Raw genomic sequence first — 144,179 nt, forward strand, 5'->3', positions numbered from 1 at the left:
TCTTCCTGGGGTTTTGAGATGGGAGCTTACATTATTGACTTGAGACTTTTCTTCTTTTCTATCGTAATTTTAACTGCTCTCAGTGCCTTTCAGATCTGCCTTAGGTTTTGGTATTTGTCTTGAGAATCCCTCTTTGATTCTTTGGTCGTGTGCTTTTTGAGCTCTGTGCACTGGGAGATTTTCATTTTATCTCTTGCTTCTGAGTTCTCATTTGACCCGTGGGTGTGAAAGAACTGAGTGCTGTGACATCAGCTCTTTAAATGTGTGGAGGTTATTTTTACAACATAGTATGGGCTCTATCTTGGCATGTGTTCTATGGGCACATGAGAGTAACTTCCTGCTTCTTAGGTATAGTAATTCACACACACACACACGCGCGCGCGCGCGCGCGCGCGCGTGCATGTGACCGTGCATGCGCGCGCGCGCGCGCGCGCGTGCATGTGACCGTGCATGCGCGCGCGCACATCTGTTAGGCCCTGAAGCATGGCATTGCTTATGACTGCTTGAGGCTGGCTATTCTGTCAGTTGTTGAGAGACAGATGTTTACGTCTCCAGCAATGATTATGAGTTTGCCTATTTCTCCTGTTGATCCTACAGGTTTTTGATTATTTTTCAGACACTCTGTTTTCTTTATTCCACACACACTGAGATCTATCATCTCCCTATTAGACTGGCCCTTTCATCACTACCGAATGCCCCACCTATCCCTGGTCCTTTATTTTCTTTGCTCTGAAGTCTGCTTTCTCTAGAATTAGTACATCTTTTCTTGCTTTCCCTTGGATACCATGTGCATAGTTCTTCTTTCTTAGTCCTTTATCTTAATTTTACTCCCCTTGCTTTATTTGAAGTAGGTTTCTTAGTGACAACGTGCGGCTGAGTCATACATTTTTATTCATTTGGCCAATTGGTCTTTTTTATTTTTTAATTTTCTTACATTTATTTTAATTGTGTATGTGGTATGTGGGTGGTGTGTGAGCACATGTCTATTCAAATACATAAGCCTGTGCCCGCCTGTGCACAGAAGGCCAGGGGAGGAGGGCTACTTGATGAATCTGGGGATACAATGGAAGCCATTGATCCCCAGTAACCCTCCTGTCTCTCTCGCCCACACAGTTATTACCAACAAGGTTATCGTTAGAATAAACCCCTGTGCTAAGGAACCCTGTGTATTGACACTGCATAGTACCTCCCTCAGGGGCCGAGGTTGGGCTTTCTGGTCATTGTTTCGTGGTTCTCAGCCTGAACTCCTCCTTAGCAGTGAAAAAGAGCTCAAAATTTGGGCTTGGGAGTTCTGAATTACATCGTGGCCATGGCCAAGTAGCAGCCTTCCTCAACTCTGCTTCAACTATCTCTGTAATGTCCTTGATGAAGGATTGCTCCCTATGTTGGTTATTGTTTTAATTGCTATGGCAAAACACCTGACAGAGGCAACTTAAGGTAAAGAAAGGTTTATATAAGCTAGCTGTGTGATCTGTCCCAGATAGCTCTTGTTTCGACTTGACACAGCCAGGAGTCATCTGAGAGGAAAGCCTCAAGGAATTGCTTAGATCAGATTGGCCTTTGGTCACATAAGAAAGAAACTGTCTGGATTATTAATTGATGAAAGAAGGCTCCTTCCACTGTGGGCAGCGTCATTCCCTAGGCAGGTGATCCTGAGCTATATAAACAAGCTACCAACGCTTGAGTGAGCCGGAAAGCTTTGGGATCCTGCCTTGAGCTCCTGCTTTGACTTTCCCTAATGACTTGGAAATATAAGATGATTATAAGATATAAGGAGAGGAAATGCCTTTCTTCCCCTAAACAGCTTTCGTTCAAGATGTTTTATCACCGCAACAGAAAAGAAATTAAGCACAGTCCATCATGGTGGGGAAGTCACACTGTATCCACAGTCGGGAAACAGAAGAAGACATGTGTTCACCCTGGTCTCTATTCAGCCTTTTCTCTGAGTCCAAGGCCCCAGCCCATGGGGTGATGGCACCTGCATTTAGAGCAAATCTTCCTGCCTCATTTAACCTGAGCTAGAAAATTCCTCACAAATCCAGTCAGGAGTTTGTTTTCATAGTGATTCTAAATATTGTCAGTTGACAATCAAGGTTAACTGTCACACACTAAGAGGTTTCCCAGATCTGATGGTTTATAATTATTCCTTACTGAGCTCCCTCCCTCTAACACACATCCATCCACCCACATGCACACAGGCACACAGGCCTCTGCCCACTAGCCATTTTGTCCTGTACACGTCTCAGAGGAGCATTTCCCTGTGTGCTTCTGTAAAACATTATTATAAACCCCTTTCATCAGTTTTTTTTTTTTTTAAATCTTGCTCATTTAAATTGTCACAGCTCAAGAGCTCCGGGATTTAAGCCTTGGGAAGAGGAAGGCTCGTCAGCAGAATTTCCGTGCTAATTTGTGAAGAAGAAGAGGGATATTAAAATCCTTCCACTCTGCAGAAGTCAGAAGAGAAACAGCGGACAGGGACGCCCAAGGGGGTAGTTGAGAGAAAATCCCACCGACACCTGAGCTCTTGAGGACTTGGCCTTTTCCTGATGGAGAAGGAAGGTGTGTGCATGTCGAGGTAGGAAAATCATGGTTGGTAGAGTCAAGCTTGAAAGGACCTGGCGCGGGAACACGATGGCACTGTAACCTGGCTGGGAGACAGCTGTGATTTATAAGAGGCAAATTGATATCCACCTTCAAGGTACAAATGTACTCGGGAGACGTGCGCTCCATGTTTCCCGTCTTTGTCCTTTATCACTTAAGCTACCAGAGATGATGCCACTGGTTAACTTATTTCCAGGAAATGTTTGTTCCTACATAAATCCTTTGACATACAGTGACTGGACAAATTGTTCAGAAGTGTTCAAAGAAAGTAGCTTTTTCAAAGTTATTTATGCTTCCTACCCATCAATATTTTTAACACCCAGGAGTGTTTTTTTTTTTTTAAATGCCGAAGGGGATTTTCTTTCTGTCTCGGGCGGTCTTTGAAAATGTGTGCATGTGAGAATGGTCTCTGATCTTTTTGCATATGCAAATAACAAGGAGGCAGGGACACAACTAGCCAGCCTGAGACAGGCCACGGTTGAGAAAGAGAAGAAAGGAGTGAAATGTTGGTTCCAGGAGAGCCCTTACCACAGGCTTCTGGGGGCATCTGGAAGAGGACTGACCTTCTCTAAAACTCCTGGTTAGTCCAGCAATCACTGTGTGCACCTGGGAGAGGCTGCTCGGTCCACTAAGCTGGCGTTCAGCAGCCCCAGGCTTCAGAAGCCAAAGGCCCGATGGTTCTTCAGAAACAGACAGGTCTTCAGTCCCTGTGGGAAGAACAAGGAAGCTGGCTTCTGATTCCCACAAAAGATGGCCATGGTGGTGGCAGCAACACAAGTAGGGTGGAGGTGCCCACCAGCAGGAAGTGAAGGCAGGAAGGGGGCACTGCTTTTCCTGAAGACCTCTGTAGATCTGAGTGGCCTCTGGAAGTTTCCATCTGAAAAGAAAATTATACAAATTCTAGGTTTAGAAGTATAAAATTAAAAGAGTTAGCCCCAAAGGCCACAGACCCAGGGCTAAGCCCTGCAGCCAGGACTAGCAGGCCATAAAGATAAAGGAGCACAGGAAACACTGTCCAGGCAGGACTGGCAAGCCATAAAGAAAAGGAATGCAGGAAGCAGCCTGAGTTAATGGGACTGATTCATGGGACGTCTGGCAGGAAGACATCTCCCCCCAGCTCACTCAGGGCCGTCCTCCAGACCCTGATAAGCCCCTGACTTCTAACACGTACTCTTTCTGCTTTGTTCTCACTGCTATGTTTAAATGAGCCAATTGTATGTAACCACGCCAAAACCCCCCAGCCTTCTCTATATAACCCTCTGACTTTTGAGTTTCGGGGCCGACACCTCTGTCTCCTGCGCGGGATACGTGTCGGCCCGGAGATCTCTGTAATAGGTCTCCGTAATAAACCTCGCCTTTGCTTATTACATCCAAAATGGTCTCTCTGTGTCTGGGGTCCGCGATTTCCCAAGACTTGAGTAAGGGTCTCTCTGCGTGGGATCTTTCACATCCACTTTAGGGCAGTGACTTCTCCTCTCACTTCATCCTTCCTGGAAGTGTCTTCGCTGATCTCTTAGTTGATTCCCGATTCATCCATTTCGACAAGAGCAACGATGATGGCCCAAGTGCCCACGGGTTACTTGACAGAGCCCGAGGACACCGGAACGGAAGCAAAAGGAAGGCAATCCTTCAGAATAAACAAACTTCTCTCCTGAGATCAGCTCGGAAGTTGTTTTGGGAGAAACCTGACCAACTTTCCTAAGCTGAAGGTGGGAAGGGGCATATGGAAATCTAGTTGGCAGAATGAGGTTTCACCGGAGGAAGCCAGGCAGTGCACAGGGAGGTCAGCCCACGCGCCGAAGCATAGGTGAGGGGCTACAGAGTCACAGTCCAGGCAGCGAAGGGTGGCACCTGCCCACAGGTCACAGTTCAACAGGAGAATTAAAATTGGAGAAAACAGACATGGTGGATAACATATGAAAGAAGCCAATTGACAGAGAAAACCTAGAAGCCCTTCCCCATCTGGGTTCCATATAAGGAGCAGAGCATGCTCAGGAAAATCCTGCACTGTGCATGCATGAAAGAGGCCGGTGCTGTGGGAATGACCTACAGAGGTGCCTTTGAGTGGACACCTTTCCTCAGCTAGCCAGACCACTTCCAACTCTTCCTTAAAATAAAAACAAAAGACAAGGAAAGCTCAAGGGGTAGACACATGACCTCCCTGTGAAGGGAGGAAGTAGAATCCATGTCACTGGTGGCTTGGGTGGTGGGTGTCTTGGGTGGGTAAGAGAACAGAAGGTATCAGCTCGGGGAGAGGATGGAGGGAGAGACAGCTGGAGTCAGGGGGTATTTCTGGGACAAGATAGAAACCTAGGACATGACCCTAGCTAAGGGGGATATGGAGCCTGAACTGACCATCTCCTGCAAGACTTCCAGTGGAGGGATCAGGACACCAACCCAGCCACAAAACCGTAGACCCACAATTTGTCCTGTCTGCAAGATGTGCTGGGGTAAACGAATCGAAAAATTTGTGGGAGTGGCCAACCTATGACTGGTCCAGCTTGAGACCCATGTCACAAAAGGGAGCCCACCCCTGACACTGCCAGGAGGAACAGGAACCAGAGGCTGGATAGCCCAGAGACTTGTGATAGAAAGTGATTCCTAATGATACTCTACTATACTCATTTGTCATCACGGGGGTTTCCTTTTTCCCTACTGCACATGTCCCTTCCCATAATGCATCTGGTTTTGATCGTATGCGCATGCCCATAATTAATAGTCACGAGATGGTAAAGAGGGATTGTCCCCTAAAGCTACCATAGGACACAATCTCGTCTTAGTGTATATACAGCCCAAACTGGTTCAAGTTACATAAGCCCTCTTTGATTCTTCATACCCAGATTTATTGGAAGCATACTTGAGTGGAAATTATATACATTTGATTGTTGCCAGGGATGAGGAAACTCACAACATGGTCAAGAGATGGGAGTAGGCATAACCTAGTGCAGGTCAGGGGTCAAGAGTTCTGAGGTTGTTCGATGCATTGTTTGCAGAGAGGTGTGTGAGGTGAAGGGCTAGGCTCCCAGGGCATAACCCTAAAACAAGTGGGGTCCCAAGCTAAGCTAGCCCCTGTGCTTGCCTGCCTAGTTTCCACAGAAACACAAAAAGTAGGAGACTTTGAAAAGAGTATGTGGTATGGGACAGCGGGGTGGGGAAGAAGAGTCTATGGGAAGAATGAAAAAAGTAAGAAGAACCTGGGAATAGAGCTAGGAGATGGCTCGGAGCACTGGCTGCTGGGAGTAGCTTGTCAGCTAAGGACATTGGCTGCTCTTGCAGAGGACGTGGGTTTGGCTTTCAGTGCTTACAGGGTGACTCACAGCCATGAGTAACTGAAGTTCCAGCGGATCCAATGTCCTTCACTGACCTCCTCAGGCATCAGGGACACACAAATGGTGCATCTATGTATCCTCAGGTAAATACTCATACATATAAAACAATTCTTAAAAAGAACCTGGGAGAAAAGACCAGGTACCAAAGGAAGATTGGGCAGAAATCAAGAGCTAGGAAAATCTGAGTCACTGATCCACAGAATCTGACTTTGGGATGGGTCCCTCATATGGAAGAACTTCTAAGAAACTATCATGGGCCTACTGGGGTATGAGTGTGGGCCCCCGTCCTGCTGAGATCAAGGCCTAGTTTCTCTTAGGGAAGTAGAGCAGTAGAGGGGACTTTGATGTTGCTCAGTGGGTGAAGAGATTTTCTGAAGGATTAGAAGTGGGGGTTGGGGGAAGGGTAGGGCACTGAATTTTAAAGTGGTGCTTCAGCTCTAAAGGGAAAGGTATCCTGGCAATCGCAATCGGGAGCCAAGGAATACCTCAAAGTCACACCACACGACAAACATCACACAAGATACTAATTGGGAGGGGAAAACCCAGGAGGGTGGCTGCCTCTGAGGGAACTGAGCAGTAGGCAGGGCTTACAGAGGATTTCTTAGGGGGTGGAGCCTTCCAGGACAGAGATTTCCCAGGTTGAGAACTGGTGCAACTTCAAGTCCTGAACTTGAGGGGGGCTCAGGGATTGGTGGGTTTTCCTCTTGAGGGATCGGTAGGATTTTTTTTTCTTGAAGGGCAGGGCCTGTCCACTCTCCCATCTTGGGTCTGGGAATGACAGTTACAGCCTTAGAAAATGGGATACAGGGGTTGGGGATTTAGCTCAGTGGTAGAGCGCTTGCCTAGCAAGCTCAAGGCCCTGGGTTCGGTCCTCAGCTCCGGGGCAGGGGGTGGGGGGGAGACGTTCCCTGCAGAGGTGTGAACAGCCTACAGAAGTAGGAACTTGAGGGTGGAGAGATGCCCAGCAGTGAGGAGCACTGGCTGCTCACAGACAACCTGAATTGGGTTCTATGGGCCTACACGGTGGCTGGCAACTGTCTAACTCCAGCTTCAGGGAATCTAACACCCTCTTCTGACTTCTGCAGGTACTGCAGGCACACGAGGTACATACATGCATCCAAGCAAAACACTCACCCATTATAAAAGCACCAAGAGATCTTTTAAAACTTAAAGCAGGAAGTTGAGGTGAAGACCAAGGAGGCGAAGTTAAACTGTATGTCGGAAGGACCAGCAGAAGGCTCTGGACAAAAATGCGGTAAGAAAGGAGGAGAAGGGGAAGGGACTGTCCTCGATAGAGGGTACTTGGTGAGCCAGACTCACCACCTAGATGTTCAGCCGATGTCCCACTTTGCCCCCAGTCACTGCATGCTTTGAAGATGGCTTTGAGAGGTACAAATTCAAGTGTGTTCTCCAGTTCAAGGAAAAATGTCAAAGGACATCCATGAACAATAGAGAAATGTTCCAGGAAGGGTTTACGCTCGCTGTGTAGACTGTGAGGATGAACAAGTCTCTAAATCAGGTATGTCGAAGCTGGAGCTCATGTATCCCAGAAGAGGTATTCAAAGATGATGATATTGTGGCGATGTCAAAAGGTGGTAGACCCCTGCTCTAAATGGCTATCCCTGTTCTAGAACTCCTGACCCTAGTCAGACTGCCAGGAAGCTGCATTATAGAACTGCACTGTTTTAGCTCATCGGAGGAATCTTCTCAGAACCAGCTCGGCATTATGCTATCCCTGGGTAGCTTTAACTATAACTTGACACCTCAATCTAGAGTCTAGAGTCTCCTGAAAAGAAATCTCAGTAGAAGGACTTCCTGGCTCAGACTAGCCAATGAGCAACTCTGTAGGGGATTATCTTGATTGTTTCTTGATGCAAGAAGACCCTGCCCACTATGGGCAGTGTCATTCCCTGAGCAGGCTACTGAGTAGGAACCCTGCAAGCAGCATATTTCCGTGCTTTTTTGCTTAAAGTTCCTGCCCTGACTTCCCCCCCCCCCGCGATGTGTTGGAATTGTAAGACAAATCAATTATGCCCTCCCCTAAGTTGTTTTTTAACAGTGTTTTGTCACAGCAACAGAGAGCAAACCAGAGCAGTGAAAACCCCTAAAGTGTTTAAAGTGGACGTAATATATATCTTATATTAAACTTCTCAAATATTTTAATAATGGGAATCTTTAACGTTTTTTACAAGACCTTTTTGTATATTGAACATAGTTTCTCCCCACTCTCACTACTCCCTTTATCCCTCGTGATTTCGCTTCTATTTGCATGTTATTTATGCACACATTATTTTATGTATCTGATAAAATCTAGGAAGCATGAGTCTAAGAAAAATACAATATTTGTCTGAGCCTGGATTAATGCACTCAATACGATGATTTCCAGTTAAGTCTGTCTTCTTGCGAATAAAAACCATATTGTGTACACCACATCTTCTTTACCCACTCCTCCATTGTTGGGCACCCACCCAGGTAACTTAGCCATGGCGAGTAGGCTCAAGAGAGCCATGATGGCCCTAGGGTTAGTTACCTCTGTTCTGGGGTTCATTGCCTCAAATCAATTGCCCTGAATGCAGTCACCTTTGAAAGTTTCCTTCAACTGCTCGCAAGCACTGACCCCCCTCCCCTTTCTCTCTTTATCCTCATCCCTGCTATCTCCCAAGATACAGGCCGTAGAGGAATGCACATCACTATGTGAGTTTCTCTATGCTAAGGGAATAATTTGGTTTGGAAAGGGCTTGGCAAGAAAAAGTGTTGAGAGGGATTTGGAATGAGCCAAGTGACAGAGTCCTGGGCACTGAAGCTCTTCTGGTCCACTGAGCGGTTAAGAGCGCCTGCTGTTCTTCCAGAGCTCCAAGGTTCAGTTCCCAGCACCTATGTGGTTCAAAGCTGACTACAACTTCAGTTCCAGGGAGGCTGATGGTCTCTTCCGGCCTCTGTCAGCACCCAGCACACTTATGTAGACCTGTATGCAAATGCACATGCACATAAATCTGTCTTAAGGGGGACTTGGAGATCAGGGAGACCTTGAACTGTGGAACTGAAGTGGCTCCTTTAATAACCCTCCTTTATAGCTATGCATCATAGTGTGTGCGTGTGTGTGTGTGTGTGTGTGTGTGTGTGTGTGTGTGTGTGTGTACACGTTCATGCGCTCGTTTCTCTGGTGACAGGGTTTCTCACCAAGCAGGCTGGCCAGCCAGTGAGTGGGCTGCAGAAAACAGCCTGCCCCTCCTACCCAGCGCTGGGCTTGCAAGTGTCCACCTGTGCTCTACCTTCCTGTCTGTTGCTTTGATGAAACACTCTGGACAAAAGCAGCTTAAAGGAGGAAGGGGGTTTGCATTAGTCAGAGTTCTCTAGACTCACAGAGCTTACGGAATGAATCTACATCAAGGAAATTTATTGGAATGACCTACAGTCTGCAGTCCAGTTAACCCAACAACGGCCAGATGTGAATGGGAAGTCCAAGAATCTAGTAGTTGCTCAGGCCCACGTGGCTGGGTGCTTCGGCTGGTCTTCGGTATAAGCTGGAATCCTGAAGAAGTAGGGGCCACTGGAGATGCTGCAGGCGAAGAATGAGCTCTTCTTCTAGTGTCCTTATGTAGGCCTCCATCAGAAGGTGTAGCCCAGATTAAAGATGTATCTCAATCCAGATTAAGAGCACATGTCATTCCCACCTCAAGATATGAATCAAAAGCTGTGCCTTCCAGCCCCAAGATCCAGATCAAAGGTGTGCTGTCTTCGTGCCTCAAGATCTGGGTCACAGGTGTGCCCTCCATTTGTGCACTGTCGTTCATTCCAAATACAGTCGACTTGACCATCAAGAATAACCATCACGGTTGGCAATCGAGAAGAGCCATCCCAGGATGCATGTGGCTTTTAACTTCAGGTCGCAGCCCATATTTCGGAGATTTACATCAACAGATGCTTCAGATCTCATCATCCCATACCCATAGTCAACAGCAGGAAGGGATGAATGCCCATGCTGCCTGCTGGTGGCTGCGTATGCTTCACTCTACGGTTCAGGGTCCCAGGAAACAATCCAGCCTATATTGAAGGTGGTTGAGCCAAGACAATCCCCCACAGACATGCCTACAGGCTAACCTGAGCTAGATAATTTCACAGTAGTAAAGGTGTTCTTCCCAGGTTACTCTTGGTTATCGTGTTGACAGTTGAAATCACCAGGTCACCACTCTTTTTTATTTTTTAAACTCTTCTCTCGTATATTATATCCCGACTTCAGTTTCCCCACACAAGTTTCCCTCTCCCTTCCTCCCACAACTTCCCCTCTCCCCCAGTTCCTCCACTCCCTTCCCCTTCTCATCTCCCCTCACAAAAGAGCAGGCCTCCCACTGACAGCCACCAAATAACACATAATAAGCCACAGTAAGACCAGGCACATACCATCACATCAAAGCTGGACAAGGGAGCCCAGTACAGGGGGAAGGGTCCCACAAGCGGACAAAGCAGTCAGATACAGGAACTCTCCCCGTCTCTCCCAGCCCTCACACTGTCGGGATTTCCACAACACCAAGCTGCTCTTTTTATTTGGTCTTTGAAGATCAAACTCTCTTGTGCTTGCGAGTCTCCTCTTCCTTCTGTCAGCGGCAGTGATTCCCAGAGCTCTGGGCACTTTAAATAGCTTTGGCTGGCATTGTCTTACTTGACTGTGAGAATGAGCCAGTGGGGTTAGAAAGACTGGTACAATTATCCGTATTTGAGTGGCTAAGACACATCAGTGGGATTGTTGTGCGCCCTGCTCTGAGCTCAGCCCTCCCGTCAGACTCTGGTCTCATTTCTTCCCATTTTCCACATTTCCCAAGATGTGGGAATCTATGTCATTCACGTGCCTTATTTGCATTTAGGACCAAAGTCACCCAAGTGAGCCCTGATGTTAAACAGGATATCCAAGTCCCAGATGTTTGGCATCCTGTTGATTTTTTGTTGTTGTTGTTTTTCCACTAATATGTGTTAAAAATAAGGCTGTAGTTCCTAGTTTTTTCTACTGCGTGCACCTCTGTCTCATGGGTGGTCCCCACTGCTGCAACGTCCCTCTGAGGCCGAGGCAACCTGACAGCATTGTTTTTCAAGCTGTTGGCCGCTATCCACTGCAAGAAAATAAATCATACCCCATCTCCACCTAGCACTCTCATACACATGCACATAAAACAAAACCCAGTATCACAAGATAATGCTTAACCAGGGTTGTGACACCTGCTATTTTCTATTCTGGTTTTTTAATGTCTGTTGTGATCCACTAAATTGATTTTATGACCCAGCAATAAGTTGCTACTGTGGAAGGAAAAAAATGCTCCTTTGCAGAATGGTCTGGCCTTTTTATTTTGTTTGCACTTACAAGGAGAAGAGACAGCGAGAATGTGGCTGGAGAGAGGCTTCGGGCTCATCCCACTGTAACTAACTGAGGGAGAAGTGGGCTAAGCAGATGCGGGCCCCTGGCGGCTTATTTTACCCTTTTCCCTACTTCTGTAGTTATGTTGCTCCCACTGGCCTTTCCCCTTCCCTCCCCCTCTCTTTTTCCCGTTCTTCCAAGCAGATCTCTCGGACCACGCCACCCCCTGTCTACTGTTCCTCCCCCCATCTCCCTACCCCTTTTCACTTTCCTGGTTTCTGCAGTAGCTCCACACCATATAATCACATCTGGAGATTGGGAGCCGGGAGCCTTGGATGAGAGAGGGCATGCTTCGTTTATCGTTCAGGGCCGGGTCACCTAACAAGACAGAACCAATTCTAGTCCCCTCCATTTACCTGCAGAGTTCATAATTTCATTTTTCTTTACAGCCGAATAGTACTCCACAGCCTGTCTGTGCCGCGTCCTCACGAACTAATTAGTCGGAGGACATTTCGGTTGTTTCCGGTCCTTAGCTATAGTGAATGGAGCAGCCGTATACATAGCTGACCACGTATCTGTGGACTAGGATGTCTAGGACTTTGGATATTTGCCAAGGAGTGACAGACCTGGGTCATAAGGCAGATTTATCGTTTAGCTTTTTGAGAATTCTCCACACTGACAACCTTAGTAGCTGTCCCAGTTGCGATCCCTGCCACAGGGGGATGACAGTTCCCCTCTCCCACATCCCCTCCAGCATGTGTTGTTAACTGTTTTGTTGACCTTTGCCATTCTGACTGAAGAAAGATGAAATCTCAAAGTTGTTTTGATTTTCACTTCCCTAATTGCTAAGGATAATGAATGTTTTCTTCTAGTTACTTCTCAGCCTTTTTTTTTTTCTTCTTTTGAGAACTCTCTGTCCAAGTCCCCTGCACATGGGCCCTTTGTCTTCCTTTTTCCTTCCTTCCTTTCTTTCTACCTTTCTACCTTTCTACCTTTCTTTCTTTTTTTCCCTCCCTTTTGGTTTTTGAGTTCTTTGTATATTCTCGATATTAATTCTCTGTCAGATACAGAGCTGGAAAAGATTCTTTCCCATTCTGCTACTTCTTCGCTCAGTTGATTGTTTCTTTGGTTGTGATGAAGCTTTTTAACTTTATGACTTATCGACGGTCTATCAGTTGCTGACCTTTGTGGGAACAGGGACTGGGAAGTGAGGGTAAGTGGAAATGGAGCCCACAATGCCCAAGATTAAGACTTGAATGACCAGCGTCAGTGCAGATCTAACTCTCCTGTTTATTACATGAGCTTATATGTAGCTTTTTAGAAAATTGGGGTCTGTTTTATATTCAACGGCCAGTCAGGGTACAATAGGTGTTTAGCATAATCTGACTCACCTGTCCAGAAGCCTGGGGGAGAGGGTCCATTCCCTAGTGGAAATTTCCATGAAGAAGGGGAAGCAGTCACCACCCTGGCCATGGTCTTTTGTGCTGTCTAACTTGTATGCTGGGAGCCATGTCAGACCATACACTGTGTCCAGAGGATCAGAACTCTTCAGGGAGTCACAGGAAGGAGCTTGTAGCCTCACCTCACTCTCTGTCCCATTTCTTTCTCCACCAGGTTTGTCTCTGCATCCCCCACAGACCTTAATTCTTAGACTGAGTGCTATTCAGAAAGCCCTTTCCTACCCAGGGGTCATGTTGGGTACTGTGGATGTTTTCTTCTAGCAGTTTCAGGTTTGATCCATGTGGAGTTAGCTTTTGTGCACAGTGATAGATTCAGGTCTAACTTCATTCTCCTGCATGTGGGCATTCTTTGGCTTTCCCAGCACAGTTTGTTGGTGATGCTTTCTTTTCTCCTATATGTTTTTTTGACATCCCTGTTGAATATTAAGTGGCTGAGGTTACAGGGACTTCCGTTCAGGTCTTTGATTTTGATCATTGCCCTATATGTCTGCTCTTGAGCCTATACCATGCTGTTTTTATTACTATCACTCTGTAATATAGCCTCAGATCTGGAATGGTAATCACTCTAGCATTGTCCTCTTTGTTCAGGGTTGCTTTGGCTGTCTGAGATCTTTTGTGGTTCTGTATGAATTTTAGGATAGCTTTCTCCATGTCTGTGAAGAATGATGTAAAAGGAATTATTATTTTTATATTATTATATTATTATATTATTATATTCTAGCCAACCCATATAAAAGACATAAATCCTGGTATTTTATTTACAAGCTATAAACCTAGATGGGGCAGGTTTGGGAGCTATTCTAACACACATCCCAGCCATATCTCCCTAGTTCCTTGCTGCTCCTCCTGGCCACGTGCTCAGGGTCCATCTCCTCTCACGGTGCCTCCTCTATCCTTTCTCCCTCTGGTCTCTCCTGAGACACCTCACCTTGATCCTCAAGTCCCGCCTTTCTCTACTGCCCAATCACAGGCTCTAACGTTTTAATTAACCAATTAACTTTAAATGGGGGGGGGCAGGGCTCACATAGCATCACTTGATGTGCTTGCGGATCTCCTTCTGGGGGTCAACCAGCTCCAGAGGGCAGTATTAACATTTGAACACACAGCAGCATAAGGCCAACCCCCAACAGAATGAGGTGGGCGTTTTTGACTGGGATTTTTGTTTCATCTGTAAATAGCTTCGGGTAAAATAGCCGTTTTCATGACATTAATTCTACCAATCTGTGAGCAGGGATCGTCTTTCTGTTTTCTACTCTCTTTCTCTCTTTCATCAAAGGCTTAAGGTTTTCACCATACAGCCCCTTCACTTCCTGGGTTAGGTTCATGCCTAAATAGCTTATTTCCTTTGAGGCTATTTTGAGTGGGAGTGTGTCCATGACCTCCTCCGTCTGTCTGCTGTTGTATAGAACTCTTGCAAATTTGCGAAAGCTGACTCCTCACCGGGCCACGTTGCTCACTTTGTCCATCGTTTCTAAAGCATCTTCTGATAGAATTTTCGGGATCTCTGCTGTACTGCGTCATCTGCAAACAGGGATGATCCCACTTCTCTCCCTGTTTGTATCTCTTTTATTTTATTTTCCAGCCTAATTAATTCAGCTAGTGTTTTGAGCACAGTAGCAGAAAGAAATGGGGTCAGAAGGCATCCCTGTCCCATTTCTGGCTTTAGCGGAATGCTTCTACATTTCTTCCACTTAGGATAATGTTGGCTATAGGTCTCACAAATACAGCTTTTACTATGTTGATGTACGCTCAGCTCCTTGTAGCTCTACATTCTTTTATCGTGAAGGCACATTGGATTTCTCCGAAGGCGATTTTTGAATCAAACGATGATGCGACTTTTGTCCTGTGAGTCCATTGACGTGCTTGATTTACTTACTGCCTGGGGTATGTTGAGCCATCCCGCACGCATGTCAGGGATAAAGCCAACTTGGACACAGTGATACTTTTGATTTATGTCCGTAATCCTTTGCAAATGTTTTACTGAGCATGATTGAGTCTATATTCATCCGTTCAGTCAGTTATACCCTGAACTATAGCCTCTCGTGTTTGCTGTGCCTTTAGTTGGTTTGGTATTCAAGTGATGCAGGCTTCGTTGAAGGAGTCTGAGGATGCTCCTTCTGTTTCTATGTTTCTAATGGTTTAAGAAGGATTGGCTGTGGGTCTTTGGAAATCTGGTAGATTTTGCTGCGAATCCATCTGGCCTTGGGCTTTTCTTTTTCCTTTCTTAAAGCTAGAATGTTTTTTTATTAGGTTTTTTTTATTATTATTACTATTTACAACTCCTCATTTGTTACGGGCCTGTTCAGGTTGTTGACTCCTTGATTTAATTTGTGCCATCTGGCTACATCTAGATAATCAGCCATTTCTTTTAGGGTTTCCAATGGAATGGGATACAAGTCTGAATGTCTTTGGTGTCGGATATAATGTTTCTCTGTTTCTGATTCTGTTAATCCTGTCTCCTCCCTTTCTTTCTTTGGTTAGTGGGCCAAGGAACTCTCAGTCTTGTTTACGTTCTCAGACTTGTTATTTTGTATTGCTTCCTTGGTGTCTATATCCCTGATTTCTGCTCTGGTTTTATTGTTGTCAGTTGTGTTTGTACTTAGTTTGCTCCTATTTTCCCAAAAAAATTTTAGTTGCGCCATTAAGCAAATTATTTGTGCTCTGTCTCTGATTTTTAATGTAGACCCTGCAAGCTGTGAATTTGCATCAAAGGGACTGTTTCCAATGTGTCCCAGGGGCTCTGGTTGTGGTTTCCTTTTCCTTTAGTTCCAGGATTTTTTTTTATTTTTTCTTGAATTTCTTCTTTAACCCACTTTTCATTCAGTATTGAGTGGTTTGGCCTCTGTGAATTTGTACATTAACTAGATTTTTCCCGTCAGTTCCATCCATTGTGGTCAGGTAGGATACAAGGAGTGATTTCAATCCTTTTGAATTTGTAAAGGTTCATCATTGTCCCACATGTGGCCTATTTCACTTAGTAGAATGTGTGGAACGCTCTATAGATCACTATTAAGTCCATTTGATATATGGCGTCAATTAATTCTGGTGTTCCCCTGTTTATTTTTTGCCTAGATTACCTGTCTGCTGGAGAAAGTGAGGTATTGAAATCACCTACTGTTAATGGGTTGGTGTTAATCTGTGTCTCCATTCAGTCCTACATGTTTTATGAAACTGGATACTCCAGAGTTCAATGCTTATATATTTAGGATAATAATGTCTTCTTGGTTACCTATTCCCTTGATTAGAATCAAGTGTCTGTCTGTCTATCTATCATCAGTCTCTTCTGATTAGTTTCAGTTTGAAATGTATTTTATCAGAAGTTAGGCTAGCAGTAACTGCTTACTTGCTTTTTGCTCTCATGCCATTGGAGCACTTTGGTCCATCCTTTAACTCTAAAATGGTGGCCACCTTTGAAACTGTTTCTTGTGCTCAACAGATAGATGGGTTTTGTTTCTTGGTCCCTTCAGTCTACCTTGTCATTTGATTAAAGAAGTGAGACCGGTGGTTTTTAAAGTCATTCTTGGCATGTCCCCCACTCTATCCCCGTCATTGCGGGGCACAGGGAATAAGCATTTGCTTTTTCATCTGGACACCCAGAGGCCCATAGCTTTGTTGTCCATCCACAGGAGGACATGTAAGAATATGGTAGAAAGATGGGAGAGAAAGAGAAGCCGAAAAGTTTGAACAGTACGAAGAGCAGTGCAACTGGAGGCTGAGGGTAGAGAAGCGTGGCCTGTGGTGAGTACCCTGACGTACCACCTGAAGCCAGGGGGAAATCCCAGATCATGCTGTTCATGAGGGCCATGTCTGGGTCCATAGCCATACAGTAGCAGGGGTCTATGTTGATGTCCATGGCTCATATTATCATTAAAGATCATGCAGATGTCCCTGGACTGGGCTGTCACCTAGGACCATGTTGATATCCAGAGGCTATACAGAGCTGGCCCCATCCCTCACTGGCTGCAGCACTCTGGAGAACAGGCCCTGCACCTCACCTGGACAGCTCAATAAAGCTGGCCCTCGTGGCAGGGATTCAGGTGAACTGGCTCTAAGGGCATGAGTTTGAGAAAGTTGGTCTTGCTGCTTGCCTTCCATGAAGTGGCATGAGCGCAGGGAAGAGGCCTTCCCCCACTCCTTGCAACCTGAGGCAGTTGAAAGAGTTGGCTCTGGGGTGATGAGAATCTAAGAGCTGGCCTGACTGTCCATTGGCTGCAGCACTCAGGAGGGCAGGCTCTGCACTTTGCCTGGGCAGCACAGTAGAGCTGACCCTGATGATGAAGACACGGGAGAGTCAACCCCGAGGGAGTGAGAACAGAAGAGCTGGCCCGAACCCCTTGCAGGCTGCAGCACTTGGGAAAGTGGGTCCAGCACCTCATTGGGCAACACAGTGGAGGTAGCGCTGGTGGCACGGGTGCAGGTGAGCCACCCCACCCACTCATGGTGATGCAGATTCGGGAAAACTGGTGCGATGACCAACTCAGCTACCGCCCAGGCTCAATCCCGGGATTAGAGTTGGCCTACCACAGGTCTAACTCATCTGTGAACTGCTGGTGCATGTGAAATGGCTGGTCCTGCAGGTCCAAAACCTCGGGATCTCCAACACAGGGCAACAACAGGGTATCTGAAAGGAAGCCTGGTGAAGATCCAGTGTTGATAGTTTACCAAAAGCCAGAGGCCTCAAACCAGATCAATGACTCACTGCAACAAACATTTGCAAGTGAAGAAGTGTGGACGAAAAGGACACACTCTGATACTGTAGTTCCCATGATGAGATTTTTTTTAATGCTTTGTTTTGTTTTGGGGGTTTTGTTGGTTGTTTTGTTTATTTGTTTGTTTGTTTGTTTGTTGGGTGAAGTTTGCAAGGGCAGAGAGCAGATATAAAGGTATAGGACTATGAGCGGATTGGGTGCATGATGTAAAACTCAAGAAGAATCAATAAGAAGTTTTGGTAAGTTGGTCTTGAAATGCGCTAAGTGCACATTTTATCCTCTTGTTAATTTTTGGTGTCACTGTTTGTGTTCTCGGTGGTATTTTGTATATTAATAACTATGGCTTCATAATTTCTCCACAGCCTCCCTGATATGTTCATTCCTTTCTTCAGCCCAAAATACTGCATCCTATAATTCCTTTAGGTTTGGTTTGTTGGATAAGAATAGCTTAAGGCTATTTCTGTGGTGGAAAGTTTTTTTTCCTCCTTCAATCATAGCAGGTAGTTTTGTTGGGTATATTATTCTAGGCTGGCCATCATGGTCTTTAGCACTTGGAATGCACTGTTCCAGGCTTTCTAAGTTTCCACTGAGAAATCAGCTGTTGTCTGCTGGATTTCCCTTTATACATGACTCGCGTTTTGTCTCTTGAAGCATTCGGTCTGCGTTTTTGTTTGTTTGTTATTATGTATATGCATAGTAGTTTAAATATGTTGTGCTATGGCTACTTTATCTTCTGTTCTTGGCTACCTGGTGTTCTGGGTGCTCTTGAATCTTTATGGATGTCTTTCCTTAGTCTGGAGGACTTTCCTTTGACATTGTTGACGAGCTGGTCTGACTATTGGCTCGGGATTCTTCTCTCTTGTTTATGCCTGTCATGTGAAGTTTGGTTTGTTTTCATGGTGTCTCACATCTCCTATGTCTTCCTTTCCTCTGGTTGGTTTGATTTCGTTTTCTTTGCTTATTTGGTCTAGATCCTCTACTTTATCTCCTGGTATTGATATTCTGCCTTCTGCTTGATCCATTCCACACGGGAGCTTTCCTTTGCATTTTCTGGTTGGGATATTGGGATTTTCAATGCCATCTTCATTTCAGCTTGAATTCTCTTCAGTGTGTCTGTCTCCTTATTGAATTCCATTGTAAATCATGGGTTGTCTTTGTTATTTCCACTAGCCTTGTGTATGTAGGTTGGTTTATTGTTGTTGTTGCTGTTGTTGTTGTATTTTGGTATCACTTGGGCATTTATTTCCCTTAAGTTCTTTCTCCTTAGCTTTATTAAGCTGTTTTGGGAAGTGAAAGGGGTAATCTTTAATTTTTATATATTATATATTATGTTATTATATATTAATTTTATGTTACTTATAGAGTATTTGTATTTATATGTGTGTGTATTTCACCTTCATTATTGATTTAAATATTTATTTTTACTTTGCATTCATTTGTGTAAATGTGGGCTTCCCACAGCACAGGTATAGAGGTCAGAACATAGCCCTGAGAGTGGCTTTTCCCTTTCCACATTGTCTGAGACAAGACAATGCTATTTTTCTAGAACATGCAGCAATCTGGCCCACAACTTTCTGGACAGGCTTTTGTGTGGGTTCTGGGAATTTAGGTTCTCAAGTATATAGAGCAAGTGTTTTTACCAACTGGGCCATCATTAGAAACTTACACCTCAGTGCCTTAGTTATTTTTCTATTGTTACGACTAAAAGAAAACATTTTGGGGCCCTGGGAGCCCATGACCAACACAGAGGACATCTGGTGACAGGCAGGCAGACATGATACTAGGGCAATAGCTGAAAACTTACAACAGATCTTTTTTTTTTTTTTTTTGGTTCTTTTTTTTCGGAGTTGGGGACCGAACCCAGGGCCTTGCGCTTCCTAGGTAAGCGCTCTACCACTGAGCTAAATCCCCAGCCCCTTACAACAGATCTTTAAGCAGAAGACAGAGCAGAGAAAGTGGGGTGGGGGCAAGGAGAGCTAACTGGGAATGAATGACCTCAAAGCCCACACCTAGTGCCACACCACCTCCAACAAGGACACACCTCCTAATCCTTCCCAAACAGTTCCAGCAACCAGGGACCAAGCATTCAAACATAAGAGCCTACAGAAACCATTCTCATTCAAACCACCACACTTGGATTTAAGCCTCGGCACCCTAAGTGAGATTCTTCTACATGCCGCATGCCATATGCCCACATGGGTTTTCTAGGATTTTCCCATTCCTCTCAGGCCTTATGTAGAAGTTCCAGAATTCGAGTCTATCAAACCAAAATCAGAGCAACAGTTATTACCCTCCCTTGTGAGGTGGACCGTTCTGTAGTGTTTGTTGGAACCATGAGACATCTGTGCCGAATACCACAGGTACACACCTCAAGGAAGATAGAGAGGATTTCCAAGCAAACATTCGTGTTATGTAAATGTTCACATTGGTCTTTTTTTTTAATATTTTATTTATTTATTTATTATATATGAGTACACTGTAGCTGCCTTTAGACACACCAGACAAGGGCATCAGATCTCATCACAGATGGTTGTGAGCCACCATGTGGTTGCTGGGATTTGAACTCAGGACCTCGGGAAGAGCAGTCGGTGCTCTTAACCACTGAGCCATCTCTCCAGCCCCCACATTGGTCTTTTAAGGATTTGTTTCACTTGTTCGGCTGAGATGGGGGTCTCACGTATTATAGGCTGGTCTCAAATTAGCTGAGGATGACTTAAACTTTTTATCCTTATGTTTCTATGCCAAATGCCAGGATTACGAGCATGCACCATCACAACTGGCTTACGAGGTACTGGTGATGGAACCCAGAAGTTTGTGGAAAGAAGACAGTCACTCTATCAACTGAGATATATCCCTAGTCCTCTACTCAAGTTTTTAAAATTGGTATTGTCTTAGGGTTTTATTGCTGTGAACAGACACCATAACCAAGGCATCTTTTATAAGGACAAGGTTTAACTGGGACTGGCTTAACGTTTCAAAGGTTCAGTCCATTATCATTATAGCGGGAAGCATGGTAGCATCCAGGCAGGCACGGTGCAGGAGGAGCTGAGAGTTCTACATCTTGTTCTGAAGGGAACCAAGAGAAGCCTGGTAGCCAGGTAGCCAGGAGGAGGGTCTCAAATCCCACCCTCACAGTGACACGCTCCCTCCAACAAGGCCACGCCTCCTTATAGTGCCACTCCCTGAGCAAAGCATATTCAAACCACCACAGATACATGCTATCGGTTTTTTTTTAATTTGTGAGTAATGAACACATATTTAACCTACCGAGTAAAATCTAGAGACAGGTCTAATAAACACTCAGAATAGTGATTGCAGCACATGAACAATGTTTCAAGGCATATGGAAAATCACTGGATGATAGAAATCGCTGGTTTCCACCTCCAGCGGGGGAGAATTCAGATTCCTAGGGCATCCGTGGGAATTTCCTGCCGTCAGTGTCTCCTTTTCGGACTCATCTTTCCAGATTCTGTGAGTCATGGACTAAACCCAAGCCTGTGGTGTTCCTTGCATCTCCCAAACCTGTCAGCCTCACTCTAAGCTCAGCCCAGGGGAGGCATCCTCTGGCCTTCATCCACAGTGTGTCACCATGTTCTCAGCAGGGGACTGCCCCCATCTCTATGGCCTCTGAGATTTGGTGTGTGCTGCCCCAACAAGTTCCACTGGGACAAAAAGAAAGGGAATTTCTGTGGCTGTGTCAAGGGACTAGGGTCCCTGTGGTGAAGTTCAAGATTTTGGTGAGAATTGGGCACAGCAGAACACACCTATAGTCCAACCACTAAGGGCACTGATTCAGGAGGGTTGCCATGAGTTCCAGACCAACATGGATATAGGCTGAGATTCTGCCTCAGGGACGGGGCTGAGGAGACCGTTTGGTAAGTGAAATGCTTGCCATGCAAGCATGAGGACTGGCATCCTTGTGAATGATGGATGGTTCGATGTCTCCTGTAGTTGTAGCATAGAGAAGGCAGAGACAGGAGGATTCTCGGGCTTGGTGAACAGCCAGTCTAGCTGTTCAAGGAGATCCTGTAGGAAAACATCTGAAGTCAACCTCTGCCTCCCCCATACTTACGTGCACACACATATGCACACACACTAAAACATACATACAATACACATGAAATATTTCAGTGGGAGAGTTTAAACACAAGACATTAAATTTCTAACACGACACTAAATTTCCAGCAACATAAGTACACTCAACTGTAAAAGAGAGAAAGAATAGAAATTAGTATACATAGTCTCTGGAAATTACTTGAAGATTGGAGCCTTTGGGGACTCCATGTACCATTTGGGTGTGGATAAGAAGACTCCTGTGCTTGCGTGTCTTTTCTCTTTTTTCCCCTATCAAGAGGCAAAATCGTGAGTTGGCCACAGAGCCAATCTTTCATCTGATGTTTCAAGACTTTTTCCTTCTGTTTTCAGATGGCATGGGTGTGCATGCATGTGAAAGCATGTTTTGCATGTGTGAGGGAACACGTGTATGTTGGTGCGGGTGCTCATGTGTGCGGCTGACTCTGTAGGCCAGAGTTTGGTATTGAGAATCATCCTCTGCCCATAGCTCTTCCTCATTATTCACGGAGGCAGGGACACTAACAGCGCTCGCCAATATGGCTCGTCTTGATAACCTGCATGACTAGGGGGATTCCTGGTCCCTGCCTTCTTTCCAGAGCTGGAATCACAGGTGGATCACTTTGCTCACCCAGTGTTCACATGAATTCTGGGAATTCCGCCCCTCATACTTGGCTGACAAATACTTTTATTTGCTGATCTATCTCCCCAGCCCAGGGCTCTCCTACTTCAATCCTTTGACAAGTCTGGGTCTAATCAAGCCTGGGACTGAGGCTTCTGGGAAAACTGGATAGGTTAAGGGCACCAGAGGCTGAGGAATGTACAGAGAAGTCGGGATGCCTCAAGAAGTTAAGCGAACAGTGACCTGGGGTGTAGAAGGGATGAGGAAGGCTGACCGTGAAGGAGTATCCCCACTGGCCTCTTACCATTTCCCATCCTGCTCAGGTGACCGACGGCCAAGAAATTGCCCACTCTGATTTAAACACTCCCTCCCGCTCTCCTCCCAAATCAAACTTGCCCAAGGCGTTTAGACAAGATGACAAGATGCACCCTGCACTCTGAAATGTTGCTGGGGAGAGTTACCGTAGCAACAGCAGAAGTTCTTCAAAATTGTGAGCCAAGATGTGAGCATGGAGAGTCAGGCAGCCCTCCCCACCTGAGAGACTGCGGGAACCCGCCACACTAAGCCTGACCAGACCAATGAGGGCAGCAGAAGAGACAGTCAGGGCAGGAGCCTCGTCAATACGCACCACAACAGCAACAGCCTGCAGTTTACTCCGGCAAGAGGCACACCCTTCCTGGATGGGCTTGGTCAATCAGTGTCCCACCCAGATTTTGGAGAGGTGACTCCCATCTCATTAGTGCCTAAGTAGAAACAACAAGGACAAGACTTCTAAGACCAACACACATGCAGCCTGTTCCTGGAACAGTGTGTCAACCCCAGCCATTATGTGTCCCTCTGTGGACAGTTTTGGAGGGAGGGTTAGGATTACAGAGAGCATACGAGGGTTCGACCACTTCCTCCCTACTGTGGAGGGAGTCAGCTTATAATCTTTTGGACTGGTTCGTGTTCTTTCTTAGAAAAATGTGGGGTGCGAACTGATCCTTTAGGGAGGAACTGTGAGGCCTGGTGGAAGGGGCCATTGCTGTGTGGCTGTCCTGGGGAAGCTCCAGAACATCTCTGTGCATTGTCATCAACTCTCACCTCATAGGTTTGCGAGCTCATTGTTGCAACAGGAAGAGACAGACTATGTGCCAATGTATGGAAATAAGTTCCCAAGCGTCAAAGGGCAAAGATGGGGACACACTGAGATTTAATGGGGACATCATCCATTTAGTCTTTATACAGACTGAGGTCATAAAAGGCATTTAACCACTTCTCCAGTCCTCTTCTATGAAACAGGGGCAGTAAATAGGACCAACTTAGCTCAGCGTGACAGGGATTAAATACAATGCCATAAATGCTAGGCATTAGAAGGGTGCTTGGCCCTGTCAATGACGCTACTATTAAGTCTGTACTATTGTACACTATACAACTCCATAAGATACCATCCCATAGACATATTCGTATGATATGAATAGTGCCCCAGAGTTACACAGTGTGGCCCATAGGACCTTACACGGTAGCCCTGAAATGTCAATCTCCACGATGTGAGGTTACCCTGACAATGACCGTGAATGCCTGTGAGGCCCCTCTTAACACAGTAGGCTCTATGATTCATGGCTACACAGCTACTGTCATTGCCCATACCAGTAGAGCTATCTGGCAGTTTAACGGCATTCTTTTGTGCAAACGACTCCTTCTTGTTGGGCTGCCTTGCACAAAGAAGAAACTCGATTAAAAGCCACTGAGGGATTTTAAGTAATTGAAATGGAGTTGGAGATCATGTCAAGGTTATACGCAAACCCATCGGTGTGGGTGGGGCTTCTGTTCCGAGGACATCCCTCTTTGGAGCATAAGAGTACCAAAGACTCTGTCCACCCTGAACTTTGACCACAGAAACACTGACAACCCTTGTGTCAGTTTGGTCTGGATGAACCACCGGAGCCTCTCCCCTCATTACTGCTCAAACCTGCTACAATTAACTAGCTAGCTGCATCTCTTACATGAGTTAATCTTTAAATTGGTCTCCTCCTAATGAAATTCTCAGGAAGCCCCTCAGGCTCTTTGATGAGATATGAGAGGCCCCCTTAGTCTCATCAGCCACAATTTTTAGAAATAATTAGTTTAAACAACATCATGGCCAAAGGAATCCACTGAGGACGAAGCCGGAGCGGAACCCCTCTCTCGGAATTCATCCTCCAGTGCTGTCTGACACGGTCCGTGTTGGAAACAGAGAGAGAGTAGTCTCCATCCTTCTTAGCTTTGCCTTCTTCATAATCGTCCTTTCCGAACAGAGCATCATTCCTCATCACATGGTAATGGTATGTTGTTCCTCCCAAAGACCGTTCATGCCAGCATGCTTGAACTCTTCCCTCCCGTGGCGAGTTTGAAGTCCACCTCAGCGAACAGACATGATTCTACAAGACTCAGAGGGAATGAGGGCCCAGAAAGAACGTGGGACAAACAAATAAAATAAACAACAGCATTAGAGATAGGTGCGTAGGGGACCTTTGGGTACAATTTTTTTTTTTTATTATTATTTTACCAATGTGAAGACAAGACAGAGGCCATGGTGGGAAACACCACTTGCCCAAGGCAAGTTAATTGGTCTTCTCTATTGGGTAGGGATCAGCCCCAGAGGAAGAGGAAAGTCCTCTGGGCCATTAAGAGGGAGCAGAGTGTCCCCCACCACCACAGTCATGAAGAGTCCCTGCCATGCAGGAGGCTTCCTGGTGCTGCTGAAAACGGTCAGAACAGAAGCATAGTCCCCCACATCTCGGGCTCTCAGTGTCACACCCAGGGCAAGGAAAGACATCTTGAGAGAGCCGGGCAAGTGACATTCATCTGCTCCCACCTATCACTTGGAGGTGTGAAAAGACAGACCAAAGGGGAGAAGCAGCTAAGAACTCCCACACAGGCTCACTTCACTGAAAAACAGAACCACGCACAGGGGCGACCAGCCCAGGCAGAAAGAGCGTGGGAAAGTCAACAGCAAGCTGCAGCAGCAGAAGGAATCAGCCCCGGGCTCCCGTGGCCCAGCCAGTCAGGTAGACTGACACCCAAAGGGACCATAGTGTCAGGCAGACTTTAAAGTCACTTACAGCCATGCTTTCTTTGACGGATGTGGATGGCAAGGCCAAGGGAGGGGAAGGATGCTTCTGTTTTTGCTCCTGGATGCTAATATTGGTAGTCTACTTGACAAGGTCCGTAGTCAACTCAGAGACAGACTTCTGGGCACGTGGATGGGGCAGTTTGTAGCTTAAGTTAATTAAGGAGGGAAGACCTAGACTACATGTGGGTATTGCCACCTCATGGGCTGGTGTCCGGGGTGACTGGGAATACAATGTGACTAGCTGTCTCAACTGCCACCACCACGCCTTCCAACCAGGATGGACGTGATCCTTGAACTGTGCGCCAAAATAACCCTTCCTTCCTTCTCTCCTTCCTCCTCTCCTTCCTTCTCTCCTTCCTTCTTTCTCTCCTTCCTTCTCTCCTTCCTTCTCTCCTTCCTTCCTTTCTTTTCTTCCTTCCTTATTTCCTTCCTTATCTCCAACCTTCCTTTCTTAATTTTTCCTTCCTTATTTCTACCCTTCCTTCCTTTTCTTCCTCCCTCCCTTCCTTCCTTCCTTTTCTTCCTTCCTTCCTCATTTTTCCTTCCTTATTTCCTTCCTTAAGTTACTTCTGCTGTGTATTAACATGGACGCAAGAACAAAAGCTAGCATGCTTCACCTGCAAATAGGGTTACTATCAGACCCCACCACACCCCAAGAGAGGACACCCCTGCCACCCACCCACCTCTACTGACAGGAAAGTGTCAGGGAAGTGGATTTCCCTGCCTGTGATCACAGCACTGGGACAGTTGAAGTGGGAGAAACAAAAGTACTAGGTCACTGAGTTTGAGGCCAGCCAGTCTGGACTACATGATATCTTGTTTAATTAATTAATTAATTTAATTAATTAAAAAGAACAGGCTATAAAAATGGCTGTCAGAAATGTCACAGGTCAATTTTACATAGTGTAATCAAGTTTAAAATGCTAATTTTATCTAAATTACTTAAATTCAAAATATTGTCAATGAAGATGTTTGTTTCTCTCAAAAAAGAAAATTCTCTGAAAGGCAGAGTACCCAAGGTTTGCCCTCCTCAGACACATGGCCAACCCTAGGGAAGGAACATCCTCTTGGTGACGGGTGCACTCTTTCCTAAGACTGGATCGATTTTCAGTATTGTGTTCTTTGTGCTTTTACTTCCCAGATACCTGAAAGACCACCTCAGAATAGTCACAGAGTTCCTTTAATGTGTGGCTCCTGCTGGCATCTACCACTTCTTCTGGGACACCTTCATCTTCTTTTGGTCACAACTGTTCCACTAACTCATCCTCACTAAAGCCCCCCTTCTGTACATCCAGAATCCTCTAGGGTGTGGCCATGTCTCTGTTCCTACCTCCAGCTCTCTCTTCTACAATCCCACCAACCTCTACTCTGAGGTGCCCCTCCCTCAGAACTCCCTTTGCTGGCAAATTCCCCACTCAGATTATCCATTTCCATAAAACACCAGGTGGGTTTGTCACAAGAAGACACACAGCCACGCGGCTGCTGTGTGTGAACTGAGTTGCAGTCACAGAGACAGGCCACCCACAGACTGTGGAAAGAGCCTGTGACTGGCAAGCACCCCTGGGGAGTTAAGAACTAGAAACAGCCTGTGCTCCAAGCCAGACTCACAGTCCACACATCATGGAGACCCAAACCTAACTACACAGCCGTGGAGAAAAGGTTTGACTAAACTATGATCAAATATGCGCATGTATGGGAATGTTGATGAGGCCAGGGCTGCCTGCGTTTTATTCTACCCAAAGCAGATCTAAATTGATTGTCTTTTATGGTTCTCAGGTTTGCTTTATTTTTAAAATATGTGTATGTGCATGTGAGTGACGGTTCCCAGAGAGACCAGAAGAGGACTGGAGCTGGAGTTACAGGCAGTTCTGAGCTGCCTGACTGAGACACGGTTCTCCGTGAGAACAATGTGTGCTCGCAACTGCTGAGTCATCGCTCCAGTGCTCGGGGTTGGTTTGAAGGCTTTTCCATTGGATGTAGTTGCTAATCATGCTGAACACATATTTGATCTTCCAATTCTGCTTTTCATTCATTACCATGATGTCTGTGGGTCCCCTGAACAGGCCAGAAGCAATCTGAAGGCAGAGCAAAGCTCTCACACCTGCTCTGAAACTCCCAAGGATGGGGGTCTCATCCCCTGTCTTTTCTGAGATCACCTGAGAACCCAAAAGAGGTACCGAACTCAGTGCTGCTAAAAGGATGGGTGCGAGTGGCCGCAAATGGTTATTTTTGTGTTTACATTATTTTTAGTAGTGTGTTGCTGTGTAGATGTGTGCCCATGACTGTATGTGCCCCAGAGGCCAGAAGAGGGCGCCAGATCTCCTGGACCTGGAATTGCTCTGAAAGAGCAGCAAGGACTACTAATTGCTAAACCATCTCGCCAGCTCTCAAAAATAATTCCGATCATTTGCTCTGTGTGGTGTGTGTGAGTGTATGTGTGTGTGTGTGTGTGTGTGTGTGTGTGTGTGTGTGTGTGTGTGTGTGTGTGTACAGGGACCACCTAAAAGATCGTCCTGAACAGAAGTTCCCCTCCGGTCCTCAGTGGTGTCTTGCATTGCATAGGCAAGCCCCAGAGCTGTAGCTGAATGCTTCTCCTGCCCCCACCGTGTAGCCAGCATTCGTTGCCCTTTAGAGTTGAATTCATTTTAATGGCATCCAATTTTCTCAAGTGCTGGGGAGACAGACAGGCTACAAAGGAAGTGTTATTGCCACCTCTCTTTCCTCCTGGATTCCCAGAGGAACATTAAAAAGTCATTTGATCCGACACTCGGCCCCTGGCCCCAGGAGAGAGAACTGGGGAGGTACCAGGCCTGGAGCTGGCTGTTAAAAGTACAAACTGCCCATTTTGTCTTCTTAGTGAATTATGGGACAAAAGGCCCAGCTCCCTCCTTGGAACCTCTATGGATATGTGTGTGGGGCAGAGGGAGGGGAGATGTGAGCCTGAATTTACACAGATACATGGTTATAGACAGAGACAATCCCAAATAACAAGGATTGAGGTGTATGTTGTGCGTTTGTGTGTGTGCACACACATGTGCATGCATATGTGTGTATGTGTTTATCTATTGTCACATGCATATGTGTGTATGTGTTTATCTATTGTCTCTCATGTGTATGTATATGTGTGCTTATGTATATATGTATCATGTTTATGTGTGTATATACTATTTGTGTTTGTATACACGTGTATCTTTGTCTGTGGCTGTGGTGTTGGGGATGTGTGTTATGAGTGGCTGTGGTGCATTCTCACCTGAAGTCAAACCTACCTGCCACTGGTTAGGCTCGCCTGCTTCAGGAAACATACTCAGGCGGGGGCCTGTGGGCTCCAACTCTTTCCTGCCATCCCTAGGCCTGGCAGAGCTGCCTCCCTGGCCCAGGCAGTGCCATTGTGTGTCTCTCCTCTTTCCTCTGAGCAGACTACCTCAGCAGTGGGTGGCAGCAGTTTCACACTTCCTGACTGTGTGTACTCAGTCCAATCTCAGACCTGGTCCTGTAAGCTGGGATCCAGCTTTGTGGACCTTCAAAAAAAGGGAAAATACCATGCCTTCCTCAATCAAGTGTGACTGCACACTAGGGTGTGTTTGTGTGTGTCTGTGTGTGTCTGTGTGTGTATCTGTCTGTGTGTCTGTGTCTGTGTGCCTGTGTGTGTCTGTATGTGTGTGTCTATGTGTGTGTGTCTGTGTGTGTGTCTGTGTGTCTGTGTGTGTCTGTATTTGTGTATCTATGTGTGTGTGTCTGTATGTGTCTGTGTGTGTCTATGTGTGTGTCTGTGTGTCTGTATTTGTGTGTCTATGTGTGTGTGTGTCTGTGTGTCTGTGTGTGTCTGTATTTGTGTGTCTATGTGTGTGTGTCTGTATGTGTCTGTGTGTGTCTATGTGTGTGTGTCTGTGTGTGTCTGTGTGTCTGTGTGTGTCTGTATTTGTGTGTCTATGTGTATGTGTGTCTGTCTGTGTATGTGTCTGTCTGTGTGTGTGTCTCTATGTGTGTCTGTATGTGTGTCTGTCTGTGTGTCTGTGTGTCTGTGTGTGTGTCTCTGTGTGTGTCTGTGTGTGTGTCTGTGTCTATGTGTCTGTGTGTCTGTGTCTGTGTCTGTGTCTGTGTGTCTGTGTCTGTGTGTGTGTCTGTGTGTGTGTCTGTGTGTGTCTGTGTGTGTGCCTGTGTGTGTGTCTGTGTGTGTCTGTGTGTGTGTGTCTGTGTGTGTGTCTGTGTGTGTGTCTGTGTGTGTCTGTGTGTGTGCCTGTGTGTGTCTGGGTCTGTGTCAGTGTCTGTGTGTGTGTCTATGTGTGTGTGTCTGTGTGTGTGTCTGTGTCTGTGTGTCTATGTGTGTGTGTCTGTGTGTGTGTGTGTCTGTGTGTGTGTGTCTGTGTGTGTGTCCATGACTGCTGCCAATGCCTGGTTTAAAGTCCCAGTCCCCAAGCCAGTAGTCGTGATCATATTTAACACAGGAATGTTTTTCTGTGACAATGCCCTTCCTAGATGATGCCAGATCACATTGAGTTAGCTAAGTCACATGGAAACCTCCAGGTGACTGAAGAAGGAGCAGGGCCATGCAGTCAAGAGAGTCACAGAGCTGTCCCGAGCAAATGACATAAGTTCACAGGCACCTGGCAATCCCAGAGGAAAGCCCATGTTTGTGCACATGAGTGAGTACCAGGCACTGGGTTGAATGGGATGGGCACAGGGAAAAGGAATCTAGTGTCTCCATCACTGTCTCTTCAGATAATTCTTCAAGAAACAAAAGAACCATCCAAGGTGTGTCTCTACCTCACTTCTACTTTGTATAACATTTTATTGGTTCTTTATGAATTTCACACCATGTACCCCAACTCCACCCACACCCCTCATACTCACCCTCCACCCTTTCAACCTCCCCAGAACAGAAAAAGAAAACTCACTGAGGAAGCTATGGTCTGTCAGCCTGTCCCACAGTGTACCTTTGTCTACATGTCTTTGCTTGCAAATGTTCATTGCAATGACTCCTTGGTCTGGTTCGAGGCCTCCAGCTTCTGCTACACTACCAATACTGGATTCTCACTGGGACTCCTCTCGAATATCCTGTTGTTGTCCTGTGTCATGGAGATCCTGTGGGTTTGGATCTGTAGGACTGACTCCTTCATGCACTCCAGCAGTTCATTAGTGGGGTAGATGTTGAAATGGGCCCATTCAAAGCCCTGGATCTGGACCTGAGAGTTATCTGAGCTCTTACCAGCAACTTCCCTGACCCTACCCCATCCCTGCAACCGGGGCCAGCTCTGACCTGCTGCCAGACCAGGTGAAGAGCCTGCTCTCCCAAGTGCTGAAGCTGGTGAGGGACAGCGCCAACTCTCCCGTTCTCATGATTCCAGGGCCAGCTCTTCCAAGACAAACAGGTGAGGGGTGAAGCCATTTCTGCACAGACCTCAGCTATCAACATGTCCCCACCTGACCAGGGACATCCACCTGGCCTTTGGTGGTAAGAAACCCCTGCTGCTGCAAAGTCAAGGGCACAGACATGGCCTCTGGTGGCAGTACAGGCCAGGACCCCGTGATGATTTCAGGTGGCATCCCCGGCTACTCCCATCTGGCTGTTCCTCACTACCTTGGAGTCTCCAGTTCTGCCTTTCTTCATTGGGCCCACATCCTTCTGTTTCTCTTTCTCTTCCATTTCTCCACTACTTACTTGCTCCTCTTAATGGCGTCCAGGGTCTCTGAGTGTCTGGGTCATTTCAGGAGTGGTCTCGGGAGTGCTATGCCCTGCTTGTGTGTTATAGAGCTGGGCAGGGGTCATCTTAGGCATGGTCTTGTTCCTGGCTGTCGTCTCGGGCTTCAGTCTGGTATGTTAGGCTGCTAACCAATCAGACATTCATAGGTCAGAACACTGAGGGTAGACATAGCCTCTCTCTTCTCTGTCACCTACTGACACATGTGACACACAGAAGCCACACCTGTAATGCCTCTAGGGTCAGTTCTCCCTACTTCTCATCCAGTTAGTGACCTCCTCTGTAATGCGTTCACAGGATTGGAGAAAGGGAGATGTCGTCGTGCGTATTCAATTGTTGAGGCCAGAAGTCAGTCTTGAGTGTCAATCTTCTGACCCATTTTGGTTTTTTGAGACAAGATCTTTCACCAGGATCTGGGCTCATTCATAAAAACGTACTGCCTAGGAATGCAAAGGTGAAAGGTGACAGAGGAATTCAAGCAGAAAAGGACTTCCATGGCAGAGGGAGGAGGGAACCCAGAGTTTCCTTCCACCAAACACCCAACCCTAAAGACAGCAGTTGGGATGCGTTAGCTCCTCCTAGTGAACTAAGCATGCTCGCTTTAATGAGATCCATTAAGACCTATTTCATTAGAGAGTCACATTTGTAGGTACCCGGGGTAAGAACTTCACAACCGCTATGGGGAAACACAATTTAACTCCCAACGCAGTGTGTTAATTAGTTAGGAGCGTAAGAATCTTGTCTCCAAATAACACCTTGGCCCCTGAAGTCATTCACTATGAGGGGAAAAGAAAAACCACTCTGGGAAGCAACGTTGGCTGAGGTGACAAGATGAATCCGGAGTTCTTTAAGATAGTTAACGTGTGTCACTTTGAGACATATGGATTGACAGTTGAGGAAGAAGACAAAGTGAGTGTGAGAAAAAAACAAGAGTTGAGTAATGGAGCCCCGCATGCGTGCCTCGGGGCAGAGTCCTGGCTGGCAGCCACTGCTCCTCTACCCTGGGCAGCTGTTCTCTCCACTGGCCCCTCCAGAGCCACTCGCCTGCCTTGGGTTCCACATTTGTGTTAGCTGCCAGTGTCCACACAATCCTCCTTTCCCTCTCCCTTTATCCCCTCTGTCTCTCTTTCTGTGTGTATGTCTCTCTGTCTGTCTCTGTCTCTCTTTCTGTGTGTATGTCTGTCTGTCTGCTTCTGTCTCTCTGTGTGTATGTCTCTCTGTCTCTGTCTCACTCTGTCTCTGTCTTTCTGTGTGTATGTCTCTCTGACTCTGTCTCTCTCTGTCTCTATCTCTGTCTGTCTCTTTCTCTTTCTGTGTGTATGTCTCTCTGTCTCTGCTTCTGTCTCTCTGTCTCTCTGTGTGTATGTCTCTCTGTCTCTGTCTGTCTGTCTCTCTCTTTCTCTGTCTCTCTGGGAAGCTGTTTCCCAAAGAATATTCACCTTTCATATTTTTATCATTCCTCTCTGTCTGCCTCAGTTTACCCTTTAAAGGTAACACGTGAATTGAGAAGGGAATGGCCTTGTGGGCAATCCATCATGACCTCATGAGTCCCCCGTATGTGTCCTCAGGAAGATGACCTTCTGAGGAACCTTTGAAAGGTGGAGTCTCATTGGAGAAAGTGAGCTGTTGGGGCTGGCCCTTCAGGTTTTAGGTACAGCCCCCTTGCCTGCTCCACCTCCAACTCCCGACTGTTGCTGTGGTGCGAGCAGCTGCCTCCTGCCCTGGCTAGCATGCCTTTCACCGTGATGGGTTGTACTCTCACCAACCATAATCAAAATAAACCCTTCCTCTCTTGGGTAGATTCTTACCAAGTATTGGGTCACAGCTGTGAGAATGGTAACTAGTACACTGTAAAAGTGTGCTATTAGTTACAATTCTGTAGCGGGTACTGCTCTCCTGAAGCTCACATTGATGGGCAGGGAAATGCACAGCAAGTGAGGAGAGAATAGATCTAAGGGGGCGGGGTATAGTGAAGCGGTATGCAAATGAGGACAGGGTGAGCCGCAGAGAATGACTGGATATTGGCCAGAGGAGGTTTTCTCGGGGGAGGGGATGCATGAGCTGAGGAGTGAGTCACAGAAAGAAGCCAGATACCCGGGAATCTGAGGGAAAGATGCTAGAGCAAGTGCAAGGCCCATGTGGCAGGAACTGGAAGAAGCTTTACACACTCGGGGAGCAGAATGGAGTTTGTATGGGCTGCGGGACAGCAGGGGATGTTGGGGGAGGAGGTGTAGAATGAGGTTTAGTTCTGGTAGACTGCGGTAATAACCGTGGATTTTACTTTACGATCAATGAGAAGCTAGTTGTATGAGTTGATTTCCATTTTATATCCAAGGTCACAAAACTATCGGATGAGAAGTGAAATATCACACGGTGATGTCACCGCAGAGCCCTGTTCTCAACTGTGCACCCAGCTGGCTTCACGTAGGATTAGAAAGCTGGAGCCCCATCTCCTTTGTTCACAGAGCTTCCAGGACAGTGGTTCTCAGCCCGAAGCAATCCTATCCCCCCAGGTTACACTTGGCAAAGTCTGAAGCTGTTTTTGATTAGAACCGTTTTTTTGAGCAGAGTACCCTACTGCCAATCAGTAGGGAGAAAGCAGGAGCTTTGTTGACTAGCCCATAGTGAACAGGAAAATCACACAGCAACGAACTGTCTGCTCTGAGGAATCCTTATTAGAGCTGCAAATACGGGGAGCAACCTTGTAACTTATCTATACAGACAAGGACTCTGTCTAACTTCCTCAACGTGCGTCCTCAGCTTGGGAGAGCTTCTTCAAACAGGTGTTACCCTCGGCAAGCATCACAGGCGCCCCTGAGACACAGCCTCCCATCCAGTTTACCACAAAGCCAGGCAGATTTCAGCATCATGGGTGGCCCAGGAAGTTGGTTAGAAGTATGGAGACTATGGGTTTACTTAGGCTCGCCCCTTTTAGAGACCGTGGCTGTGCTTCCTGGCACCTGAGTGCCAGGCAGCAGATGAAATATGTCAAGCCATCCCTGGAAGAAGATGATGGAGGTTGCCTGGATCCAGTCAAGACTAGATGTTGCCGCTGCCCCTTAAACACCATCTTATGACATTTGCACATGTGCAGACAGTGTCTACGATAACTGAACAATCGTGGGGACGAGGGGCTTTTCAATGACTGTGGATTCGCAGATGAGTTCACACGCCCTCCTGATAGACACAAGATCAGACCGCACATCACAGTGTCTACTGAGTGACAACTCCCCTCTCACAAAATATTGACTGGTTTAGGGGGCTGACATATGCACATGTGCTTTCTCTTTTGAACCCTGTAGCTGACTATCTATCACTGGAACTTTACAAATGGCCCATCGCACGCACTAAAATGAATTGGGCGCTCGCCGTGTGCCACACACTCTCAGTACATCCGTACATCATCATCTTGAGCCATCCCGTCTTCATCTGGGTTCCTTCGAAAGCAAACCTCAAAGCAAACGCTCAGGAGGTGTAGCTAACTGCGTTGGGAGGTGACTGAAGCCAGGAGGCAGAGAAAGAAAAGTCTATTAAGTTACACTGGTTCACCGCTTACGAAACTTGGGACTCCAGTTCCTTGAAGCTTCTGGAAGACCCTACACTGAGCACTGCTCAGGTTTGTCTGTCCAGGGAGAGGAAGCTTTGACCCTCCTTGATGTGCTCCCAGGATACGCACTCTGGCATGGATAATCTTCACTATTAGAATGTAGGAGACAAACCTGTGGGTAGCTCTGAGGGCACTAAGCAGGGCAGACCTGCCTGGAACGTGGGTGGTTCCCTCTCTCAGGCTGAGGTTCCAGACAGTATAAATGGGAAGAAGGAAGAAGCCAGACAAAGTCATACATTCCCCTTTCTCTGCTTTCTCATCAGCCAAGATGTGACGTGCTGACACTGACATGCCTTCCCCTCGGGCAGACTGTGTCACTTCAAACTGTGAGACAAAGGTCTTCCTCCTTTACAGCGCCTCTTGCCAGGTGTTCAGTGCAAGCGACAGGTGACTAACACAAACTCTCAGGCATTTCCTTCCTTCCTGCAGAGGCTCACAGCAGAGGAGGCTCACAGCAGAGGAGGCTCACCACAGAGGAGGCTCACCACAGAGGAGGCTGGCAGCAGAGGAGGCTCACAGCAAAAGAGGCTCACCACAGAGGAGGCTCACAGCAGAGGAGGCTCACCACAGAGGAGGCTCACAGCAGAGGAGGCTCACCACAGAGGAGGCTCACAGCAGAGGAGGCTGGCAGCAGAGGAGGCTCACTGCAGAGGAGGCTCACAGCAGAGGAGGCTCACCGCAGAGGAGGCTCACAGCAGAGGAGGCTCACAGCAGAGGAGGCTCACTGCAGAGGAGGCTCACAGCAGAGGAGGCTCACTGCAGAGGAGGCTCACTGCAGAGGAGGCTCACCACAGAGGAGGCTCACAGCAGAGGAGGCTCACAGCAGAGGAGGCTCACTGCAGAGGAGGCTCACCACAGAGGAGGCTCACAGCAGAGGAGGCTCACCGCAGAGGAGGCTCACCACAGAGGAGGCTCACAGCAGAGGAGGCTCACCGCAGAGGAGGCTCACCGCAGAGGAGGCTCACAGCAGAGGAGGCTCACAGCAGAGGAGGCTCACAGCAGAGGTGGCTCGCAGCAGAGGTGGCTCGCAGCAGAGGAGGCTCACTGCAGAGGAGGCTCGCAGCAGAGGAGGCTCACCACAGAGGAGGCTCACCACAGAGGAGGCTCACAGCAGCACAGCTCTGCAGTCAAGGAGTTGGAGGCTCCCAGTGCGATGGGCCTGGTTCCTCCTGGACTGGGAGGAAGACTCTACCCAAGCCTCTCTCCTGGCTTTTACGAGTTTCTGGATATCTCTGGCACCCTTTGGCTTGTAGATCTAATCTGGCCTAATCTTCACATGACATTCCTTTCCCTGTGTGTTTGTCTCTTTGTCCAAATGTCCCCTTTTATAATACTTTTATTTTTTTACTTATCTATTTATTTTGGTTTTCAATACAGGGTTCCTCTGTATAATAGCCTGGAACTCACTACGTAGACCAGGTTGGCCTCAAACTCACAGATCTGCTTGCCTCTGCCTCCCGAGTGCTTGGATTAAAAGCATCTACCAGCAGCAGCCAACTAATGTCTTTATTTTTACTTTTATGTGTATGTCTGAGGCGAGTGGGACGTGTACATGTGAGTGCAGGTGTCAGCAGAGGCCGCAAGAGGGCGTCACATGCTCTGGAGCTGGTTTACAGGCAGTTGGGAGTCAGCTGTCATGGATGCTAGGGAAACAAACTCAGGTCTTCTGCAAGAGCAGCGTGAACCCTTAACTGCTAAGCCATCTCTACAGCCCTGAATGTTCCTCTTTATAAAATCACTGTATGGGCTAGGGTTAGGCCTTGTCTTAACTAATGATGTCCACAGTTCCAGGGATAAGGGGGTTCCCCGAGAACTTTGACCCATCATGCCCACGAGGAGATCAGCTGTCCCTCTCGGTGCCTTTCTCAGTGCTGTTTACATCGTTTGAGCTTGTCTGCTGCATCCTGAAATAGAGCCCATGAGCACGTGCACCGCCAACTGCTTTGGGTGGCTCTTACCCTCCAGTGACAATGTGACTGAATGATAGATCCAGAGGGCAGAGAGGGCTGTAAGGGATAGATGGAGACCTAGAAAAGCCACCAAGCAGCGGATGTGTGTCCTGTGGGTCCATCTCACTGAGTCCTTAATCACTGAGCTGCAATCATCAAACGCCATAAAGAAAGTATGGCAGGAATAAAGAGCTGCCAGGACTCCTTCCAAAGTCACAAACACACGCAACGAACAGTCGGGGTTTATAAAGAACAAATTATGCCAGCCACACTTGATTGTGCCTTTGAGGGAACTAAGAAATTAAGGAACGTGAAGGATGGGGGGAGATGCTATACATCTTGATTTTAATACAGCAATTGATATATTGTCTCATGGAATTGTCCCTGCAAAATTAATTCAAATTGGCTTGGTGAGGAAAACTATCCCTGGGGTTGGAAACCAGTAGAAGAGGAACAAATAATGATTAAAAGAGACCGCCCAGACCCATGGCCCTTGGGAGAGACCAGAGAAGGAACAAGGACAGGGTAGGGGGAGGGACAGGAGAGAAGGTGGGGGAGGGGATAGGCGAGAGGGTGGGGGGACAGGAGACAGGGTGAGGGAGGGAACAGGAGAGAGGGTGGAGAGGGGACAGGAGAGAGGGCAGGAGGAAGGCAGGAGAGAGGCAGACCTGGGCTCAGCTGTCAGTCAGAAATGTGCAGAAGTGTGGAAACAGGCCTGAGAAGCAGCTGTGCAGGACACATAGTGGGTGTCATGTGAGTGTCACGTGGGTGTCCTGGGTGTCGCGTGGGTGTCACGTGGGTGTCATGGGCCTCATGCTTGTGAGTGACCTCAGCAGGAAGGGTTCTGTCCACCTCCATGCTTGGGCTTCTCAAATGTGTGACACTTGAAAAGGTGGCACTCTCTCCAGACTCACAAAGCCACAGCAGGCTCAGGAGATGGAAGTTGGCAGGGGCCTTCATGAAAGGGTTCTCTCTATCTGAAAATAAGAGGACTCTGAGGACTCTGACACCCAGAGGGCAAAGACAGCCCTGGCAACTCACTGGAAATGCAGATCCGTGGGCTTGGCATTCAGAGGTCCTGATGTTCACAGAGAATGTAGAGAAGGCCCAGCAGACACACTAGTAACAGGCTGACCAGAGGCCACTCCATTCTGGGGACTCCCTGGGAAACCTTGCCCCATGGAGTCACCCCCAACCCCTTCTTACACATTTCCCCATCTTCAGATAGTAATTGTGCTGTCTCAAGGCACCGTGCTACACGGGTGGCTATAGCTGTGTAAGTGGTGGTGGCTGTTCTGTCCTCACACACCTGTCTCCCTGCCCTGTCCCAGCAGCTCCTGTGGGCAGGCGCTTTCCCTGCATTCCAGATGCAGACAGCTTCTGCTCATCCTCCCCTGGATACCGGAAGAAGTTCCACTTACCAGCTGTCCCTCTGGCTTCTCGCCTGCAGGGCCTCCCATCCAACAAGACTCTCTAACTCCTTGTTCTGCACCAGCAGCCTCATGGGAACCGCAGCCCGGTGAGAGCCTTCAGTTACTTCAAGGCACCTCATATGCTTGTCAGAATTAACAGGACAGGTCTGTTTGCTATGCTGATTCCTCCCGCCTCCTGCTTTAAACCCTTAAAGAAATATGATGAAATAACTGGGGGAGACTGCACAGATCCTGTCCCAACCCCCACATGGAGTGAGTAGTCATTCCTTCAGGGGATGGGGGTAGACCTAGAAAGGGATTGCTGATCAAGGCTTAGCCATGCAACTGAAGCCACGCCTCCCATGCTCCCCACACAAGCAGAATCCGGTCACTTTGCACTAACAAGATCCACCCTTTTTGCAGAGACAAGATCTGTTCCCTGCACATACACAATTCACTCTCCTCAGACAACCAAGGTAGGCTAGGCCATTCGAGGCAGTGAAAGCTGACGCACATCCTCTCCATCAGACCTCTAGACATGATGGAGACAGCTACCTCATAAAGCATTTATTCAGCAACTGTGTTCAGAGTGCCCGCCATGCAGCAGCCGCTAAGTGCTGGAATTGAATTTATCTTCTGTATTAAAGCTCGGGAAAGATTGGAAGACCCCAACAGTGCAGCCTCCAGGTAAGCTTTTTATGCTTGAGCAGAATAAAAAGCACACTCTTTACCGTATTGCTAGTTATCATTCGTGGTCCTTTACCTGGGAGGAAAAAAAATAAGATCTCAGCCCTAGAGGACAAGGGGTCTGCAGCTTTGAGGTGATAAGCCTGCGGGGGCCAGTTGCCTCTTTGTCCTGAAGCCCTGGAATTCTTATTGTAGGAGACAGGAGTTACTTTTGTCTGTCTGGAGATTGAACCCATAACCTTGAGGATGCTGAGATACATAGTAACCTACCACTGAGCTACATCCTAAACATGCTGTTGCCGTTACTGTTTTAAGACAGACGCTCACTATGTAGCCCAGGACGACCTGGAATTGGCTACTAGCCCAAACTCACTGGAACTCACGATGCCCCTGCCTTGGCCCCTTGAGTGCTAGGATTACAGCTGTGCACCACCAGCCGTTGTTATGAAAGGTCAGCGTGAATCCATCTAGAACCCTTTAGAAACCGTTACCTGTAAAAGGTGTCTGCTCAATGGTCCCTTGCACCTGACCTTCCTCTTGGGAATTCCGCGCAATCACTGTTGTCTGTGAAGCATAAAGTCCAAGCCTTCATGCAGCTGGTTCTAGAGCTGAGAACCGGAGGGCGTGAGGAGCAACCACGTCTTTGATGCCTGGGTGTGTTCTTCAGGAATTGCATGCTCTGTTTGACCGCTCCTCACAAAGCAGCAGCGACCCAGAGGGCAAAGGCAGTTCCCGAAAGGAGTCGGTGACATAATGACCTTACAGAGATGGGCCACCTGCCTCATAGATCATCCTCACGGCACACAATAAAGAAACAAGGAAAATGATGAGAAAGAGGTCCCTCACTCTAGAGTCCAGTTGAAACTTCTCACAAGGTAAGACTCAAGAGTTGCAATGGCTCAGTGGTTAAGAGCACCAGTTGCTCCTCCAGAGGACACCAGGCTGGTCCTCGAGACCCACACTAGATGGCTATCTCCTCCCGTAACTCCAGATCTGGGGTATCTAACACACTATTCTAACCTCTAATAGCACGCACTTATGCTCACATATACACATAATTTTTTTTAAATTCTAACTCGGTAACAGCATTTATTTAAGGCCGCTCTCCCCTCCCAGTTGTAAGCCTGCTGTTGCCTAGGCTCTCACCAGAAACAAGAAAAGGAGAAGTCCTACAACCCTAGTGGCTCCTGGCTTTACCCTATCAGGTTACAATTCCTGCAAAACACTGCCAGAGTTACTCTTGTTTCTTACTGAAAAGGCAAAGAAAGGGGAGGGAGCTTCCTAGGCTCTTTGAGATAGAACACAAGGGTTATCAAAGCTGGTATCAGTCTTCTGCTAAGACCCTTAACTGTGAGCCTCTCTCGAGTCATCCACTCCCACACTCTGGGGTGTGCTATATCCTGTCCCTAAATGCCTTTCTATTTTCACCACCACCCCGCCCCCCAAGACCGTTGCAGACAACGCGCCCAGCTGTGCCGCTGCCCCATGCCCTGCCACTGTTAGCAAGGCTGTACAGGGAAGGAGGGTCACACAAGTAGCAGCCCCCAGACTCTGTTCCTTGACACCCCAGCACACGACCGTAAGTTCCTTCTGCCCTGAGCATCCTCCTGAGCAGCCCTACCATGGTCACTGACACAGGCTTTGCCCTTTTTAGAGCCTAACTGTTGGCGAGGCTAGTCTGGTTTTCTGCAAGACTTCCAACAGCTCCTTCTGCAAACAGCTTACCTCTGAGAAGTTTGCTTTCCCGTGTGTTCATCTTCATGCCAGATGATGACGCGTCTGTGTGTTTGAGATTCGTGTTAAGCAGCAGCAGGGCTTCACCGGCCAATGCTGGTTTTCTTTTTTGAGACAGGAGCTCATGTAGCCCAGGCTAGCTAGCCTCAAGCTACCCACATAACCGAGGACAACCTTGAACTCTTGATCACCCCACCCTTACCTCCTAGTCCAGTGTTTACAGGGACGCCCCACCGCAATTGTTCTTGCAACATTTGGGAGTAAACTCAGAGCTCCGTGCGTAAGAAGCAAAGCCTCTTCCGGCTCGGCCACGTGCCTGGCACAATGTTGGAAAGTTGCTAGAATGGCCATTAGGGTCAAGCTCATCTGAGGCTCTGGGACCCACTCTTGTCCTTCTGGGGACTTAGCCTCCAGCTGTTCAAGGTGAGCCTTAGGAACGGGGCTGTTCTTTGATAAGCACCAACCCACCCAGGTGAGAGGTGGTGAGATCACACAAAGCAAAGACGTAAAATACCTCCTTCCCTGTTAATGAGAGAGGAAGAAAAGCACGGCGAAAAGCACGGCACTGTAATTTTTTTAATCCTTGTCAGGCAGCACTGGAGGCTGTAGGAAGGCATTGAAAAGTCATCCAGGCAATGCCAGCATACCCCACACTCAAGAGACTGGGTGTCGCCGGGCAAGCAGCCTGAGGAAAGGAAGGACATGCTAAAGAGGGAAATTAAAGAAAAACTAGATTGTGGTAAGTGAGAAACGAAATCCCCGTTAGGCTGAGGGGTTCAGCAAGTCACAGCAACTATATGGTTCCAAAGATCCCTGGTCCTGTTGTTGCTGTGGTCACCTGTGCCAGCCCTTGGCCGATGCAAACAGAAGCGATCTACATGAGCCAGCGCTGGACTCCCATCTGGGAGCCAGTGGCAGCTAAATTAGAGTTTATAGCCATGATACGCCATAACCCCAGAGTGAGTGTGGCGGCTTGGCTAGTTTGTCCCCCATAGACTCGTGTGTTTAAATGCTCAGCCATACGGAGTGACACATGTGGCCTTATGGGAGGAGGTGTGTCTTCTTGGAGGAAGCCTGTCACTATGTAGGTGGGCTTTGAGGCCTCTCATGCTAAGGTTCCGCCCAGTGCAGAAGAGAGCCTCCTCCTGGCTGGCTGCCTGCAGAAGACAGTCCCTTTCTACTGCCTGCAGATCAAGGGGTAGAACTCAGTTCCTCCAGCACCATGTCTGATTGCACCCTGCCATGCTTCCTGCCGTGATGATAATGGACTGAACCTCTGAAACTGTAAGCCAGCCTCAATGAAATGTTTGCCTGTATAAGAGTTGTCATGCTGTCCATTCACAGGACAGCGAATCTCAAATACACTCCCACAAAAACCGGTTAGAAACCACAATGTGGCCCCCTCCAGTCTGAGAAACGTTAAACTGTGGGTTGGGTGCTATGCAGACCTGGGTTTGAACCCTAGCTCTGTTACTTCCTTATTAGATGATCTTGAACAAATAAGGTTTCTCTCTACTTCCTCTTCTTCCTCCTCCTCCCCCCTCTCCTCTTCCCCCCCCCTCCTCTTCCACCTCGATCCATCTCTCTGTGAATTTGTGTATGTGCATATGGAGGCCAGAGGTTGATGTCCAGTGTCTTCCTCAACCACCCACCACCTTATTTTTTGAGACAGACTCTCCTACTGAACTTGGAGCTCACTGATTCTGCTAGACTGGAAGACCAGCAGCCCCCAGATACTCTCTGCCTCTCGGACTGCAAGAATGTCAAAGCTCCCCCTGGCTTTTCAAGGTGGGTGCTGGGGTCAGGCCCCAAGACCTCATGCTTATTCGGCAAGTGGTCTAGCCACTGAGCCACTCAACCCACTTCCTCCTCTTTTAATTGACAGGATTAAAGAAATGATGCATCTTAAATGCCTGCCTCTCTGGGAAACTTTCTTCCTTCTGTCTTAATCTGTGAATTCCTAAAGTCCCTGAGGATTTTCCCCACCCCTAGGTTCTAGGCCATGAACCATTCCAGATGACATCACTGTATCTACCTCATGTCAAAATGAAGGCTGTCAGAGAGAGAGAGATAGATAGAGAGAGAGAGAGAGAGAGAGAGAGAGAGAGAGAGAGAGAGACGCACGCCGCACAGGCACCCGTATGTGCGCATGCCCACTGATCCATCAGCCCAGGCTACCAGCCCAGCCCACCCTTCAGTCAGCCTATCCTCTACAAAGCCCCACTCACCCTGCCCACTGAGGCCTGAGGGGAAAGAGGCTACTTGGCAGGGAGAGCTGGAAAAGGCTCCTCTGGCCATCCCCTGCACAGCAGGCTCATTCCTGCTGAATTCTCACCAGGCCTTAGCTCCTTTAAATCTTCGTGGTCCTGCCACCTACCTCACCTTGGAATCTGTGTAATGAGAATATGTGCCGTTGTTGCTTAAACTGGCTCGTCTTTGCGTTTCTGGATTTGCACCGGAAACCCGTAAAGGTCTGTTTAGTGTCTCGTCACCTCAGCAGGGTCAAGTTCATTCACCCATGATGAGTTACGCTGTTTCTTTACGTACTTTTCCTTCACTCCTAAGTGTGAGTTCGTGTTCATGTGTGAACTTGCATATTCTATGCAAACACACATGTGTCTCTCTGTGCAGAGGCCAGAGTTTCACGTCCATGGTCTTCCTTAATCTCTCCTCCTTGAGCCAGGGTCTCTTTCTGCAATGGGAGCTCATGAATTTGGCTAGACTGGCTGGCCAGTCGGCAGGTTCGGGAGAGCCTCCTGATACCACATGTTCACCGCGGCACCAGAGTTTTATTTAGGTGCTAGGGATCCGAACTCAGGTCTCCACTCTTGTACAGCAAGCGCTTTACCAACTGAGCCGTCTCTGGGCCCCCGAGTTAAACTGTATCTTGATTCTTGATTTTTCTCTCCATGCGTTTTCTTGGGCTTCTTCCCACCAGCTTCGATTACATTCCCCTCACTGAGGTTCCACTGTGCTGTGCCCCATCAAGGTCGGCATAAGGTGCCATGGAACAGGGGACAAGCTGTGCCTGCTGCTAACGGGTATGCAACAGGTCAGGGCTTTGAGACAACCTCTCTCTTTCTTCCAGGCTCCATGTGTCCTTGTCACACTTCCTCCATGAAGTGCTGCATCATGGTAGGACCTCCCTCCATCTCTCTAGTGGGTCAGAGCGGGTACCTGTGTGCTGAACACAGTGTCATACTAGTCTACAATGGCTGTACCCAACCACCTGCTTTCATCAGGCACCCTGGGTGCCTCTCATAAACTCGCTCGGTGGAAAACACAAAACTACCTCATAATACCTGGTGCTTGTCTCTTCCTGGTGGGCAAAAAATGTATGTGCCCAGACCCAAAACTGGAGGAAAATCTGGGAGCCACGACCTTTAGAGTTGTGGGGTGTCTTTAGCGTCCATGGAAGAAGCCTTTGTTTTGGTAAATTTTTTTTCCGTAGTTTGAAGATAATGAGGCAGGGTCTTGTGTAGCCTGGGTTAGCTCCAGACCTGGTAAGTAAGCAAGGCTGGCCTTAAGCTCTTGGCCCTTTCCTTCCTCCTCTCACGTGTTGGGATCAGGCATGCACCATCAAACCTAGCTTTCAAATGAGATGTTTACTGGAGCAGGAGCATTGGTTTTCTAAGACAGCATCTCCTATAGCCCAGGCTAGCCTCAAACTTGCCAAGTTACTGAGGACAGCCCCGATCTCCTCCTGCCTCCACTTCCCAGTGTTGGAATTATAGGCTGGCTTCCCCGTGAAACCTTAACAGTTATAGAGTAGGAAACAGGAAGCCAGGGCTGCCCCTGCTGAACTCTCTCCTCTCTCGGAAGCCCAACCCTCCCAGAGTGTACAGACTCTAGCAAGCCTCTCCCAGGAGATGTTTGTGTCTTGTTCTCTCGGATTTCATGTAAAATCCAGCCCCTGTCATGTAAAATCCTCGGGGCATTGTAAACAACATGTAAAAGTTACTGATCTCATTCAACTCTGAGGGTTTATGGAGGAGAAAATCGACACCCAGGAGGTGAGGCCACATGCAAACCCAGGCTCCTGGCTCACTAGCCTTCACTACTCACTCTCACTATCACTCACGGAGAGAGGCAGCCTCATGCAGAGTTCCAGGCAAGACACTCTCCTCTGGATTCTCTCCGCACAGCTCAGGATGCTGTGCGTGAAACAACAGCTGGGTGGAGCGAGTGTGGACGAGAAGCTGCAGGTGTCTGCGTGGATTGGAGACCAGACCTTTGACTCCCTGCACAGACTACCAGGGACAACAGAAACTCCGCTGTCAGTCTAATTGACAGCCTGTCATTATCCACTAGTTCTCTGCGATAACTGGAGGGGACAGAAATGAATGGAGCATAAAGGGGGTCTGGGAGATGGAGAGGTGTTGGGCTAAGCGTGCTGGGTGTGATCCCCTGCTAGTCACCCATTCCCTTTCCACCCCCGGGGTCCCATGTCTCTCAGTCGCCCAGAGGACAGTCAAGCAAACACCTGGACCAATAAATAGCCCTACAGATGCAAAGGCCTGAGGCAACCTGCTTGACAGGAGAAGGAAGGTGGGTTGGGGAGCAGAATGACGGATGCATTTGTTACTTTTGATATCACTCTGACAAAACGCCTGACAGAAGCAGCTTCAGTAGATAAAATGTGTCGTGGTGATGGAGTCATGGTTGAGGGAGCATCAGATGTCTGGTCACAGCACAGTAACAGACGAGAAGCCCGGGGCTCAGTCCAGTGCATATTTCTGCTGGTTAGTTTTATGCCGACTTGACACAAGCTAGAGTCATCTGAAAGAAGGGAGCCTCAACTGAGAAAACACCTCTGTAATATCAGCTGTATATAAGCCTACAGGACATTTTCTTAATTAGTGATGAATGTGGAGTAGGGCAGCCCCTTGGGGACAGTGCCGCCATCCCTGAGCTGCTGGTCCTGGATTCTATTTAAAAAAAAAAAAAAGAGTCAGGCTAAGCAAGCCATGGGGAGCAAGCCAGTAAGCAGCACTCCTCCATGGCCTCTGCGTCAGCTCCCGCCTCCAGATTCCTGCCCTGACTTCCTTCGATGATGGTCTACAATGTGGAAGTGTAAGCCAAATAAACCCTCTCCTGCCCAACTTGCTTTTGTGTTTCGTCCCAGCAAGAGTGACCCTAACTAAGAAAGTTCTCACTACTTTTCTGGTACTGTGACAAAACACCATGGTCAAACTTATATAAGTTCTGGAAACTGGACTCAGGTCCTCATGTTCACAAGGCAAGGGCTTTACCCACTGATCCATCTACAAGCCCACTAAGAGTGCGTATGGTGCCTGACCTCAGCCTTTACCATCTCTCTCCATGAGAAAGTTCCCAAGGCTATGCCAAGCAGATTGAATAATGCCAATTTATTCATATGGCCTAAATTGTTGAAGGGTAACCAGGAGGTGGGTGTCATGGGAGTTCTGTGTACTCACTGATGAGTAAGGATTGAACTCTTTGTGGAGGCAGGTCAGGCGTGTGTGTGTGTGTGTGTGTGTGTGTGTGTGTGTGTGTGTGTGTGTGTACAAGAAACCCCAGGTCCTTCACTACACCCACAGCCCCTGTCTCAGTCATTTCTTGTCGTGGATGCTAAATAAAGCAAGAACCAATGAAAAGACACAACAACCACTCACCACCAGCCCTGAGCCTGCACAATTCCCCTCCTTCCTCCGAAGATGAGCTCTGAGGGGATGGAATCCGGGTGTCACATCAGGGCTAAGAAGAGACTTGTTACCTCCCAGGAAACATATCAAAGTGCTTTCATCCTGCCCCCAGGAAATCTTTGTTGGGGAACAGGAAAGGGAGACAGTATGGGCACCTTCTCAGACGTACAATGACCTTGTGTGGCCTCACCTCCTCCAAGCAGACCTTCTGCCTAGCCAATTAGAGTCCCAGACTGGGTGAGGGACTCCGAAGCAAGCTGCGACTGTGCAGACCTCTCTGTTCCAAAGGACAACCACAATGGTGCACACCTGTAATGTTGGCACTCAGGGAGGGGGTGGGGGGTCAGGCAGGAGGATCACAAGTTCAAAGCTTGCCTGGGCTACATAGAAAAAAAAACTGCCTCAGAAAGACAAGGAGAGCGGCAGCACTGACGTTTGACGGGATCTATTTGTCCTCATGTTCTGGACAGAGTGGACCCAGCTTGCGGTCTCCTGATATCCTCCAAGCAGTGCCAAAGGCCGTGTGTGGAACTGGGATGAGGTTATCTCTGAGTTTCAGACCTCACATCCTCAGTGGCCTCTACTGAGCTTCTCCAGCGTGGGGTTCAGAGCGGGGCCTCATCGGTTGCTTATTTTGAACGTACCCTTTTACTGTAGAGGCCAGAGGAGGATGAAAACCAGAATCTTCTACACCCAGCTCAGCCTTTACCCACACCAAGCCAGCCACTCCCAGTCCTCAGGTCCTAAAGTCCCCTTGAACCCCATCCACCACACCATATTTCTTCTCTGGTGCAGAGACAGCTGTGGCAGTAGGTAGCTGTTTACTTGAGTCAAATAGAGGAGGAATCTACGCAGAATGTAAACTATCAAATTAAATCCCGCTCTTCAAATGCCACCGGATTCGCTCTGGGCCCTGGGAACGCCCCCCTCCTCTTGAGGAGCTAGGTGGCGCCGTCCTCATCTACCATCTATCTGAGCGTGGTCGCTGCTCCAAGTGGAGAGAGAAAACAGGAGAAGGTGTCAGCAGACGGGGGTTAGACTTCATCACCTCAAAGGAGGGCCTTTGGGAGGAGCCCCACACGGTGCTTTTAAAACAGGCTCGAAAAGAGCCTCATTTCCCAGAACCGGGGCATCAGAGAGGAAACAACTGCTTCAGGGCGTCTGGGTGGTTCAGGGTTAAATAATGTCCTTCAACACACTTAGAGGGTCGATTTGGAAGAAGGGCAGACCATTTCTCAGCACTGTAAACACGGAGTGAGTGAAGTGTATCTTTAAGCACACAGTCGGCAAACCATTCAGCAAGAAGGAACCCAGAGCACAGGTCACGAGCCCTTGCTACTCCACAGACGGCCCTCGCCTGGGAGAGCCTGGGACGGCTTTCGGATCCTCCTCCCTCCCACTCCGCTCCCCGCTGTGGAATGATAGGCAGAGAGTTTGCTTTTTAATGGCTCCGCTCCCTACACAGTAAACAGCTTCTCTGCCTATGCTCGGGTGGGGGATGGGAACACTTGTTGTCTTCAGTGCCGCCCCAAACACCACAGCCTACAGAGGGTTTGTGGGCCAGATAGGACAAGAGTAAGGTCATCCGTACCTTGGAAGAAGGGTGAAGGTGGGGAGGACCATTCTGGAAGTGCCCTCTAGGAGGCAGCAGAGGAGTATTATGGGGAGGCTCCACCTGGAGCCCTGGGCTGCTCTTGGCCCTGGGATCCTGGGGCTCAGAGCAGAAGGATTGCTGCTGAAGTATTGTCACTGTTTCACAGATAGGGAGGAAGGTGTAAAGTGTCTTGGGCCTGTGTCATGCCACATGACCTGTTGTCTTTCCTTCCCCGGGGCCCATTCATTTTCTTTCAGCTCTGGAAACGGAGTGAGACCCTCAGATTCTACACCCCACCCCATTCCATTCCCGCGATAAGAGTTCTTGTCTGACCCCAAAATACCTTCAACTTCTGCTCGCACGGTTGATAGAAATGGCCTTACTCACACCACAAGGAAGCACAGATCTCAAGTAATTCACCCCAAATATGAGCCTTAAACATGAGCGATCACCGAACACTTGGCCACGGTGTTCTGTGACAGCAATAGAGAAGTAACCAATAGAGAAGTCGTCAAGGACGTTGAGTCCACGGGAGTGAGCACACACGAGCTGGGTTCCCCTGGATCTCCGCCATTCTTTTGACTGTTGTTATTGTTAATCATATGTGCGATTGAACCAAGGCTTTGTGTAAGGGGGATTGACGTCCCTGGTCCTTGGCTTCTTTCTGGGGGACTAGATCAGCAGGCTACTGGACGAGGGTAGGGGTGAAGGGACAGTTCCACTTCTCCCGTGTCTAAGAAGAAAAAGGTGCCAGGAGTCCAGAGTGAAGCCATTCCTGGAGAGTAGAACCCAAGAGTCTGTCAGAGCCACTCACCGCTAACAGAACCTGTTGGGGAAGATGTAGTGGGAGACACAAAAGGACATCTCTTTCTGAACGGAAGAGAGTAGCCCACCTTGGCCTGGACTCTAAGTCAAGAGAGCTGCAAAAATCTCTTCTCTGTGGGCATTGGCTTCAAGTCAGAAAGTGTCTAGAAGGCTTTTCTCACCATGGAGGCCTAAGGGCCTGGTGGTAATTCAGCAGGCCTCACACGAGCTCTACATTGTGGGACTTGGGACCCTGGAGAACACTCACAGGTCCCAGGGGAGGTGATGGGATGTTCAGGGCCTCAGCCAAGGGACGAAACCTTCTTACCTGACCTCTTCATATCTCCATTGTCAATCATGAAATCATGCCCCAATTCGATTTTCACATCAATTGGAAAATCTGTGTTCTGTCTAATGGTTATAGCCAGTGTGTGTTAGTTATGAACCAAGTCTTTCCCAGAGCTGTTTGTTAACTAAATCTCGTCTCCCTTAAGGGATCCTTGGTATGTTTGTCACATCAAAAAGACATGAAGTCTATTTCCAAGAAGCAGGTCGTCGGGTTTTCTTATGGAGTCCAGGAGCCCAGCTCCTCATGACTTGGCTTTATCCTTTCTAGACTTAGGCACATCCTGAGCTGGGATGAACCAGTCTGAGTCAGTCTGTGTCTTGCAACCAGTGAAGACCAATTACAATACCCTAAGGGCAGGACACGGCTACAGAGACTTAACAGACCCAGATAAGGAAAGGGACAGGATGAAGAAGCTCTCCCTGGCAGATGCAGCCACAGGCCAAAAGCACCAAGACCAAAAGCACACGGGGGCCATGGCAAAGACACATGCACTGCTTTTCGTTTGTGGTCCCTCTCTGCGGACTGGAAGGCTTTGCTTGGGGCGAAGGCATGTAATCTCAAACAAGAGGCTGTGAGGGAACTATCTGGGGATCAGCCTGGAGAGGGAAGACTCTTCCCTGAGCCTGAGGAGGGATCACCCTGGGTAAGCAGTTGTCCTCAAAGGCCAAGCTTAAAACCAGGCCTGCTGGTTCCTGTAAGAAAGAGGGAAGTAAAAGGAGCTAGAAGAGGGAGGGGGGTGACGGGGGGTGGGGGAAGGGGGAGGGGAGAGAGAAAACAGTGGGAATGGAAGGAGCAGAGGGAAAGGGAAGACAGACCAATACTTCAAAGGGATAAAGGAGAGTGGGGAGAGGGGATAAACAGAGGAGGAGGAAGGGTGCAAAACAAGTTGGAGAGAGTAGGGGTGGAGACTCGAAGAAGGAAGCAGGAGAGAAAGGGAAAACAGGAGGGGGGAGAAAGAGACAGTTGGTGAAGCAGAATCTCAGCTGCCGAAATCTTGGGTGGAGGAAAAGCCCTCAAAAGGGGGGGCAGGGAGCTTGCTGAGGAGATGGTCCAGTGGTTAGAGCCCTGGACGCTGCTCCTGCAGAAGACTCGGGTTCAATTCCCAGAACCTGTGTGGAGGCTCACAACTGTCTATAACTCCAGTTCCAACGGATCCAACTCTGCCAGCATTAGGCAAACTCACTGTGCACAGACACACGGACAGACAGCTATAGCAACGTGCTTAAACTAATAAATAATTTTTCTTAAATGGGGAGGACAAAGTTGAAAGGACACTGAAGTCATTCCATCCAGTGCAGCCCTATGGACTTTGCACAGAGACGGGAGGAGACTGCACCGAGTCCAGCCCTCCATCTGCCCCGAAGTTTGACCCGTGGACATCAGAAGAATGTTCACGGGAGAGCTGCAGTAACTTGGAGTACTTGAGGTGGCGGAAACTAGCTTCCCGACACACAGAGCCAAACGACACAGGCTCTAAAATAAAATCCCAAGCATCTAAACAAGGCCATATGATCCCGTTGACCGCGACCTGGCTCCCCAGAGCTGCCAACCTGCCCTGAAGCTCCCAGCCTGGCTTCCAGAAAGCCCACACTCTGTGAGTCTGGTCAGCACCCAGTTACCTCCACAAGCCGGGTGGCCTGCTGTGCACACAGCTCTGCTGTTGGGAAAATAGAAAACGTTCCTATTTTCCTGCACAGGACCCGTCCCAGCCACCTCCTGGAAAGGACCAAAGGTCACTGAGGACAAAGTGGCAGCAAGGATATCGACTCCAGGTTCTGGCCACCACCCAGCCTGGGATCATCTGTCCATGACCTGAAGTGGCACCGTGTTGGGGAGTCACAGAACTCATCCACTCTCTGCACTTACCTTCAGCGTTCGGGAGGGGCCCTGAGGGATAGGCTCCGCCCACCCCAGAGGAGACCAGCGAGGGCAGCTGATCTATCTTCTCCTCCTTGAACTCCGAGCTACTGGGGCAGTGCCTGGCACGTGGTGGCTGTTCTGAGTCTGTCTCTTGAAGAAACGAATATGATGGGTGAGCTATTTTCATTCGTTGTTTAGAAAAGGGGTCTCCATCCCACGGGCAGGCACCAGTCCCTGACACTATTGATGATAGATACAGGAGTCCAGCATGGCTGTCCTCTGAGAGGCTCCACCCAGCAGCTGGCTCAAACAGTGGATGGGCTTGGGAACTCTCATGGAAGAAAAAGGGAAGGATTACAGCCCTAGTGGGATAGGAACTCCACAGGAAGACTAGAAGAGACAACTAACCTGGATCCCCTGGGAGTCTCAGAGACTAAACCACCAATCAAAGAACATACGCGGGCTGGTCCTAAGCCTCCCTGCTCATATGTAGCAGATGTGCAGCTTGGTCTCCATGTGGGTCCCAAACAACTGGAGCAGGGGCCGTCCCAAAAGCTGTTGCCTGTACGTGGGATATGTGCTTCTAGCTGGGCTGCCTTGTCTGGCCTCTGTGAGTGAGGATGTGCCTAGACTCACAGAGACTTGAAGTGCCAGGGTGGGGGATACCCAAGAGGAACCTCCACCTGGTCAGAGAGAAGGGGAGGGGGGAGGACTGTGGGAGGGAGGGACTGAGAGGGGGCAGTGAGTGGGATGTAAAGTTAACAATAATAATAATAATGTATTATTATTATTATTATTATTATTATTATTATTATTATTATTATTATTACCAGAAACAGGGTCTCTAGTTGCCTGGGTGAGACTTGAGCTGGCTGAGGCTGAGAATGAGCCTGCATTGCTGATCCTTCGGGGACTGTAGGCTTGTGTGCCTCCACCATTGTGTGCCAGCTTAGGTTGTACTGAGAGTCCAGCCCAGGCCTCAACATGCTGGGCCAGCAATCCAGCCCCAGGACCAAGCACACCTTTCTGTCCTAGCTAGAATTCTCCTGGCCCAGGCTACAGAAATGGATCGGTAGTTAAAAGCACTTACTGTCCTTGCAGAGGCTCTGAGCTCAGTTCCCAGCACCCCAGCTTGGTGGCTCACAGCCACCTGTAACTCCAGCCACAAGGATCTGATGCCCTCTTCTGGCCACTGTGGGCAACTGCACTCATGTGCCCATAACCACACACAGACATACACACGTACACAAAAGTAAAAAGAAAAGTAGGTCTTTTTAAAAATCACACTCTACTGACTCACAGCCCCAAATACTGTTTGTCTACATTAAAATATAGACAATAGGTAGAGGTGATACAGAACAAGTTAAGAAATTTATATTTTGTATTATGTATTTTTTTAATTCCCACGTGCTTTGAAATGTAATAGAGACTTTGTTTACATAGACAGGATAATGCCAGATAAGAAGGTAGCACAAACAACACCATTTAAAACATGCGTAGAATTCGACTGCAGCCTGCTTCGTGTTGGCATCCTCATCTTAAAACTGAGGTTAGGCATACTAGAAAAATAGCAATCAGAAGAGAATCTTTTAGGACAAAATGAAGCACAGCAAACTTCTGAGTCTTGAATCTTAACAGCATCTATTCACTATAGCCTTTATGGGGTGAAAATTAGATTACAGCAGTGACCAAATAATTGTTTACACAAAATATGACCTGGCAATCCAAACAGCAACAACAGAAAAACACAAAACAAAACAAAAAGATAAATAAATAGCATGATTTAGTCACAAATGATTTTCAGTATGACCTTGTCGCCCACATAAACGAGGTTTTTTTTTGTTTGTTTGTTTGTTTGTTTTGGGGTTTTTTTTTTTTTTTTTTGGTTCTTTTTTTCGGAGCTGGAGACCGAACCCAGGGCCTTGAGCTTCCTAGGCAAGCGCTCTACCACTGAGCTAAATCCCCAACCCCGACGAGTTTTAACCTAGTTCAATGTTCTGGCCGTGTCTTCACTAACAAAGTGTTTAACCCCCAAAGCAGTGCTTTAGTTCCCAGCACCAAGGTGGCAGCTGTAACTCCCGCGGGATCTGCTGCCCTCTTCTGGCATCCTCGGGTACTGCATGTGTGGGGTGCACAGACACACACAGCCACATACATGATAAAAAAAAAAGAATTAGGGGCTGGGGATTTAGCTCAGTGGTAGAGCGCTTGCCTAGGAAGCGCAAGGCCCTGGGTTCGGTCCCCAGCTCCGAAAAAAAGAACCAAAAAAAAAAAAAGAATTAATGAAACAATGACAAAGAATTGCATGCGTGTTAGTTCTCTTGCTGCCTGAAGAGACAAAGCCACCCCTCCAACATGGCGCTCCTGACTTACAAAGCACACCCATTGTCCGCTGTCTGTGGATTGTCTTTCTTTTGCTTTAACAAGAGTGAGCCCAAGGGTGTTTGCTAAAGCCTTCCCCATTTTTACAGGCTGTTTCATCCACATTCAGTTTTCTGGTCATTTGTTTTCATAACTCACATTTAGGGAGGTTTTTCTTTCTTACCCAATAATTATTCATTCATTCATTCATTCATTCATTCATTTATTTACTTATTTACTTGGGGTCAGCATATACTTTGTAGTTTCTACAATGTCTCAGGCCTTAGACATAAGGCACAGAGATGGGGTCACCATGCTTTCTGCCCTTCAATTCAGCCTAGAGGAAGCAAATCAGTGAACCAGACAGTAGCATTTCCTTGACATCAGCTCAGCCCCCTCCACACATCTGTGTTTCTGTAGGACTCTCTGAAGCCTTTCACTTAGCATGTACGGAAGCAGCATTTGCTCTTTAAATAAGTACCTTGTGGGAGGAGAGGTGCACACGTGCTGTGGCACACATGCAGGAATCAGAAGGCAACCTTTAAAAGCTGGCTCTGTCCTTCTGCCGACCCGAGGAATGAATTCAGGTTGTAGACTTGGCATGAACTTATACAAGTCGAGCCATCTCGCCAGCCCATCTTTTACCCTTTCTATGCCCAGATTGCAATGGCACCTGTCATGGCACCTGAAACCACTGTAACGAATGGAATCCACCCAGAGCACTCTGGGAGCAAGCTAACCAGCTCCTAGGAAGGGAATGATGGGTAGAGAAGAGCAGTCGTGACAGCTAGAGATGGTTCTAGGGATCATCTTGGGAGGGGAGGGGGATCATTGCACCACAGAGAAGGTAGAGAGTTCACTCCATCCAGCAGCATGGGTTTAGGAAGATGCTATTGTCTGGATGTTTTTACATCCTAAAATGTGTCCCATTGACCAAAGCAACGTAGGGAAATAAAGGACTGATTAGGCTCAGAGTTCCAGGTAATAGTCCACCATTGTGGGGAAACCAAGGCAGGAACACCTCATCCTCAGTCAGGAGCAGACAGAGTATATACAGAATCTCTGCTTCTTGCTCTCAGCTGGCTTTCGCCCATATCCAGTTCAGAATCTCCTGCCTAGGGAATGGTGCCACCAACAGTGAACTGGGTCTTCCCACACCCATCAAGCTAGTTTCTCAGGAACATGTTCATAGGACAGCCTGCTGTAAGAAGTTCCTCATTAAGACTCTCTCCCCAGGTTGAGTCTAACTGGCATTTAAAAGTAACCAAGACAATGTGTTACTGTCATAACTCCCAAAGGGTATCGCTTCTCGGCCTTTTGGCTAAGATCAAGTGTAGTAGGAGGAAAGGCCCAGGGAGACTCCTTCCAAATAGGATTTATATCCTTGCAAGAAAGCCGAAGGGCAACTGCTTCTTCCTTCTGTGGTGTGACAGACAGCCCAAAGGTTCCACTGGGAACCAGAAAGGGAAGTCCAGCTGCCATATCTGTGCAGCGCCTTGATCTCGAGCTTATCAGGCATCCGACCTGTGAGAAAGAAGCTTCTGCTGTTAGGAAACCACCTGGATACAGTATGTGGTGTAGCCGGTCTGAACACACCGAGAGCTTGTTTAATTAGAGAATATCACTGGGGACTGCAGCGGGAAAGATGTCTGGTATAGATCGTGTTACGGGGACAAGAACCGGAGGGAAGACATCTCACAGAGGCTCACATGCCAAGTTGTTCTTAAAATACCAGAAGGAGTTCAGCCACGAGGAAAGGACAGTGAAGGGCTGGACCCATGACTCGGTTGGTGAAATGCTTGCGTTACAAGCACAGGAAACTGACTTCCGTCCACAGAATGCATGTAAAATTAAAGTCAGTCTGCCAGGGGGTGCGTGTTTTGCCAGAGCCATGAACGCGGAGGTGGAACTGCCTGCGTGCCAGCCATCCCAAACTAATCACCAAGTTCAAAAATCAATGGGAAGATTTGTCTCAAAAAATAGGGTGAGTGGTTCATGAGAAATGACAACCAAGGTTGGCCTCTGGCCTCCATATGTGCCCACATACATGTACACATGAGCATGCTTATGTACACAAAGACAGTCAGACAGACAGACAGACAGAGAGATGGGATAGCCCAAAATGAGAAGAGTCCATGCTAATGCAAGAGCAAACATTGAGAAACTGAGTATAGCAAAGCCTGTAGACAGCATGAACAGTTATAAGTCACACACAGCATATGAGCCCCCGGGGTGCCTGCCCAAAATGATCATCATAATCTGATTTGGGAAAAACAGAAAAAGGAAATCTAGAAACAACACAAAGAGAGAATCTTTTACAGTGAAATCTAGCTACAAACAGGAACACTATATAGCACTGAAAAAGAGCGAATCAGAGCTGTGTGCAACAGCATGGAAATTTTTTAACATCAACTGACCAGAAAATAGCAGCGTTCACACAGTATGAGTCTGTTGCTAAATGTTTCAAAGCATGTGAAATAGAATGGATTTGGTGTGACTTTGGCAAAAGAATAAACAGTAAGAAACCTAGTGTGGCTGGAACCTGGAGTAGGGACAGGACACAGAGGTGCAGGCTTGGGTGCAGCCTGATGGCCATCGCAGAGTTTAGAGGTCACTACCTCTCAGTGGGGTGGGGGGACTGTCATAAGGTTTTGAGGACAGGATGAGCTCACTCAGCTAATGCATTTTCAAGTGTATGTGTGCTCCAGGATTATGTTCACATATGGTCTAGCTTCATTCTGTTACTGCGATTAAAGCTAGGAGTGATTGGACTTGTGCTTTCAGGTTATTGTCCATCATTGAAGGAAGTCAGGGCAGAACTCAGCATGAACTTGAAGCAGAAACCAAGGGCATATGCTGCTTTCTTCCTTGCTTACAGGTTCATGCTTAGGCAGCTTTCGTATGCATTTCCAGACCGCCTGCATAGGGAATAGTGCTGCCCACAGTGGGCCGGGCCCTCCGACTTCAGCTAACAATCAGCACACTCTCTCAAAGATATTTAACCCAGTACAGTGTAGCCTCAGCAATTCCTCAGCTGAGGCTTCTCCTGGACTGTGTCAAATTTATGGTTAGAGCTCACTAGGACAACATACTGTGGAATAAATTTATTGCTCGTGTGATTAAAAAGACACAGGAAGATTTTGAAATAGCACGTGCTAACACCTCCAGCCATGAAATATCCTCAGGGTGAAGGTCTCAGTTAATGATGGTGCTATATATTCACACTGCAGACAGCCTTCCTGATTGTTCTGAGATGCATCGGGGGTGACCCCCAGGCTGCTCTTCCAATCTCACCGGTGGCACAGCTGATGAGAGCTTGTCTCAGGAGTAAGAACTGTCAGCTTAGCCTTTTCTTTGTCCCTGACACTTCTAACCACAGGTGCCATCTTCAGTCTGTGACCTTCTATCTGTGGGGTCTTTAAGCCATATGCCCTTTGTTGGAGGTTAGGTCAGTCAACATTCGCTAAGTTCATCTCTGAGACTCAACACAGCACCCATAGGCTGCAACAGCTGTGGCTAGAGTGTGCACCCTACTGTCACTGCTCCATGTGCTTGGGTGGTTCTTGTGGGGGGAGATAGGAAGCCCGTGACGACTGCATTGGTAGAGTCACATAGGTGCTTCCCATTCTAGTTCTTCCGAAAGACTGGTCAACAATGCAGGTTACCTGGGCAGAACATATAATCAACATGTTCTCCAGCATGCCTACAAACATCTCCAGACATTCCACCACCCACAGACACACACAGCGTAACCACCTACACTATCCCACTTTTTTTTTTCAGGAAGTAGCATGAGCTGCTTCCCACCTACACTGGAGGGAAGTGTCTCTCCCTCAGAGAGACCAGGCAACAGGAGGAGGTCCCCATGGGCATCAGGAGCAGGTAGCATGGGCGTCAGAAGATCGTGCACAGAAGCCTGGTCTAAGGTTGACGAGACAGCCACAGGTGGCACAACATTGGCACCAATGTGCTTCTTGGTCCATGGGAGATTAGGTATTAGGCTATTCTGTTAATGGAGAGTCCCCGAAGGGGAAACCTACAGTAACCATAGAGGACCTGCTTCTGAAAAGTGTGGGGAACAGGCCAGGGAAGGGGCAAGGAGAGGGCATGAAAGACACCACAAAGAGGGTGACGTGTTGTTTGATATCATAGGGACAGCCAGTTAACTTGCCATGCTCTGTTAGAGAGATGAGCTGGAATGGCCTTCTGGAACGGCTGGCCCACCAATTTAAAGCTCTATTCAAATTCTAATTTTGCCTTCTCTGGAAAGTCTTCCTTCCCAGGAACCATGGTCCCCAGGGATCTTGTCATGAATTTCCAAAGCAGCTTACAGCAGATACTCAGAGCAGAGTCCAGGGAGGTTTGGTTTGAATGAGAAATGTCCCCCATAGGTTCACATGTTGGGACACTTGGTCCCCAGTTGGTGGCCCTGTTTGGGAAGATTATAAAACCTAGAGGAGTGGAGAGTGTCTGGATACACTGTGACCATCCAACTCCTACCTTCTGGTTGCTGCCAGTCCTTCCCACCACGATTAACAACATTTTCCCTGGAAATGTAAACTGAAATAAACCTTTTCTCCTTTGAGTTGCTTTTCTCAGGGTATTTTATCCCAGCAATAAAGAAGAGGAACTAAGACAATAATTTGATACAAAATTGTTTTGTTTGCATTTACAAAGAAACATTCGATTTATTTTTTTTATTTTGCCTTTAAATTAAGAACAGAACACCTAATTTTGTGATATTGGTGCTATGTAAAGTATATGCCCATTAAAGAACAAGAGAAAAAGGCATTATGAACACAGAGTAAAAGAAAATGAATAGGTGGAAAAGAAGTAGAAGGGAAGGGGAGAGGGAAGAGAAGGGAAAAGCAATTACATAAATAAAGATGGGAAACAAAGTGAGGTTGTTGGTGCATACGTGTTTGGAATAGCTGTGTCCTCTAGTGTACAGATCCTGGTATCATTCTGGAACACTCTTTTTCCTGATAACTTTCCTTGTCCTTGAGTCTACCCTATCTGATACTACTGTAGCCATTTCAATTTTGTTTTTCTTCCAATTGAGATGGAAATTACACAGCGTACCCCTATTGTATCAGTGTAGCTATTTCTAAGCATTTAGTGGGATTAAGATGTTCAGGTTGCTACACAGTGAATCGCTGAACTTTTCCATCTTGAAAACTGCAACTCTCTAAATATGAAATAACATCAGATCCATTCCTCCCTCTGGTGTTAAAGGATGTTCCGTGGCATAGCACACACTCTGTTTACCTTAGAGAATTAGAATTATATATTATTTGCCTTTCAAAGACTGGCTGGTCTCACTTAGCACAGTGCCCTTGATTTTCATCTATACCGTATATATATTCCAGAATTGTCTTCCTATTAAAGGCTGAGTAATATTTTGACATATGTTTGTTCATCTAACCAGTCTTCTAGGTAGTTTCTGTCTCTTGGTTGTTTTGAATAATGCTGTTTTATGAAAGTTTTCAAATACCACTTCAAAACCCTACCTTCAACACTTTTAGATATATCAACAGCACTGAATATATTGGACTATATTTGCTAATACTGCTTTTAGTTTTCTGAGAACCCACTTGATTATTTTCCATAGTGCTTGTAAATTGTATATCATTTTAATTACCTTGATTATTATCTAAACAATGAATCTTGCATTCTCTTAAATTGTTGTGTATCTTTACATTTAAAGTGTGTCTCTTACAAGACAACATATAACTGAAATTTTTATTTTGACTTTATTTTCCAGCCTGACAAACTCTGTCTTTTAATTGGTGAATTTAGACCATTTAGATGTAATGTAATTTAGTGTACTACAACTGACATAATGAAATTGTGCGTGTGTGTGTGTGTGTGTGTGTGTGTGTGTGTGTGTGTGTGTGTGTGTTGATACATGGACACTTGCAACCCCAGTTAGACTCAAACTTGCTATCTAGCTATAGATAGATTAGATAGATAGATAGATAGATAGATAGATAGATAGATAGATAGATAGATAGATAGATAGGTATGGGAAAACTCTGCGAATTAAAGTTGAAGTCCACCATGACTAGATATTCTCTGGGCTTGGCGCAATATGGAAGACTCCCTTTGTTAGCAGGTCTTCTCCTTCTCTGACCTTGTCTGGGGAATCCAAAACCCCTTACCTAAAGTATGTCATGTGGCTTGGTTACAGGATCAATTTCCTTTCTCATGATAAAACCTGTTCATCCAGCACCTAAGATTTCTGAAATGCTTCTCCATGCTAACAAAACATTCCAGGTACCCTAAGCCCCCAGCCAATGACCTTTGTCCATACTGGATAGCCCTACCCTCAGTCTTCCCAAAACCTCATAAGCCTTGAATCACCATAGTTAAAGTTGATCTGCCTACTGACAGCAGGCCCAAGGGTGGTCATTCACTGTACATATCCACAGGACTTCTGAACCCCATTTGATGTCTCTGCTCCCAGTGCTTTCCTGCATTGTTTTGGGGGATGGTGCATGAGAATGGGGAGACCCACAGAGAGATAGGTACTCTTTGTAAGTACAGCTCTTCAACACAGGAGAAGGAGTTAGAGACCTGTGGTTAAGTTTCAAACCCTGGGCAAGCAGCTGAAATGCCCATTTAACATATTGAAGTGTACCTGTGCCCCCAGATTCTCTCAGCACACCTCCATTACCCTGTCACATACCCCACCCCCTACACTAAACTTTCCAGCCCAGGGGCTAGGTTGCCCTTCCCCCAGAAGTTTTTCCCTAGCATAGTCAAGGCATTTTGGTTACCTATTCTCTGTCCTTTGCTCTGACTCTGTCTCTGCCTCCCACTCTCTCTCTGTGTCTCTCTCTGTCTCTCTCTCTGTCTCTCTCTGTCTCTCTCTGTCTCTCTCTGTCTCTCTCTGTCTCTCTCTGTCTCTCTCTGTCTCTCTCTGTCTCTCTCTCTGTGTGTGTCTCTCTCTGTCTCTCTCTGTCTCTCTCTGTCTCTCTCTGTCTCTCTCTGTCTCTGTCTCTCTCTGTCTCTGTCTCTCTCTGTCTCTGTCTCTCTCTGTCTCTGTCTCTCTCTGTCTCTCTCTGTCTCTCTCTCTCTGTCTCTCTCTCTCTGTGTGTCTCTCTCTGTCTCTCTCTGTCTCTCTCTGTCTCTCTCTGTCTCTCTCTCTCTCTCTCTCTCTCTCTCTCTCTCTCTCTCCTGTCTCCCTATCTACATGGTGACTTTCATGACCTGAGACTGGTGAACCCGCCTGAGAGCCATTCCCAGATAAACTTGCCTTTATATTTTAATTCAGCTTGAATAAGCTTATTACATCAGAGAATCCTATTACACGTGGCTTTATTATGTTTCTGAGATCACCAAGTGTCTATACTCAGTGGGACCCGATCCTTAGAGTAGACCAATCTCAGGGGATGTGTTCCCTGGTATATCGTCCTTCAAGTACTTGGGATACAGGCATATATGCCAGGCCTGGCAGTGAGGTTTATCATTTTATTACATTTTTATTCCCCTCTCGTTTGTCTGCCTTCCTTCCTTCCTTCCTTTCTTCCTTCCTTTCTTTCTTTTATTCTGTTCCCAGTTCCTGCCTTCTTTTTGCCTCATTTGAATATTATTTAGTATTACGCTACAATTTACCTTTTATTATTTTTTTTAGGCTACACCCCTAGTATTTTAATGGTTTTTCTGGAAAATAGAATAACCACATTAGTTTTTCACTCTACTTCGAGTTCCTAGTCTTCAACTTCAAGAAAAATGCACAAAGCCAAAATGATGGTTTTCAAATTATATCCAAGCATAAACAGAAGGGGAAGGGCAAAGCATACAGTTTATTTAACATTAACAAGTAGCACGGAGAGGAAATAAAATATGAGTGAGTCTTAACACCCATGTAATATTTCTGAAGGAATATTATATGCCACACAAGAAATCTTGGTGGTGACCAGTGTCAGGCCCAAAGGAACCCCCCCACCCCCACCCCACCCCCCACCTCCCACCCCCCACCCCCCACCCCCACCCCACCCCCCACCCTCTCAAGTCTGTAATGCACACCTTCTCCTAACCGTGCCATATAGCTGTCATTTAGTCATTTTTAGAACTGGCCCAGGAGCAGCAACGGTAGGAGGCAAGAGAAGGGGAGGAGTCAAATCGCACAAGTTTTTTGGGGGGAGGGGGGAGTCCCATTGCACAGTGAGTTTGTTGTGTGTTTATTTTTTTCGCTAAATGGATTACTTTTCCAAGCAATAATTCATATAAAGCTTTGTCACGTCTTATCCAAACTATCCCTTGAAAGGCCAATAGTGATGCAGTTAGAAAGTAGGCATCCTCACCACCTGCCCCAGGGACCTAGTGATGGCAGGACACACACCATTACTAGTTGCCAAGAAGCAACACATTTCCACTATCACCAGAATCTCATATCCTGCCCCTGCGTATGTGCTACATCCCCTTATTAAAGGTCAGTCCCTACTCTCCACACACTCTTCCTCCCTCACTCCACCCAGAGGCAGCCTCTGTATCCCCCTCCCCAATAAACCTCTCCAGTGAGATGTATTCGCATGGTAACTTTGCAGCATCCATCGCTTAGCTCATAACATAACTGGCTCAACAGTTAGCAGAGCTCACTGCTCTTGCAGAGAACCCTATGACCATAATTTGGTTCCCAACACCCACATCTAGCAGCTTCAGTCACCAGTGGACCTGGCATCCTCCTCAGCCTCCACCACATACACATAACTTTTTTTAAAAAGTGAATAAACCTTAAGCATACTTTAGAACTGCTCAAATAAGTAAAAATTCTGAAGCAACTGCTTTTTAGAAGGCTACTGAAACCAACGGGAATTATATATCAGTAGCTAAAGCAACTATTCGGACGAGTGAGATGGGGTTAAATTAAATGCCTCAGAATCTCCCAGAATGCCAAGTATATGCACACACAGGCACACACCATAGACATAGACTAAACTAGAAGAAGGAGGAGGAGGAGGAGGAGGAGGAAGAGGAAGAAGAGGAGGAGGAGGAGAAGGAGGGGGAGGGGGAGGAGGAGGAGGAGAAGGAGGAGGGGGAGGAGGAGGAGGAGAAGGAGGGAGAGGGGGAGGGAAAGGGGGAGGGGGAGAAGGAGGGGGAGGGGAGGGGGAGGCCAATAATGATGTCATAAGATAGATACATAGATACATGATAGATGTATACTTACGACTTGCATACATACATACAAATATACATAAATATATCTAATATAGATACAAAGATAGATACATAGATACATAGGTTGATTGATACTAGATAGACCTGTAAATAGATGATGCCTGTAGGAGACACAACTCTTCCAGGAAGAGGAGATTTAGACCCACATGGCTTTGTCATGTTCAAAAATCACAAAGTGCCTATGAGAAGTGGGAGCAGGCTGAAAGCAAACCAGTTTCTAAAGGATTCCCTTACTGGATCCATTGTCTCACCTAGACAGGCCTGGTGGGTAACATGGGGTAGAAAAAGACTCAGGTCACATCTTCACAGACAAAGAGAGACTCAAGGCCCAGGTAGTCACCAGACCAGGGCCACACCTCCAACCTTGCTTTTAGATGCTGTGTAGTCTAACACAGGCTTCCATGGTTGCAGAATCTATTCTTATAACTGTATGTGGCAAATAACAGGTCCCTTCTCCTCTCAGAACCTCAGTCTAAATGGGAAAAAGAAGCAGAGAGACATCTTTTGTCTGTGCAGGTGACTTTCAGGAGATGGTTTGAATCAAATTGTATTTTTAAAAACACTGCCTGTGCTCAAACACTTCAAATATTTTATTACTGGGTCTACAGTACATAACAAAGTAATTGTGTAATTAAGAGATAATGTCAGTGCCATGGAACAATGTTGACAAGATAATGGCCTCTCAAAACCACGCAAACAGCAGAGCAAGAGAACAGATTTATAGGTAGAAACACAGAAAAGCAAATAGCAGCAGGCCATGAAATTCTTTGTGGTCCACCTTGCTGTGTTTCTCTCTCAAAACCAGGTTTCCACATCGTCTTTCAAGTTCTGACCCACAGCATGTCCCTTGGACATTTGGAAATATCTGCATCAGGACTGAAGGCAGGGTCATCTGAAATAACTAGTCTTCAGGCTCAGATAAACTAAGGCACCCACACCGAAGCCTGGAGGTGCCAAAGTCACCGAGTTCAACCATTCTTCATGGTCATTCCTCATGGTGGTGACCAGAAACGAAAAGGCAAGACAAGGCCAGCCTTAGGGAAAATAGGCCCTGGGTGGCTGTTGAACTGTTGATGCCTGATTCCAGCCAAATTGCTTGACTTAGAACAAGTTTATTCTGAGAGAGGAAGGAGCTGGGGACAGGGAGGAGATGGCCCTGTGATCTTGAAACCTGAGGTCATTCCACACTGAGATGCAGAAGCTGTTGTTCAGAGCAGTGCCAAAGAATCCGGTTTGCCCTGGTGCCCTGGGGCGTCCTAGCAATAGGCCAGTCAGAGGGAAATACAACATGGTCATGAGAGAGGTACTAAGCCATGGGAAGAGAAAGAGGCAAGGCCAGACACTGGGGGAAATGACCTTGCATATCGAGTGCTCTAGGAACAGAAGAACTGGATTCAGCCAACAAGTTCATCTTGGAATAAATCACCAGTTTTCATTTCTGGGCTACACCTCCCTCCCTCTTCAAGTGACCCCAGCCAAGGGTACCGTCTATTAGTAAATACTGGACTGACCCGTGGCTGGCTGCTCCAGGGAGTGTCTCCTGACCCGTCGTACACAACACCCAAGAAAATGCCACATGACTTCACAATGCCAGTGATGAGCTTCAGGGTGTGACAGCCATGAAGAGTGGAAAGGGAAATTGTGGGATCGAGACACTCCTGACCCCACTGACTCTTGACTCAGGTGGATATGCCAGCTAGTGGAATCCCTGTGGAGCACAGAACCCAGGGGAGAAAGGGTGGGGGCTTTGGAGATGTGAGTTCGACCTCCCATACCTCCTTGCCTCTGTGGGACTCCCTCCACTGAGCACCCTGCCTCTCCCATAACATGGCTCAGTCTACGGGGTGACTTTTCCTCTTCCCACTGAGAAGCCTTGATTACTCTGAGCTGTTCATTACTCTGTCACATGGGCGTTTTTCCGTTCAGGTTAAGACTGACTTCCGGGTTAGACATCTTGAGAGGAGAGCCTGTCTTTACGAATTGAGTAGGAGATCACTAGATTGATACTCCATGGAGGGAAGGAGAGACAGAGAAGGATAGAGGGAGCGGGAACAAAGGAAGGAGAGAGAGGAAGAGAGGAAGGCGTGGAAGAAAGAGGGAAGAAAAGGGGTAGGAGAGAAGAAGGAAAATGGGAGAGGAAGGGAGGAACAGGAAGGGAGGGGAGAGAGAAGAAATAAAGGGAAGGAACGAAGGGAAGAAAGGGCAGGAAGAAGAATGGGAGGGAAGGATAATTAAAGGAAGCAGACAGTAGTTTTAAACTCCTCCCTTCCTGTGACGTCATAGAAGCCCCGCCCTGCTTGGTAAATGCTTTTATCCTGCCCACTCAGAAGCCAGAAGAAATACTAAGACTCAAACACCTCCCTTACGGGAGCTAAGACTATCAGTAATAGGAGTGGAAGGATATAATCTCTGCTTAGAAAAAAGAAATCCATCTCCCTCCAGTTACGAACCCAGATGTGCATGCAGCAAGGCACCAGCCAGCAGCCAGCGAGCTCTTCTGAAGCAAGGTGTCTGTCCCTCTCACAGACGAGGAGCACAGAAGAGTTCTGCTTCCAGATGCTTCCAAAGCAGAGTGCTTCCAAAATGGTACTCGGTTCCTCTAACGTAGTTTTTATCAAAACAATAGAATAAATGAAAGAGGCAGGAACCATGCTACCAAGCCCCTGTGGCTGTTCCTAGGTATGTGGTTTTGACAGGTGGCAATCACCAAATAATCCAACGTTCTTACTGGCTTTTCGGTTTCCTATGCATCCGAAAGCACTTTCCATGCTGCTACCCTGCCTCTCTCCCTAATTACCCCTTTAATGGTTGCTTAATATGCCATCAGGTTGATGGGCCATAATTTACTTAAGCATGCACCCTTTTTTTAGTATCTAACTTTCTAAAACATTAAACAGAAGACATACGTAGGCCTCCACGCAATGGTGAGGGCAGCGTCTTGGCACCATAAGCTGTCAGGAAGTGAGCAGGTCTGGGTGAGGGGTGGCTTGGGACTAGAGGCCATGAGAGTGGGCAGGACTGCAGAAGGGACACCTGCTCCAGCCCCAGGGACTGTCCTGTGTAACTGAGTGCCACCTCTGAAGAAGAAGCAGTGTGTAATCATGCTGGAGCACCAATAACAGTAATCATGACAGATACTGATTTTGAGCTGTGCACTAAACACTTTGGAGAACTGGTGTCTTGGGATTCTCTCAGTCGACAAATTAAACACCGCAATTAGTCCACTCTGAAGTTGACAGATAGAGGTCACATAGGTAGGAGGAGGTTCTTTCCCTGGAGAGGCTGCCTCCAGGGTCCTTAGACTTGACTCCCTCTCCTGACAGCTGTGATTCTCATCGTCCGTGGCCCATCATGGAGCCCGCACAGCCTCGTCTTAGAGCGAGGTGTCCAGAGCTCTGCAGGCCTCCTAGCTCACTCTTTTCTTATACTTTATTCTTCGTTATTTATGTGTGTGTGTGTGTGTGTGTGTCTAAATCTATAGGTGTGTTGTTGTAAAATTATAATAAATGGCGTTGGGCGCCATCTGTTGCTGTAAAATTATAAAAAATGAAATGCTGTCCTTTATCCCCATTAGGTCCTGCACCATAGTGCCCCAAGATATCTGGTAGATATCTTAATCTCAGTCAGCAAAGCCTCTTACCCGCTTTGCTCCATCCCATATCACATTGCCGATGGCCTTTCTCTGAGCCTGGCAGCAATCTCTCTACCCATCCAGTCCCCAAGGCAGGCTGCCACCATGCCAGAAATATACATCTCAATTCCGTGGCGGCTTAGTGTCCCAGCCACCATATACTTACTCTCTTAAACTTAATTCGCCACAAGAAAGAACACACAATACAATAACCTCTGATCCAATTGATAAGATATAATTGCCCACCTGAACATACAGAGCCCTGGACACATCCATCCCTTAAGAATATTCATAACAACCTGTAAATACACAGTGGAATCTTCACATCCACCTCCATGTTCTCTCGGCGGCTTCTTCCTCCAGTCTCCTTCCGTTCCAGTCTCCTCCTCTTCCCTCAAACTTTTCTCCTGCCCATCCTTCTGTCTCATCCAATGACAGGCCTCGTTCTGTCTTGTACCTGCCTTCACCTGTATGACATCCTACACATGTGTCTAAGTCTGTGTATGTATCTGTGTGTGCCTATGTGTGTGTGTACCTATGTGTGCCTAAGTCTGTGTGTGCCTATGTGATGTGAGTCTATGTGTGTGTGGGTACATGTGTCCGTGTATGTGTGTGTACACATGTGTGCACATGCCTATGTCTATCCTGTGTATTCGTGTGTGAGAATGTGCACATTTGAGTGTGGTGCTCTAGGAGACAGAAGGAGATATCAGCAGGTCCCCTAGTGGCGGGCTTACAGGGGTCTGTGGGTGCGGGGATTTGAGTCCAGGCTGTCTTCAAGAACAGCAAGTCTATTTAACCTCCGATTCATCTCTCCAATGCACGTGGAAGATCTCTGAGCCCTCCGCTTGCGGGCGTCTTGCAGACGGAGTTGAAGAGCGTACCTTGGTGAGTACCTAACTCCAGTGCTCAGGACGAGGGACATCAGATCTCACTCTGCGCTCTGAACTGGGACTTCCTCAGCTTCATGGCCTCCTCTCATTTATGTCTCTTGAGCCCCAATGGCCCGGTCTGTGAAATGGAGATAAAAAACACGCCTCTCAGGGTGCCGTCAGCACCCCAGATAATAGCACACTGCACATGTAGTGTTCAGTGATGTGGGGCTGCTCCTCTTATCTCAGCACACAGACGAGAGACTAACACTAAAAGGACACGTTCCGTCTGGTTAGAGACAAGCCCTCTTCTACCCAGGACAAGACAGAGGAAAGATGTGAGCGTGAGCTCCAGAGTCATGGCAGCAGATGTTGGTGGTAGTAATTGTGACAGTGCCAATGTGGGCACAGGTTCCCTTGTGACACTTCATCTCCCATCTTCAATATGAGGTAAGACTCTTACTGTTTCCACGTAAAGGATAAGGGATGTGGGGCTGGCCAGGTGGCCCAGCAGGTGAGGGTGCTTGCTGCCAACCCTGGTGACTTGAGTTTGAACCCAAAACCCACATGAGGGAAGGAGAGAATTGACTCCGGCAAGCTGTCCTCTGACCCACACACACATACTGTGGCATGGACACACACACATGTGCATACACACACACACACACACACAGACGCACACAAAGTCAAAGATTTTAATTTTTTACTTTTATTGATTTATTTTTTTAGTAAAATACAGGAGAAACTACAGCTGTCTGTCTTGCCTCTGCAGTCCTTGCTAGAAAGACAACATTAGACTGTACTGCATAACGGGGCCATTAGTCCCATGTTCCATGCTGGACAGAGTCCCTTGGAGAGCCATTTTTTCAGCTCCAAAAGGCTCAGGTGTGCCATATAGAGGAGAGGGCCTGTATTCATCTTATGTGAGGGATATAAACACATATAGCAGTGTGCGATCATATTTGATTATCTGCGACTATGGGCCCGGTTACACCAGTCACATTCAGTACTTAGCAAAGCACCTGGGGACGGGAAGCAATGTTCTCGGGGCCTTTACAGCGAAGTCCTGGTGTCGTTCTTGTCAGCAGGAGTCTGGGCAGTGGAATTTTTCTCTTCATTCTGTGTGGAGTGTCACAGACATTACCAGGGTGGGTGAGGGTGAACACACAACCAGGTCAGCTTAGATACTAATGTATATAAATTTAGGGCCCATCCTTTCACCCAGACTCAAGACTCAAAATATATTTATAAATACCTTTTTCATATAGCTAGGCTTATACTCTGACTAGATCATAACTAAAGATAACCCATTTATTTTAACCTACATTCTGCCGTGTGCCTGGTTACCTGGGCTCCGGTGCCATGCATCCACTGTCTGTCTCCTCACATCTTCTGGACTGATCTCCCACCTGACTCTATCCCAGAATCCTTTCTCCTCCTGGATGCTCCACCTCCCATTTCCTGCCTAAGTTGTAGGCCATGGGCTTGGGAATTGACAGGTGATGTCTCCATACAATGCACAGGATATTCTCTCTACAAACATGCCCTTCTTTACCAGAGAAGCTGCTGGTGTTTGGCTTACAGATGCTTCCTCCGAACATTACGCACTTCGCTGGGTGTTGGACACATGAAGGTAAGCTGAGACATGTCTACCGGGTCAGTCCGGGGGGTTTCCTGACTCGGTTTCCCCTTTGCGCTCCAGGCTCCACACGGACGTCAAGAACACTCCTTCGATTCCCACCCCGTGACCTTCTGTTCCTCTAGCTTGGCTCGCACTCTGCAATGGTGCAGCAGAATGTCTTAGTTCATCACACTTCCCTCTGCATCCCTTTCTGTTCTCCTTGTCCTCACCCAGAAGCCTGTTCAAGGTCATCCACGCTGAGATGATACGAGACGATGATCTTTGAAAGCGGTGAGCAAACCCTTGGCTTAGCAGTCCTTTAGTTTAACAGCGGTAAAACAGAACTTAAGTGCCCATGAGAAGCTCCGGTGTCAAACAGGCTGTTTTAGGGGCGACTGCTGGGAGGAGCCCCCATAGAGCCTCAAATGACAAATGGGTTTGATTTGCATTTGCTTTCTGGGTCAGTACACAGATGGCTTCCTCCTTCTCCACTCTGCCCACTGTATCCTTACTTGGCACGGCGGTGTCCTGTAGCCCAGTGACAGGATGTAGGGGGCAGAAGAGGGTTTGGACACTCAGGAACAACTCTCTGAAAAGCATGACCTCGGGACGAGAATTGCTGGTGCATTTTCAAGGTAGGGCAGCAAATAAAATACGGAGTTGGAAACAGAGAGGTCTCCAGAAAGGGCTGTGGGTTTCTAGGTGTCACCTGAAAACAGAGGTGGCCAGAGGAAGCATCCAGGGTCCAGACTCCTAGAATAATTCTCACCAGGTAGGACTAGGATGAGTTCCCAAACTCTGATATGATGGAAGGGGCGTGCGCATGTATGGGGCAGACTCCATGTTGCGTGCATACATTACAAGCCTACTGTGCAAAGAGCACTGGGAAAGGCCGTAGAGCAGGCAAGGTTACTAGACACTGATGTTGGGCATATTTTGGCAAAAAATTAAAAACAAAAAGATGGTCCTGTTCTTCAAGGTCCTTGTGGATTAGCTGAGTCTTGGAACAGAGGTAGATCCAGCAAAGAGCTGCAAGTGTTGTCTACAGAATGCCTTGTGGGCAACAAGACTCTACAGCACTGGCCAAAACGCCAGAATGGCCAGCATAGGTACTGTCCAAGAAAGAGTTCAGCAACTTCCCAGGTTCTGCAGGTAGGAAAGCAGACCCTAGTGGAGGGGTCCCTCAGCACTTCTAAAGCAAGAGTGAACACAGCTCGGAGGTCATCCCACCCCAGTTTCCCTAGGAAGGAAAGGAAAAGGCCATGGACATGACACCCATCTTCTGTGTTAGAGGAGGAAATCCTGTTGCGGAATTTACAGAGCAATTACCCTGCAAAGCCACAGAAAAACAGATGACCTGACAACCTAGAAATCATGTAATTTATCCAATTAAACATTTTTACACCACTGTAACCATGCAGGTTCACGTATTAGTAACCCGGAAGGTCTCCGTTCTAGACACTTGGAATTTTTCAGCTTTCTGCTCAAATGCATCTGTCTGTCTGTAATTATATCATCATCTGAGGCACGGTTGTGTAGGGTTTCATTTAACTCTGCATTTTTCGTTCTGTGGCCCATATGCCGCCCAGGGCGTGAGCAAGGTGTTTGGAAGCACACTGCCTTCAGTGAAGCCTTCTTTTACTCTTTCATTGTGTTACTCTCACTCTGGAAAGCCCTGTGCAAGTCCTCTTGGCCATGAAGACTTCCTCAGACACAGGACACAGTGGCTTCATGTTGCATACCTCGCCATGGCTGTGTATTACTTCAGCTTTCATCTAGTAGTGTGGTGGTTTGAATATGCTTGACCCCTGGGAAGTGGCACTATCGGAAGGTGTGGCCTTGTTGGAAGAAGTACGTCACTACGTAGGTGGGCTTTGAGGCTAGCGCTCAAGCTCCGCCCTGTGCAGAAGAGAGAGTCTCCCTCTGCCTGCCTTCGGAACAAGATGTCAGTCTATCAGCTCCTTCTCCAGCACCGTGTCTGTCTGGATGCCGCCATGCTTCCCACCGTGGTGATAATCGAGTGAACCCCTGGAACTGTAAGCCAGCCCCAACTAAATGTTGTCCTTTATAAAATTTGCCTTGGTCACGGTGTCTTTTCACAGAAATGGAACCCTAACTAAAACAGGTAGAGAACAAACGGAACTGCTCACAATGGGGTGTGTTTTCTCAGAACAATCAAGACAACACTTCACAAACGCACCTTATACAGACCATCCCCCCACTGAGCTCTCTTCCCAGGAGGTGCTACTGTGTGAGTCTCACAATAAAAATGAATGCCAATGAGCACACACATATACAGGCACCCACACACACGTGCACATACCCACACACAGTTACACACGTGTGTAAGTAAAAATAAAAGCTGAGGAATAAGCATGGCGATATTTTGGGCTTGGTGCATGAGATGGTTCCATGTGCAAAGCCATGAGCTGCCAAAGCTTAGGACCTAGGTTGATCTCCAGGACTCACATGGTGGAAAAAGAGAATCGACTCCTGAAAGTTGTCCTCTGAACTCCATGTATGAGCTATGGTGCCCAAATGTCCCTCTTGTTCCCCCCCACCTTGATACACACACACACACACTAAATAAGTAAGTAAATAAATAAATAAATAAATAAATAAATAAATAAATAAATGTAATAAAAATGTTGACAATATTTTAAGGTACAGTAATACAGAGAAACACATAAAATGTGTCTGGTGCCACTGATCCCCTTGTAACCACTATGCAGTCGCAAGGCAATATCATGCTGTGGGCTGCTGACTGCCCACAACTGCCACCCACGTGGGTATCACTGATCTGACACTTTTCCAATCATTCTTGGCAATGGTTAATACTGACAACTGGATAAGAAAGCAGAGAGGGTGAGCTGAGCACTGTCAGTCATCCCTCTCTGCTTCCTGACTGCAGCACCAATGTCGTCAGCTGCAGCAAACCCCTGCCACCAGGGACTTCACCACCAGGATACGTGCACTCTGGAACTATGCACCAAAGCAAGCCCTTCCCCCCTTAAGTTGCTTTGGCTGGGGAACTTATCAAGCATGGAGACAAATAACTAACGAAGTATCATAGCGAACACATGTGGTCACAGTAACATATACACAACAGGCATCAGGCTGAACATGCGTTAAACCACTTGTCTCTCTCTTTCAACATTATATTATCACTCTGTAGCCCCGCTGATACTCATAAAGCTGCTTCATTTTCTGTTTTTAAATTTTAGTGTGTGTGTGTGTGTGTGTGTGTGTGTGTGCAGTTCTCTCACAGGCCAGAAGAGGGCATCAGACCCCTTGGAGCTGGAGTTACAGGTGGTTGCAAGCTGCCCCAAGTGGATACTAGGAACCAACTCTTTTTTTTTTTTTTTTTTTGGTTCTTTTTTTCGGAGCTGGGGACCGAACCCAGGGCCTTGCGCTTCCTAGGCAAGCGCTCTACCACTGAGCTAAATCCCCAACCTCTAGGAACCAACTCTTGTCCTCCTCTGGAAGAGCATCATGTGCTCTCAAACACTGACTCACCTCTCCAGTTCCTTGTCGTGCTTTTAAAGAATAGTCTGGGGCAGGGGCTGGGGCAGGGGCTAGCACGGGGCTGGTCAGTGGCAGTGAAGCAACTCTGAGGTAGGAAATCAAACCTCCCACCGACCAGGATGGTTTCTGAGACAAAAAATTGAATGCAAGATGTTTGTTGCCTAGGGAAAAGGAGAAGATGCATGTGAAGGGAGTGAGCCAGTCCTGGTTAACACAGTGGGCAGTTGGGGCTCAGTCCCCTGGGAACCTCCGCCAGATAAAACAAGATTCCATTCCTTGAACACTCCCAACCATGAAAACTGAGTGTTCGCCAGGCTCCTTTGGATCTGTGGCGTGGAACTGATCCTGGCAGTGTGGGCTCGGGCTTCTGCTACGAGAGGATGGGAAAGGCCTGGGGCGTGCAGGAAGGAGCTGTCAGAACACATAAGAACAGAGGGTCAATAAAAAAGGATCAGCTGTCAGCAGCAGCTAGCAGTCTTGGGAGTGTCTTGGTTTAAATGAAAGATTAGATGTCACCCTAAGTATCAGCCACCGTCCTTCCCTGCAAAGAAAGAATTTATTGGAGGAGTCTAAGAATAGCCTCTAACCTGGAGGGTGGGGGCAGCAGAAAGGAAAAGAACCACATGAGAAACACTAAGAGACGCAGGTAAAAGCCGGTTGGAGATTAGCCGTTGAGGGAGCAGTAGACTGGGTCTTTATGTTTGTGGGTGCCAAGGCTGGCTGTGGGGTGGGGGTGGGGAGTGTGTCCAGAGAAGGAAGTCTAGACCTGGGTGCCAACTGCAGAGATACAGCAGAGGGCACAGATGGGGGCACCGTGTTTCTGCCTCAGTAGCCTAAGACAAGCGGTAACAGCTATCATGGAGGCTCAAGGCTTTAGTGGAGAAAGGAAGGTCAAGGTCGTGGGCAACAAAGCCCCCACCCGACCACCTGTGTCCTGCAGGCGTGAGAACACCTTGATATGCAGCCAGGTCTGCTATAGGGGAAGCTGCCATGCTCTTCCTTGGAGATGCATAAGGTAATCCCGGCACCTTGCTGGGACTGCTATAAACAGCTTCAGAAAGATCACTCTGACTTCCAGCCTTCAGGAGACATGGCCATGACTCAAAACAGCAAACGACCCGGCATCTTCCTTCCCGTAAACAACTACAGAAGTTTGGGAAGTTTGGCCTGTGGTTAATCTGTCCCTGGGTCCCCGAATTCTTGGGGGAGGCGGGCAGTTGCTGAATACTCCCATTGCGCCTCTGAGGAGAAAAAAATTAATTAGAGGAAAAACAATCACAGGCCACTTGGACCTGGGAGCCCTAATGAGAGATGATTGTAGATGCTGCTGAGTCAGGCCCTGGTGGCCCTGATTGCTGTTCACTCCATCTCTAGGGACCTGCTGTGCTGCTGAGTTTTAACCCTCTTCTCCCCAGCCACCTCTGCCTCTCCGTCCCCACACCTTGAGCTGCAGATTCCTTTCCTGTCTTGTTCCTCTTGCCAGAGTTGCTACAAACGTTGGAAACCTCCTAGCCTGACTTCGAGGTCTTCTTCCTGTCTGGAATAGCTATATTGATTGGCACTGTGTGTTTTCCTCTTTTATTTTCATTTATACAGGCTCAACAACATTCTGTGGTTCCCCGTGGCACACAGAATACAATCCACTCACTGTCCACCGGGTCCTGCTTTTCCACATCCGACTCTTCAACAGGTTACCCAAAACCCTCACATAGTTCTCCCTTCGAGATTTGTTTTCCTCACTCCAAAGATCTTTCCTTTCTTAACAAAACCATTCTCCCTGCTGGAAGCAGAAGAGACAGCAGTCCTGTGTTTGCCCAAAGCCCCAGCGCTTGCTGCATGAAGAGGGATCAGTATATCAGGTAAAGATGTGACCGCTTGTTGAAAGAGCAATGAAGCTGACTGGCGGGTCCTGCCCTGACGAGCCCCTGCATGAGCAGGTGCCCTCGTAGATGAGAGGTGGTTTAGAGAGGTCCTCGGAGGCCACACACAGTTTTTCTGAGGCAGATGTCAGTGTCTTGAGTAGTATTATCGCTCATTTCTCATGGATGCACGGATAGTCCAGAAGGGATGTTTAACAGGAAATGCCGTTTGTTACAGGAAGTGACTGCTGCTTCCTGGTGCGGGGGGAGGGGGATACCCATTAGCAGTGGGCATAAAGCAGCCAGATAGAGTTTTCAGGATGGGATCCCAACTCCACTGTAAATTCTCTGTGGGGATGGATCACTGCCTAACCTTTGGTACCTGCTGCATTTAAGTGTGGGACTGTGAAAGGCAGACTTGTTCCAGGTGAGCTAAGGATCAAAACCCCAGAAATACTGAAGAGACGGTAGGTAGGCGCTTCCCCGGGGAACCAGGCCCCTGTCACTAGTGGCTGTGCTCCTGTAGATTTGTGGCCATCAGTAAGGGCAACACCCCAAATCTCTCCACAGATAGAGGATGTTACTTGCTCAAGACAGATCTCCATTATAATGAGGTACCTAAAGGCCTGGAGGCTTAGCCAATAAACTCTCCATCCCAGACACTCCTCCCTGCAAAAGGTATTTAATCTCAGGCCCACCCAGAGAAGTGGGTACAGTTTTACTCATCAACTTTCTGCCATGACAATAAATGCCTTAAAACCATGGACTGTCTCTTTTCATCCAAATCTCCTGTGGAAAGCCACAGAGAAGGCCTTCTACACGAAGGCCTCTCTGTGCTCCCAACCAAGGCTGACACCAAGTTCAAGTCCAATCTCAAGCCAACTGCTGACAAGCCAAGGGACCAGCCAGAGCTTCCCCCCCCCCCCCCCCCCCCGCCACTCCCTCCTACCCCAGGCTAAATGTATGGGCTCTCATTCTCTTCTTAGATCTTCCGCATGGCTTCTAGCGGTGCCTGGATGTCTGGCAGCCTGAGAACCAGACAGCCCTGACCTTCTTGCAGGCCTGGGGAACCCCAAGCAGGGCTTTGGCTGTCCAGCACTTCAGACTGAGATTCCTCACATCCAGAGAGGTGTCCCACGGCTTCTCTACAGCTCAACACCGGTCCCGGTCAAAACTTTCCACATCCTGCCTTCCCCGAGCAGCCGAATCCTGTGGCCTGTGGCAGAGAGGACTGGGGACACAACTAATCCTACATTTAAGTACTTAGTGCTTAGGATTTCAATTTGTGAATAAGTGACCGCACCCCAGAAACATATCCCAGAAGGGAGCCATGAATGTGCACAAACACCCCTACATCTAAAGCCGTGGGGGAGGGGAGCATTCAATGATACTTCCCGGGGTGGAGGAGGGTGCTCACAAACCCAATCTATTCCATGACAACATCCACCTATTCTTTCTAGAACTCGAGCGGCTCTCAGGAGGATCTCTTAGTCATGTCATGTCCTCGTGCTTCCCGATGAGCCTGGTTAGTTCTCTCAGGATCACAAAATGTGATGGGTGATACTTGGGGGTATAGTCCAGGCATGGCACGCCCCCTTCCCCTGGCAGAACAAGAGCCACCTAGCCTCTGCCCAGAGAGGTCTCATCATTGCGGATCCAAGACCAGGGCTGCATCCAGCAGTCCAAGCATCACGGGGTCTTAAAAGCTCCAGACTGGGGACTGGGAAGACAGCTCAACTGGCAAAGTGATTGCTGCAGACATATGATCTCTAATCTCTGGCATCCTTGAGGAAAGCCAGACACAGTGGCTTGAGTCTGTAATTCCAGTGCTGGCGTGACTGAGACATGGGGACTCCTGGGGCTGCCTGGCCAATCAACTTACACCTGATTGATGAGCTTCAGGTCCCAGAGAGGGGCCCCATCTCAAAAAACAAGGTAAACAGCTCCTGAGGAATGATACCCAAGACTGACTGTGTTCCCCACACGCATGCACTCACATCCTGTCCTAGTTTGCTCTTAAATAGTTGCTGTGATAAACACCAGGACCAAAATCAACTCCAGCAGGAAAGAGCGTATTAATCTTATAGCTTGCAGTCCTTCATAAAGGGAAGTCGGGGCAGGAACTCAAGATAGGAGCCCAGATGTAGAAACTGAAGCAGAATCCATGAAGGAACGTTGTTCACTGGCTTGCTCCCCATGGCTTGCTCAGGTTGCTTTCTTAAACACCCCGGGCCACCTGTTCATGTGTGACAACACACCCACAGTGGACTGGGTCACCCTACATCAATCAAGAAAATGCTCCCACAAATATGGCCACAGGCCTGTCTGGTAGATGTGTTTTCTTGATATTCCTTCTTCCCAGATGATCCTAGCTTAGATTAACAACAACAGAAACCTACCTAGCAGGGCTGGGGATTTAGCTCAGTGGTAGAGCGCTTGCCTAACAAGCGAAAGGCCCTGGGTTCGGTCCCCAGCTCCGGAAAAAAAAAAAAAAAAGAAAGAAACCTACCTAGCAAACATACACTCTCACTTATGCACTTGCACACACATCAATATGTAAACACACACACACAAACACACATACATCAGAACTCGTAGAAGACTGTAGACCATCTCAATCACCCTCCTTGTTATACAAAGAGGAAATCTAGCCCAGAAAGGAGTGACCTTGTGCAGTTGAGAAAGCTGAGAGGGTCCCAAGTTCCCCAGACCCAGTTCTCCCTGGTCTTTACTACTCTTTTCTTGACCTTTTCAACCTCCTTTTGCTCATTATCTAGGTAGGCAGAGGCTCCCATGAGACCTTCACAGCCAGCAGAGTGACGATCCATGGGAGGCAAGAAGGCAGTTCAGTTCAACAGTAGCTGGTGTTGGTTCAAACTTCTGGAGCCTGACTCCGAGTGGTTTATTTTAGGCATGTTTAAGCACAGCACAATTTGGTGAGCATTATTCTGGTAATAATTAACTCTGTACCACATTCGCAACAAAGCATTTATAAATCTCCTTGAGGAACAAAGTAAGTTAAATAAAGATTAGACATGATGACATTGAAACTCTTTGTAAAGGCCATAAAGATGGATTCTATAGATGACTGAGAAAAATAAACTGGCAACAAGGATCTGGTAGAGAATCCAGTGTTGGAAAAGCCTTTAGCCCCACGGATAGCACAAAGGTCACCAGCCTATTAACCGTGTTCACTCCCAGCCTTCTGGATGGATACCAGGTGTTGCATTTCTTCCCTTGAAGGAACAACCACGCATGCTCAACCTTCTGGGTTCTCATAGTGCTTATCTGTGAGCACAAAGACCTCTGTGCCTCCTGCATCCCATCCCCACAACACTGTGAGTCAGGACTGTGTCTTTGAGTGAGTGAGTAGACTCTAAGGTATCATTCCTAATGCTTTTGAAAAAGAATCAACCCCAGGACCAGTAAGAAGCCTTAGTGGGTAAGGACATTTACCACCAAACCTTAAGACCCAAGTTCAATCTTCAGAGCCCACGTGACACATACACCAAAAAAATTGTCTCATAATAATTGTCCCTTGACCCTAATAGTACTTATATACACACACAGAGAGAGAGAGAGAGAGAGAGAGAGAGAGAGAGAGAGAGAGAGAGAGAGGAAGAGAAAGAGAGGGAGAGGGAGAGGGAGGGAAAGGGAGAGAGAGAGAAAAATAAAATGTAGAAGAAATTTAGAGGCATGAGCCCATAGCAAGTTAATGAGCGTGGGTTAGTGTTAAGGACTCTCCTATTCAGTCTTTCTTTTGCTTGGTTGACTTTAGTTTCTGTAGTTTGGTTGACTATAGTTGGAACTATAGTTTCACTGTCTTGATTTTAAGAACACTCTTCCTGGAGGGCCAATAGGAGGAGACTGGAAGCTCCTGTTTCCAGAAAATGCTGAAACAAATGTTTTCCAGACTTCTCCACCCTTGCTGTGGAGGTGGCATTCGAATACAGGGTTGAGGAATGTAGATTTTGCTGAATCCAGGCCTGCCCCTCTCCTCGCCCGTCTCCAGGGATGTGTAGACACTCCTGTGAGGCAAGTTTAGTGCGACCATGACAAAGCACCCCAACCTAGAGTCATCCCTCAACCCTTCTCGGTCTATTAAACAAGGAAAATGGATTTGAAATTGAGCACACTGTTGGGGCAGCCTTGGAAAATCATTTATTAATCAACATTGATTGCAGTTTTCGAAGGTATGAAATGGCCTATAGTATGAAGTTCCCCTATGAAGTGAAGAACCTGGGGCAAGCTGTCCCTGGAGGTAAATCCGTGGCTGAGATCCCAGGGGAGCGCTGATGCCTTACTTCTCCAGGGGCTGCATAGGTGGACTCTTCTCTGCTGGGCCCATCGGGAACCTGGAATACACACACACACACACACACACACACACACACACACAGAGTCACCTCCATTTCATGGTGAGTATGTGGAGGTCAGAAGGCCGCTTGCAGAATTGTTTCTTTCCTTCCACCATATAGGCAATAGAGGGCAGCAGGTGCTTTTATCTGCTGAGCTGTCCCACCAACCCTTTTCCTCCTATCACGAGGGAGTTGGACTAGATTAGCCATTCTCAACTGGGAGCAGATTCTCCCAGCTTCAGGAGTTCCCACAACACGGAGTATAACTGCACATAACGGGTTAAGCCATGGGTGCTGAATAAACTATGATATGTGCATCCCCGGGTTGAGAGAATCCTTCCCCTCAGAACACCAGGAGCAAACTCACTTAGAAGACACTGAGTCACTTAACCTTCCTTAGTCTTCCAGGATCCACACGTCTGTGACTCTGTACTTCTCGCTACTGTCTTTTCATAAGTATTTACATTGAGCATTTTACATTCCAGAGACTGTTCAATGAGCTATAGTCAATGGCCCAAGCCAAATACAGCTCCTACTCTCACAGAGTCTGTGTATTGGGGGAGAAAGATGGAAAAGGACCCCAGACACAATAGAGGTATGAACCTTACCATGAGGTAATGAACGCCATTGGGAAAGGCCACTCTGGTCCCACAGGTCAAAGCCCTCTTACCCATCCTCCATTTCAGACCTTTATATCTGTGAAGGAGAAATGTTCCACGTAAGCTCAGATATTTGAATGTTTGGTCCCATTTGGTAGCACTGTTTCGGGAGGTGGCATGGAATTGTTGGAGAAAGGGCTTCCCTGGGGTAGGCTTTACAAATTTACAATTTGCTCTCTCCTCTTCATGTTTGAAATGTGACCTTTAATTCCAGTCCACTTGCCTGCCTCACATCTCCCTCACTCATGTGAACTCACCCTCTGGAACCAGAGGCCAAAATAAACTCTTCCTTCCACAGGAGCCTTAGTCCTGGTCTTTCACCACAGCATCAGGCAGGAACTGACACACCGTCCATCCCTCTCCAATGTCCTTCAAGCCTGCTTTTCTCTTCATCCCCTGCCTTCCCTCTCTGCCTCCCCTCCCCTCTTCCTTTCTTACACCCAGGGCTGAGTCTAAATGGATGGTGTCTGGAGCTGATGCAATCTGAGGACTCCTTTTAAGGAAGAGAGTACAAGACTGTGAACACGAAGTGAAGTGAGGAGATAAACACCTTAAATAAGAAAAATCACGAAAAATTACAAGTTCTAAGAGGCTGACAAACACCACGAGTCTGTTACAAAACAGAAACAATAACGTGATATTTGTATTCATTACTTCTTGTCACACCTCCTTGAGCTAATTGAGGATTGTGCATGTTTCAGACTGGAAGAATCCCCACACGCTATCTACCTGCATCTATCACGAACCTTGACACTTCCCTCTGCCCTCAGGACTCTGGCGCCGGCTGCCACAAACACTGTTTGTGGACTGGTGTGATGTCTGCCGACATCTCTGTGTTACTTCACAGGGCTCAGGCATGGAGCACAGCAGGAGAAACCCTGGAAGCCATCCTGGCACCAGCAGTGCTCCAGTATGCAAATAGGTCATGAGACGTGACGCTGACACCACAGGCAGAGCGGTATCCTCCCCCACGGTGATGGGCTACCCCTCTTAAATGTGAGCTAAAATAAACCTTCCTTAAGCTGGGTCTATAAAATACTAAGTATTTTGTCCCAGCAGTGGTGTGCGCAGGTGTGGACAGTGAAATGGAGTGCCCACGCCCATGCATACAGTCACATCCCTACCCATGCGCTTGACCAGCTCAAGCGATACTGTGTGGGCGCCTGAAGATCACTCAGTGTGGCACAAAGGGGTGCAGGGAAAGCCACGCTGAGGGATGGGTTAACAGTTTGTAACTGATTGTAGTCGGGATATCATCTGTAGATATTTCAGAAACATCACAGAACCCTAGTGTGGTTTTGGGTGTCCTGGTAAAGCCAAGAACCCTGGAGCCCAAATAAACTCTTCTGTCACCTTCTCAGCAAACTCCCTCAGTCTTCCCCTACCTTCCCTTTCTCTGATGATCCTGGAGAGGGAACCGCCATTAGATGCTTGTGTCTATGTCTGCTGGAGCTGAGAGAACAAAGCACCATAGACAGCTGGCTGCTGGATGTTTGTCTTGCAAACCTAAAGGCTGTGCTCCTGCAGTCATAGCAATGACAGATCTGGTTCATCCCTAAGCTTCTGAAGGAAGGTGTGTCCGGTCCATACCTTGGTGACGGGTTATTTATCTGCTAGTGAAATGAGCCAATTCAAGCCAAATTAGAATATATTAACAGCAGGTTTATTGAGAATCTGCTTCTGGCCCCAAGGACTGAGGCTGTGAAGTCTTCATGGGGAGGCAGACCGGGAGAAAGAGAGATAAAGGACAGCAGGCAGAGAGAGAAGGAGAAGGAGGAGGAGGTGGAGGAGGAGGAGGAAGAGAGGTGGAGGAGGAAGAGGAAGAAGAGGAGGAGGAGGAAGAGTAGGAAGAGGAGGAGGAAGAAGAGGAGGAAGAAGAGGAGGAAGAAGAGGGGGGGGAGGAAGAGGAGGAGGAGGACGGGGAGGAGGGGGAGGAGGAGAGAGAAAGAGGGAGCAAAACATCTCAATTATACAGGAAGGAGCCTCTCAAGAGAAGGGCAGCCCAGTCCCTGGATGGAAAGTATAGGGTTGGAGGGAGGGTATTCGAGGGAGGGACTGAAGGATGCTGGGAGGACCTGGAGGCAGGGTCTGCTTTGATATGTAAATAGTCACCAAACTGTGGCCTTTGCCTCTTTCCTTTAAGTGTGTCTCAACATCCAAATTTTCCTTTTGTCACATGACAACTAGTTATATTGGATGGATTCCCGCCATAGTGGGTGTTGGGTTCCGGGTGGAAGCCGAGAAAACTCACTTCAGAGACAGAAGTTTAAACATGACAGCTTTAATCTCTGTGCATGCAGGGAGGCAGCCAGTTCAGGATCTGAACTGCATCCCGAAGGGAGATTTGTACAACATTTTCAAAGGATAGGAACACAAAGCCAGGGCGAGTGGGGTGGGCTGTTGCATTGACCAATAATATTTTGGCACAAGGGGTTAAACAAGGAAGATGAAGTTGGTGACTGGACTTTCTCCGGGTCACCTGGTTTCAGGGTCCTTGAGTCAGCGTTTATAGCCAGTTCCCCTGCTGGACTCTGACCTAAAATTTAGAATGATAAGGGGAACAAAGGGAGTGCAAGGAGCTCATAGTCAACTGAACCAAGGTACAGACCGGGAGTTCAGAAAGGGACAAAGGACCAGGCAAGCGGCCCAGACCAGCAGCACGTTAGTGACTTGCATGCCTTGGCTTAGATAACAGGATAAAGGCAACTTCCCTCTTTCTATCCTTTACTGGTTAAGAGACAAACATGAAACATCTGAAGAAGCAGGACAGGAGTTGGGTTCCGGTACCTGGCAACATGAATTTTTTGGACCCTGTCAGCAAGGTAGAACTTGTTCCTGAGATGTCTGGCCTCAGGAAACTGTCCGACAGCAGTGGCCCCATTTTAACCTCTGCGGAGACTCCTCCAATAAGGTCACGTTTTAAAGTACTAAGAATTGGGAGCCCAATATATCACTTAGGGGAGGCCACAGATTAGCCTGTAACCATGGAGAAATGCACTTCGGTGGTGGGTCTCTGCAGAAAGCAGGGAGACAGGGAGACTCGGGAGGCTCAGAGGGAGAGGAAACCACTATCGTGTTTACAGTTTGCACTTAGAAAAATTACCTCATTAGCTGTCTGTCTTCATCCACACCCAGCTGCAGCCACTAACTCAATCACGGACGATGTGTTTGGCATTCTTGGACAACGTAAATGGCACAGTTTTGAATCTGTTTTGATTTCTGGGGCTGTCTGGAGTGTCAAAATGATGGAAAGCCAAGACCATCTGGAACCCGAAGACAGACAGAGAATGTGGAACCTCTTCTGACTGTGCAGAGGGGATTGGGAGGAGTGGACCAGAGGACGGGAGCGATGGGACGGACGGGTGAAAAGCTTCCTATTCCAGAGTGCCCATCATGGCTGTCCATGGCCTGTGAAAGCTAAATCCTGGTGACGCCTCGGAATAAACCCAGGGAACTTCTCACCCCAGAAGGTGACCAGATAAACATACACTCAAGAAGTCACCCTGACTTCTGTCTCTACAGTTCCCTCCAGCTTCTCTCTGTGCACAACCCCAGCAGTGACCGTACTCAGGGTCAGCTAGACACAAGAACAGCATTGCTGCCTTTCACAAACTCACTCCCAGATGTCAGAATCCATCTCCTGTTCAGGAATGAAAATCATGGAAAAAAAAAAAACAGAGGTCACCCCTACCCCAGCTCCTCCTCCGTCCTGACCCCATCCGGATGCCTTCTCTGAAGGGGGGATCCCCAGCACCTCAAGACTCAAACCTGAAGCCTATGCTAGACTCCATTGGAAAGCCAGCTACAAGGAAAAGAACCCTTCCCAGGGTCCTCATAAGGCTCAATGCACTGAACCACGAAGCAGCTAAGTGCTACATAAATGTAAGCACTGGTAATATTCCAATCAAAGGGCAGCTGGGCAAGCCTCGAAACTCTAAATGACCATCATTACAGCAAATCTGTGAGAGGACCAGCCATGCCTCCTGCATAGACCTATGGCTCAGGTCGGTTTGTTTCTAGCTGTACGGTGAGACCCATCGGTGAAGCATAAGCTTGCCCGATGAGTAACAACCAGCATTTGAAAAAAAAAAAATTAAAGCAATGAAATGTCAGGACTCAGCACACATCCTGAGCTTGATGAAGCTTCTGTTTCTTCCGCATGCATGCGTGTGGGCGTGGGGACAGAATGCAGATACACATCCCCTTGCTAGAATGTGAGCCTGTTGCTATTAAATACGTGGATCCACCACAAGCCTGTCAATGCAGCTACGCTTGATGGCCAAGGTGTCAAGAGTAAGCTGAGGGACCTGGTGTGATACAGAGAGAGGGACAGACTCCACTCTCAGGAGCATTTTAAGACAAGGCATCTTCACGAGACCTGGGACTCTTCTTTAACCACGCTCCCTTGGTGATCTGCTCCATTTGATCCATTGAGCCCATTCTGGAGTAATTGTATAAGAGGAAGAAGTCCCTTGATAAGACTGTGTTCTAGGAAGGTTTAGTAGTGCAGGAAAGCAGTTGCTTCCTCTTAACCCAGGGACGGGAGCAATCAAGGGGAGACATATGAGTGTCTAGGGGAAGGGATGACATCTTTCTCCTATTTGTTGGAATGGATACGGCACCTGGCTAGCATTTGTACATCATGCTTGGTTGCACATTGCACTTACAGGATCCAGAGCTAGGATAAGGAAAGGTTGACTGCCTTCTCAGGTACAATGTCTATGGAATACAATTGTCCGATTGGGCAGGGGCAGCCCTTCCTGGAGAGAGGACCTGGACCAAGTGACACCTTGATATTACTTTCATTTTGTCTACTTCACGATTTCAGGAGCAACAGAGCCAAGCTTGAGGCTCGAAGACGGGTTATCTCAAACGCATCTGCTTTGGATTAGAATAGCACTTCTTAACGGGATCATGACTCATTAGTGGGTCGTGAACCAATTTAGCAGTTTATATAAACGAGATGAGGGCAAATAGAATGAAGAAGACCGTGGTACATCATGTATAATCAAGATGTTTGCTTACCAAGCACTGCAGAACAAAACTAAACGTACCTAAAACAAGCCGATGACTCCACTGTTTGCCACGGATCATCGAAGATGGCTCATCTCAGTCACGGCAACAGATGGGGTGGCTCACCTGGGGCAGCAGGATTCACTGCCAAGGAACTCATTCATATGGCTGGCAAATTGGTGTTTGCTGGTGGTGAGGAGCTAACGTGTTTCCCCAACTAGCCTTTCCACAGGGCCACACCGGGACTGCCAGAATACATCAGTTTAATCCTCAGAGGGAACATCCCAAGAGTCAACCCTTCTAAGAAGATGAGTTCCATTGTACACACAACTCATTCAATCCACATCCGCACCATGCTGGCCAGCGTCTCCCTGGCCGAACCAGGGTGGCAGAGAGCCACTAAGGACACAAACACAACAGGAAGTGACTCATGGGGGGTCCTCAAAAGTAAGCACTATTTCCTTTCTAAAAAAACGTTTTGGGGATTGGGGATTTAGCTCAGTGGTAGAGCGCTTGCCTAGGAAGCGCAAGGCCCTGGGTTCGGTCCCCAGCTCCGAAAAAAAGAACCAAAAAAAAAAAAAAAAAAAAAAAAAGTTTTGTATGGGTGCGTGTATATGAATGGTAGTTGAAAGTATATTCCTAATAGTGAATCGCAACTCAGAAAATTTAGGACAAGACTAGAAAGCTTTGTGTACGACAAATTGACTTTAATTAACTTTCCTTGATTTCTGCTTTCCTGACACCCAAGCCTACCATATCTGTTATTCTAATAATTTACTGCCTTTTATGTTCTGATTTGTTTTAATCTTTGTCTCGTGTGAGTTCTCCTGAGGGACTACTTCTATTCACACCAGATAAATAGGGCAATGAAAAAAATCAATAAGTCATTCTATTCCAGTCTATATTGGTTGTGGGTCTCCCCACTCTAGTGGGACATTGGCTGAGGGCAGTGGGGAACAGAGACATTGAGGAGGGGTTTCGGAAGCTCTGTGAGGACCTATAGTGAATGACCACATAGGGACCACTTGTTAGAGGGCAGGTCAACTTCACTTAGTGTGACTGAAGGCTTGTAAAGTTTGGGAAGACTGAGGGTAGGGCTATCCAGGATGGGCAAAGGTCATTGACTGGAGGCTTAGGGTAGCTGACATACCTCATTAGCATAGGGAAACATTTCCGAAATCTCAGATGCTGGCTGAATAGGTTTTGTAGGGAAAAAGGAAACTGACCCTAAAAATTAATTGAGGCTACGTGACATTCCTCCTATAGAGGCAAGTGTCAAGACTTAGAATCCCCCAGACAAGGTCAAAGAAGGAGAAAACCTGCTAACAAGCGAGTCTCTCACTTTGCTCCATGCCAGAGGTCTTTGGGTCATGGTGGACTTTGATCTTAATTAGCAGTTTTTCCCTACAGTTGGTGACTAAATGAGTTTATTCACCAATGAGTTATTTACAAGATCATGGGTGAACCATTTATCTTAATTACCAACAAGCCCACCAAGCTTGGGTGACTGCTTCCAAAAGCTTCATCACTGTGGTATCCTGCACAACTTTCAGACAGATACCATTCCAAATAGTCTTCATCATCCTGCTCCAGCAATTATTAATCATTTATATAAACTCATCTAGGAGGACATTTTGAGTCTGGTCAGTTCCTAAAATTTTATTTACTCTTACAAGTTTCATGAGCCTCTGGGTCTTGTAGGTTTCCTGAGCCTCCTGGGGCTTGTAGGTTTCCTGAGTCTCCTGGGTCTTGTACATTTCTCTAGCTTCCCAGGTCCTGTGTGCTGCCTCCTCCTTCTCCTCCCCTTCCCCCCTCCTCTTCCTTTTCTTGCTATTCCTCCTCCTTCTCCTCTTCCTCCTCTTCTTCCTCTTCCTGCTCCTTCTCTTCCTCCTTCCTCCTGGAAGGACTTTCATTCACAGGAAATAGCTATATAATGCTCTTTTATTTGGCTCTCCCTTAATTTCACTCTTCGATCACTGAGCCACATTTTTCATACCTGACCTTTCACATTTAATTGTCTTCATCAAACATCTGCATAATAATCTTAACACCCTTAACATAATCTGGGGTCTCAGGTGCACCATTCTCTGCCCAGCATTACATACAAATGAGCACTGACCAGCAACCAAAGGAAATTTTACACATATTCCAATTTTCCTGCATCACTTAAAGAATATTAATAGGGATCCAAGCTAATATGTACAAATATTCTCTGTGAAATTCCCCCATCTCTCCTTTTGGCCCTCACCAACCCCACCAAACTTTAAACACCCCACCTGAAAGTCATCCGACCCACCAAGCCCAGAAACCCTAAACCCCACCCATGCCTCTTCTGCCCAGCCTCTGCCCAGCTATTGGATGTCAACAACTTTATTTACCAGTCAAATATAACTTGTGACAAGGTCACATAGCTTCATTGGGCCCCCTGTCTCCAGGGCAACCAGGTCTTAGCGGCCTGGCACTTAACATTACAATAGACAACAAAGGAGCAAATGTCAACCCCTCCTACCTTCTCTCCTCTCCTTCCCACTTCTCACCCAGCTTCTTTTCTTTGTTTCCACTCAACTTCTTTCTCTGCCTCCCATTCTGTTTCCAAGATCTTGATCCCACATTATGCAAGATTGAAACTCCAGACTTTGCAAAGTGAACCAAAAGAAGGAGGTTACAAGAGTCTGGAAGAACAAGAGTCTCTTTATCACAGCCATTTACGTCATTGCAAATCCATGCCTATCATGCACAAAAAATATGGTTCCTTAGGAACATCCTGAATGAGGAGTGGAAAGAAATTGGCTTTAGGTCTTTGATACAGAACTCCCATCTATACAATAAGCAATAACACCCTTTACTGAGGGTCATCATGAGGATTATATAAACCACCATATGTAATGTTCCTGCTGCAACTGCAGACAGAGAAAGAGGTTAGTTCCCTCCTGTGGTTCCTCAGGTGTAAATGGGGTGATGATGTATGTCTTGCTCACCTCACAGGGTCTCTCTAGGATTCAAATTAACAAATGCACAGGACAGACCTTTATATGCTGCAAAAACACCCGCTGATCACCCGTGGGGGAAGTGTACCTCAATGAATACAGAAACTTGACCCTAGTTCTATTTGTACACAATACGTTGTTATAACAGCGTTCATAAGTAGCTAATACATTTGTGGGGCAATTATAAGGATGCAAAAATATATCCTTTTCCTTCCCCATATCACCAAAATAACATACATTTTTCAGCAAAGCAAATTCTGCCTCAAATTCACAGTAAAGGATTTTGTTATCTAATCCATATCTAGAGAAATAAGGCAAATGAAGCTTTAGCTCAGTGGTATGTGCCTCTCTCTCTCTCTCTCTCTCTCTCTCTCTCTCTCTCTCTCTCACACACACACACACACACACACACACACAGACAGACAGACAGACACACACACACACACACACACACACACACACACACACACACACAATATCTCAGGTAGCCTAAGCTGGCACGACCTTTCAATTCTATCTTCCAAATGCTAATACTGCAAATGTGTGTCACCATGCATTGCTGGGAATTGAACTCAGTGCCTTGTGTATGCTAGACCAGTGCTCTAAGAGCCAAGCTGTAAACCCATTCAATCATAGCTGTCAAAGAGGGGTTCCTATGCCTCAGAACTATGAAGAGTTACCTACTTCAAAAGGCAGAAGAGCAGAGCACTGTGTTCCTTACTGGTTCATCCTCAACTCAGCCTTCTCAGTCTATACTGAAGCATGAGAAAGTCAAAGGTATAAGGACAACGTGGGGGCTGAGAGAGGAAGAGACATGGTTCTCCTGTGTCTGTTCTAGTTTGATTTATATTACTTTGATAATAACATTCTGACTAAAATCACCTTGTGGGAAAGGGGTCTTTATTGAGCTTACAGTTTCAGGGTAGACACAGTCATGGTAGCAAAGGGTTAAGGCAGAAACTTAAAGCATCATATCCACAGTCAAGAGCAGAGAGAAAGAAACACACCTATGCTCTCTCCTGGCTGGGCCACTCATGCTCAGCAATTTTTTTTTCATGTACACAACCCAGGAGCATCTGCCTAAGGAATGATGCCGCTCACTGTGGGCTGGATCTTCTCACATCAATCAACAAACAAGGTAACCCCCCAAAGACATGCCTACAGGCTCACCTGATCTAGGAAATTCATCAATGTAGGTGCTCTTCCCAGGTGATTCTAGGATTCTAAGTTCTAGTAAGTTAACAGTTTAAAACTAACAAGCCCTGTGCAGAACATGGCCTCCCTGCATTTAGATACCTAGGAACAAGAAAATGAAGAAAGTGATGGTAGTGCAGAATAAAGCATCAACAGGAGATCCTGGTCCTCTGTGAGATAGGGGATGTCTGTCTCCAAATACCACCACCTCATTCTAATCTTCAAGGTAACAGTGGTTGGAGAAGGGATCTTTGGGAAGTCTGAAGTAGGGTAACATTTGAGTGACAAGTGGATGAGGCAAAAAGTCTCTTCTGAGGGAAGAATATTCCAGACTGAAGGCACAGTCAGTGCAAAGCCCCTAAGACAGTGTGTAAAGCGTTTAAAAAAAAAAAAAAAAAGCAGAGACTAAAATGGCAAGAGGAAGTCAGCCAGGAGGAAGTCAACCTGGAGGGAAGGAAGGAAGTCAGCCTGGAGGAAGTCATCCAGGAAGAAGTCAGCATGGAGGAAATCAGTCTGGAGGAAGTCAGCATGAAGGAAATCAGCTCAGAGGAAATCAGCTTGTAGGAAATCAGTCTGGAGGAAGTCAGCATGAAGGAAATCAGCTTGGAGGAAGTCAGCCTGGAGGAAGTCAGCTCGGAGGAAGTCAGCCAGGAGGAAGTCAGCCAGGAGGAAGTACGCTGAGGGAAATCAGCCTGAATGAAGTCAGCCTGGAGGAAGTAAGTCGGCTTGAAGGAAGTCAGTCAGGAGGGTTCTACTAAAAGATGAAGTCAGACAAAAGAGAAGAGGCTGGGAACAGACTTTTGGAGCCCTGCAGCCACAGGAGAAACTTGGCCTTCACTCCTGTTAAGGCTGAGGGAAGGCTCCGAGTGGAAAAGAGATCTGCTCTGACCTAGCATGTGGGTGCTGTGCTGTGGGTAGACAGAAAGTCAGCAAAGAGGCGTTCAGGGTGGTTCAGCTGGGAAAGCCTGAAGGCCTGAGTTTGAACCATGTAAAAAGAAGCACTGGTCTGTACTACTGGTGCTGAGATGAGAGGCTGAGAAGGAGACTGTCCAGGAGAATAGCCCAAGAACATGCAACTCAGCAGAACCAAGAGAGAGTCCACTCCAGAAAGTTACCTTTGCCCTTCACACAAGCACCTGCTCTCTCTCTGCCCGTCTCTCTCTCTCTGTCTCTCTGTCTCTCTGTCCCTCTGTCTCTGTCTCTGTCTCTGTCTCTGTCTCTCTCTCTCACACACACACACACCTCTCTCTCTCTCTTTCTCTCTCTCTCTCACACACACACACACACACACTATAATAATAAATACAAACAAACAAATGAATTTTTAGAAGACAATCGGCAAGGAGATGATGGTGGTTTAGACGGGGAGGCAGCAGGAGGTGGGAGGCACACACCCAGTCTGCTCAGAGCACGGAGGAACCAGCCTGGAACTTTCCTAAGACAGAAGAGTCCAAGAGACATCAGAAAGGCCTCAAAGTTTCTGTGCCACACTATGACGACTACACTAACCACAGTGCCATGCCAGTAACTGCGGCAGGAGAGACTGGGAGAGTAGCTTCCGTGTCAGATACCATTGGCAATCAGGGTAGTGGTAGAGAAGGGGCAGTGGATCTAGGAGTTGGGAACTCAGAGGCCAGATCCAGGTGTTGAACCTGAGAATAGCAGGCTGCTCTCTTTGACTAGATGGTCACAGGGATTTCAGGTGGTCAGACCCACGGATTCTGAATTATGGGAAAGCCCATCACCCAAGAAACACCAGGTTGGTAATGAAAAAGCTCCCTGTGTTCTATAGGACAACACCCTGCCAAAAGACCCCAGGGGGGGCACTAAGGAAGCCTAACATTCGTCTCCCACCTACTGCAAGCAAGTACAAGGCACAGGAAAGTCACCCCTGAGGGCTTCATGGCAGCTGTCTGGGAACAAGCTGAGCAGTGAATGAGATGGGTTTGTTTAAGGTTTGCTCAGAAAGCACATGATTGACTAATATTCTCCAGATCCACTAACCCCAGGGTCCTGAGGACCATGAACAGATTAAGAAGCAAATCACCTGCTGATATTTACAGAACATCAGTATGCACGGGGGCCGCTGGTAGAGGGAGGAATGTTTAAGGGATGTCTCAGTCGGGCTTTGGAGAAGCAGAGCCCCAGACAACGATTAGTCAGCAAGTATGCAGAATGTGGAGCTCAAAAAGAGGCAGCAGGGGTGGGCTGGAGCAGAAAATGAGTGTGGTAACGATTTTTCCACCAGGACTAGTTTAGTTTCTCCAAAGACCTGTCTTAGTGGGTGTAAAAAACATCACCCCTGTAAAGAACACACCCAGGAGTGAGAAAACTAGACTCCTTATCTCCCAGTTCTCATGGATGAGTAGTGAGGATCTTAACTTCCAGGTACCTCCGGCCTGTGGGTAGACCTCTCTCCCGTGACCTCCATCAGAGAGCTGGAGCATTCACAGTACCAAGCTGTTGACCACGTGGCTTCCTGGACCACCTGGACTTGAAAGGAAAATTATACAAATTTAAGGTTTAAAAATATAAAACTAAAAGAGTAAGCCCCAAAAGCCACAAACTCAGGGCTAAGCCCTGCCGCCAGGAGTAGCAGGCCATAAAGATAAAGAAAAGGAATGCAAGAGAACTACTTTGCTTATCATCCGGTGTGAGTAACTGTTCTTTGTTCTGCCCCTGTGATGTTTATTTAAGCCCCTACTTGTGCTTTCCAGCCATTGCGTCCTACAGAGAGCTCTCCAGGAAACTGGCGGCCCAAGCCTAACCAGAGGTGTTTCAAATACAGATGTTTCATCAATTTTGACAAACATTTAAAAATAATCAGGACCTGAAGACCCTACCCTTCTCCTGATTTAGTAGCTCTGTTCCAGGAACCAGGGGGCCATAAAACCTTTTGGCGTCCCCTTATCTCCTGGAGCCATAAAACAATCCTATAACTTGGGTGCCTTCCCCTTTGACACCCCCCATCCCCTGGGCTCACAGCCTCTGCCTTTAAATACTCTTTGTCCCAGCCTCTCGGGCCCACAGCTCTGTCTCCTGAGTGGGATACGTGTCGGCCCGGAGATCTCTGTAATAGGTCTCCGTAATAAACCTCGCCTTTGCTTATTACATCCAAAGTGGTCTCTCTGTGTCTGGGGTCCGCGATTTCCCAAGACTTGAGTAAGGGTCTCTCTGCGTGGGATCTTTCAGACTCCCTGCTTGGGGCCTCCTGTGTTTGCTTCAGATGCCAAGGACCACTTTGTAACAGCAAGTTACAATTCCTAGCATTCCTGTAAACAGAGACATTCAAATGCTAGACTCACCCCGAGGGAAGGAGGTACACACACGTGGTGGTGTTCTCTGCTGGAGGACCAGCATCATGGCAACTTCCAATTAGTGTCAACAGTTTGTGGTGCATTGGGGAGAAGCTGTCATCACCCTGACATCTACCAAGAGTCAATTCCTGGAGTTTGGTGAGTGTTTGAGAAAGTGCCAAAACAGTGATGGCGGTTAGGTTCCGGGGCAGAAGGGTCCTCACACAGATTGACTCATAGAGTTAAAGTCCCTGTGTGGGTTTGGGTGTGAATGTGCGTGCATGTGCATGTGCCCGTGCCCATACACTGGGCGCCTGCACACGATCTCCTGATAATCCGTTCTCATTAACAAGTCCCTTTTCAACTTTATAAGACTCCAAGTTAAAGGGTTGTCATTCATCAGGCATGGATGGACTACCCCCTACACGATGCCCAGTACATTTTCTTTCTTGGCCATACTGAATGGACAGCCCACCCAACCACACCCCTCTCAGCCACACACCCCCCACACCTCCAGCCATACCCCTCCCGGCTTTGATCTGGGAGAGCAATGCCTTATGTAAAAAGCTGGGGGTTTTGAGTGACATCATTTGCCAGTGCTGATTTGCATTTGCATTTTCTTCCTGGAGACGTGTATGCTGAACACTTTGCCCCAGGCTGGTCAACTACTACTGGGGCTGTTTGGGAAGATTCTGAACCCTGGGGGGAGGCAGGACCTAATTGGAGAATGAAGGCCAACAGGTTATCCTTTGAAAGTTATCCCTTCCTTCTTGTCTCTCTCGGCTTCCTACCAGCCTCCTCCACCACACGCTCCTAGTACCATGGAGTTTGTGCAGTGCGCAAAGCCAAGCAACCCTGAAGAGGGCTCTCCACAACCAGGAGCCAACATAAATCTCTCCTCTCCTACAGTGTTTCTTACAGGAACTAGAAGCATAGCTAACAGTCAGGAAGCTGTAGTCGTTGTGGGATCCTCTCATGGAATCCCTGAATCTTGAAAATAACTATGTTCCTAATGAGACACTGCTGAGTTAGTTCCAGTGGCTTCGGGGCTGTCACTCATGAGTCAGAGAACTGGGGATTGGGTCTTTATACCCTATGTTGTCTCTCCAATACAGTTGTCACCTCCACTTCTGTTCAGCCTCCCTTCCCAGCTCAAACAGCCACAGCTCCTCGGTGATCAGGATCAGCAGTCAGGACTGGCCACATCATTTGAATTAAATTTGCAATGATTGGCTTTTGAGCATTTTGCTTTTGTGATTAGGCTGAGGGGTATTCATAGGTCAATTCTGTGATCCTGATTTGACCAAAGTACCCTCCACCAACAAGTCACATGGCCTAAAGATGGCTACTCAGCCTGCCCTAAGCCAGTCTGAATGGGAGATGATAATGGTGAATCTCAGGCAAGCATTCTAGGTTAACTAGAACGAAGACTGACAGGCTTGTAGGTTCCATCAAAAACTTATCCTGTGAGGTTCTGGGGAAAGAGGAAAGATGTGTGTGTGTGTGTGTGTGTGTGTGTGTGTGTGTGTGTGTGTGTAGATAGATATATAGATACATAGATACACACACACACATATATAGAGAGAGATACATAGATATATAAAGAAATACATAGATGCATAAGATAGATACATAGATATATAGATACACACACATATATATACATATGTATAGAGAGATACATAGATATATAAAGAGATACATAGATGCATAAGATAGATACATAGATACATAGATGATAGACAGATACATAGATAGATGTTTATGATGTCAGTTCTGGTGTGGCATGCACACTAACAAACCCAGTGTCAGGGTAGCAAAAACAGTCAGATCCTTGGTCTACCCTACTCAGAGAGTAGGCTAGTGGGAGACCCTTTCATAAAATAAAAACCAAGCAAAAAAAAAAAAATACCAAGACAAGAGACTGGTTGTTGCACATGCACACCTGCACACACAAGTGCACGCACACTCATAGAAGCACATGGACATGCAAACAAACTTGACCTCGAAAGATGGCCCACTGGTTAAGAGTGCTTACAGCTCTCCCCCGGGACCTGAGTTAAGTCCTTAGCACCTGTATGGGGTGTCTCACAGCTGTCTATTACTCTGGCTCCAGGGTATCCCACACCTTCTTAAGCCTTCCATGGCTACATGCATACATGTAGCATATTCTCTCTCTCTCTCTCTCTCTCTCTCTCTCTCTCTCTCTGTCACTCACTGTCTCTCTGTCTGTCTCTCTCACATAACAAATACGTAAAATAATAAAATTGAATATTTAAAACATGCAAGTAAAATATTAAATAAATTATCAAGTAAATATAAAAAGTGTGTGAATGGCTCAGAACAGAAGAAGGTCTGAGTTCAAGGCTCATTCCATCTTTGCGATGCCCACGACCCCTTCGCTTATCCCACCATGTTTCCTCTGTGACGGTGGCTGGTGCCCACTCTCTTGGGTACGCATCTTTCCACCCATGGGGGATGGGTAACGCTGTTCTCATCCCCCGTTTCACAGATAGGCAGAGAGGGGTTCAGAGAACAAACTTTTACTTATTAATTTATTGTGCTATGGTCACAAAACCAGCAAGCGGGAACACCGAGCGCCAAAGTCACCACCACCCACTGACGTGGAAGCTTCTGGTTTCTTTGGAAAGTCAGTTGTGCTGAAGGATGTTTTCCTGAAGCAGACGCCAGCAAAAGGGCGTTTTGCTAAAGCAAACACGCGAAAGGACGCATGACGTTAAGAAGGACCCGACAGACGGTGGATGACAGTGCTGGGTGGTATTGGTACTCCTTGCCATTCCTTACTGGTCATCATTTGTCATGACCTCATGTCAGAAACGCACCAAAGACTTCTGAGAGTGTCCTGGCAGTTGCTTGGAGCTTCATGGACTCGGGCTGATTGGCAGATCGATATCAGCTGATGTGGAGTTCTCCTAAGACATGCTCTCATGGTGAGGCGAGACTGGTGGGAGGATAAGTGATGTTTGGAGGAGGCATGGACAGTGACGACACAGCTAGCATCACGAGGTTTCATTGGCCTTGCATCTTTGCTGATCTTTACTTTGTTAAAAGAGGCACCATAGAGAACTTCTCCTGGCATCGCTACTGGTCCTAGTGGCTCCTGCTGACCCATGCTGTCGATTGGTGAAGACCTGGTTGTTTCTGCTGGGTCCGCCATTTCTACTGACTCGGGCTTGCTGTCCTGACACTACTGAACTGGACCACTGGTATCCCAGCAAAGCAGATTGATTTGTTCCCCCCCCCCCAAAAAAAAACTATTGCTAAACAGGTCCACTTCCTCCGTATGCTAATAACCTCTCTTTTCTACTACTTCTCTTGGATGGTGGACTAGAAGAGAGGTGAAAGCATTTAAGAACACTTTTTTTTTTTGGTTCTTTTTTTCGGAGCTGGGGACCGAACCCAGGGCCTTGCGCTTCCTAGGTAAGCGCTCTACCACTGAGCTAAATCCCCAGCCCCTTAAGAACACTTATTAAAAGTAGGATTTGAAAACTCTGAGCCAACAACCCATCCTTCTGCTGACCTGCCATTCCCCTGCCATGGTGCCGCTGGAGCTGCGGCGGCAGGCCAAGCTCCTGAAGGCTCCATTCTATCTGTGGATCAGCAGGTGCTCCATGGGAACACCAGCCTCTGTTCAAACTGTGGAAAGCAGAACAATGTGTTAGGTGTCTGATGAGAGGGACGTGAAAAAGACCAAGCAGAATGAAAGCCAGCAATGGAGATACAGTGTAGGTACATGGAGTTTTCACAGAGAACCTGCATCAGCTCTGTAGCAACATAAGGGAAAGGCCAGGAAAAAAAATGTATATTTACTAGTGAGACATTAAAAAACCCAAATTGGCCAAGGAGAAGTAGGGACTGAGCAGGCCAATGAGAGCAGAGGAGACTAGAGGATGATTAAAACCCAGAGTTATAAAAGGTACCAGGAACAGATGGTTTCACAGCTGAGCTCTGTGTAACCTTTAAAGAACAAATAACCCTGGTGTTGGTTAAACTCTTCCAAACCACAGGGAAAGGCAGAACATGGCGGCTCACCTGAGGTGACCAGCCACACCTCAGAACCAGAACCTGAAACAGGTCTCTTAGGGAGACTCAACGGTAAACTGGTAGTCCTCATGAAGGCTCACGTGAAGCTTGAGCGTTAAACACTGGCAAATGGGATCTGGCAAAACGCTGGCTGGCTCGAGTGGGTTTTATCCTAGGAGCACACAGGTTTATAATAGAAAGACAATTGATGTAGTTCATTACATCAACACATTCAGTGAAGTAAAAAAATCTGCAACACAAAAAGAGAATGATTTTATTATTTCGAACAAAATTCAGAGTGTCCTCCACAGACAAGCTCCCATGTGGGTTGTCCAATTCCAAGAGGTCAGTCCCGGACAGCTGCAGATATGAGCAACACCAAATGGACTCAGTAGACACTGTGTGTGTGTATGTGTGTGTGTGTGTGTGTGTGTGTGTGTGTGTGTGTGTACACGTGCACATAGTATAATAATTATAGAAAGGGGGCTCATAATAATTATAGAAACATGGCTCAGTGGGAGGAGCACTGCCTGCCCTTACAAAGGACCCCAGTTCTGCTCCCAGCACCCACATGGCAGCTCACAACCATGGTGTCTGATTCCAAGGGATCTGTCACCACCTCTTTTGACCTCCTCAAGCATCAGTGCAAACATGCAGGCTAACGCCTATGCACAGAAAGCAAGAATAAAGAAGTCTTTAAAACAATAATTATTAAAGAAGAGAAAGTCATAAGTTTGGGAGGAGGACATAGGAAAAGGTAGAGGGGGTGAATAGGGGCATGAAGTTATTTAAAAAATGATTTTTTTAAGTATAGAGTGTGAAGCCAGCTTCTAAACTCTAGGGACTATAGCCATGACTGAAATAGACAATCTTCCCCCAAATGTTAACACTCCCTCCTAGGACGGTTAGCATGCATATGACTCAAGAGGTTGGGTCCAGTGATTTGCCTCGGTGGATAAAGGTGCCTTCCACCAGCCCGGAGGTGATGGGACACACCTTTAATCCTAGCTTTCAGAAAGCAGAGGCGCGTGAGTTCAAGGCCAGCCTGATCTACAGAGCAGGTTCCAGAACAGTCCAGGCTACACAGGAAAAACCCGGTCTCAAACAAACAAACAAACAAACAAACAAAAAAACAGAAAGTAAAAAACAAACAAACAACAACAAAAGGTGCCTCTGACCAAGCCTGAAGACCTGAGTTCAATTCCCCAGGACTTACACTGTGCAAGGGAAACAACTTTCGAAAATTGTTGTCTGACATCCACATAGATACGACTAAAATAAAATAGTATGGATTAAAAAAAGAAAAGACTCAGGAAGCTCACAAGACGTAGAAGGCTCAAGAAGGGCTCGAAACTTATGAAGTTCACAAGCCCCCTCCCCAGATTATAACATCGGGAAGTACTTATTAGAGGAGAGAAGATTTTTTTAGTGTAGGAACTATGTAGTGTAGGTTAAGTGAGGAACTATGGGGTTGCACCCTATATTGGACTGGATCGTTGGTTGATGTAGCTTCCTTTAAGTCACCCAACTCATAGCATCACTAAACGTACAGGCTTACCAAGCTAGATTTGGATGGAATCGTGTCTTTGGTCTAATGTCAGTGGATAGATATTTGTTCACGTCTCCCTAGGGGAAGAGAAAGGAGGGAATCGTAGAAAATGAAGGCTGGATTCTAATAAGAGAGAAAGGCCATAGACCAGATGCAGAAGGGAGCTACCTGTCATTTTAGTTGCGTAAGATAAGGGGAAGCAAGCCGAGCTTGCTTTGAGTTGGCAGAGTTGGCAGAACTTTCCCCCAATGAGTAAAGATTACAAGGGACCAATCACTACGTCAGTAGGCGGGACTTCCGGGTCGAGAAGAGGAAGGGGGAAGTCAGGGAAAGGGTCGGCCCTTCTGGACAGCAGAGAGCATAGAGGACAGAATGTAGAGGCTGTCCACTACTCGATGATTTTTAACATAGATTATTTTACAAAAATTAGGATGCTAAGTTCTGCGCCCCGCGACTGTGTTATCTGTTGATTCTAAACCAAGATCGTGTGTTTTCCTTCACACGACTCAGCTGGGTTCCAGAGAAAGGTACGGCGGCAGAGCTTGGTGTGGAAGGGTGCATCCCAGCCGCCCACAAGAATTTGGAAGCACGGGGGCACGCGTGGCAACAACCAGCTATGGGAACTTAGTAAACTGGGAGAAAAGAGCAATTTCAGAGCTCTGAATCAGAGAGTCTGCCAGGCTGAGAACGGCTTAGCCTGTCTGCCAGTGCCTAGCCAGTGATAGCATGGGAGCCTTTTTTTATATTTCACACTACAGGGGAGGATGTCTTAGTTAGGGTTTTACTGCTGTGAACAGACACCATGACCAAGACAACTCTTATAAGAATGACATTTATTGGGGCTGGGGATTTAGCTCAGTGGTAGAGCGTTTACCTAGGAAGCGCAAGGCCCTGGGTTCGGTCCCCAGCTCCGAAAAAAAAGAACCAAAAAAAAAAAAAAAAAAGAATGACATTTATTGGGGCAGGCTTACAGGTTCCAAAGTTCAATCCATCATCATCAAGGGAGGAGCATAGCGGTGACCAGGCAGACGTGGGGCTGGAGAAGCTGAGAGTTCTACCTTTTGTTCCAAAGGCAGCTAGGATAAGGGTCTTAAAGCCCACAGTAGCACACTTCTCCAACAGGGATACACCCACTCTTACAAGGCCACACCCCTTAATAATGCTACTCCCTGGACCAAGCATATTCAAACCACCACAGGTGGGAAGTTAGAATGTAGAGGAAGTGTTCAGGGAATGTGTCACTGGAAAGAAAGAAGTGAAGCAAGTGAGCGGGATTGTCACATATGACAGTCTCACCAAACCCCTATGGGACAGTAGGGTCAACACCCAAAGAGGTTGCCAGTAGGAGGTACTGCTTCTCTGGCTCCAGACCCTGCCACACCCCAGTTATCTCTCCACCCTAGGCAGGCAACATATGACAAGCCAGCTGGATGACCTTCTATCAACATTGCTAAGCTCCTCTGTAAGTCCAAGATCCAGCAGAACCTCCAATCCCACAACTGACACTGGAGGGCGATACACAGTGAAAAAAAAGTTTCTCTTCTAGGGCAACCCCACACCTGAAAGCACACAGCTGAACTGGCTGCTACCACAATGATTACATTCCTTGCTTCCTTTGTTTCTGTAACAAAATGCCTGACAAGAAGAAACTTATGAAAGGAGAGGTTAGGTTCAACTCCCGGTTCAAGGGGATACAGTCCACCAGGGAAGGGAGGGCTTGGCAGCAGGAGCACCAGGCAGCTGTCACGGCGCATCTGCACCAGGAAGCAGAGGAAGATGGATACTGGTACTCAGCTCACCTTCTCTTTGATTGATCCAGGACCCTGGTCCATGGAACAGTGATGCCTACACTTATGACGTATACCCTAGCCCAATTTCTTTCTTTTTTTTTTTTTTTTGGTTCTTTTTTTCAGTGACTCAGCTGTTTAAGTCATTCATCCTTCTAGAAGAGGCTCCAATATGTTCACTGTCTCCCCAAGAGGCAGATGGACCATGGGGTGCTGGCTGGGATGAATAGACTTTGTTCAGGTCTCCCTGAGAGAAAGAGTAGAACACCATCACGGCACATTCTAGAGGAGATCCATCATCTCCAGCTGGTTGCCACATCAGTAGTAAGACCACGATGCCCAGGGTCTGTCTCCTTGCTCCACAGTCTGAGGACAGCCTTCAAAAAGAATCCTCGGCTCCAGGGTGCAGCAGTAGCGAGCTGGAAAAACTGCAAGAAGTTCTTCAAGCTTGCTGAGCCTGAGGATTTGCTCTATAAAAGTGAAACGTTAACATCCAGCCGAGGTCATTAAGAGGATTGGACAGAGATAATAGTCCAGGCAGGACCACCGGTCAGAGCCACTTCTCACAGCTCAGCCCCAGATTTGCTGAAGGTCCTTGAGGACTGGCCTTAAATGATTCTCCACCCAACTGTACCCACACTGCACACCTCCCCCTCAGCCTCCGTCAGCACGTTTCAATCCCTGTGCACACATTAATAAAACCCAATGTCCAGAGAGCACTAGAAACACCCTTCCAGTCAAAGTGAGTTTTGGAGGACTGGGGACCCTGCGTGAAGCACTTGCTCTGTAGGTGTGAGGACAAGTTCAGCTCCCAGAACCTCTGTAAATGCAGGGTGGGTCTGAAGCCCCACCTGTAATCCCAGACCTTGAGCTGCAGAGACAGGGGAATCCCCGAGAGCAAGGTGGCTAGCCTAATTGTGAACCCAGTAAGAGGTCCTGCCTCAGTAAAATAGGTGGGCAGTGATTGAGGAAGGGACCTCATGTCAACTTTGAGACTTCTGGCTCACATACACGTGAACCAACACATATGTGAACATGCAAGCACATGTGCACATACACCACATACATGTGCAAAAAAATTAAGTGTGGTTTGGCGACTTGCTAAACAGGCAGAGTATGGATCACAGGGGACCGTCTGTGGGTGGGAATGGGGAGTGTGTTTTGTCCGGTTTAAGTTACTGCAGAATGACCAGGGGTGGCTCACAGAGAGATTGGTCTCCACCGGGGCATGTGGGGAAGTGGGGCTACTTTCCCAGGCAGGTAGTTTAATCATCTTTATCAAGGAGGCAGGAGGGATGAAGCAGAGCCCAAATCATCATTGTTAAGGAACCAAACATCTCCTGTGCTAGCTGGAGTAAGGGACACTCATTGTATAGCTCACACAGCCCCATGCATCTCATGTGCCATTGTGGACCCGAAGAACACATGTCTAATGTTGGTATCATATGAAATCATGTTCTACAGGAACCACTGGGCACTAGGAAGCAGGCCAGCTGCCTGGATCACCCTGTTGTTAACTTGGTTTTGTTTCATTTCTCTCCACATGGATCAGTAGCACCAACAGCTGGGATACATAACAGTGGGCACCAACAGCTGGAACATGTGACAGTAGCACCAACAGCTGGAACATGTAATAGTAGTATCAGCAGCTGGAACATGTAACAGTGAGCACCAACAGCTGGAACATGTAACAGTGGGCACCAACAGCTGGAACATGTAATAGTAGTATCAGCAGCTGGAACATGTAACAGTGAGCACCAACACCTGGAACATGTAACAGTGAGCACTAACAGCTGGAACATGTAACAGTGAGCACTAACAGCTGGAACATGTAACAGTAGCACCAACAGCTGGAACATGTAACAATGAGCACCAAAAGCTAGAACATGTAACAGTGAGCACTAACAGCTGGAACATGTGACAGTAGCGCCAACACCTGGAACATGTAACAGTGAGCACTAACAGCTGGAACATGTAACAGTAGCACCAACAGCTGGAAACCTCTGGAGCCAGAGTCACTATGATATGATACCTAGTCTCTCTATGTTTTTTTTTTTAATTGTTTTATTTTTGTGGCCATTTTATTCAGCCTTGAGCTGACCTTGAACCTGTTTGTGTAGCTGAGAATAACCGTGAACATCTCTCTCTGCCTACATTCACCCTCCAAGATTGAGGATTATGCTTTCTGTGGTGTCAGGGATCCCTCCATCTAGTGCACCCCAGGCAAGCACTCCACCAATTGCACACCCAGCCATGTTTGCCTTGCCTGAACATCCATTCCCAGCCATATCCAGATGTTACCTACATTACTTCCCAAGGATAGTTCCAGAAGCCTTCTCCGCAGTATCCAGTGAGGAAATGGGGCCTGGCTGAGATGTGCTGGGTCCAGGTCACTCAGTATCTATACCTTCAGGCCATCAGCCATGATGCCTGACTCACTTAAAGATGGCTTCACTTTACCCATTCAAGGAAGCCAGCCTGAGAGAAACTAGGGGGAAAGTTTGACCACATAGTCTGGAGAAGTGAATCTGCCACCAGAGGCCACGTGATCTGGGGCAGATTGTTCCTCTTCTTCATGGCCTGACTTGCACACAAAAGAGACAGGCTATGTAGATAACGCAGAGACAACCTCTTTCACAAAGTTACAAAGCATTAGTTACTTCGCCTGTCTTTAGCAGGCAACTTTGACTGACCCCTGACTTACAGTGTTTACTGCCTGTGGGTTAGAACAGTTCTTTTACCTCTTGTTTTGTCACCGTGGATGAGTCCCTTTTCTGAGCCTCAGTTTCCTCATCTGCAGAACGGGTCTGATGGTGAAAAGAAAATTATACGAATTCTAGGTTTATAAATATAAAAATTAAAAAAAATAAACCCCAAAAGGCCACAGACCCAGGGCTAAGCCCTACAGCCAAGACTAGCAGGCCATAAAGATAAAGGAGCACAGGAAACACTGTTCAGGCAGGACTGACAAGCCATAAAGAAAAAGAATGCAAGATCCAGCTCAGGCTATCGAGGACTGAGCCATAAACCATCCACAGACATCCCCCCAGCTTACTCAGAGTCATACTTTAACCAGATGTCCTCCAGACCCTGATAAGCCCCTACTTGTGCTTTTCAGCCATTGTGTCCTACAGAGAGCATTCCAAGAAACCGGACAGCCCAAGCCTAACCAGAGGTGTTTCAAATACAAATGCTCCATCAATTTTGACAAACTTTTAAAAATAATGAGGACCTGAAGACCCTACCCTTCTCCTGATTTAGTAGCTCTGTTCCAGGAACCTGGGGGCCATAAAACCTTCTGGCGTCCCCTTATCTCCTGGAGCCATAAAACAATCTTGTAACTTGTGGTACATTCCCCTTTGACATCCCCCATCCCCTGGTGCTCACAGCCTCTGCCTTTAAATACTCTTTTTCCCAGCCTCTCGGGGCCGACACCTCTGTCTCCTGCGCGGGATACGTGTCGGCCCGGAGATCTCTGTAATAGGTCTCCGTAATAAACCTCGCCTTTGCTTATTACATCCAAAATGGTCTCTCTGTGTCTGGGGTCCGCGATTTCCCAAGACTTGAGTAAGGGTCTCTCTGCGTGGGATCTTTCATATTTATGGGGGCTCGTCCGGGATCTGCGCGACTACCCCAGACTCCGAAGACCCCTTGGAGGTGAGTTGGATGTTTGTCTGAGTGTTTCTGTGTGAGCGGCGCCGCAATTGTCAGTCTGTGTCTGTCTCTGTTTTGGTTCCGCCGTGTGTGTATATATGTGTGTCTTAGTACTGGTCAGTGTTAAGAGGGCAGATGGGTATTCCTGCCCTGTGTTAAGAGGGCAGATGGGTGTTCCTGCCTTGTGCTAAGAGGGTGGATGTGTATTCCTGCCCTGTGCTAGGAGGGTGGATGTGTATTCCTGCCCTGTAGGAGAGTGGATGTGTATCCCCACTCAGTGCAGCTGCCTTTGTGGTCCGTGAGGACCCCCTGGCTGCGGAAGGGGGGACGCCCCGGGCCCGCAAGGCTGCAGCCCCTGGAAGACGTTCCACGGGCGGAGAACAGTCGGGAGAGCCCGGCTATGGACAGTCAGGAGGACCTGACTCTGGTTTTCTGGAACAAAGGAGATGGAATGCTCCTTTTACCTAGGCGGGAGGGGATGAAGAATCCCACTCCATCAGAGGTCGAGTTCGGCTGCCTATTTAAATATAGGCACGGACAAGTGTGCTTAGTCGTTAGGACAAGAGGACACTCTGGAATCCTGTTGGGAGGTGGAATCAGATGGTCCATCTCATCCCAAAAGCAGCTAAGGTTAAGCTGCAGTTTGGGCCACGTACTGAAGGTACCAGGCATCTGTGAAAGTTGGTTATAAGATGCTTTGTCTTGATATTGTTTGTCTGGCTTGTTTTCTGTGGTATTGTCGAGTGTCTTTTTGGCTTTTGTTTCGTTTTTGAATTTTGGACTGACGACTGTGTTTGAATTTGGACTGACGACTGTGTTTAAAATCTTGGACTGATGACTGTGTTTGAAATCATGAAACTGTTTGCTTTGTTCGTCAAAGAGTTTTACTTGGTCCTCTTGGTGCTTAAGTTAAGAGTTAAAAATAATTTGCTTGAGAAAAATTGTTTTCTGCCAGGGAGTTTTGTCTTTCTCTCTTAAGCCTCCTGCCCAAGGAGAGCGGCCCCTCCCTTTACTCCCCTTGATCAGCCTAGCTGCTGTTAACAGTTGTGTAAACAGACATTAACAAAAACCTTGAGGACAAAACCTCTCGTAAAAAAAAAAGTTCCCCAGATTAGGCCTCCGGTATAAAACAAATAAAGTGAGTAAGAAACTTAATTTTATAGACCACGCTCTAGTGGCGGTGTGTTGGTTGATAGCCAACGTTAAGTTTTTAAAACATAGTGTTTTATCTGTGCTTGTGCTCCCAACACACAGTAGGGGGGAGCGAAACTAGCTGTGGAGCTGCTGCAGCGAGCATGGAGACTTCTCAAGTCTCACCCAATTTTTCTGGCTCTTCAGGAGCTGTTTAAAAGGAAAAGGCTTAAGGTAAAAAGAAACACTATAGAAAGATTTCTTAGTGAATTACTACACCTTGGTTCGCGATCTCTGGGAATCTCACGGTGGACAGCTGAGATAAGCTAAAAAAAGATTTAAATTTTGCTTGGGAACAAAGAATCTTAAAGGTGGAGTTTCAGCCGGTATGGCACTTAGTGCGTAGCTGCCTAAAAGATCAGAAATGCTGTCAATAGGCTATAAAAAAAGGGACAGGCTGTGTTAAAAATGCTACATAAAGAATAATCTAAAAAGGCTGAGAGTGAGGTGAGAGAGGACTCTAAGAAAAACAAGAACAAGAAAGGAATTTCTGCTTTTAGTGACCAGACCTTCAACTCTTGCTCACAGAAAGAGGGTGCTCATTAGGAGAAGTTCTTTAAGGAGCCTGCCTTATCTGCTGGCCCTATTCCAAGAGAGGAGTCAGTCTCCGGCATTAAATTACTTTTCTCACTGGTCATCATTAGCATGGAGAATGCCTTTGATCCTATCCCCACAGCAGCCAGTTCCTGCCCCTGTGGTAGAAATGTCCCAGGTTGGGGGACAGAGAAGCCCCTAAAATAGTTTCAAAGAATCTACAACAAACTGTAAAGAACTTTGTTTTGTTTTGCCAGTTTGAATTTAGAATTCAGGCTTTGGCTGTGGCCGAGGTCAGGATTAATGTTTTCGTTTCCATGGGCCCTTAGCCCACTGAGACAGTTTGGTAAAGGACTACTACTACAGTCCTGATATTCAGAGACATGGAGAGAGCTATAGTTTTTTTTATTAAAGGTTGGTACTATAGTATTAACAATCTCTTTATTAGATATAAGAGACAAGAAGCCCCAGGTGAACTGGTTACAATTCTTTTGTCAGCTGCTTAGTATCTAACACCCAGGTTCTACCGTCTCTCCATCCTTTTGTTATTAGTTCTTACTAGAAGCCTAGTGTCCTTCAGAGGCTGGGTTTATTGAGAGACAGAGCCACTGAGCTGGCACTAAAAAAAGGTACTCCTTAAGGGAAAATCTAAGTCCAGAGAGACAGCCGGTAACAGATAGGCTGCCCCTCTGCTCACTTTTCTGTTTCACAGACACAAGGTGTTTTTGTCCCAAGAAAGCCTCCTGGCTTAGCTGTGTGACTAAATGCTATTTGCCCTCTTCAGTGGACCTCTATTCTCAAGATTCCCTTGTTTTCTCACCATCCCATTTGAGATGCTTGTTAGTAACTGTTACAGGTCTTCTTTACCACCGAGGAAAGACGGAATCCTACTAGAGGCCAGAAAAAGTGTTCCAGAGATGGATGGAAGGCCCTCACTTCTGCCTGCTCTTTTCAGACGCCTAAAGGTAGGGAGTGCCAGGTCTGCCGCCAGGCTCCAAGGGTGGGTCTCTGAGGGGCTAAAAAATGCCCCACCAATCTGGCTAAGATAAAGAAAGGATATGAAGAAAAAGTTACAAAAATTTAAAGGGTTAAGTTAAGTTGCTGAGAGTTAGTACAAGTTACAGAGAAAGAGGTAAAAAGAACAGAAAGCTAAAAAAAAAAAGAGACAAAAAGAAGAGGAAGTTAGAGAGATAAAGAGAAATAAAAGACGAGAGAGGAACATATACTGGCCACAGTAGTTAGGGAACCTAGGAAGATAGTACCTGACAACAGAAGAGAATTCCTGACTAAAGATCAGTGTGCCTAATACGAAGAAAAAGGATATTGGGTCAGGGACTGCCCCAGAAAGAACAAGAGGGGACACTGGAGAGCCTCTTGGTGCTGGCTATACACAGAGATAGAAGGGAAGCCCGCCCAGTTGTTTTGTGGATACAGGGACCCAATGCTCTGTGCTCCTATGCCCCCCTGTGGGCCAATATCCAAAGACCTTGAGTACAAGGAGCTACTGACAACGAACAATACTTATGGACTGCCCGAAGAACAGTGGACCTTGGCGTGGGCCGGGTAACCCACTAGTTCATAGTCATCCCTGACTGCCCCCATCCCTTGCTCATGAGAAAATTGCTCTCCAAATTGGCTTGCGTGGGCTGAAATGGCTGGATGAGGCCATGTGTATACATATCTATAGACTGTATATGTGGAGCTTAAGACCTGTCTCAGTACACCAGTAACTGATGCTGGGAGTTGAATGGCTTAGTGCTTTTCTGCCTGAAACACACCGTTCCTGCCAGCCGGGCACTAACAATTATCACCCAATCCAGGACTTAAACTGTGATAGAGTGGCTGATAGAGTGTCCAAAGATGGGACCACTGGTCAGCAGCCATGGACTAGATTCTCCACCGGTTGGGGACAATCTGGTCACCTTGCTGCCCAATCCGGACCTGGAGCCACCACAGCACGAGTGTCAAACACTGACAGAAGCACATGGGTGGAGGAAAGACCTGTGCGACTGGCTGATTGACCCCTGCTGAAAGCCGAGGACCTTGTCCACAGACGGGAACAGTTCTCTTCATGAATAAAGGTCAGAGATAAGTGGGTGCTGCCATGGTGGACAACACAATGTCATCTGGGATGGCTGAACCTCTACCCCCCCAGCACATCAGCGCCACAGATGTCTTTGCCATCTCTTAGATGCCCTGATGAAGCCAACAACTGTGAGTACTATTCATTGCTCAGGATATCAGGAGGGAAGTGATTCAGTGACATGAGACAATAACAAAACAGATAAAGTGGCTATACAGGAGCCTATCCTGGTTACAGGCCTACAAGAAACAGCCACTGAGAACTAAGATCGGACTAAGGGATGGCCTCACTTAGAATGTACAACAGAAGAAAAGGCCCAAGTTGTTTAAAAGATAAAAAGACAATGACACACTTGGGGAGAAAGCTGTACCCCCCCCCCCCCAGAGAACAAACAAAAGACTCACTTTGCCAAATTAAGAAATAGACTCATTTAAGAGATAAGAAGTTTGTCCAAATAGTTAAAATATATATAATAGACTTTAAGATTTTAGCCAAGAGAGACAGTAAAAAGTATAAGATATGTCAATAAGTGAATGCTTAACAAACAAACAGGACAAAGAGACCTAGAGAGTTTAACGAAAAGTCGAAGTGAACTTCACTGAGATAAAACCAGAAAAATATGATCACAAGTATCTCCTAGTGCTTGTAGATACCTTTTCAGGAATAGATAGAAGCTTTCCTCACCAAACGAGAGACGGCCTCTACAATCATCAAGAAGATACTGGAAAAAATCTTCCCCAGGTCTGGAATGCCCAAGGTAATCTGGTCTGACAGCGGCCCTACTTTCGTTGCCAAGGTAAGCCAGGGTGTGGCCAAGTATTTAGAGGTCAATTGGAAATTACATTGTATTTACAGACCTCAAAGTTCAGGACAGGCAGAGTAAATAAATAGAACTCTAAAAGAGACCCTAAACAAATTGACCATGGAGACTGGCACAGACTGGGTGACACTCCTTTCCTCTTGCTCTCTTCAGAGCAAGAAATATCCCTTCCAAATTCAGCCTTACCCCCTTTGAGATCTTATATGGGGCCTCAGCTCCCCTGACTGTATTAGATGATGTTACTGAACCAACATGTCATAGTAATAATGATTTGTGTGCCAGGCTAAAAGACCTACAGGTGATACAGAAAGAAATCTGCTCACAGCTGACAGCAGCCTATGCCCCGGAGACCCCTGAGACATCCCATCAGTTCCAGGTCGGAAGCAGCTACACTGAGCCCAGACACTCGAGCCTCGCTGGAAAGGACCGTACCTGGTGCTGCTGACCACCCTGACAGCCGTCAATTCTCAGCCCTCACCAGCCATGTACTTACTAGCTGTTAGGGCTGAGAGCTGGGACCTAGAGGGAAATTCAGTCATGTTTGTCCTGGGTTCCATCGAGATAGGTGTGGGGATAGGCTTGATTTCTATTACAAATGATGTAACATTACATATGTTAGTACTCCTAACACTTCTTGGGATTGTGCCTCAGGGATCACAACCTATATAAGTTTAGAAGTTCTGAAAGACAGTCATGACCTTGGTGTATAGGTTCAGATAGTGTCCAGATTAGAATCCTGATGCTAAAGACTTTTTAGCTGACCTCCAAAAATACCTAACCTCCCTCTCAGAGGTAGTCCTTCAAAATAAAAAAAAATTAACCTGATATTCCTTAAAGAAGGAGCCTGTGTGCTACACTGAAAAAATGTTGCTTCTATACAGACCATTCAGGAGTAATTAAAGACTCCATAAATAAACTTAAAAAAAAGGTTAGACAAAGACAGACAGAAAAACACACAAGAGATGGTTCGAGAGCTAGTTTAGTAGATCTCCCTGGATGACTACCCTACACTCTGCTACAGCTGGGCCATTATTAATAATTTTCTTGGTTTTAGTTTTTGGCTCCTGCGTGACAAACAGGTTAATTGCTTTTGTTAAAAATTGAGTGGGTGCTGTGCGGTTGATGGTTGTGAGACAACAGTACCAGTCAGTTAAGACAACTGGTGAGACCAAATAAGACTTGATATCAAAATTCTAAGATTAGAATTATTTAATAGGAGAAGACGGGAATGAAAAGAAAATTATACGAATTCTAGGTTTATAAATATAAAAATTAAAAAAAATAAACCCCAAAAGGCCACAGACCCAGGGCTAAGCCCTACAGCCAAGACTAGCAGGCCATAAAGATAAAGGAGCACAGGAAACACTGTTCAGGCAGGACTGACAAGCCATAAAGAAAAAGAATGCAAGATCCAGCTCAGGCTATCGAGGACTGAGCCATAAACCATCCACAGACATCCCCCCAGCTTACTCAGAGTCATACTTTAACCAGATGTCCTCCAGACCCTGATAAGCCCCTACTTGTGCTTTTCAGCCATTGTGTCCTACAGAGAGCATTCCAAGAAACCGGACAGCCCAAGCCTAACCAGAGGTGTTTCAAATACAAATGCTCCATCAATTTTGACAAACTTTTAAAAATAATGAGGACCTGAAGACCCTACCCTTCTCCTGATTTAGTAGCTCTGTTCCAGGAACCTGGGGGCCATAAAACCTTCTGGCGTCCCCTTATCTCCTGGAGCCATAAAACAATCTTGTAACTTGTGGTACATTCCCCTTTGACATCCCCCATCCCCTGGTGCTCACAGCCTCTGCCTTTAAATACTCTTTTTCCCAGCCTCTCGGGGCCGACACCTCTGTCTCCTGCGCGGGATACGTGTCGGCCCGGAGATCTCTGTAATAGGTCTCCGTAATAAACCTCGCCTTTGCTTATTACATCCAAAATGGTCTCTCTGTGTCTGGGGTCCGCGATTTCCCAAGACTTGAGTAAGGGTCTCTCTGCGTGGGATCTTTCAATGGGAGAACCGAGTAAGCTCCTGTTCGCACAAGACAGAGGTCTGCAAAGAGTGTGATGACTAATTTTCATTGCCATAAATTCACTATGGAAACATATCTCTAAGAGTGTTTACAAGGACATTTCCAAAAAGGTTAGGCTGAAGGAAGAAGACCCACCCCAAAGGTGAGAGAGATGGACACACTGTGGCAGCCGCCTCACACTCCTGAGGCTCCACCACACGCTCTGTGATGGACCGCACTTTTGAAGAGTAAGCCCAAATCAGCCTTCTCTCTTGAGTTACTTCAGCCGGGCATTTTTTCCCCAGCAAGGAGAAAAGCAGCTGACAGGGTCACTCTAGCTGCGAATCAGCCGGGCTTTTTTCCCCAGCAAGGAGAAAAGCAGCTGACAGGGTCACTCTAGCTGCGAAGGGGAGTATGAAAATGTTGACCACTCCCCTCATGTCTTTGGCGACAGGCAGAGCTACGGACTCAAAACTCCACAAGAGTGGAGGCCAGGTGTGTGCAGTCCTGGTTCCCACTCAGTCTGAAGCAGGGTAGCTGCGGCGAAAAGGCTGTGAGGCTCCCAGGTACCGCTATTGAGTGTTGGGGCAGGAGCGTCAGCCCTCGTGGTACACGCTGGTCCTCCTATAGGGAGCACGCAGCCCGGTTCCTGTCCAATCCCACACTCTGGCCCCTCCCCTCCCCTCCGCCAATCCCCGGGTGCCCTGATGCTCATTTCTGTTCAGTGGCTTGTGGAACAGGCCCGCTGTGTTTGTGAGTTTTCAGAGTTTGTAAGTACCCACAGTCATGCAGAACTCTCTCTCCAGCACAGATATTTGTCAAAAATGACGCTCCAGTCAGCCATGCCACCGGAGACAGTGACAGATGTGCTCTCTGGCTCTGCTGTCCAGGCTGCTGAGGATAGATGAGGCTGCTGGCCCCCGCTGAGCTGGTTTGTGCAGGCAGAGGAAGCAGAGACCAGGCTCGAGACAAATTACAGTCAGGTCACTTGCTGTGGCCTCCTCCGGGCTAGGCCTGTCCCACACCAGCCCCACCCAGTACCTGAAACTGGTCCAGACCAGTTGTGCCCTTTGGGGGTGTGTTTGGGATGTGAGTGCGACAGCTAACGTGCCTTTGGGTTATTTCCAGTAACAATACATAACGTTTGAGCCTTTAATCCTCAGTATCCTGAGATGGGGTCTCTGAAGCTAAACAGCTCCTCCACCATCACAATGCTACAAGCAGACACCAGCTCCAAGACAGGAAAGGAGATAAGGCTGTCCCCGGTGTGGCAGCATTCCAGTCCCCAACGGCGGCTCTCCCTTCCTTCTTTCTCCAAACCAGCACTACATTGCTTTCCCCAAACTGTCTGAACCCAGTAAGTCCAGCCCAGAGGTCATTAACCTGTCCTTTCCGTATCCCGGAAAACAGCTCCTAGTCCCCCGAGATCGCGTAGATGTTTTTATAACTAGCGAAGGAAATGGACCTCATAAAGCCAAGACGTCACAGAGGCTCCCTGAGAATGCCCCTGACACAGATTGTCTGCTTCTCTCCCCACTCAAAAGAGGATGACAGGGAAGGTGTTTGTCTGAGGTCTTGCAGAAGTACCTCCCTTTCTTTGAATCTTTCTTTCTTCATCCATAAATGGAACAGCAATTGGACCCACAAACACAAAGGCCTGCCCTGCCGAGATGGCTCAGTTAGTAAAGCATTTGCTGAGCAAGCATAAAAGACCTCAGTTCGGGTCCCTAGCACCACACAAAAAAATCTGAATGTTCCCCACATCTGTGACACATGGAACTGGTGGAAGTAGGGACACTGTAATTTGTTACTTTTTTTGTTTTTTGTGGGTTTTTTTTTTTTTTTTTTGGTTCTTTTTTCCGGAGCTGGGGACCGAACCCAGGGCCTTGCGCTTCCTAGGCAAGCGCTCTACCACTGAGCTAAATCCCCAACCCCAATTTGTTACTTTTAAGAGTCATGATGTAAATATCTGTTTTCCTGTGGTCTTTGGGAGTCAAGACCCACAAAGAACCAGTGCTCTAGGGGATCTGACACCCTCTTCTGGCCTTCAGGGGTAACTGCACACACATATATATGTACACTTTAAATCTTTAAAAAAATAATAATAATAAAGGTGGAGAAAAAATTGAGGAAAACACCCAGTGTCAACCTCTGATCTCTACATTTGCACATAAACATGTGAATGTTTATGTTTGCACCAGCACGCGCGCGCGCGCGCGCACGCACGCACACACACACACACACACACACACACACACACACACACACACACACCAGCATCTGGCAGAGCAGGTGCCTGATTGAAACCACACACTGTAATTCTCTTGTTCTCAGTTTTCCAAATGGGAAGATGGGAGGGTGACGGGTCCTGCTGTGTAGGAACTTTCAGCCCAAGCCTTCTGCGTCTCAGCGGTTCCATATCCTCTTCTCTGCCCACTCCGGGGTCCGCGCACCCCCCTTCCCTTCAGTGAGCCTGGCAACTGTTTCACTCATGAGTGGGTGGGGCAGAAGGGGCCGCAGAACAGCAGGCATCGCCTCGCTTAATCACAGCAGCCAAGTGTTCCACACCAGAGACGCTGAGCTCCCGGGACCTGGCCCTTGCTACACCTACCTGACCCACCTCACTCCTTCCCCAAGAGCTCAGCTGTGGAGAGAGCAGCGGAGCAAGCGAGAGAGCGAGCGTTTGCAAAGACTGGCCATTCCAGTCTCCTGAGTCACGCTGGGACACCCACGCTGGGAAGGAATCTCTCTCACTGTTCAGGCTCTGTAAACACTTGAAAAGTCATTTTCTTTTTCGATCTGTGGGCAGGATGCCACCAAGCTCAGAAGCATCATTAAAAAGAGACCTTGACAGAATTTTTTCTTCCAGCATTTTCAGAGGCTGGAATGGACTTGGGTGTTGGCTTATGGTTCTCTGTCTCTCTCTGTCTCTCTGTCTCTCTGTCTCTGTCTCTGTCTCTCTGTCTCTCTGTGTCTCTCTCTCTGTCTCTCTCTCTCTCTCTCTCTCTCTCTCTCTCTCTCTCTCTCATGCGCGCGCGCGCTTTTTGGATAAACACATAAACCAGCCCCATCTATATTCATTAGACAGTGCGCCTTGTTCAGTACAAAATTACCCCTGTTTTGCATGATTCTCCCCTTGTGATTAATATAAATGACTTAAGTTAATTATGTTTCTGCTCATGGAAAAATGTATTTGTCAAAGAGCTAAAGCATCAATAAGGAATGCGTACTGTCATTCCAAGGAGGGCTGGATTGCAAATGGGTAACGGGGAGCCTGGGAAGGGAGTCGCCCGTCTGGGGGTGTCACCCTGATGGAGTAGGCGCGCTTCGTATTTACTAACAGCGACAAAAGCATTTTTCTTAGTTAAACACCGGTATGCCCTGATGAGATAGATTGATGTCATCATTATTAACCATAATGATACCTCAGACATCGAGAAAACAGTTTTTCTTTGAGATCCCAAGCTGAGTTACGTGGATCTAACTTCATCCAGGCCTCTCACAGGAAACGGATATTGTGTGCCTCGGTAACCTAACCTCCAACTGCCCTGGGGGGTGAACAGTTTGCAGCAGCAAGAAGCCAGCGCAGGTGGTTGGAGTACAAGAGAAGAGACTTTGATAAGACTGAGGCCCAGAGAGGGCAAAGGGCTTGCCTGGCAGCACCCAGCATCTGTGATGGCTTATGCAGATTGTCAACCCGACAGTACTTAGAATTGCTGAGGGATGAACCTCCAGGCGTGGATGTGAGGAATTTGTCTTGGTTAGGTTAACAGGGGTGGGAAGACACTCTCCATGTCGTCTGCATCATCCTAGGGACAGGGTCTAGACTGTAGGAAAGGTAGGACAGGAGCTGTGTGGCAGCATTCCTGCCTGGGTGGAGTGTGGCCAGCTGCCTCGTACCCCTGCCACTGTGTCTTCACTGCCTCGAGGAACTCGTTTTGTCACAGCAGCAGGACAGTAACTAAGACTACAGAGCTGGGTGGGGATCATGGGGCACTGGACCCCACACCCCGTATTTCCTTCTTCTAGTCTCTGCTTCTTCTTTACCACCAAGGAGCTAAAGCTTCCTTCTTCCCCTTAGGCAGGTGGCCCATGGCACTGGCAGAAGTGGGTGGTCCCTCAGAACTATGAGGACGTCTCTGGGTCCCCGACTTTCTCCAGAGAATGTGGAGTGACCACTCTGTCCCACTCACTTTGGATTTTCCCATAATCCAATACTGAGATGAGATGGGGTGTTGGTGGTCCCCATGAAAGGGGATCCCAGAACAGACGATTGGGAGGGGCCAATGATCTGAGGAGGGAGGACAGTCAGTGCAAGGGGCATTTGTGAGAGCTGCTACACTACAACCCAGGGCTCACCCCTGCTTTCTCTGTGTCACTGCATCTCTGTGTCTTGAGTTGAAATCGCTCGTTAACTAGCACATCCCCGAGCCCTTCAGGTTCCACTCCTGCAACCCCGCACCTAATCTGAACAAACTCCCAATGACCCAGAAATATCTATGAGCCACAAATCTGAGCTCACTGCTGCCATGTACCCGGGAGCTCAGTCACTGTCAGCACTGGGCTCACATGAACTTGAACACCAGGAGGACCAGGAAGGATGAGAAGCACCTCCTGTGACATCACCCTGGTCCAGATGCTCCAAATCCTACGACCACTCCCTCCTGCTCATGGACACTCTCATTCTGCCCTGATGGTCAGAATACATTTACCTGGCTTTCCTTTCCCATGGCCACTTTATTTTATTTATCTTCTTAAATAGCATGTCTAGCTCTCTAAATATACTGTAAGCCATTTAAGGACAAACCTTAAACCACCACCATTAAGTCAGTCAATTATTTAATGAGCAACTGCTATATATACGCAGGTCCCAGTTGAGCTAGAGATAGAGAAGTCCTCAAGCGTGCTGCAGCTCAGTGGTGGAAACAGGAATGAAGATCACAACTTTAAGCAGCACTTAAAGATTATATATATATATATATATATATATATATATATATGGCAATGGAAACAATACAGTAGAAACTTTTTTCTAAGAACTTCAAGCAAAATTCGAGATAAAAGGAGTCATGGCTGGGAACACTTCAATGTCCCCAACACCTATCCTCTTAGAAAGCAAATTATGGCAATGTTGTGGAGTAAATGTTTCTATACTTTTTTTTTTAAAGAGCCATGCAATAACCAGTCAACAAGAACATCAGCACATGGGCTCTGGAGAAGGAGGAGGCTTGGAGACACTCAGCAGAGTGAAGGGAGATGGTGGGAGAGAAGGTGAGAGACAGCCACGTTTGCATACTGCAGAAAGGAGACCGGGATGTATATGTGTAAGTTCATATGTAAATATGTATGCATGTATAGGTGGATAAGAAGATGGAAGGATAGATTAAATAGATAGATGGACGAATGGATAGACAAATGATTATAATACATAGATATGACACATGGATGATGGAAGGATGAATGGATACGTACATTCATACCTACATAGATTCCTAGATACATGTATAGATACATAGAAACATAGGTATATAGATACATAAATAAATGTATAGATACATAGAAGCATCACTACAAAGATACACAGACAGACAGATGATTATAATATATGGATGGATAGGATGCAAGGATGGATGGAAGAATGGATAGGTGGAAGACTGGATGGATGGATGGATGGATGGATGGATGGATGGATGGATGAATGGATGGTTAGAAGGATGGATGGATGGGATAATGGACGGATGGACGGATGGATGGCTTGCTTGACAATGAACGGCTATAATGCATGGATAGAGGGTAGACTGGATGATTATAATGTATCATGGACAGGTAAGAATACACACTGACAGACAAAGATAAGAAAATTAAGCCTCTGTAGGGAGAGGGAATACAGAGTTACTCATATTCAAAGCCAGGCTTTGAAGAAATGGCAAATACTGAACAAAAATCATCCCCTGAGTAACTGTTGGGTAAGGAAGCTTCTGAAATGTGGATGACCGTCTCTGAGCTTCAGAGGATCCTATAAGGCAGAGCGCCCCAATCTCTCCTCAGTTCTCCCCTCATGGTGAGAATCCAATAACATTTAAACCATTAAATCCAAGAAACATGCAATGGTTTCACGGGAGCATTAATTAAACTTTGGAGGCTGGAAGCTATTGAATCATCTCCTCCACTCGGTATTAGCATGTTTACTCATCAGGACTCCATTTTTAATACCAGTCTAATTAAAGCGTGTCACCACAGTCCATCAGTGACGACTACGGAGGAGGAGATGCACGTGGGCACGAGGATTATTCAGTCAGCAGCTCTACACTGAATGTATTCTGTGTGCTGGGCGGGCGAGTCACGGGGGCTTCGAGAGAAGAATGCAGGGGTGCCAGGAAGGTCACGGGGGTGGGGTGAGGTGGGAGCGAGGCTACAAGAGGAGAGTGCACAAGAAGGGCCTCGGAGAGCAAGCACAGCTTCCACGGTCCATCTTCGCTACCGATCAGAATGGATTCAGAATCATCTAGGTGTGTCTGCGTAGGTGTTTCCAGAAATATTTGACTAAAAAGGAAAAAAAAAAATCAATCTCGACTCTGAGTTATAGGCTGGGGTGCCAACTGCAGAAAAGAGAATAAGTTAAGCACCAGCATCCCCCAAACCCTACCTCACCCCACCCCCAGCCCTGCCCTCGACTTTCTGTCGATGGTCACAATGTAACCAGTCACCTCATCTTCCTGACCGCAAGCCTTCCCACCATAATGGACTAGACCCTCAAAAACACACTTGTCCCTCCCTAAGATGCTCTTCTCAAGTACACGCTGTTCTCACCGCACTGAGAAAAAGAACAACCGACCATGAATTCACACCAATAACCCAGCGACAGCCACACACTTCATTGCCATTCTCCGACCAACCGGATTCCTAGTAACCTTCCCATTCCATTTAACCAGGCCGATCACAAGGAAATTTCCAGGAAATGTGTTTAATATTTGTAATCAAACTACGCAAACCGGAAGCCGCAAGGATGGCTGGGTTCCTTAACCGAACTCAGCAGTTTACCTCTGCAATCGCCAGCGCTCCTGCAGCAAAGTGGGAGATAGGAACCCCCAAAACCTCACAGGCAGGCTACCTGGAAGGAACAGCCACAAACAGTAAAAACATCCTGTCTCAAATAAGGTAGAAGGCAGAGCTGGGGAGGTGACTCAGCTGCTGAGAGCCCTGGCTGCTCTTGCAGACGACTTGGGAGCTCATTTAACTCTATTCCTGCGGGATCTGGCACCCTCTTCTGGCCCTCTCGGGTACTGCAGGCACATGGTGAACAAACATACACAAAAGCACACATGTACACATAAAAACATTTTTTTTAACAATAAAACAAGACGGGAGATGAGAACTGATACCTGAGGCTGTCCTCTGACCTCCACACATGCACCTGCACTCTCTCTCTCTCTCTCTCTCTCTCTCTCTCACACACACACACACACACACACACACACACACACGTAAGCATGAGCACACATGTATGCACATACATCTGAACCGAATCAACCTTAAAAGGAGATGTTATTTCTATCCAGGAACTTTCTAGATTCCAGCTGCACCCCTCACTCCTCTGTGACCCTCTAAGCCTCCAGACCATAAGAACAGGCTTGAACGGTATGGGAAACACCAGTGTCCCTCTATGAAGATTTGCTTGAGTAAGATTCACTGGGTTTGAGGCACTGGTCCTTGAATTTCAGTAGGACTTACCTGGATGTACAAAGACTGCGGTGCCCAGTAATAGTATAGGAGCTCTGTCATGAGGAGGGGGCAGGAAAATAGTACCAGAATTTAGAAGAAGGTGGACCATGTTCATGGCGTGTTGGAAGGAAGACGTTTAAACTGGGCTCGAAAAAATTCACTAACCTTTTCCAGCCAATAGGAGAGAAGGGAGAGAGCCCTTCAAGGAGAGGCCTCCCTGCTCAGGCTGGCACTTTATAATGGGGCGATGCAACAGCCATATTGAGACCGTGAGGTACCATGAGCTCAGGTAGGGCAGAAGGATAAAAGAAAGCAGAATTCTGGCTGAACTGGAGGAGCTGGAATGGCTTCTCAGGCTCTGTTGTTGTTCTTTTTCCTTTCTCTTTCTTTCTTTTCCTTTTTTTTTTTTTAATCCTTGCTCAAATTTCTGTTACTTGCATCTGGAAACACAACACACACATACACACACACATACACACAGACACAGACACACAGACACAGACACACAGACACACACAGACACATGGACACAGATACACACACACAGACATACGCACATGCACGCACACACAGGCATACACACATGCACACACACAGACACAGACACACAGACACACACACAGACAAACAGACACAGACACACACACAGACACACACACAGACACATGGACACAGACACACACACACACACTCACACACACACAGACATACGCACATGCACGCACACAGACACACACAGACACACACAGACACACACAGACACAGACACACAGACACAGACACACAGACACACACAGACACATGGACACAGATACACACACACACAGACATACGCACATGCACGCACACAGACATACACACAGACACACAGACACAGATACATCACACACATACACACACACACAGGCATACGCACATGCACACACACAGACACAGACACACACACAGACAAACAGACACACACAGACACATGGACACAGACACACACACACATACACACACACACAGGCATACGCACATGCACACACACAGACACACAGACACACACACAGACAAACAGACACAGACACACACACACACAGACACACACACACACACACACACACACACACACACACACACCTGCCTCTTCCTTCCCTGAGTTCCGTCATCATCTCCCAAGCACTCCCACCTAGAACATTTCTTCCCCACACAGTAGGTGCTCAACCTACATGTGTTGAATAAGGGGCGAAAAGGGCCAGAGAGACTCATTAATGCCTGTAAAGGCAATGACACCTCTGTAACTGGATTTTACTAAATCGTATAAGTTATTAATATGACCTCGCCAGCCACCCTCCCCCACCAATTATGGAGGCAGAGTCCTATGAATTTACTCAATCAGCTTAACACAATTACCAGGGGATTATCCCTAATCTATTTTCTATATGCTAGACTGCAGGCTTCCCAGCTGTGCTCCCCAGGTACTTGCTGTCTGAGTCTTGCCTGGGTTATCTCTGCTCTGTCCATCTGTCCTCACGGGGCATTTCACTCGGCACATGCCCCTGGTCCATCTCATCTAATGGAGACCTCCTGTTCTCTCTGTCCCCTCCCTCCTTCTCCTCTCTCCATTCTTTCCCTCCGGGTCCCTACCTACGACCTCCAGCCTGGTAACCAAAACTCCGCCTACCTCTATTCTCCCCAGTAATTGGCTATAACCACCTTTACTTAACCAATAGCTTTAAACTGGGAAGCAAAGTTTACATAGCATCACTTGGTCTACCTGAGGATCTGCATTTTAATCTATAACAGCACTAGACCAACTCCCAACACACCTTGGTAGCTGGAGGTAAAGTACTCCCTCTGTAAGTGTAAGGACCTAAGTTCAGTACCAGGCACCCATGTGTATGGTGCAAGAAGACAGAAGGATGGGCACCCCAAGCCAGTGTTGGTGGGGTAGAGAGAGGCAGATTTCTGGGGCTTGCTGCTCAGACAGCCTAGCACGGCAGCAAGCTCCAAGTTCAGTGAAAGACCCCATCTCAAAGCCTAACACGGAGATCAATAGAGGGAAATGCCCCATCCTGACCTCTAGCCTGCCTGTGGGCATGTGCAGAAGAGTACACACACACACACACACACACACACACACACACACACACACACCACACCACGCACAAAGAAAAACAAAATGTTTTTTAAGCCTTGGCTTTACAAATAATTTTTCTTCATTAAGCCAAATAACTCCAGCAGTGGCCTAAAAACAAACATTTAAAACAGGCGCAGGCAAAATTAAAACTCTGCACTGAGAGGAGGGAAAATGTGTTTAACGGGAAAGCACCTGCAGGAGACATTAACATTTCCAAATTAAGGGCACTCTGCGTTTTCACTACATTAGCACAGAGCACAGCCATTTAGACATCAGAAGTGCACCTCGAGCTTTTCAGAATGTGTTTGTTTTAAGTAAATGAGGTGTGTGTGTGTGTGTGTGTGTGTGCCCGTGTGTGCTCACACGTGTGGGTGGGGGGAGGCGCGCGCACGTGCACACACACACACACATTCACACAGAGTCACACTCACAGTCACACGTGCATGCACGTACACTCGCAGTGCTGGGCTCCCACACAATTGTCTGCCCCTGGTAGTGATTCATTTGCAGCCATGAATCTTTTCCTGGGGCAGGAAGCCTGCAAACAGAGTATGAGTGTATCTTCTGTCTTTCCTTTACCACACTTGGCTCTGGTGCGCTCTCTCTCTCTCCTCTCTCTCTCTCTCTCTCTCTCTCTCTCTCTCTCTCTCTCTCAGCTGCCCTGCTGACTAGAACTTCCAACTGCCTTTTCACTTTCACTCCCCCTTACTTCCAGCCTGCTTCTAGCATTTTCTACCAACTGTGTCCTGTCTTCCCCTGAACTGCACCCAGCGGCCAGTAGGAACAATCCGTCCATCCCTTTGGTCTGTGCCCCTTCCTGCTCACCCTTCCCTGCTTGCCTGGGATTCTCCTGACTCACAGGAGCAGAAAGCATTGATCCTGTTCCAGTGGGCACCTGGGTGTCCAGCCTGGCACTGTGCCCAGTGGAATCAGGACATTCCACACATCACGTGTGAGGATCCTGGTTCTCTTCCTTTGTGTCTGCCTTGTCAAACCTCTCCCTTCAGGCCTCAGATTTTAAGTAATGTGTGTATTTCTTAGAGGGGAGAAAAGTTCAGTCTCTCTCTCTCTCTCTCTCTCTCTCTCTCTCTCTCTCTCTCTCTCTTTCTCTCTCTCTCTCTCTCTCTCTGTGTGTGTGTGTGTGTGTGTGTGTGTGTGTGTGTCTGTCTGTCTACCAAGAAAAATCTCTGTCCTAGCCTCCTTATTTTCTTTCTTCTTTGGGTTTGATTTTTCAAAACAGGATCTCAGGCAGCCCAGGCTGGTCTCAAAGTCGCCGTGTAGTCAAAGATGGTATCGATGTCCTGTCCCTCCCTCCTCCATCTCTTATGTGTAAATTGCTGCCTAGAAGTGAGTCTTCCACTAGCAGCCTTCGGATGAAGATGTAGAACTCTCAGCTCCTCTTGCACCATGCCTGCCTAGATGCTGCCATGTTCTCACCTTGATGATAATGGACTGAACCTCTGAACCTGTAAGCCAGCCCCAACTAAATGTTGTCCTTTATAAGAGTTGCCTTGGTCATGGTATCCGCTCACAGCAGTAAAACCCTAAGACACTCGATATGTAACTCCATGAAGCTGAGGCTAGCCTTAAACATCACCCTCCTTCCTTCCCCTCCAGTGCTGGGATTCAGTGTAGTGCTCCTGTGCCACCGGCTAGGAGCTTCCTAAGGTCTGATCCACAGGCTCAGACACATAGCCATGGTATCTTTCCTGTGATAGGCACTTGAACACATCTGAACAGATGTGTTCTAAATTAAGCCTCTTTTCCACATGACCTCATACAATTCTTACAATCCCCCTGCCCCCACCCCAGGAAGTCAGTTATACCACTACTCCTGTTAACTTGAGGAGAAAATGTGGCTTAGGGAAAATTCCCTTGTCAGAGGAGCAAGTGCCCCTTGCAGAGAGAGCCAAGATTGCGGACAGGTCTATCAGACATAAGCAACCCCGTGGACCGGCTCTCCCACCTCCTGAACACAGCAGACAAGGGGCTCTGTTTAAGCAGGAGGTTCCTGAGGTTCACTGCTGCCTGGGTTTGAGTCTCAGCATCGATGTTCTGAAAGCGATCTGTGGTTTCAAGGCAAGTGCCTCAGTTTCTCCAAATGTTGATTCCCTCACAAGGCCCTTCTGCCTCCACAACAGAAATTGTCACCCTTGTGAATCTTTCGTTCGTGAGAAGAAAAGCAGCTGGGCAAACACAGGGTGGGGCTGGGGACTCCCTCAGCAGCTGCTCTCGTTCTCCTCCAGCTGCCTCATCTGGACTTCACCTCCGCATCTTCTGCTGGATTCGAACTCTGAAGGCTGCAGGCTGAACAGGGTCACACAGGACTTCTGTTTGACTCACAGAATGGAGCCACGGAAGCCTTTCTTATTTGCTCTGTAAATATTAAGAGGCCTTGTCTGAGAGTCCGGACCTTTACCATCTCTTAAAAAACGGGAGCCCCGGGGTTGGGGATTTAGCTCAGTGGTAGAGCGCTTGCCTAGCAAGCGCAAGGCCCTGGGTTCGGTCCCCAGCTCCGAAAAATAGAAAAAAAAAAAAAAAAAAAACAAAAAAACAAAACGGGAGCCCCTGCTTTGGCGTCAAAGATCTGCACGTCTGCTAGCATTGGTTGCCCAAGGTTGCAAAGTCTCTCTCCCGGCTGCTGCTGTTCTCACCCAGGCTGGCAATCAGACATCACTTCTTCTGGTGCCAGTCGCTCTGTATTCCCAACACCACAGTGGATACATTTTTTTTTCCACGAGGGTGTCTGGTCAGGACTGAGAGAGACTTGGCCACCAGAGGAGAGTGATGGAAGATCATATGGGTGGGTCTTGGTGTGAGGGAGAGAGGACCGTAGGGGTGCCACATGTTGGCGTGTATGTATTCCAAAACAAATTTAGTCAAGCGCACCCCGGCTCCTTCTACTATGTTGCCTCAGTGACCCTTGGAGGAGTTCTGCTTACTGGCTTGTTCCTCCTGGCTTGCTCAGTCTGCTTTTTTTATAGCACCTAGAGACTACCAGCCCGGGAGTGGGAATAGGGGGTACCGCCCACAAGGAGCTGACCACTCCCACCTCAATCATCAGTGGAGAAAATGCACTACAGCCTTGCTCGCAAGTCAATCTGGTGGGGGCATTTTCTCAACTGAGGTTCCCTCTTCCAAAATGTCTTTACCATGCGTCGAGTTGACTTAAAAAACGAGCCAGCACAGTACCTCACCCAATCTGTATGGATTTACTAAGAAGGTATCCCAGTTCCGTCACAGATACTCACTGTGGGATCCGCATACGTACCGTTACTCCAGGTAATGGAGATCCTGCCCTCTGGAAGGGGCTCGTGAGATCCTGTTTTTCGCTGAGGCTTTCTAGGCAATGCACGGTGACTAGCAGGGTTCATGGGGCCTCCTCACGCCCCTCTGGGGAGCTGCCGGCCATTAATGGTTGCTGGAAAAGGACGAGACATTTTCTTCAGTGGTATAGCCACGGATGAGGTGCCTGTGCTCCTGCACACTGTCTGTCCCCCATCTTGTAAATGACCCCAGTGAAAAATTCACTGGATCAACCGCAAAAGGGGCGAAGGGGAGGAAAGAGAAAGAAAACTAAAATGGGGGAAGGGAGGGCAGAGGGAAAAGAAGAAGAAAAGATGAAGAGGGACAGGAGGAGGTAGTGGGAAGAGGGACGGGAATGGGGAGCAAGGAGGAGGGAAAGGAAGAGAAATGATCTTGCTCTTTATAAGCTGTGAGGGGACATCAGAGAGCTACCGTTCACACACCATTTACATGAAGCAGTCACTGTGTAGGTCACTAATGTAGTCCTCCCAGGAGCACTGCCGTCCTACTCATTCATAGAAAAGAAACTGAGGCTCCAGTGCGTATGGAGCTTGTCATACATGTGAAAGTCAGCTACCTGATTCTTAGCAGCATATTCCTGAGAGAGGGTGCTTTTGTGATTCCTTCCCCCAACACACACACACACACACACACACACACACACACAAACACACATCATACTCACACATACCACACACTGCATGCACACATATGCACACACACCACACTCACACATACTTGCATGCACATACATACCACTCATATGCATGCATATACCACATTCACCCATACATGCATGCACACACACCATAGTCACACACACGTGCATGCACACATACCACTCACACACATGCCTGCACACACTCACCACTCACACATACATGCATGCACACACATACTGCTCACGCATGCACACACATGTACACATATACCATGCTCACACACATACATGCACACACACATACACATATAGAAACAACACATACCAAACACACCACACTCACACATACATGCATGCACACACACCATAGTGACACATACCTGCATGCACATACACCATACTCACATATATGCATGTACACACATGCATACACATACCACACTCACACGTGCATGCACACACACATACATATACCACACACACCACACTCACACATACATGCATGCACATACCACACATACTTATACACACTCACATGTGCACACACGTGTGCTCTGAGGAAGCCGGGGCTGAGCCTGCAAGGTGCTCTAGTCCCAGGACAATGCCCTTCTCCAGTAGGACGCCTTCCTCATCAAAGCTGCAGAAGTCAATACAGTCGATATGGTTGTGATGAACTGGTGGCCTTGCTCCCTGGCTCCCCTGAGGACAAAGGATCATGAGGAATGTGGACTGTTTCAGCTCCATCAGGCCCTTCGCTCCCATGGGGAACCCTCCTTGCTTGCCCCTGTCAGAATCATTTGAGAGGTCTCCAGGCCTTTATTGGATAGCCTTTGTCACAGTGTCAGCAAGGACTCCGTGGAGCTAAGATTTAAGGGCCAGGAGATGTTCAACTGCTACTAAGTTTCAGCCATGGCTGTCCTGCCTTCCAGAGAAGTTTTTGGGAAAGAGGGATCTAGAGACTAGGCCATTTCACTCTATGTGTGTGGAAATTGAGGCTCAGAGAAAGTGGGGTGGCCCAGCATGACTCACCATCATGGTCTCTGCCTCCTCACCAGCTGCATCCTCTGCATCTGCATCCTCTGCATCTGCATCTGCATCTGCATCTGCATCTGCATCTGCATCATCTGCCTGAGAGAGAGAAGTAGATCATGGCAGCACTACAACACCCAACGTTGTCCTCTGACCTCCCTTTCAAGCACATACATGGGCACATGCACAGCACACACATACAAATGGCTGAGGGATCCGTCTATCCCACTCAACTGCAAAAGGCTTTAAATGAGGGAACACCGTGCCTGGCACACAGCAAGTGCTTGAAAAGGATTGGCATTTTTAACCAACATGGATGTAGTGAGGATAATGGATCGTTGAACATTGCAGCCAGGGTGAAGGAGAGAGGTGTGAGGCAGGACGGGGCCTTTGCTGTACTGGGAACCAGTCTGCCCACCAGAGGTGTACCACAGAATGAATGGTAGGCTCTGCGCTTCCTGAAGCCAGCAAGTAATGCCGGCTGTCTGCCTGGTTTCTAGCACCGTGCCAAACACAGCTGGCATACTCTATTCCCAGGACCTCCGGCAACTCCTGCCTCTAGTACCCTGGGCTCTCCAGGTTGGGAATTCTGCATCAGTATGTCACGAGTGGAGACGATGCCATGTGGTGTCTCAGCGGCTGCTCAGTTGAGGTCTCCTGACTCGGGCTGCTGGGTCTCAGCCCTGGGTCTCAGCCCTGGGTCTCAGCTCTGGGCTTAGCTCTGGTCTCAGCCCTGGGTCTCAGTCCTGGGCTCAGCTCTGGGCTTGGGCTCATCTCTGGTGCTCGGCTCTGGGTCTCAGCTCTGGGGCTCGGCTCTGGGCTTAGCTCTGGTCTCGGACTCAGCTCTGGGTCTCAGCCCTGGGCTCAGCTCTGGGCTTGGGCTCAGCTCTGGTGCTCGGCTCTGGGTCTCAGCTCTGGGCTCATCTCTGGGGCTCGGTTCTGGGCTCGTCTCTGGGGCTCGGCTCTGGGCTCGGCTCTGGGGTTCAGCTCTGGAATCAAAGGTCAAGGCTCTGGGTCTCGGCTCTGGGCTCATCTCTGGGGCTCAACTCCGGCTCGGCTCTCGGCTCAGCTCTGGGTCTCATCTCTGGGTCTCGGCTCTGGGGCTCATCTCTGGGTCTTAGTTCTGGAGTCTTTGACTCCGTTTTTCCCTCTCATCCCCTGCCTCTGACTTCCTGAGCCCATGTTCCTTGTATACAGCATCTCTAAGGTGACAAACCACTCCAGACAGGGTAATAGATGATCGGGGTTGTCAGTGATCAATGGAGAAAGGGGACAGAGAGACTGTTAAAGGGTGACATGAACAATGGTCCTGAGAACGAGGTGGACATCTGTGTACAGCTAGGAGTACATTTTTTCAGTGTAGGTATTTGTATGTGTGTTTGTGTGAGTGTATGCCCTGTGGGTATTTGTTCTCCCGGAGGACTTCATATCCTGTAGAAGTGTAGTTACAGACAACTATGAGCTGCCTGGTGTGGGTTCTAGGAACTGCACTCAAGTCCCCTGGAACAGCAGTAAGCAGCTTGTGGACCATCTCTCCATACCTGACATTACATTTTTAAAGCATTAAACTGTATGATTTAGATATTGAATTGTATGGTTAGTCATATATAAATAAAGGAGTTTTTTAAAACCATTTTTTAACTATAGAGATTTGTTTATTTTATGTGCATTGGTGTTCTGCCTGCATTACGTCTTGCGTGAGGGTGCCAGATCCCCTAGAACTGGAGTTACAGATGGGTATGAGCTGCCGTGTGGGTGCTGGGAATTGAACTCTGGATCTCAGGGGGCGGAAAAAAAGCTGGTACTCTTAACCACTGAACTCTCTCTCCAGCCCTAAAGGATATGGGGGTTGGGGGTTGTTTGTTTTTAAGTTGACCACAACCAGATCTACTCTGTGCAAGCTGCCTCCCGAGGAGGTCCTAAGAAGTTAGGACAGGCAGAATGTCAGGATGCTACACTGATTTCTACCCATCAAATGTATGGGGCGGGAATGTGAATTGGATCCAAATTTCCAGGTAGGCAAAAAGAGGAAGATAGGATGGGTAAGCAGGTTCAGGAAGCACAGCGTTTGATAGATTCTCTGGGACAAATATGACAATGGCGTTGTCACCTCTGTATTAGCATCCAAGGAAGATATTCCAACACCACCTTTATATTTATCTCTGATGATCTCCAAAACAACACTGTTCAGCCCTGGAGCAGCCACCAGTACAGAGCGAGTAACACTCAGGAAAATGGGCACTTACTATGCCCACCCTAGGACAAGATATGGGAGGAAAGCCTGGGAAACATTTGAATTCAAGCCCACTGCTAGGAAAGAAGCCCCTACCATCTGAAACAGTCTCTCTTTATCCCCAGGATGAGGCTAAAATTCTCTAAGTGTGGGGTCTCCCCATGTCTGGGAACCACAGTGGCTTATGGCAGTGCATGTACCTTGAAGGGCCTAAGTCTATTAGGAAGATTATTTTGATTTGAAACCTATCTAGCCAGAGCATCCTGCCTCTACCTTCATTCTAATCCTACTTAATCCCTGGGAACCACGGGGATTTGTTCATTCAGAGAGTATCACCTCACATACCTGTAACCACAAGTGCACCTCTTCCTACCACGTGGCATCCCCCAGACCCTAGGAGGGCTGCCGTGGAGAGAGGAAAGACAAGCCACTTACACGTACTGTAAGTTGATTGGGCTAATTGTTCTTCTAAAAAAAAAGAGAGCTGAAATCCCTTCTGGAGATTTCATGGTAGGGGTAGACAGTGTGGATGCCTCGAGGAGCATCCAGAATTGGGGGACACCATACCCCTACAAAACTGTGAAAATCAATCAGCAGAACTGGAAATACCTAGACTCTAGGACAAAGAACACAAAAGCAAGTCAGCAGGGAGAAATACAACTGTGTAATAACAGAGAAGTGTTGTCTCACAGACAACCAGAAACGTACAGTGGGCTGCAGAGGTGGCTCTGGGAGTAGAGTGCTCAGGGAGCACATGTGAGGATGGGAGGACAGAGATGACTCAGGGGTTAGAGTGCTCAGGGAGCTCATGTGAGGATGGGAGGACGGAGATGACTCAGGGGTTAGAGTGCTCAGGGAGCACATGTGAGGACGGGAGGATGGAGATGGCTCAGGGAGTGAAGTGCTCAGGGAGCACATGTGAGGATGGGAGGACGGAGATGGCTCAGGGAGTGAAGTGCTCAGGGAGCACATGAGAAGATGGGAGGATGGAGATGACTCAGGGGTAGAGTGCTCAGGGAGCACATGTGAGGATGGGAGGACGGAGATGGCTCAGGGAGTGCAGTGCTCAGGGAGCACATGAGAAGATGGGAGGACGGAGATGGCTCAGGGAGTGAAGTGCTCTGGGAGCACATGTGAGGACGGGAGGATGGAGATGGCTCAGGGGTTAGAGTGCTTAGGGAGCTCATGTGAGGATGGGAGGACGGAGATGGCTCAGGGAGTGCAGTGCTCTGGGAGCACATGTGAGGACGGGAGGATCACTCTTGAGAATACACTTGGATAAGTCAGCTTACCACAAAGACATCTGCACACACAAGGTCTACTAATCCCAATGACCCAGGGACCAAGGTAGGTGCCCCTCCATGGTGGAAAGAATATTTAGCATATATTCATATATTCACATATACACATAGGGATTTATTTTCATCCATAAAGAAGAATAAAATAATATCAACTGCAAGAAAGTGGTTGGACCTGCAGATCAGTGTATTAAGAGAAATAAGCCAGGCTAGAAACACATGTTTCATGTGTTTCCTCTCATGTGTACAATCTAGTTTTAAAACCCAAAGACATGAAAAACTGGGGGTGTACCTCAGTGAAAGAATGCCTGCCTGGCATGCCTGAATCCCTGGGGTCCAACCCTCAGCACCACCAAAAAGCAGAGAGAAGGAAGGAGGTGAGGAGGGAGAGGAGACAGAAGAAGAGAAAGAGGAAGGGGAGGAGGAAGAAGAGGGAGAGGAAGAGGAAGGAGAGGAGGAGGGTAAGGAAGAGAGAGAAGAGGGAGAGGAGGAGGGAGAAGAGGGAAAGGAGGAGGAGGGAAAGGAAGGGAGAGGAGGAGGAGGAAGAGGAAGGAGAGGAGGAGAAAGAAGATTGGAAAGAGGAAGGAGGAGAAAGAAGATTGGAAAGAGGAAGGAGAGGAGGAGGAGGGAAAGGAAAGAGAGGAGGAGGCAGAGGAGGGAGAGAAGGGAGAGGAGGAGAAAGGATATTGGGAAGGGGAAGGGTATCAAATGAAGAGGAAAGGGAATAAGAGCAAGTAAGGGAGGGTATGTCAACATGATCAAAAATGTATATGCATGCGTGTATAAATGTATATATATATGCATATATACACAGACATATATATTCTTGAAAATTTATGTGATTGTATAATATACATCATATATAGGAAATATATAATATATTCTTGAAATATCATTTTTTACAAACCAGAATTTTATGGTTAATATATGGTAGGGAAGCATTTAGAAGACGGCATGGAGTAGTGATGGTATAGCTGGCTTGGTCTGTATAATCACACTGCAATGTTCCTTCACTGACAAACTCAGAAAATGATATGTATCTCAGATTGTGTCCCCATCATGTGGCCCTGTATGACTATAGAAGAATGGCATGGGCAATTCCCAATACAAGATAGCGTTGAAAAAATCGGCAGGAGAAGAAGGGTCCCGAAAGCTCAGACACAGCCCTCATTCCCACTCTTAGGAGTCCCACAGCGGGGTTGGGGATTTAGCTCAGTGGTAGAGCGCTAGCCTAGCAAACACAAGGCCCTGGGTTCGGTCCCCAGCTCCGGAAAAAAAAAAAAAAAAAAAAAAGGAGTCCCACAGGAACACCAAGCTACACAACCATAACACACCTGCAGAGGACCAGATGATACCGGCTCCCTGATGGTCGCTTCAGTCTCTGTGAGGCCCGGTGAGCCCTGGGTAGTTGATTCTGTGGACCGCATTCACCTGTTGTTCTCGACCCCTCTGGCTCCTACAATCCTCCCTGCCCCTCGTCTGAGGGATTCCCCGAGCTCTGCCTGATGCATGGCTGTGGGTGTCTGCATCGGCTCCCATCAGCTGCTGGAGCCTTTCTGACGATGACTGTGCTCGTTATTGGATAGGAGAGTGAACAGACACGTATTTTGCTTCTTTTAAAATGTCTACTATTTTAGGTTAGAGAACTTTCATCCATGTGCACTATGACCCTTTGCACTCCTCTGCCCCGCACACTTCCTTCTTGATTCTCTTTTGAAAATCTTGATTTTAATTTTTTATGTTTATGGGTGTTCTGCTTGCATGAACATCTGTGCACTAGGTTTGTGTCATCACCATGGAGACAGAAAAGGGTGGCAGTTCTCCTAGAACTGAAGTTCTAGACCGTGGTCAGCTGCCGTATGTCAGCGCTAGGAATCAAACCCAGGTCCTCTGCAAGAACAACCAGTGCTGTCTCTCCAGCTACGCCTTAATTTTTTTCCTTTATCTACATCAATACCCAAACTTCCTTAAACGATCATTGTCTTGGTTAGTGTTTTACTGCTGTGAACAGACACCATGACCAAGGCAACTCTTATAAGGACAGCATTTAATCGGGGCTGGCTTACAGGTTCAGAGGTTCAGTCCATTAACATCAAGGCAGGAGCATGGCAGTGTCCAGGCAGACATGGTTGAGGAGGAGCTGAGAGTTCTACATCTTCATCTGCATGCCTCTAGGAGAAGATTGGCTTCCAGGCAGCTAGGTAGAGGGTCTTAAAGCCCATGCTCACATGACACACCTACTCCAACAAGGCCACACCCACTCCAACAAGGCCACACCCACTCCAACAAGGCCACACCCACTCTAACAAGGCCACACACACACTCCAACAAGGCCACACACACTCCAACAAGACTACACACACACTCCAACAAGGCCACACACACTCCAACAAGGCCACACCCACTCCAACAAGGCCACACCTACTCCAACAAGACCACATCCAACAAGGCCACACCTATTCCAACCAGGCCACACCTACTCCAACAAGGCCACACCTACAAATACTGCCACTCCCAGGGCCGAGCATATTCAAACCATCACAATCATGTATCATTCTCTCTCCGTCTCCCTCTCCCTCTCCCTCTCTCTTTCTCTCCACCCCCCACACACACACCCCACAAACAGTTATACTATGCCAAAAAAAAAAAAAAAACAGTGGAAAGTTTTCAGTCACCTCGGAACCTTCTGCGACCATCTGGGTCCTCTGCGATCTCCTTAGTGGAGGAAAGAAGACAACTGGACCTAAACAGTTTCCTGAAATTGCCTCAGAAATACAACAAGAAAATCGCAGGTGATGAGCTTGGAAAATTGTAAAGCCCTGTACAAATGTTAGCTGTTTTCAACATTACAGCTCGAAATTAACTCCAGCCATCCCAGAGAAGAGAAGCAGAATCTATAACACTTGGGCTTTGACACGGGAAGTCAGAAAAACACAAGCACGAGCTAAGAATAGAAAGCCGGAGTCTGGAAGAGTCCTGGAGGGATATTCGATAGCTCACTCAGCAAGCCTTGGGAAATGCTTAACAAGAAACCAAAGATAGGGGGGAATCTTACACGGTAGCCAGGTGTTAACAGTGCTGCCTGCCTAACAAGGCTCTGTCTCCAATTTGTTTTAAAAGGAAAGTCTCTCCAGGCATGATGGCTTACATCTGTAATCCTAGCACAAGACAAGATGATCAAGGGTGGGCGGGGGTGTCCCGGTGAGAGACCAAGCCAGCTCAGTCAACAGCATCTTGAGGAAGGGAGTGAGGATTAAAGAAAGAAAAGATAATTAGACGACACTATAACATGACCCTGGCAAGTGCTAAAGCAGGTTTAATTTTTCCAAGTCTGCTTTTATATCATTCTAGGTACATGCAAAGAATAGGGTTCGTTCTGAGGCATAAACGAAGTAGTCAAGGAACAAACCAGGCATAAGCAAAGTCCCTGTGGTCACTGTGTCTAGGGACTTATCAAACTGATTAAGATAAGAGGAACATACCTCAGCTACATCTTCTCTCGAGCTTACTTCCTTGTACTAGCACAATGTCAAATATTTTTGCCAATTTCCTAGAAGCAGACCCAAGAGCTCTCCACAGCTGGATAAAGTGCTTGCTACCCAAGCATGAGAACTTGGATTCAATCCCTAGGACCCAGGTACAAATGATGGGTGTGGTGGTGACTGCTTCTAACCTCCGTGCTGGGGAAGGTGGAGACAGATGCCTGGTGCTTGTCAGCCAGCGACCTCGGTAAAACCAGGAAGGCCAGGAAGAGACTTTTATCTCCAAAAGTCATGGTGGGAGTGGCTGGAGAGAGAATTCATTGGATGAGACACTCGGTTCAGATCGCCATGCAAAAACCAAGCACTAGGGAGTAGAAGCACAGGACAAGGACACACATGGCATAAGGTCACTGCCGAGCGATTCTTTCCACTTGGACTCTAACTACGGCTTTCAGTGGCTACCTTGTGCCTAGAAAAAAAATGAGCAAGCATTTTTATTCCACATTCTAGCTGAAGTCTGGATGAATGGAACGAACTCAGTCAAGATCAACAGCACAGAAAGGTCAAGATGGTAGCCAAGATTAGACAGATAGACAGACAGACAGATGACAGAGAGAGAGAGAGAGAGGAGAGAGAGAGAGAGAGAGAGAGAGAGAGAGAGAGAGAGAGAGAGAGGCAGACAGAGGAGAAGCTGCAGCTGCAGTGGGACTCAAACAGCTCTCTCCAGCAGTGTGCATCAGAAATTGAGAAGAGCCTGGTTAGCGACAGCAGCAGGATGCATGTGAAGCCGGTCTCCTAGCCACTTGCTCCTCACGCACTCTCTGTGCATATGAGGCAAACAACAGCTCCCAAAAGATACAGCTAACAGTAGTGATCTGAGCCCGTTTCTCCTCTACGGGAGCCCACCACCCCAGACGCACTGCTCTGGTCTGATTGGGACTGATCTGAGAAGTCACTTGGTGATTCCTAAGCACCCAAAATACATCGTGGTTCAGGAGGCCAGGAGGACCAAATCAAGATGCCTGATGCTTCAGTCTGGCATTTTAAGAAAGGTTTGCCTGAGGAAAGTTTCCTCTGCTTCCTGATTGGGGATACAGCATGAACAGCCACCTCCATTTCCTACCCTCATGCCTTTCCTGCCATGATGGGCTGTAACCTCAAATCATGGGCCACAATAACCATTTTTCTCCCTGGTGTGTGTGTGTGTGTGTGTGTGTGTGTGTGTGTGTGTGTGTGTGTGAAGTGTATGTACATGCTAGTTTTTTAGTGCACCTGTATGCACAGATGTGTGTGTGTGTGTGTGTGTGTGTGTGTGTGTGTGTGTGTGTGTGCACGCGTATGTGTGTGCATGTAAAGGTCAGACGTTGAGGTTAGGTGTTTTTTCTGGATTGCACCTCCACTTTGTCTTTTGGGACAGGGTCTCTCACTGAATCAGGGGCTCATCAATTCAAGCAGACTGACTGGGTAATGAGCTCTAGGAATCCTGTTGCACACACATACACATACACATACACATGTATATACATATACAGACAGACAGACAGACAGACAGACAGACAGACAGAGAACCCAACTCTCCAGTTACGTTGTGAGCCCTCTCATGGCCAGCCTTTTATGTAGGTGCTATAATAGCAAACTCAGGTCTTACACATGCTTACACAGCAGGCACCTCACTGACCGAGCCAGCTCCCCAGCTGCTAAACCTTTCCTTCTCCATTTAGTCATGTTGCTATTGTCTGGTACATTGTCATAGCAACATGAAACCACTAACACACCTGGATAGCACAGCAGTCCTTCACCTCCATGTGATCCCAGGTCGCACTCAGAGAATGGGGCTTGCTAGATAAAATACAGGACCACTGGCTACACCAGGATTTCAAGGTAAATCATTTTAAAACGTATGTGAGTCCGGTCACTAGGCACACTTATGTCTGGGGCATACTTAGACTTCAAAATTATTGGCATGTACTTTCATTTCAAATTGACCGGTGTCCACTACTTAGACCTCAGTGCTGTTGAGCTTTTCTCTGGAACACAAGTGTAACAGGCCACCCATTGTTGCTGAGTCACAGGGAACAGTGAATCAAGTCGCCATCAGTAGAAGTGAGGACAAGCATGCAGGCTGCTTGTCTGGCCTGAGGCAGCAATGACAACAGAGAAAAATGCTGGCCAAAACAGAGAGAGGGGAAACCTATGTATTTGTTAATGTTTTCTTTTGTGAGAGAGACAGAGGCAGTATACAGGGGAAGGGCAGATGGCAACTTTTGGGATCTTTTCACCAAAGGTGGAGTCTCTTTTGCATCTGTCTCTGTACTTTCCTTTGGTCTGTGAACTTCTAGCCAGTTCTGTCTCTGTCTTTTATCTCTAGCCATAGGGGTTCCGGGAATACAGACGCTGCTATAGCCTCTGGCTCTTTCCAGGGACTTCAGGGATGGAGCTTGGGTCATGAATTGGGGATGTCAGGCTTGGACAACATCAAGTGTTCACACCTACTGAGCCATCTGCCCAGCTCAGAGAAGGAGAAATCTGAAGTCAAGAGTCCTGACTGCACCTGAGCAGAGGTCTCTATGAACTCCTCAGGCAGTTACGGGTGGCATCGTGGAACTATATCTCCAACCCCAGCTCCCACCACCGACGCCATCTTCTTTGGGGTTTGCCCAGATGCATCTCTGAATTTTTGTTAGCCCCTATCAAAAAAAAATCATCCTCCAGTCTCCAAGCTCAACCTTTTCATGCCCCTACCCCTTAGATTAGACATGCCAAGACTCTCAATCCCTGGGGAGGCAAGGTCCTTTCAGAGGACAGATGGTCACCCACCACCAACCCTTACGAGGAAGAGAAGAAAGACTGTGGGGGAGAGTTGAGGCTGAATACAGTCAGGGGAGAAACTATGAGAACTTGGAAAGGGAAGGGAACTCCACCCTGATGTCTGGTTGACATCTCAGTCTCGGCTGAGAGCCAAGAATCCCATCATAATAACCAAATCTGCTTAGTGGATTCCCTGAAACAATACTTTTATAGAGATCTTTTGAGGAACAACATTGATAGGTATAGATCAGCTTAAGGCCTCTGAGTTTATGACCTTCAAGCATGACTTCTCCCCTTTCCAGCACAAACATGCACTCTCTGAGCCTCCCTCAAGAATATAAATGCTGTTAACAGTCAAAGCATGCACTGTCATAAGGACTCTCTCTATTCTGTAGCCTATGATTTTACCTATCGACCTGACTCCCCTGTGGTGCACCTCAGAAATCATCTTAGGGTTGGGGAGATCTCCTTAGAATCCTGACATGATGCCACTACAGAAGCCACCAAAATCATACCTGTGGCTAAGACACATGAACACAATTTTCAGGAAGCTGCACCCATGTGTTCAGTGTGCACTGGTCTTTTCTGAGCATCTATGTCTCCTTTAATGCTATTTCTCTTAACGAACTCCAAGGCTACTTCAAAACACACCACACGTGTGTGCACACACATACACAAAAGACAGTATATCATGTTTCTCCGATTATGTAAAGTATCTATTCCAGGCCATCAAATCTATAGAGGCTGAAAAGTTAGTGGTCCCCTACATAGGACTGGTTGGGGAGACTGGTGTTTAATAAATATGAGGATTGAGATTTTCTTGGGAATAGTAAGGACTCTCTAAAGTTGTTTGTGGTGACAAAGGCAAACATTATGGACCTACTTTAAAAAAAAATAGGTCAGGGGCTGGAGAGACAGCTCAATGGTTAGGACCATTTACTGCTTGCAAAGGACCCAGGTTCAGTTCCCAATACTCACAGGAGCTCACAGCCACCTAAAACTCCAGTTGTAATGGATCTAATGCCCTCTTCTGGTTTCCATGGGTCCTGCGCACATGCGGTACACATACATACAAGAAGGCAAAAATACTCATGTACAGAACAAAGATACATTGAAAAAGACAGTATATTAGATGTGTGTGTGTGTGTGTGTGTGTGTGTGTGTGTGTGTGTCTGCGCGTGCGTTTAGAGGCCAGAAAACAACTCTGTCATTCCCCAGGCTCTGTCCATCTTTTTTTTTTTTTTTAAGAGTTTTTTTTCAGCCAGGAGCTCAACAATAAGACTGGCTGGTTGATCAGTAAGCTGCAGACCCTGACCTGCTTCTGACCCCCAGCTTTGGGATTAAAAGTGCATGCCTTCACACCTGGGGTCATTTGTTTGTGGTTGATTGGTTGTTAGGTAAGTGATTGCATTTATAAGGCCAGCACTTACGAAACCGAGCTATCTTTCCACCCAATTGTAGGTTTGTAAACGATGAGTTGATATTGTCATTATATCTGTTAAAAGTGGGGGAGAGGGCGAATGATTCAAAACAGACCTCGGTTCTGTAGGATCACAAGCAGAATCAAAACGCAATCTACCATGGGGTTGGAGAGATGGCTCAGAAGTTAAGAGCACTGAGAGCTCTTCCAGAGGTCCTGAGTTCAATTCCCCACAACCACATGGTGGCTCACAACCATCTGTCATGGGATCTGATGCCCTCTTGTGTGTCTGAAGACACCTACAGTGAAATCATATATGTTAAAGAAATCTTCAAAACAAAAATCCACCAAAGAAGGGGGCAAAGCTTACATTGCTATGTTATAGTTCTTATGTGAGCGGAAGGTTCTGGAATCAAACCCAGAGCCTTGTGCACACTGGGCAAGCACCTCTGCCTTAAATCTACTCCCAGTTACGCCTTAAATTTTATAAGGCTCCCTCAAAGTAGCTGGAGAGAATGTCTAGAAGCAGATCCAGACCCTTTTCCAACTTCTTTGCTCCGTGACTTTCCTTTCTGGTGCGAACTCTGTAGCTTATACATGGGTAATTTCTTGGGTTTCGGTTTTGGTAAGTGGCTGGCTGGTTGGGTCGCTGTTTGGGTTGGTTGGTTGGCTAGTTGAGTTGGTTGGTTGGTTAGTTGGTTGGTTGGTTGGTTGGTTGGTTGGTTGGTTAATTGGTTGGATGGGTGGGTGGCTGACTGACTGGTTGGGTAAGTGGCTGGCTGACTGGTTGATTGGCTGGTTGGGTTGATTGGTTGGCTAGTTGGTTGGTTGGCTAACTGGTTGGATGGGTGAGTGGCTGGATGGCTGATTGGTTGGCTGGTTGGCTGGCTGACTGTTTGACTGGTTGGGTTGGTTGACTGGCTAGTTGAGTTGGTTGGTTGGTTGGTTGGTTAGTTGGTTGGGTGGGTGGGTGGGTGACTGCTGGCTGGCTGGTTGGTTGGTTGGTTGGCCGGCTGGTCAGTCAGTTAGATCATTGGTTGGTTGGGTTGGGTTGGGTTGACTTTTGAGACAGGGTCTTACTGAAGACATCCTCGTTGCCTGGGGAAGTACAGACATGGGTCCTGGAATAGCCAACCATGCCCCATCAGCCCTTCTCTTCCTTGAGTTTCATCCTTCTCTTGAGATGTTTCAATATCTTAAGACCTCAGGGCCCTCGGCTGTACTCCTCTGACCCCTGCACTCTGACCCCGTACCATCTGATTGTTGAGGCTGTGACCCTCCTAACAATGAGAAATAAAAAATGAGGAGACTCATATTCCTGAATAACACCAGACACAGCGGCACGCCAGCACTAGCTAGGGTGTGCTTTGAGAAGGCCAGCCTTGGTCTCAGCCTCCCTTTCTTCCCAACCAAGTACCTGCATCTCTACCACACCCATCACCAGCCCCAGTCCACACCTGGTCCAGGACAGCCACTGAGCCTTGGTTGTCCAGCTCACAAGGAAGCTCCCACAGCCCACTCTGTTCAACTCTGACACCAGCCTTTGGAATCCATGCTACCCTTCTTTCTTCACAAATGCATCACGGAGCGCTTAAAGCTTGTCCCAGATCTCAGAGCTTCTCGGCAACAGAACCTGGACTCAAACACCAAGCAGTCACAGAATCCTCAAGTTTAAACAAAAAGCTATGCCGTGGACCTGGCAGTGGGATTCAGTTGTTAGAACACTTGCCTGCCTTGCAGTAAGTCCTGGGTACGATCCACAGTACTGTATAAACCAGATAGGGAAGCACATTCCTGTGATCCTAGCACTTGGGAGGTGGGGCTAGCCTCAGCTACATCCAGCCTGGGATTCATGGATTCATTAGAGTCTGAAGAGAGAGAGAGAGAGAGAGAGAGAGAGAGAGAGAGGAAGGAAGAAGGAGGAGGAAGAGAAGAGGGAGGAGGGAGGAAGAAAACCAACAATAGATGGTGTGTGGGGGGGGTGTACATGTGTGTGCACACACATGTATTGGGTTAAAGGCTAATGGAGGAGTAGAAAATGAATGAAAGTAACCGAAAGACAAGAAAGGGAGGAAGGAGGAGAAGAGTGGAGGTGGAAGGAAGTAGCAGAACCAGGATCACTTCTGTGATGGGAGGCAGCTCCATACAGGTCAGAGAGCAGCCTAACTTGAGTTCTCAAGCAATGGGAGAGTCAGCCAGAAAGTACATTAATTCAGAGACAGCTGAGCTTATAAGAAACCTAGAGCCTCTCATCCACTGACACAAGGTGAGTGCTGTGAAAGGGGGCTGCTCTCACACACAGCCTGTCTGGTCTGGGTGCCAGAGCCTTGCAGGATGATCTTAATGCTTCCTGTCGGTAAGCTATGACTGCCTAGCACTTCCTGTCCTCCTGGGCCCACCTGTCAAGCTAAGAGGATGTTCCTGTCAGCCAGACGGGCTCCTTTGGAAAACTAACAAATTGCTACTCCTTGGGGGTCCCTTTTCTCTAGCTGGTGTCCAGACCACCCCCTCTGGTTAATACATTTGTTTCCCAGATGAGGCACACCTGCATTGATTGGATTTCACAATTGATTAGGGCTCGCCACTAGAGACACTCACCTCCATTATGCATGAGGGCTTTGGATCAGTTCTTCTCTCTGAGAACAGCGAAGCTCTGGAAGGAAAATACTTTACACAGACCCACTTACACGTGTCCTCAGGCCCATCACTCTGTGGAGATTTCAAGTTCTTCAGACACTCAAGGGCCAGTTCGTACAATGGGGAGGACACTGGGCATGATGAGCAAATGTTGATTCCCTTCAAGGCAATGAGCCAAACTGTTGAAACAAATTACGGGTTGGGGACACGGCTTGGCGGCTGAAAGTACTCACCAAAAACACCTGAAGGTCTGAGTTTGGATCCCCAGCACCCACAGAAAAGCCAGGTACAGTGACGGGTATTGTAACCCCAGCAAAGAAAAATGGAGTCTACACCCTCAGGGCTAGCTGGCTGTCCTACTGAATGGTCAAACTCCTAACTCAGTGACAATCTCCAAAAAGATGGGGGACTGGAGATGGTTCAGTAGTTGAAAGCACTTGAGGGTTTCCTAAAGGACCAAACTGTGGCTCCCAGCATCTATAGTAGTTGACTCGAAGCCACTTATAACTAGAGCTCAGAGGGCTCCAACTCCCTTGGAGTGGCCACTTCAGAATGCAAACACAAACCTGTCAGTATAACCCCCTTCCCGAGTTCCCGCTAGACCACTTTCTCCCACAAAAGTTCTAAGACCTTGCCCCATGCTGTCAGTAGGTAAGACAGGGCAGCCTCGAATTCAGCATGAGATTCATTCGAAGGAAGGCTATAGTGTTTAATGCTAATTGTCAGAGCAACCAGAGTTTGAATCTCGGGTGTCCTAATGAGGGTGTTCCAGAAGGGGTTCATGGAAGGAGTAATACCCATCCTGACTGTGGGCAGACCATCAGGACGGCTGGAGACTGAGAAAGTGGGCTGAGCACTGCTCATCTCTCTGCTTCCTGACTATAACCGCCTCACACCCCTGCCATCCCAGCCTTCCCACCGAGATGGACTGAGCCCCCTAAAACTCTGGACTTTGTGCTCTGTCATGAATGTTCGTCACGGCCATGACAGCTTACGCAGAGATCACAGGAGATGATAGTCAGCCTCAGAGACCAGGCACTGGGCCCTTTCAGTCTCCCTGTGCTCCCCTCCCCCATTCTATCCTGTCTCTGACAGAGTAAGGCAGTCCAGTTCACTGCCTGGTCTCCATTTCCTGTATACAGAGCACCTGCCTTAGAGATGCTGTGACCCTGAGTTAATGCAAAAGCAACACATAAATATTTATTAAGCTCCACCGGTGGGCGCTGAGGGAGGCAGATGAGCAGACTGACATGGCGCCTGTTGTCAGGACACCCACAGTCCTGGAGTCTGACGATGCTTCATCCCGTACAGTAGCTACTGGTTGAAGCCACCCACAGACACTTAAAGAGTCGAGAGCCTGAAGGGTGCTGGGAAACCAGTCACTGCAAAGTCACAGAGGATTTCAGAGACGAGGTTTTAAAAACTAACAGCATCTCATTAAAAAATATTCGGATTAACTGCTAACATGATACATTTAGGGGCCTATCAGTTGGATTTAGTAAGATATACTATTTAAGTTTGGTCTGCTTTTTATGTTTTTTAAGGTTATACCTGTGAGACTCAAGAGATAGCTCAGCGAGTAAAAGCACTTGCTGCCAAGCCTGGTGACCAGAAGTCAGTCTCCAGATGCGACAGTGGAAGTAGGCAGCTGACTCCTGAACGTTGTCCCAGGACTGCCACATGTGAGTGTGTGCATACACACGCGAGCATGTGCGCACACACACACACACAAGCACACACAAGCACACATACATATACACACTGTCATAAGTGCCCGTGCACAAACACACACACATACATACACATGCACACACATAAGCACACACACTAATATAATAAACGGAATACATGTATGTGGCTTACATCCGTGGCACTTATAACATTTGAAGAGCCCTAGTGCAGAGGCAGAGGACAAGATAATATCAGAAACTACCATTTACTACCATTTATTTAAGGCTCGGGAGTACCTGACCCTCTGTAACATGTTCTCTACTTGGGCCATTTCCATGGTGCGTCTTTATAATAAACGCACGGGGACTGGGGAAATGGCTTAGTTAGTAAAGTGCTTGCCATATTATCATCATGAACTGAGTGCCAACCCCAGAACTCATGTAAAAAAAAACAAAAACTGCTTATAATCCCCATGCTGGGGAGGTCAGGGTAGAAGAGGCTCACTGTCTGGCCAGCCCAGTGCTCAGTGAGTCAGTGAGTTCCAGGCAAAGTGAGAGATCTTGTGTCAAAAAATGAGGTGGACAGCACCCAGGGATAGCTTTCACACACATCTACTGTGATGGTTTGGATAACAGTGGCCCCACAGGTTCATTTATCTGAATGCCTGGCCATCAGGAGGTGGCACTAGTTGAGAGGGATTAAGAGGTGTGGCCTTATAGGAGTGGGTGTGGTCTTGTTTGAGGAAGTATGTCACTGGGGGCAGGCTTTAAAATTTTAAAAGCCCAAGTCTCTTCCTGCTGCCTGTGGATCCGGTGTAGAACTCTGAGCTCCTTCTCCAGCACCATGTCTGCCGGCACGCTCCATGTTCTGCCACGATGACCATGGACTGAACCTCTGAACCTGTAAACCGGCCCCAATTAAATGCTTTCCTTTATAAAAATTGCTGTGGTCATGGTGTCTTTTCAAAGCAATAGGACACTGAGTGAGAAACCTGCTTACACATGCACACATAAATAATATAAACACGTAAGTAAAAGCGTTGTTAGCCTCTTTTGCAGAGAAAGTGGAGGCTGAGTAGCCCTGGGGAATCATGTAAGTAGTTGATGCTGAGAAGCTGCAAGGCTTCAAAGTCATTAGAAAGCAGCAGCCACAGTGGCTTGACTCTGAGGTGGCCATCACAATGGAGGAGTGTGTCAGGTGAGTCACCCAGAAGACATGGAGAAACTATGTGATGTGCCAAGGACACCCTGCAGGTGAGATACTACACCAAAAGAGCCCAGAATAAAGGTATCCAGGAAGCCAGCCCACAGAAAATGGCCGCCCAGCATCCGATTTGATGCCTCAGGAGCCTGACAAGGAGCTGTACATTCAGGAGCAGCTCAAGTTTGGAGTGACTGAAGCTTTAAAAAGGGGGTGGGGGAAAATAAGGCCAGGAGGTGGGGGAGAAAGTTGCAGGGACAAGGACAGACAGGAGTCCACAGACCTTGTGAGACAGAAGGTGCAGCTCTAGCTGTATGGGTTCACCAGGAGAACTTTCCATAAATACCCACCCCTCAACCCAGAGCAAAAATTCCGTCCCAAAACTGGAGGTGCAGGGAGGAATGGCTTCCCAAGAAAATGACTCTAATTTGAAGTAAGGTCAAGAGCCTCACTATTGCACTGGGAGCTTGTGAGAAAGAATTTAAGAAACACAATCGAGAGACCAGGTTTTGTCTTAGGAAGATGATCCGAGGGTTGCTTAGAAAATGTCTTGCTGAAAGTGGACGAACACTGGGTGTAGTGGCTCAGAGTTGTAATTCTATCACTTACTTGAGAGGAAAGACAGAAGGATCAGGAGTTCAAAGCCAGCCTCAGCTACATAGCAAGATGAGGCTAGCCTGAGCTACATGAGATGAGAGGGGGGAGGGAGAGGGGAATGGGGAGAGGGAGGGAGAGGGGACAGGGGAGGGAGAGGGAGAGGGGAAAAAGAGGATGAAAACCCCCAGGTCAGGAATGGTACAGCTATGTGTTGCCATCCAGTTAAACTTACCCAGAAAGACAATAGCTAGAGTTCAGGCCTTTCCAGCCACCCCCTATTAACTACGTGTCCACAGCCTCTGTCCCACTCAACCACGTGCCAGGAAGGCATGCACCAGGGGTTTGAGACTCTTAGTCACATCGTATCTGCATTCCGGAAGCAGAAAAGAGATAGGAAATGAAGGTAGAGGTAAAACCTCAAGGCCCGCCCCATCGCATTGGGCCGCTGTCTCCTGCAAAGTGAGGTCTCTTAAAGTCCCATGGTCTCCAGAACAGGCCCTCAGCCTACAGGGGGCGCTCCATCGGAATCACCGCTATACCTCTGCCTCTGCCCTCGGCTGGACCTCAGATGCTGTTTCCTCACCCACCCTCCTGGGGACTTGTACTCCACCCTGGGCCCAGGCAGAAGGGCAAAGGGTGTGACTTTGGTTTCTCTCAGCAGAGCTCTCCCAGCCTGACTGGCCCTCGGCCTCCATTCAATATTCCAGAGCTGCAGCCTTCTCTAAGGTTCACGGGTTCCCTGAGATCTGTTGGAATCCGCAGGCTTGTCTGGTCCCTACTGCTAGACAAAATGAAAGCTCACAAACATGGAGACTGCGGGGTTGTCTATCTCCTTTCAGACCCAGGCACTGGTAACTGGAGTGATGTTTTGAAAGCCCAGGTGACTGTCCTGCTGTGTACCCACCACACTGATCTCATGGAGGACCAGCCTTTCATGTCCTTGGGATTGATGTCCTTTGTGGAGCCAGCTAAAGGCCAAACAAGCATCACGCAACTCTAGAATGAGTATTTGTTGGGACTGGAGGTGTGTTAAATCCCATGCACCTCTGAAAGACTGGGCTAAGAATGGACTTCAGATGGGTGGAAACCTTTGCCGGAGAGCGGCCAGGTAGAGCCGGTGCTGAGCTGACCCCGTGGGCTGTACAAATATCATTTCTAGTGCACTCTGGAGAGCAAAAAGGATGGAAATCCACGCTCTGGGGGTGTCCAGCTAAAACCTCAAGAGTTTCATCTTGTAAAGGATATTTTTTATACCATCGGGGTTTTAATCTTGCAAAGACAATCGCACTGTGAAGCGCTGAGATAACGGAGTCGCTAAGTGACACGGGAGAAGAGAGATGAACAGCGGAGAGGAGGATGGGTGTGTGGGAAACCGAAGTAGACAGCTGTGACGAGCTGAAGCGAGGCAGGAGTGGGTGACAAGGGGACAGAGTGGAGGCAGGTCTAGTCTGCACCGTGGCAGGAAAAGGAGTGGCTTTAGAAGCCAGTAGATGGTGTGGTGTTTGACTGACGGGTAAGTCGATGGGTGACTGAGTTGACTGACTGTCGACGCGGCTGATAGAATCACCTAGAACACAAGCCTGCAGCCATGTCTATGAGGGAGTTTTAAGGTTGGGTTCCTTGAGCTGGGAACATACATACACCTTGGCGATAGCTCACACAGGCAGGGTCCTAACAGAGCAAAAAGGAGGAAGTGAGCTGGACACCGATCCTCCCCTCTGTTTCCTGACAACAGATGGGGCGTGGCTATTGGCTTCATGCTCTCGCCTCCACATCTCTGCCACGGCTGTCCCCTCACACGGGGGGGGGGGGGTCATAACAGATCTCCCTTCCCTAAGCTGTTTCCTCACAACAGTGGGGGTGGGTTAGCAGAGAGTGTGGGGACAATGGGGATGAGGGAACAGGTTAGCTGAGAATGAGGAGGTGCTGCGGATCAGGGAGTCAGCTCCTCCCCCAGAGCCCCAGTTGGCTGGCCTGATGCTTCCAACTTCCGGTTTCTTCCGGCATCTGAACTGATAGCAAAGCTGGCCCAGCAGCTCATGGGCAAACCAGCAGCCTGGTGGCTCTAGGTGAGGCTACACTGTGACTAACCCAGCTCTGGAAAGCCCAGTGTTAGGAAGAGTCAATGATCCACATCCTTACTCTGCTTTTTTGTTTTGGTTTGTTTTTTTGGTTTTTTGGTTTTTTGGGGTTTTTTTTGTTATTGTTGTTGTTGTTTTTTTAATCTCTTTCTTCTCCAGGACTAAATATGACAGCAGCTATTCACAGTACCTACATTCTGGAACCGACCCGGTGCCCCACAACAAAGGAACAGACAAAGAAACTGGTTCATAAACACAATGGGTTTTCTTTCGGCTATCAGGGAAAACAAAGTTCTGTCCTCAGGAGGAAAACGCATGCCTCAGATGTCATCATGTCAAGTGAATCACGCCAGTCTCAGAAAGAGAAATATTACAGTCTGTCAGTCATGGGTCCTAGACTGTCCATAGACACATAAAATCATAAAATCATGTGTGTGCATGTAACATAAAAATGGATTTGGAAATATGCTCAACACATGTATGTGCCCACGAGTGTCTGTGTGTCTGTGTGTCTGTCTGTCTCTGTGTCTGTCTGTGTGACTGTGCCTGTGTGTCTGTGTCTCTGTGTATGACTGTGTGTGTTTGAAAGTTTAAATACAATAATCCAATTCCTTAAAAAGTGACTACAGTATTTTCCCACCTTTTATTACCACACTGGGCTGGATCTCTCCCTCTCTCCTCTTTTTCTCTTCCTCTACATCTCTGTCATTTCCCCCCTCTTTCCTCATCTTTCTCCCCCTCCTTCTGTCACCCCTCCCCCCTCCCCCATCCTTTCCTTCCTCTTCCCTCTCCTCTTTCCTTGCTCCCAGGGCCTTAATGAACCACACAGTGACTCATCTCACCAACTCTCTTTGTTCCCGGTACCACTGGCCTCCTCTGCCTCCCCATCTCCATCTCTCAGGGGTTCGGTGTCTTTTCCAATTTACTGTGAAATTAGACTCCGTCTCCTTTGCCCTCCCCCTCCCGTGGCCTCCCTTGTCATCTATTATACATGCACAAGAACCATTTCTGAATATGGCTGGTGTAAAACACATCAGAACCCAAACCAGAAAGCAAGTTCACCTCTCTTCAACCTGCTCCTCATT

The 144,179-nt window shown here is 47.6% G+C and overlaps 5 long non-coding RNA genes and 1 other non-coding gene across 11 annotated transcripts; 3 read left to right on the top strand and 3 right to left on the bottom strand.

Annotated features, from left to right (window-relative positions):
• Nucleotides 1-31,047: 31,047 nt before the first annotated feature.
• Nucleotides 31,048-31,179, bottom strand: LOC120094909 (small nucleolar RNA SNORA17). Its single transcript, XR_015630037.1, has one exon. It is a non-coding gene; the product is annotated as a small nucleolar RNA SNORA17 (small nucleolar RNA).
• A 7,140-nt stretch (nt 31,180-38,319) lies between these two features.
• LOC148003610 (uncharacterized) lies at nt 38,320-45,421 on the top strand. 2 transcript variants are annotated; one of them, XR_015629933.1, is made up of 6 exons: nt 38,320-38,587; nt 39,255-39,462; nt 40,912-41,060; nt 41,512-41,605; nt 41,994-42,109; nt 43,410-45,421. It is a non-coding gene; the product is annotated as an uncharacterized LOC148003610 (long non-coding RNA). The 2 variants fall into 2 exon arrangements; XR_015629934.1 differs by lacking the exon at nt 41,512-41,605.
• Nucleotides 45,422-50,646: 5,225 nt separating this feature from the next.
• LOC102547840 (uncharacterized) lies at nt 50,647-70,329 on the top strand. 4 transcript variants are annotated; one of them, XR_015629013.1, is made up of 6 exons: nt 50,647-50,766; nt 66,601-66,657; nt 66,961-67,091; nt 68,344-68,553; nt 68,728-68,897; nt 69,684-70,329. It is a non-coding gene; the product is annotated as an uncharacterized LOC102547840 (long non-coding RNA). The 4 variants fall into 4 exon arrangements; XR_015629012.1 differs by lacking the exon at nt 68,728-68,897 and having other exon boundaries at nt 69,852-70,329; XR_015629014.1 differs by lacking the exon at nt 50,647-50,766 and having other exon boundaries at nt 66,253-66,657; nt 69,936-70,329.
• LOC120094632 (uncharacterized) lies at nt 63,231-64,378 on the bottom strand. Of its 2 annotated transcripts, XR_015629017.1 has the most exons (3): nt 64,037-64,378; nt 63,650-63,846; nt 63,231-63,394 (listed from the first exon to the last, which is right to left on the bottom strand). It is a non-coding gene; the product is annotated as an uncharacterized LOC120094632 (long non-coding RNA). The 2 variants fall into 2 exon arrangements; XR_015629016.1 differs by lacking the exon at nt 63,650-63,846 and having other exon boundaries at nt 63,914-64,375.
• Nucleotides 70,330-93,694: 23,365 nt separating the features above from the next.
• LOC102548200 (uncharacterized) lies at nt 93,695-95,350 on the bottom strand. The gene is made up of 3 exons (XR_015629935.1): nt 95,207-95,350; nt 94,695-94,810; nt 93,695-94,115 (listed from the first exon to the last, which is right to left on the bottom strand). It is a non-coding gene; the product is annotated as an uncharacterized LOC102548200 (long non-coding RNA).
• Nucleotides 95,351-101,656: 6,306 nt separating this feature from the next.
• Nucleotides 101,657-108,746, top strand: LOC148003611 (uncharacterized). Its single transcript, XR_015629018.1, has 2 exons — nt 101,657-102,190; nt 104,757-108,746. It is a non-coding gene; the product is annotated as an uncharacterized LOC148003611 (long non-coding RNA).
• The last annotated feature ends 35,433 nt before the right edge of the window (nt 108,747-144,179 follow it).

The sequence above is a fragment of the Rattus norvegicus genome, chromosome 9, assembly GCF_021556685.1.
Source record: "Rattus norvegicus strain SHRSP/BbbUtx chromosome 9, alternate assembly SHRSP_T2T, whole genome shotgun sequence".
NCBI classification, from domain to species: domain Eukaryota; kingdom Metazoa; phylum Chordata; class Mammalia; order Rodentia; family Muridae; genus Rattus; species Rattus norvegicus.